This window comes from Callospermophilus lateralis, chromosome 5 (genome assembly GCF_048772815.1).
Source record: "Callospermophilus lateralis isolate mCalLat2 chromosome 5, mCalLat2.hap1, whole genome shotgun sequence".
In the NCBI taxonomy this organism is placed as follows: domain Eukaryota; kingdom Metazoa; phylum Chordata; class Mammalia; order Rodentia; family Sciuridae; genus Callospermophilus; species Callospermophilus lateralis.
The window spans coordinates 40396168-40528958 of NC_135309.1; the positions used below are offsets into that span (position 1 = coordinate 40396168).

The 132791-nt window shown below is 40.0% G+C and overlaps 1 protein-coding gene across 1 annotated transcript; it reads right to left on the reverse strand.

The window, feature by feature from the left end:
- Positions 1–2794: 2794 nt before the first annotated feature.
- On the reverse strand, positions 2795–59444 carry Rufy1 (RUN and FYVE domain containing 1). Its single transcript, XM_076856557.2, has 18 exons — positions 59150–59444; positions 45896–46069; positions 44387–44504; positions 39477–39578; positions 36997–37120; positions 31732–31793; positions 30562–30627; positions 27301–27370; positions 25076–25177; positions 23660–23776; positions 21344–21511; positions 15501–15598; positions 13136–13255; positions 12378–12507; positions 9854–9948; positions 6234–6282; positions 4390–4467; positions 2795–3401 (listed from the first exon to the last, which is right to left on the reverse strand). Exons 1-18 carry the CDS (start codon positions 59439–59441, stop codon positions 3258–3260), a joined length of 2109 nt encoding a protein of 702 aa, XP_076712672.1. The 5' UTR covers positions 59442–59444; the 3' UTR covers positions 2795–3257.
- Positions 59445–132791: the final 73347 nt, after the last annotated feature.

The following is a 132791-nucleotide window of genomic DNA, read 5'->3' on the forward strand; positions in this document are numbered from 1 at the left end:
CCCTTGTGATCTTGGTAAGTTAATCTACAATCAAGAACTTTGAGCCTTGAATTTCTTCTCTGGATCCTTTGGGTATGGTGCTCGGAATAAGAAACATCTTTATTGAGACACTTGGCCTGGCTAGAGCATGGTGGCAGATAGCCTGTAATCCCACCGATTTAGTTGAGGAGGATTACAAGTTTAGGCCAGTCTGGCCTAGGCATTGGGATTTTAAAAATGAGGTTAAGAACCATTATGGCTCTTTGAATCCTGTGCTTCATGAATCAGTCCCTCATCTGGAACCTTGCAATGACTACAGAATTTTTTTTTTTCCCTTCAGTATCGGGATTTGAACTGAATACTAGGCAATAGCTATATCATTCTAATATACCCCCAGCCTTAAGAATCTGCATTTTAAACCAGACATGAGTGTGTATCCCACCCCTGACCCCTGCCCCTGCCATGTCCTTCATCACCTGCATGTTTATACTTTAGAGGCACTACTTGGCTGGCCCTCTTGTTGGGATGAGTGGTGCCAAACCAGGGACTTAGCAGATTCCAGAGTTCAGATGTATATTTCAATTTTGACCACCGAGACAACTAAGTGTTTGTATCCTTTAGACCTGTGTCCATTGTCAAGGTTGGGTGAAATATCAAGACATGTTAGTGGGAATTTTCATGTGAAATTTTTTTATTGAACGTTCGGAACAGTGTTGAAGTAGCAAAGTATTACTTTCCTTCCTTTTCTGTGTGTGCAGATGAGACCTAATGCTCACAAGTGAAGTGACTTGCCTAAAGCTCCCTGAAAGTTCAATTTGGGTGCACTGAAAATAAAGGTACAGATAGATGGTACCAGAACAGTTTGGGAATGTAAACTTTTCCTGAAAGTTGGGCCCTGTGAGGGGTTAACAGGTGCTTTGTGTGTGTGTATGTATATGTATATATATATATATATATATATATATATATCCTATTGTGATGCCATGTGGTTCTATAATAGGGTTTGAAAACATACAGCTTGGGGTTGGGGTTGTAGCTCAGTGGTTGAGTACTTGCCTAGTACAGGTGAGTCACTGGGTTTACTCCTTGGCACCACATAAAAAATAAAGGTTAAATTCTTAAAAAATCTCCAAACTGTCTTCCAAAGTAGCTTCATATTTCCACAAACAATTAAAATGCCTTAAAAAAATAAAAGCCTACAGTGTGGAATAAATGTGGCTTTAATGTGGGGCAGATCTAGTTTTGAGGTCTTGCTATGCAGTTCTGGCTGTAGGGCCCTGGGTAAATCCTGGGGCCTAAACTTCTGACCCTCCCACATTTTTCCATCTGTAAGATAGATGTTGAAGGGAGCAATAAATGTGGAGTTTGGTTTGACAGTACTATAGAAGTGTCAGTCAGGACTGACACAGGCTGTAGGTGAACCTTCTGCAGGAAAAGCCCAAGGAAAGACAGCCAGTGTTGGGTTCTACTATGGCAGGGCTGGTACAGCTAATGTCAAGCTAAGGAACTATGGGAAGTGAAAGCATGGGGTTTTAGAAAAGAAGGGTGTCAAGTCTAGAAGGTTGGAAGCCTAAGACCTAGATTGGACTGACTTGTCTGATGTCTGGGCATTGCATTACCTCAGGTGGGGATCCAAAAACAGCACCTGCCCTAGCATTTTTTTGGGGTTGGGGGCAGGGGGGTTAGTGAGCCTGGAACCCAGCAGTTCTCTACCACTGAGCTACATTCCAGGTCTTTTTTTGGGGTAGTGGTGGTGGGGTACTGGGGATTAAACCTCAGGGGCATTCTACCACTGAGCTACATCCCCAGCCCTATTTTGTATTTGATTTAGAGATAGTGAGGCCTTAAGCAACTCAGTGAGACCCTAAGTGCTGAGGCTGGATTTGAACTTGTGATCCTCCTGCTTCAGCCTCCCAAACCATTGGGATTACAGGCATGTGCTACTGCATGCGGCCCCCAGTCCTTTGAAAATAAATGCCTCACCCTCAACTCCTGCCCAAGTCTTTTTGAGAAAGGGTTCCATTAACTTTCTAAAGCTGGCCTTGAATTTGCTGTCCTGCCAGTCGTTGGAGTTGCTGTATTATAGGAGTGGGCCACTAGGCACAGTGTACTCACTGCTTTTTTTGGGGTGTGTGTGGGGTACATTTTAGAGACAGGGTCTCACTGAGTTTTTGAGCCCCTTGCTTTTTTTTTTTTTGCTGAGGCTGGCTTTGAACTTGCGATCCTCCTGTGTTGGCCTCCTGAGCTGCTGGGATTACAGGTGTGTACCACCACGCCTGGCTTTTACACTGTTTATGAAATTAAAAACAATGTATGGCAGGTACTTTTTCCACAGGTTCTTCCATCTATCATTTATCCACTCCCATAAACAGATGGTCCTGATTTAAGATGGTTCAACTTGGGTCATTTTTCAACTTTCACTGGTGTTGAAGTAACCCAAAACTAGAGTTTTCTAATAAATCACATGCTTTATATAAAACAGGCTTTGTGTTAGATCTGAGTGCTCAACTGTAAGTGCATATTGCAGGCAGGCCTTGATGTTTCACAGGTTAGGTATAGTATTTTGACTTATCTGGATATAGCCCCATTGTAAATTAAGCAGCACCTCTATAAATAAATAAATGACTTGAGCTTTGATGACAAGCTTAAGGCCATAGCCCCAACTTGTGCAATGCCCACTCAAAAGCATCTTCACCTAAAACCTTGCTCTCTTGGCTATGGACCTCATGGCTCAGAACCCCAAGAGCAAGCTGGAGGGCAGGGTGCCCCAGGCTTTTGTGCAGTTGACACAAACTTGCTTTTTGAACACACCAGGGAAAAATAAATGACTTTATTGCATGGCCAACAAGAGGTATTCACAAGGGCATGGAAGAGCAAATCTCTAAAGCAAAGCACAAGGACAGATGCTTTGTGCTATAAAGCATTGCACAAATAAAGATTTTTGGGGAGGAGAAAAACTGATTGCATACTAGAGTACAACTGTTATAAAAAAGGATAAATTTGAGAAGTGAAAAATGACAGGGAAATCATGTTTATGGACCAAAGTCAGTGATGGAACAAAGCAGATGGAAGAGTTTCAGTCCAGCAGTTCATACTATGTGCTCACCTGCCACTTGGCATACTGTCTTCTGGAGCAACAGCCACCAAGTGGAGATCTCATTCTCTGATTCTCTTGGGAAACAAACTTCCCAAGACTCTCTTCTCTGGAGACCCAGAGTTTGGCACTGTACCTGAGGCTGCCCTCCACGCTGAGGCTCTTGAAGGTGGCTGGCCAGGTCTCAGGAGGCAGTGGATGAACAGCGCTGCAGCAGCAATGTGTGGCAGTTGTCGCACACTCGAACTGGCTTTGGGTAGGAGGGCAGGGCCAACTCATTGCTGGAGCAGTTGTTGCAGAATATGTGCCCACAGTTCCGGCAGTGGTGCTAGAGGACAGGAAAAAGGTAGTCACAGATTATCTAGGGAGATGTGATCTGCATACTCACCCTAATACATTGAGGTCTCTCCCCACAGTGACACTGTCTAGCAATCCCAGTGTTATGGAGATCCTGGTTCATTCTCTGATTGCTGCATTCCAGAGTGGTGACCCAGTGTTTTTAGCCAGCCTTCCTGGGGCGTGAGGGAGTCACTCTATAAAATTGTTGCCATGAACCTCTTAGGTGCTTGGGCTCCTTGAGTATGTGACAGACACCAGGTGGGCAGAGTGGGCATCCTCTGCTCCTCCTGGTTCTACAGACTTGTTAGGCTAGACCCAGACCTTGAACCAAACCACTCACCTGGAGCCAGTCAGGCCTGCACTGTAGACAGACATGATCAAAAAGGCAGCCTCAAGAGGGGTGTCTCCAGCTCTGAACCTACTGTCTGGCACTGGCAAGAACTCTGGCTTTTCCTTTCCCAAAGGATATTAATAGGAGCAGATGTGGACATGGAACCCAAAGGTGTGTGGACGGTGTTGGTAGTGGCAGTGGGACAGGACTTGCCCTTAAATTCCCAGTGTTGCTTTGTTTGCTTTTCCATACTCTCTTGTCTCCGCCCAATTGGTTTTGCTGAGGCTGCTCAAGTCTCCTTGTATCCTTGACCAAAGGAGGAGGGCCTAGGAGTCTTACTAGATCCTGGAGGTGGCTATGCAAACAGGCAGATTTACCTGGGGCAAGTGCCCTGACTGGGGCCCCAGTGAGTTTTTGGTGACTTCCCTTGGATTCTGTTTTTGCCCAAATTGGCCAGACTTTGGTCCTGTTGCACACAGAAAATTTGCAATGGTGTCATGAGAGCCAGGCTGGACAGCCAGTTGCATAGATACATGGTGGGGAGAATTACCCATTTGCAGACCAATGAGTGTGATCACATTCTAACACCCGGTTTGACAAGGAACTAGAGAAAGGGGAATCTTAGTGACAACTCACCCCTACATACCTTTCTCCGGGAAATGGAGAACTCTTTTTCACATTGCTTACAGTGTGTTGCTTCGTCATCTTTCAGCCAAGTATGACCCTGAGGAGAAAGAAAACCCTGGAATTCCATTTTATGTCTTGGCCTCTGATGGGAGAGAAATTACCTATGTTTGGCTGCATCTACTGTCCCTCCCTAATCACATCTCGTTTCCTTGTGAGGCATTGCTGCTTTCCTGCCAGATGTGGCCTCATACAAGCTGTAATGTAGGGAACTGCTATGACTGCAGTTGTCATTCATGTATTCCAGATGGTGCCTGCCCTCTCAGCCTTCTGGTCTGTCTCCCACTGGGCCTTAAAAGATTCTCTAGCATCCTGTTACTTTGAGCCTCTCCCTTGCCCTTTCAATAAATCCCTTTGGCTGACATCACCAGAGTCAGTTTCTGGTGCTTGCTTCTCTTAAGCCCTGTTTGAGACACTATCCAGAGTAACTACCTGAACTAACAGAAGGAAGAAGGTAATATCTGAGTGGGACCAGGACAACTGGTGACATGGGTCCCTGGGGAGATGTGCAGCATGTCCTCACGAATGCCCAACCCCCACCCTCAGCCCTGGGAAGCAGCTTAGCTCAGTTGTAGAGGAGGCATCTGGGGCTTTGAAAGATGAATTTTGGGGGACTTTCTCTGGGAAAATAGGACATGTCTTTTATTCAGCCTTAGGGACTGGGGTCAGAAATGATGTACTTTTCTGGCCCTTTAATATCTGTTGGACATAACAGCAGGTCCTTGGGGCTACTAAATGTGGGCCCAGGATGCATCTCACCTCAAAAGAGCTCTAAGTGGCTCCAGGGTCCTGTTGTATGATTATATCCTCCCTGTAAACAGTTAAGCTGTCACTGCTGTACACTTCTACATATGGTGGGGGATATAAAGGCAAGGCAGGTGTCTTACAGAAATTACAGCCAAGGAATTTTCAGTCTGTAAGGGAGGGTTGATTTTGTTTTGTTCCCTTGTGCTGGGGATGGAACTCAAGGCTTCATACATATTGAGTGTTGTACCACTAAGCCACATCCCCAGCCCTGGGGACAAAGTAAACTTACGTTACATAGAAGTTCATACTGCTGTTAGTTGCTGTGACAGTTTTTGCTTCTGACCTACTATTGTACATGAGAAGTTAGATACAGCAATGTTGAGAGTCTCTGTTCTGGACACACAAAGGATGACAGATGGAGGAGGACTGCTTTGGCACTGCTGCCAAAGCAGAATGGAGTCAGAAAAGCTCCTGCAAACAGGGGGGCTGCCCTGCTTTGAATAGCCTGTGTTGGAGGCCACGCTGCAGAGCTGCCTGCCCTGGGAGTGATGGCAAGCCTAGAAAGTTTGCCTCTGCTCCCATTCTCCACAGCTAGCACACACATGGATTCCCTGCTTGTTCCTGTTCTTAAGTGGTATGTTGCTCCCCAGAATTATCTAGAATCTTTCAGTTGTCCAGAAACATCTCAGGATTTGGTTTAAAGTTCCCGGAAGTGACATGGTGCTCTGTAGTGGGGCCTATATCATGATCTCTGGTTCTTAATCTGGGGGGAAAAAAATTCCAGCTTTCTTCCTTCTACATTTTCCTTCCTCTGGGGTACCTGTCATCTAGGCCTATTTTAAAGGTACAGCTGATGGCACAGGAACTGCAATCAGAAGATCTAGGTTCCAGCTCACACTTGTCCACTTGTCAGTCATTGCCAGTGTCAAGTGACATGAAACTCTTGTCTTCACCTCCACTGCCTCAACCACATTGTCATCCGATTGGGGAACACATAAATGCACATACTCATGGCAATGAGTAGTGATTCTTATGCTAATAACATTAATAATCTAATACCTTAAGTGCCTTATTTACTTCTTTTATGTCTTCCATCTTCAGCTTGGACCTGGAGGGCAAAAAAGAGATAATTTTGTAGCAATGAGAGGTTCTAGAATTTTAACAAAACTAACTGCAGTGACTGTGGGCTCTGTGAAAACACTAGGACTAAGAAGTGTCATCCCAGTCACCTCATCACACTGGCTTATGTGTAAATAAAATGAAACACTCTGAGGCTGAGCTTGGAATCAAATCTGGGCCAAGAACAGACTGTAGCCTGCAAGGATTTGAAAAGATTTTAAAGTGGTTCCAATCATTTAAAAATTGATAATGACCTCATAGAAGCCCAGGTTTCTGGCTTCTTTGGATCTGTGACGTGCTTGCAGTAGGGAAAGGCTTGGTCTCAATTCTTCCTGGCCAGTATTCCAAGAGGCAGGCTCAAAAGGATGGTCTTGTTTGTTTTGGAACTGAGGATTTAATTCAAGGGCACTTAACCATTGAGCTATACCTCTGGCCTCTTTTTTTTTTTTTTTTTAATTTGAGAGAGGAGGGCTGGGGAGATAGCTTGGTTGGTAGATTGCTCGTCTAACATTAACAAGGCCCTGGATTCAATCCCCAGCACCCCCCACCCCTGACACACACCAAAAAAAAAAAAAAAAAAAAAAAATTGAGACAGGGTCTCCAAGTTGTCCAGGCCAGCCTTGAACTTGCAGTCCTCCTACTTTGGCCTCCCAAGTTGCTGGAATTACAGGCTTGTAAATGACCACACCTGGCTGGTCATTTGTTCTGGCTTCATTCATTCTCCACTCTGTTGTTAGGAATAATTATTTAGTTGTTCACATAAGAGACAGGACTGAATATGGTCTAAATTGGCAGAACTAAATAAAATAAAATCAAACTATGCATTTGCAGTTTGGGGGAAGTCTGAGCCTTTCTTAAAAGCTGAGATCAATCTAAATTGACATTAGATTAGGGGCTGGGATGTGGCTCAAGCGGTAGCGCTCGCCTGGCATGCGTTCGGCCCAGGTTCGATCCTCAGCACCACATACAAAGATGTTGTCCGCTGAAAACTAAAAATAAACAAACATTATAATTCTCTCTTTCTCTCTCTCACTCTCAAAAAAAAAAAAAGATAAATTGACATTAGATTGACTGTCAAAATGGCAGGTCTCTGGGGAAACAGGCCAGATTGCTAAATGAGGGATTAGAAAATAGCATCAGGCATTCACTACTGATCCTGCAGACAGCTCCTTCCCTCCCCTATTCAGTTGCAGAAATAGGCCAGCACGCTGACAGGATCAGAGACCGAGACCGTCCAGATGGATAGGCTTTGGCAAATTAGGTCATGATGGCAGTCTGAACACACAAGAATTCTGGAAAACACAACTCAGGAAGCACCCAAATATCACCAAGATACAGGAACTTTCTTAGCTGGTAGTGGGGTCTGAGAACAGGTTTTTCCTCTTCTGGCACCTGGTACTGGCTTGCAGGAGGGAGAAAGGACAAGGGGAGACAGCATGAAAGCAACTCCTTAGATGGTCCTGTCTGGGTTGCACGTGCCTGACCTTGCAACAGCTACAGAACTCAGCTATGAGCAGCATGGTGACTGGGACATTTCCAAGATCAAAGGCCACTGACATTTTTGAGGTCTCCGGCTCATTAGAAGGGTAAATTCTAGCTGTGCCTTGAGTTTGTCCAGTGTGAGAGGACAGGTAGGAGGAAGCATGGTGCACGCTCCTGGCTGCAAACCCAAGTGGCCTGCTCTGGCCATCCCCAAGTTCCAAGTCTACTTCTGGTAAGTGTTCCTGAGGTGCCTGAAGAACTGGCCTGTGATTGGAAAACAGGGATAGACATTTAGCTCTGCCATTTCTCAAGGAGCTGCCCCCAGTGGGGCAGAGGCCAGAGCAAGATGATTACCCAGCCAGGTAAGAACACTGCAGGACAGTCAGCCCCAGAAGATGGCAGGGATGAGGGTGGGAGGGGGCTAAGCAGCAGCCCTAAGCTTGTCTAAGCCCTCACTCACAGTCGGTGGGTGAGGATGGAGAATAGGCAGCATCTTCATCTGCATGTAGGAATATACAGAATATGTTCCCACAAGACCTGTCTTTTATTTTTATTTTTTACTATACTGGTGAATAAAATCAAGGGCACTCTACTACTAAGTTACATTCCTGTCCTCTTGTATTTTTTAAATTTTGAGGTGAGGTCTTGCTAAGTTGTTGAAGCTGGCCTTGAACTTGTAATTCTGTTTCGGCCCCCTGAGCAGCTGGGAATACAAGTGTGTGCCACCATGCCTCTTATTTTTCTTAAAAAATGGAAGACCTTTGCTGGGCACATGCCTGTAATCCCAATGGCTTGGGAGGCTGAGATAGGAGGATTGCAAGTTCAAAGACAGCCTCAGCAATGGCGAGGCGCTAAGCAACTCAGTAAGACTCTTTGTCTCTAAATAAAATACAAAATAGGGCTGGGAATGTGGTTCAGTTGTTGAGTGCCCCTGAGTTCAATCCCTGGTACCAAAAAAAAAAAAAAATAAATAAATAAATAAAAAATAAAAAAGACCTTTGACCTTTCCATATTGAGAAGAAAAAAATTCCAAGTTTGTACACACCCACATGCAACATGAGTGTTTCTAGCTTATTCTAATTTTCATTCCCATCCATGGACCTGTGATGGCCACATAACACCTCAGCCCAAGCTATGTTGGTTACCAGACCCCTATCTCTATGGTCATGGCACTTATGTTAAGTGATAGTCCAAGACTTTGGAGAGCAGAAAGTAAACTCCTCAGGTCTCTGGTAGCTATGCAGAAAGAGGAACTTCCTCTGATAAGTGGTCCCACTGGGTACCATCTTGCCCCTGTGGGGGCCAGACACACCCGTGAGGTATATAATAGGATAGCAGAGGTAGGAGGTAGACTCCTGATTTTTTTTTTTTTTTTTAAGCCAGTTAGAGTTGGATTTCTATCACTTGCAACCAAGAAAGACTTAACCCATAAGAAGAAATAACTTATCTATCCACTCTTTGAAAATTGAATTATTGTAGAAATGGACAAGGTCTAAAATCTGCAGTGTGACCTATTTCTAGGGCCACGTGTGCAGAGCAATCTATCCAGACTGGGACACTGTGTAACCCTGTCAAGGCTACCAGGGTCTGTGCGCCATCAGAACCTGACAGAAAAGAGCCTCTGGTGGATTCAAGTGTCAACTCCCAGAAAAGGCAGGTGGGCAGGGCTGGCCAGTGTGCTGGCTGCATGGCAGTCTTTCTTAAACCACCCCTGTTCACTCTGGCCTGACTGTGAGTTGACCCAGCATCATCCTCAGGACCTAGATATTAAGTTTGTGAACATGAGTGTTCTGGTCAATAGAAAAGAATATTCACAATAAATTAATCAATATCTGATTAAAATCCCCATAGTTGATATCAGGGCTTAATCCCCTCTTAGAGGCCTGACTTCCTAGGAGGTCACCCTTGAAAGCAGGCAGGCCTCCTGAATAGCCCTGCCTCCTTCTAACAACAGGAAATAGGTTTGGGTGAGGTGGGCAGACTGGACTTGTGTGATACTTCTAATGGAGAGGCTACATTAGTAGACCCAGCCTCCAGCCCTGCACACCAGGGGAAGGTGGGGGAATCAGGATTCTTACTGGCTGAGGTGCAGTCCCATTTCCTGGAGGGCTTGTTCTTGCTCATCACAGACCTTCTGTAACTCTACCTTCTCCTCTTGGAGTTCTCGCAGCTCCTAAAATGGATAAGCCAGGTCTGATATAGAATCACATTGTCACTGCACACCACTTAAGATTTAGTAGCCAGATCAACAAGATCAGATTTTTTTTTTTTGGGTGCCTGGAGATTGTACCCAGGCTTTTGTGCTAAGTAAGTACTCCACCACTGAGCTACACCAACAGCCCTTTTCACTTTATTTTGAGACAGGGTCTTGCTGTTGCCCAAGCTGGCTTTGAACTTGTGATCCCAATGCTGCCTCAGCCTCTGCAGTAGCTGAAATTACAGATGTGTGCCACCACATGTGGCTATATCAGAAAATCTTGCAAGAGCAAAATGTGGTTTGTTGCATTATTGTCATTTAAGACATTAGTGGATTATTTTTCACCCACTTATTAAGAATGGGAAGCTGAAAAGTAAGTGCTATTGTAGGGGCTCTCAGCTGGGGACGGGGACATGGGACAGAGAATAACCACATTAAAAACAGTTATCCTTACAAGGCAAGTAAGGCTTTGCTTGGGCTTCTATTAAAGACAGATATTTTGGGCTGGAGATGTGGCTCATGTGGTAGCTCACTCGCCTGGAGTGCGTGCGGCCCGGGTTCGATCCTCAGCACCACATAGAGAGATGTAGTGTCTGCCGAAAACTAAAAAATAAACATTAAAAAAAAAAAAAAAATTCTCTCTCTCTCTCTCTTAAAAAAAAAAAAGACAGATATTTTTATTTGTTTATTTGGTGGTGCTGGGTATTGAACCCAGGGCCTTGTGCATGCGAGGCAAGCACTCTACCAACTGAGGTATATCCCCAGCCCAAGACAGATATTTTTAAAAGCAGCTATTTCAAAAAGTATATAGATGAGTCTTATACAAAACTATATGAAGGTGCTAGGTGCAGTGGTTATATATCTGTAATGCCAGCAGCTTGAGGCTGAGGTAGGAGAATACCAAGTTTGAGTCCACTTAAGACTATATGAAAAGCTGTGTGAGGGATGGAAGCTCAATGGGGGACACAGACTCTGATCTGGGACCAGCACACCTGGCAAGGCCAGAATGGAGACACAGGATTTTCGGGCTGATGGGAACAACAATGAGACTTAGACCAAGCAGTGAGCAGCTCCCCCAGACATGCTCCCCTGTACCTTGGGAACCTACAACTTATCAAGGACTCAAAGGCATCCTGAGGCTTATTGGTGATGTCAGACACATTATTTCTTTTGTTAGGGGACGGGTGGAGGAGGTATTTCAAATACAGACCAAAATATTTTGAGGAGGAATAGAGGAATATGTTCTGTGATGCAGCATAACTTTCTAAAGGTCCCCTCTTGTCCTCTACTTCCCCCCTCATCCCCTCTGAGTCCTGCGGAACCTTTCCCTTCAAGAGCAACTTAAAACACTTTCTAATGGCAACCAAGAGAACCTCTTGGCTATAACTGCATAGCAGTATCTACTACCTCATCAATGCAACAAAACCTAGGTCTGGAAGCTGTGTTGGTGACAACAGACCCTTGTGACCGGAAGGTATGGTGAAGGCAGTGCACTTTTTTGGCTCAATCCTGCTTGGGAACCTGTTGTATGACACCCCTCCGCCCCCCGTCAACAAGGGAAGACCTCTGCAAGTCACAGTACACCAGGCTGGAACTACTTTATCCAGAATGGTAGAAACTCCTGGGAAGTTGGCTGACTACATTAGGGAAAACATTTTCAGATCACCTCGTAGTTTCCTGAGAGGTGTCCAATTCTATAACCAGGCAGTGATGCCGTACTAGCACCCCCTCTTCTCTTGCTCACAGAAGCCTCAGGATCCAGGACATATCTTCAAACAAGTTGGGGCCTCCAGAGGACAGAGGTGATACCAGGGAAAATGTATGCCTCAGGTTTTCCCTAGGGCTTATTTTGGGCTCTGGTTCAGTCTGCTTCCTAGAGATGACCTGACTCTGGACAGAGTGGCTGGCCAACCTCTGGGGTCAAAGTACAGATGGGCATATGTTCAAAAATATTGAACTCTCCTACAATACTCTAGTTTTCTTTCCTACAAATCTGCCACTGGCTCTCCACCAGTAGATGGTGATTGTTCTCAAATGAAATGGACTGCTGGCCTGAAAGGTACCCTGCCAAGTCTCCTGGGCTGTCTTTGCTCAGTATTCAAGCCTCTGCTTGTCAGTTTTTCTCTTCCCAGATCCTCTGCCTCACTGTGAGGAAACCCTCCTGTTTTATTCTTTTCATAGCACTTAACATTCTCTGAGTTTATTTGGTTGGTGGCTTATTGACTTATGATTTGTCTGTACCTTTTCCTCAGATGCTTTACTGGGTTGGGAATAGCAACAAACCCTAGAACAGGGCCTGGCTCCCACACAAAGGGCACATGGAGGAGTAGGCAGGAGCATCTCTTTAGCAGAGGAGCATGGGGACTGCTGGATGCTCTTTTTCTCTCAAGGAAATTTCACCTTACCTTCTTTAATCCTTCTACTTGCTGTAGTTCTGTTCGGAGCAGAGAGGAGGTGTCTTTTTCATGCTGTAATTCTCGCTGAAGAGCTTGTCTTTGCTCTTTTTCTGATTTCAACTCTTTCTCTAGACTTGAACTGTTTTCCCAAAACAAAACCAGTTAGTCTCAATGGAGGTTTTTCATAGAAGATTCACAATTCACTCCACAGGGAAGGCAGAACCACCTGAATTTCCACAGGAGCATCTAAACCCTTCAACAAGGTAGTGAAGTCAGGTTTCCTTTTCCCTAAGGGTCACCTGCACTTCCATAAGGACTAGGAATGCTAGTATTCACACCACACGAGTGAATACTCTTCCTGAGATAGAGACCTGAGGATCAAGAAAATTCAGTATTTATTCTGCGTATGATAGCCTATAGACAGCCAAGAATATGGGAGGAAGGAAGCAGAAGAAGGTGATCAAGGTCAGAGATGACATTCCACTTAAATCCTGACTCTTCTCTCTCACCAGTTGAGTAGTCCTGGGTGGGGTCCCTGGAATCTGCTTCTAACATCGTTCGTCACATGGGGAAGAGCTATGTCTTTTCTCTTATTATTGTTTTTTCACTTAGCATATATGATCTCATCCTAATCCTACGTTTGCTGGGGTAAACTCTGGGGTAGAACACTATTTGTTCCCAATTCTTTCTGGAGATGAGAAAAAAGATTGGAAGCCACCTTCCCAGTCCTCCCCAGCATGCTTCTGCCTACCACAGCTCTTTCCTACCATTGCTCGTGAAGTTGTGAAAGCTGCAGCTGCAAGGCGCTGACCCTCCCGCCGAGCTCCTGCTGCAGCTTGTGGCTCCGCTCCTCTGCCCCCTGTCTTGCCCTTTCAGAATGCTGTAACCTAGAGGCAAGCACACGCATGGACTCCATCTTTGTAAGAAAAGGGTCATCTCAGTTTAAGGTACAGTTATCATTGGCTTGAATATTTCCTTTTTTTTTTTTTTTTTTTAAAATGAGTCAGTCTTGCTATGTTACCCAGGCTGGTACTGAACTCTTGGGTTAATGCAGTCCTTCTGCCTTCTGAATAGTTTTTGTTTTTTTTTTCTCTCTCTCTGTGCATGTTAGTGTTACAGGGAATTGAGTTCAGGGCTTCAAGTATGCCAGGCAAGTGCCTTATCACTAAGCTACACCCCCAGCCCAGTGAATTTTTTCTTTAAAACTAACTTACAGTCTAACTGACTTGTGTGTGTATATGTAGAGTCTTAGCACCTGTATAGCAAGACATAGATACTCCACAACCAAAACCAAGATACACAACAGTTATATTACTCCAAAACCCTAGTTTTGTCCCACTGTAATCATATCCTCTCCCCATCCCAAACTTGTGGCAACCACTCATCTGTTCTGGGACACTATGGCATTACCTTTTTGAGAATGATATAAATGGAATTATACTTTACCACAGTTTGTTTATCTACTTATCCAATGAAGGACACTGGGATTGGTTCTAGTTTTTGACAATTATGAATAGAGCTGCTGTAAATATTTGTGTAGTGGTTTTTGTATGGATATAAGTTTCATTTCTCTTTCGAATATGTCTAGGAGCACAATTGTTGGGTCATGTGATAAAGATATTCAGTTTTTTTTTGTGGGGGGTGGGTACTAGGGATTGAACTCAGGGGTACTCAACCACTGAGCCACATCCCCAGCCTTTTTTTTTGGTATTTTATTTAGAGACATGGTCTCACTGAGTTGCTTAGTGCCTCGCTCTTGGTGAGGCTGGCTTTGAACTTGAGATCCTCCTGCCTTAGCTTCCAGAGCCACTGGGATTACAGATGTTTAGTCTGTTTTCCAAAGTGGTTGTGCCACTTTGTGCTCCCATTAATTATGTATGAGAATTCCAACTGCTCTGTGTCCTCATTAGCACTTGGTACTGTCATTAAAAAAAAAAAAAAAAATTATCTGGGTATGGTACTACTTTCTTATAGTCCCAGGTACTCAGGAGGCTGAGGTGGGAGGATCACTTAAGGACATTCTGGACAACATAGTGAGACCTGGTTTCAAAAAAGAAAAAAACAAAACAACAACAACAAAAAACTAGCTGTTCTGATAGATATGTGGGATCTCATCATTTTACTGTTCATTTCTCTAATGGCTATTGATACTGAATGTCTTTTCATGTACTTATGTTCTGTTCGTATGTCCTCTGGTGAATATCTGTTTAAATGTATTGGACACAATACCTTTATTTTATTTATTTATTTTTATGTGGTGCTGAGAATCGAACCCAGGGCCTTGCATGTGCTAAGTGAACATTCCACTACTGAGCCACAACCCCAGCCCCACTTCTGCCCATTTTTAAATAAGATTGTTTGCTTGAGTTTTTAAGAGTTCTTTATAAATTCTGGATACAAGTTCTTTGTCATATGTGATCTGTAAATTTTCTTCAAATTTACATCTCACCTTTTTATTCTCCTATGTCTTTCACAGAATGAAAGTTTAAAATTTTGATAGTCTAATTTATCAAGTTTTTCTCCTATGAATTATGCTTTTATGCTATACCTGCAAAAAAGATCTCTTTACCTACTCTAACATTATGAAGATCTTTTATGTTTTATTCTAAAAGTTTTATAGTTTTTAGTTTTACACTGAAATTTATGATCCATTTTCAGTTAACTGTTATAGACACATGAGGTGTAGACTGAGGTTCCTTGCTTTGCATACGGGTATCCAATTGTTCCAATATCATTTACTGAAAAGACTCTCCCTTCTGTACTTGTACTCTCACCTTTGTAAAAACAAGTTAAGCATATTTGTGTGGGCTATTTTTGGAATTTACTGTGATCCATTGATGACTTGATATATAAATGTGAAATATCAAATATCAGCGAGAAGGCACTCATTATATGGTTCTAACCCCTGAGAGGACAGTTTGATTTCACAGTGACCAAAAGGCAGATTAACTGATTATGTGCTTAGGTCACACTGCTGCATCCAGTCTTCTTGTTGGGCAAGATTATGAGTCTGGAAAAGGGAAGTCACCTCAACTTATCTGTATTCCTAAGAGGGACTATGAGTAGGTCTCTAGGCCCCCAAAATGCCTAGCATGTTCTAGGGGTGGACTGTCTGCCAGGGGAAGTGATTACCTTTCTTCCATTTGTTTCATGCTAGACATAACTTGATTTGTTTTTCCTTCATAAGATGTGATGGCTTCATTCTTCTGCTGTAAACTGCTCTCTGCATTCTAAAAAAGCAAGGAAAAGGGTTCACATTGCTGCCCACCTTTCCCCCTATGTCTGTTCCACATTATAAATAAGGTCTAAATGTTAACCTTGCATGTTTTAACACTTTCAAGAATACTGCATTAATTGCTGCTCTTCCCTAGATCCTTGGAAGACATTAGCTCTGCTAACAGGAAGAAGAGCAAAGAGGGAGGTACTGGAATCTGCCCCTCCATAGCTAGAGCAGACTCAAGTGTTCCTGAGCTGTCCCCTGTGCCAGGAAAATCTGCCAATTCATCTGACACCTCCTCTCAGCTGTCTCAAGGGAGGCAATGATAGTCCCATTTCTCCCATTAAAAGAGGGATGCTTAGAAAGAGAAAGCCAGTAGCTCAAGGTTCTATAGAGGGCACGTGAGGAGTGAGGCTGGGTTTACTCCCACATCTGTATGACTTTCTCAGTTCAGGCTTTTAATCACAACACATTACAAGTAACCAGGATGGGGCACTCTTTTATGTTTACAAGTGGCACCTTGAAAATAAAAGGACACAGACAGGCTGAAGAGACATTAGTCCTAATAAATTCCTGAATAACATCCAGCCTATATTCTCTGACCACCTACTCAGAAGGCTGAGGCAGGAGAATCCCAAGTTTGAGGCCAGCCTCAGCAACTTAGCAAGACCCAGTCTCATATTAAAATTTAAAAGGGCTGGGGATGTGTAGCTCAGAGGCAGAATGCTCCAGGGTTCAATCCCCAATACTACAATAAAACAAAACAAAATTAAAATAAAATAAACACCATGTGGTATTTCTTTTTAAAAAATTTTTTATTAATTATTGATGGACCTTTATTTATTTATTTGTTTATATGTGGTGCTGAGAATTGAACTCAGTGCCTCATGCATGCTAGGCAAGTGCTCTACCACTGAGCCACAACCCCAGCCCATTAAGTGGTATTTCACTACACTGAAGACACATCATCATTTTTAAGTGCTGTGAAAAGAAAGAAAAAAACAAAAAAACAAACAAACTGAAACACGACATGCCATTGACTGTAAGAAGCATCTTGATTTCAGGGATATCAAAATGTGAAAAATGTGCCTCGTGGATGATGAAGTACTTCTGTCAAATATGAGAGGCACAGTTAATTTTATTTTAGTGTGTGTATGGTGCTGGGGATAGACCCCCAGGGCCTCTTAGATTTTAGGCAAGTGCTCTACCACTAAGCTCCTCTCCTAGCCCCCTAGAGTAGTTCTTGTGGCTAATTTCAAAGTTTAGTAAGTGTTTTTTAATGAAATAAAGACAAAACAAACGAGCATCATTTCAAAAGTTGAAAATGAGTTATAGTGCAAACCTACAAAATGAGAAAGCAGAATATGATGAAGGAGAGGGTGGTCTGTTTTTTCTCACAGCACGTTTTTTTTTTTTCCTTGGTACCAGGTGGTTGAACCCAGGGGCATTAAATCACTGAGCCATCTCCCCAGCCTGCTTTATATTTTATTTAGAGACAGGGTCTCACTATGTTGCTCAGAGCCTCACTAAGTTGATTGAACCCAATGCCTCACTCATGCTAGGCAAGTGCTCTACCACTGAGCCACAACCCCAGCCCACTATGTGGTATTTCACCACACTGAAGACACATCATCATTTTAAGTGCCGTGGGGAAAAAAAACAAAAAACAAAAAAACTGAAACATGTCATGCCACTGACTGTGAAAGGCATCTTGATTTCAGGGATGCCAAAATGTGAAAATGGCTGGCTTTGATCTCATAATCCGCCTGCCTCTGCCTCCTGAGCTGCTGGTTATTACAGGCTTGCGCCACCATGCCTGGCTCTCACAACAGACTGACATGAAATGTATGGGTATTCCCATACCAACAACCCATGCTGACAACAAATGATATCCTATAGTTCAATTCAATTCTGATACTAATTATGCAGAGTTAGTGCCCACAGGTGGAAAAGTCAGTCCCAAAAGACTGCCCGTACTTCCAACACTAGTGGGTCCCATTGCTGATATCCACATTTAATTCTATTGATACTGTTGATGAGTATGAGAAGGTGCTATGGGCACACAGACAAGCATGCAGGAGAATGCTGGGAGAAGACAGCAGAGATGGGGGTGATGCTTACCAAGAATGGAATGCCAGGGTTGCCAGGAACCAGCAAAAGCTAAGAAAGGGGAATGGGAAAGATGCTTCCTTACAGCTTCCAAAATACCAACTCAGCTGACACCCTGATCTTAGACCTCTAGTCTTCAGAATCCAGAAACAGGAAATTTCTCTTAAGCCATCAGTTTTTGGTTCTTTGTTATAATACCCCTGGCAAACTAACACAATCTACTATCAAAACATTCTGTAAAGCTATGGTTATTCAAACAATAACCATCAAACAGAATAGAAATGTCAGAGACAGCTGTGTGTGTAGTGAGTGGCCCATGCCAATAATCCCAGGGACTCAGGAGGTTAAGGCAAGAGGATCTCAAGTTCAAGGCCAGCCTCAGCAACTTACTGAGACCCTGTCTCAAAATAAAAAATACAAAAGTATTTGGGGATACAGCTCAGTGTAAACTGCCTCTGGGCTTAATCCCTAGTACTGAAGGGGGAAAAACTCTCCAAGAGGTATTTAATATTATCACGAGCCTCAAAATGAGGAATATGATGAATTCAACTGTGTACATTTGAAGCCTAAAGTGGAAAGGGTCTGAAGTGAAAATAACTGGATACAATTTTAAGAGGAACAGAGAGTAACTTGGATCACAGTGCTGCCATAATAAAAGTCTAACATATGTGCAGTGACTCAGCAGATGGGTTAGCGTTGCCAAAGCAGAAGCAACAAACCAGAAAGCTGGGGATCCTTGTTAGTTATGGCAAAGCAGTTAGTAAAACTATCACTCACCTAAACTTGGAAAACAGAGCATATGTCAACTCTGCTGGTGCTCCAGGAGAAGTGGCTGAGAAGAGCCAAAATGTTAATATGTGTTGGCTATCCTTGCTATCTGGGCAAGGTGCTGGGAATAGGGAAGAGCCCAAAGAGTTGAGGTTTGTAAAGAGAGATGCACAGGAATACAGAGTCCAAAGGTAAACCCTCACAGGGTTTGTAAAGCCAGCTCTTCTGGACCTTACAATATATGAGATAAGACTAAAAACTGAGTAATAAAGGCTCTATAAAACTTCTCACATGGAGCCAGGCACAGTGGCACATGCCTGTAATCCCAGCCACTTGGGAGACTGAGGCAGTAGGATCCCGAGTTCAAAGCTAACCTCAGCAAAAGCGAGGTGCTAAGCAACTCAGTGAGACCCTGTCTCTAAATAAAATATAAAATAAGGCTGGCGATGTGGCTCAGTGGTGGAGTGCCCCTGAGTTCAATCCCCAGTATCCACTTCCATCGACCCCCCAAAAAACTTCCCACACAGTACAGGGATACAGTTCAGTGGCAAATTACTTGCCTAGTGTGCATTAGGCCCTGGTTTTAATTCCCAGCACTAAAACAAATTTCTCAAGCAGCAAAAATCAGATCAAATTTTGTTTTCTCACACCTATAACTATTGTTTTGAATTATCTGCTATTAATAGGATGGAGAGAGAGACACACACACACAAAATAGACATTCATAGAGCAATGACATAGGTATGAGAACTGTATTCAATGAACTCTGCTCACAGACAGACCAGAAGTGATGAATGAGGCCACTGTACTGTCAAAGGAGCCATGAGTCTGGTCTGAAAATTTCTTGTGGCTGTTTGGTTCCTATTACAATTGCCATGCTGGCCAAGTGACACCAGCAAAAAGCTGGCCATCAAAACTGCTTTTTGTCTCTGGACATGTCTCTTGATTCCCCCTTGAATATTACTGAGGAAGATGGTGGACTTTAGCTAATATAGAAGCTCTTTCAGAAGGCAGTACCATAGAAGCAATAAGTGCTAAGAAACAGCCTACCATTAAGTGCCACAGCCTTTACAGTTCCTGCCCAGAGGGCATAAGCAACTACTTATGGGCCAGCAACTGCCTACCATGTTTCCCTTTTCCAAATGGGTGCTTCTGTTGGGTGCATCTTTGTACCATCCTGTACTAATATGATGGGCTATTGTGAGAAACAGCTGTCTTTCAGCTCCAGGGTACATGGGCTGTTGGAAAGTGCTAACCATTAGTCAGGGCCTACAGTTTTGGAGGAGGAACCAGATGGGACTTCAATAGCAGTTCCTGTAAAGATGGCTATCATACAGACAATTGTGTCTACCCACAAATATTCTCCCCTTTATCAGGCCTGTGGCCCAGGAAAGATGATTCTCTCAGAATGCCCTTGAAGCCAAGTGTGGCCTTCGTGACTAACTCTTTCCCATAGAACTCACTGGAAGTGATGTGTGCAACTTGTATCTCACTGCTAGACAGGAAATCCTTGGCCTTGGACTTTTGTTCTTCTCCATCCTTCTTATTACAGGAATGGTAACAACTAGAGTAGCCTGGAAAGCTTAAGGTGCATTAGCCTAGGCCCCTGAATGACTGTGGAGAGTATATATGCTAGTCTAAAATGGTCACATTGGAACTCTTCTGTCACATAAATACAAACTTCCATATTTATAAGCTATTCTATTTTAGATAGTGGTTTTCCCCTAACACACAACACTAACTAAATTTATGTTTCTCTATGGTCTCAAAACAGAAGAAAACATGAAAAAAATTAAAATAGATCATTTGTAAAAAGGGTAAAATTATTTTTCTCCTTTATTATTTCATCTTTTTTTTTTAATATTTATTTTTTAGTTTTCGGCGGACACAACATCTTTGTTTGTATGTGATGTTGAGGATCGAACCCGGGCCACACGCATGCCAGGCGAGCGCGCTACTGCTTGAGCCACATCCCCAGCCTATTTCATCTTACATAACAGTTTTTATTTATTTATTTATTTATTTATTTATTTATTTATTTATTTATTTATTTTTTTGTGGTGCTGGGGATTGAACCTAGGGCCTTGTGCATGAGAGGCAAGCACTCTACTAACTGAGCTATCCCCAGCCCTTAACAGTCCCCCCGACCCCCAAAGGCAGAAGAAATGTGTCTGCTCTCACATTATCTGTGACATAGACATTACTGGAAGTGAGGGTCAAACTATGTCCATGGAAAATGAAGTATGTCTATTTTGGCAATAAAATAGGAACCAGAACGTTTCAAAAAAAGTTTTAGGACACAGAATGGTACCCTTGTGGATGGCTTCTGGGAAAAACCTATATAATTTTTAGATGCTATTTTTCAAACTCTGATTGATTCTTTCTGGGATAGTTTCCTTTGATCACTCTGAAGTGACAAAAGAGAAGTAAGCAACTAGCTGTGTGACCCAGAGGCTCAGCAAGAATAAATTCATGGCAAAGTTTGGAGAAGATAATACTAAATGCTACCCTTAATTCCTTTCTCCATCTCTTAGTGCATACAATGAATCACTGAAATAGAAGTAAACAGCTAGGAGACACTGATAAAGTTTGGCTTGCATTAAAAAGATATCATGCTTTAGTTGTGCCAGCAGGGTTATGTGATTTAACCGCTTAGTTCTGCCCTGTCATTTCCATTCTCCTCATTTCACAAGGACTGCTGTCATACTCAAAAAAATAAATGTAGTAACACAAAAGGGCCAAGGACCAGGTCTTAAACATACTGGGCACTCACAGATATTTATATGCCCATTCAGCAGGAAGAATGATGTAAGACTGAAAGGGAGCACATGGAAAGCAGCAGGAAACCAGATTATGATATAGACCCAAAGCCAATTCCCACCTGAACTTTGTGAAACATCTGTAAGTTAATTGCTTTGACTTCTTCCAGCTGTTGGCGTAGGGCAACAAGTGTGTCCTGCTTCTCGTGGGTATCCTTTTCCAGTAGCTTCATGGCGATTTCCATTTCCATTTTCATTCCAATTTGTAACTCCAGCTCTTTTTCTAGTTCCTTTAAAGAATATTTACAAGAAAAATGCAATTAAAGTAGATAATAAAAATATATTTAACTGGGGTAGTATCTTGGGCAATGATTAAAAGACAAATTACAAATCAGAACAGGTTTGAGAAAAGTCTGTCTGGAGGTTAAGTTTCTCCCCTTTTTCTCATCATATAATTAAATTTGGCTTTACATTAAATCACTAGAAAGCTGACTTGGCAATAAGAGCCTACAGTTCTAGCAACCAAGTTCTCCAAACCCAGAGAATTAGAATCCATAATCTAAAATGTGTCTTGTGCTTGCATGCTAGAAGGGATCTGATGTTGCAATGTTACAATCTCTGGATTGATTTGCTATTTTATGGCAAAAAATATACAACCATTTTGAAAATTTCTTTCTTTCTTCTTCTTTTTTTTTTTTTTTTTTTTTTTTGGCTGGGGCTGGGATTGAACCTATTGCATGCTAACCATTTTGAAATGGTTCTTTTCACCCTGAATAACTTAGGCTACTTTGCCCCACATTCATTCAAGGAAGCAAATAAGTAAAGCTAGCTACAAATTGGGTTTAAAAAAACAACTGAAGTCCTAAAAAATAGAAAACGTAATTTTAAACTATTCCAATAAAGCTAAATGAGGAAGGAGGGAAAAACTGGGCTGATAGGGAATGTAGTGGCAAAAATCCCAGCAACTCTGGGAGGCTGAAGTAGGAGGATCTCAAGTTTCAGGCCAGCCCCTGCAACTTAGCAAGATTCTGTCTCCAAAAAAGAAAAGAGGTGGGGGGAGTCAGGAATGTAGATCATTGGTGAAGTGCTGCTGGGTTTGATTCCCAGTACCAAAAAGAAGAAGAAAAATGTGTTTAATAAAGAACTTGCGCCACTGACAGACAGATAAATGGAAATAATAGCCAAAGAGTGTGGAGAGCACAGACTGAGAATGGAAGTGCCGAGTCTGAGACTGGGGTTGCTTGATGCTTGGTGCCTGGTAAAGTTTCTGTGCAAAGGTGCAGGATGCCTACCTGTTGTGGTAATGCCCTCCATGAGGAAGCTCTGTGCTAGAGTTTTATTAGCATCAACCTTGATCTCAGGCACACAATTCCTGGAATAGAGGAACTTTCTTGCTAGACAACCACAATGTTTCACCAAGCTCCCCTGCTCCTGAATATACCCTCATAATAGTAACTTAAACAATGGACTTTCTTGAGAGCTACACAAAGCTGCATATTGCACATTGCAACTGTAGAATGTAACTGCGCAATAAGTTGCATAATGTTGCCAACTCTAACTTTCATGAATACAAAGAATAATGTTTGCATAGTCTTTATCTGATAATGAGACATATATAAATAAAGATTGCTGGTGTTAATTCTTTAGACCTGTTTCTCCATTAGAGAGCAGCGCTCCACATGACCCCAGCTGTTATCTTCAAAATCTGTCTGTGAGTCTTTATTTTTCTTATCCCCCTTTGCCCCTCACTAGAACCTGCCAGACTGGCTGCACTGGACATGGCATAAGAGAATGGTATTGTCAAAGAAATCGTGAGTCTAGTCTCATAGCAACCTCTAAAAAATGTTTATAAAATGGGAACAAAATATAAATGACAATGCAGAATTTCATTAGGATTTTTAAAAAAACTAACAGCTTCTTCTTTTTTTTTTTTTTTGTACCAGGGATAGAACTCAGGGACATCTGATCACTGAGCCACACCCCCAACCCTCAAACTAACAACTTCCTGTGAGTAGCATCAGGTTTTAGCACACACGTGAAAAGGGCTGGTTGTGTTGGTGCATGCCTGTAATTCCAGTGGCTCAGGAGGCTGAGGCAGGAGGATCACGAGCAAAAAGCTCGTGAAACCCTGTCTCTAAATAAAATACAAAATAGGGGTGGGGATGTGGCTCAGAGGTCAGGTGCCCTTGAGTTCAATCCTGGTACCCGCCCTGTCCAAAAAAAAAAAAAAAAGTGTGTAGACAGAAGGGTTGGAGTCATGGCTCAGCTTGCCTAGCATGTGTGAAGCATTGGGTTCGATTCTCAGCACCACATATAAATAAATAAAATGAAGGTATTGTGTCCATCTACAACTTAAAAAAAAAAAAAAAAAGAAATAGATTTAACTTGGAGAGCTACAGAGAAATTCTTCCTAAGGATGCCCAGTCTTGCATACTTACCAGTCGAACTTTCTTCTCCTCCTTTAGCTGCTTCCATACATCACTGTACATTTCATCCAGACCTTGCCGGGTCTGCTTGTAAGTCTCCAGCTCAACTTTGGTGTCCTGTTTTGTTATCTATAGCAATCAAGAACACCAAGATGAATGGTTTGCTTATGGAAAACAAAGTAGCTACAGAGTATTTAAACTTTGAAAATATGTAGGACAATTTCTGCTTTCTTAGCATGATAAAGGTGAAATCTATAACGGTATTAGAACTTGAAGATAAAGAATGAGAAGAAGCCAATAGATTTTTTTAAAAAGTTGGGCTCAAATAGCAAATTTATATTTAATTTTCTTTAAAACAGTACAAGAGACCCTAGCAGGAGAGGCTTTTATCCAATCTATCATTCAGTATTTATTGACCATTTTTTTTTTTTTTTTTTTTGCACTGGGTGGATTTAGTGGTGAATCTGATAGGGTTTCTACCCTTAAAATTGTCAGGTGAGACAGCTGCAAGCTGGCAATTTTACAAAATAATACGTGGATTCTATGATGGAGGATGTATAAAGAACTTTGGGAATACGGGAGAAGGGTAGAAGCCCATCTGTGAGTATCATGGATGGCATTACAGAAGCCTCAGCATATGAACGGAAGTTGAATAATGAACAGAAATCTTGGCATAAAGGCCCATAAGGCTAGGAAGTCCAAGTGGTCCATGGGGCCTGAGAGTGACATTGGCAGGGACAGAAACAGAAACAGGAGGTACTTTCTGACATCAAAGGCACATTCTGAGAACTGGATCATTATTAAACTATAGTCAAGTTGGGTGTGTGATGCACATCTGTAATCCTGGAGGCTTGGGAGGTTGAGACAGGAGAATTGCGAGTTCAAAGGCAGCCTCAGTAAAATCGAGGTGCTAAGCACTTCAGTAAGACCCTGTCTCTAAATAAAATCAAAATAGGGCTGGGGAAATGGCTCAGTGGTGGAGTGCCCCCGAGTTCAATTCCTGATATCAAAAACAAAAAACTATAGTCAGCTCTCATACCTGCAGTCTCTGCATCAGTAGATTCAACCAATCACAAATTGGAAATATTTGAAAAAAAAAATTATTCTGTATTAAATATGTACAGACTCTTATTCCTTGTCATTATTCCCTAAATTATACAGGATAAAAACTATTTACATAGCATTTATACTATATGAGGTATTATGAGTAATCTAGAGATTGAGTTATAGTATCTGGGAGAATGTACATAGGCTATATGCAAATACTACATTGTTTTATATAATGGAACTTGGATTTTGATATTCTAGGGAGATGATCCTAGAACCAATCTCCCACAAATACCAAGAAAAGACTATATGAGTTTGAGACTGACAATAGGTACATCTGAGTGAGTAACATGACACATAACTATAAGGTCAATTTCTTACCTCTACGCTCTTTTCACTTCTTTCACGAATTAATTCATTTTGTTCTCTTAATTGCTGCTGTTCTTCCTGAAGTGAACAAATCCGATCTGTTGCAGCTGACAGCTGATTAAGAGAGATTTTTACATTTTTTAACATCAAAGTTAATCTTACTGTTAAAATTAAAACATTTACTTGGCATCTTCACAATTAACAACTTATTTTCAGATGCCTTATACTGAATAGGGAATATATGGTTCAAAATCCCAAAGACACAAAAATGCATATAGTAAAACTCCCTCTCCCATCTAACTACCTGTGCCCTTAGTGATCTCAGCTCTCCTCAGATTTTCTCCCTTTGCAAAAATGGCAATATACTACTACTTCATGTGGGCAATGATTTATTGACCAAAAAAATCCGCAACAGCCTGAATTCTACTACTAGAGAAATGGTTACATAAATTATAGTGGAAGTAAGCCAGGTGCATTGACACACGCCTGTAATCCCAGTGACTCGGGAGGCAGAGGCAAGAGGATCGTGAGTTCAAAGCCATGCCCTAGAGAAATCCTTCCTTTCCTCGAATATGTTTAGGGAAAAGTTTAGGGAAAAGTATATAGAAGTTGGATGGATCTGCCTGAGGAAAGGATATTACAAGAAGTAAGGGAGATGATAAAATATAGCAGCTAGGTCCCTCCTTATTCTAGACTCAGAACACAGCTTGCAGAGAGATGGGGAGGCTGGAGGGGAGCAAGTAGCTTGATATCTGTCTCTGGTACCTGGCTCTGTCCTCAGCATCATTTCCCAGTGAAAGGACCTAGAGCCATTGAATGCCTCTCTTTCACTTTTGTCAAAAGCAGTAAAACTCCTCAGAATTACTTTCCATTCAGGCTTGGAAGCCAGTTGGGTTTCTAAGCCATTGCTGTGCCCAAGCAAGACACCTTAAGGTTTTAAAAGGGGTACTACTCTCAAAAGGGAAGAAGCAGATCAAGGTGGTAAGCTACTTTTCTCTACTCTCTGAACATACAGAGAGCATACCTTGAAGGAGGAATACTTTTCTCTAAAATCTTGTCTTATATCATTTGCTTTTAACAAAAACAACCCAGCTGTTCAGTTTTGATAGTGAAATCAGACCTTCAGTCAAAGCATGCTACCTAGTCTGAGAGAATATAAAGTGATCTGCTCATTCTAAAATCAATTCACATTCAAGTACTCCCCAACCCTCACAACTATTCTATCAGGCATAGTCATGATATTCAGTTGGCAATCTTTATGACAATACTGTAAAGTATGTATTATCACCCAACTTTAAGACAAAAGTGAGGCTCAAAGACCTACCAAGGTGACCGTGTCTTCCTATGCTAAGTTCAGTGAAGTTTCTCCCATGATGCCCCTACCAATGAACACTGTCTTTGAATTTCCTTCCTCTCTTATAAATCTGAGCTCTTCCTCTGAAAGCCTTCAGGACTGGCCCCTCAGGAGAAAGCAGTCAATTAAAGTGTGCCTTAAACCAGGGTCCTTGTTACAAAGGTGTGCTCACTGAGTCTCCTTTCACTGTCCCCTGTCTCCATGTCTTGGAGGTGTTTCTTTTCCATCTCAAAGTCCTCTTCCTTTCCAAGAGACTAGTGGGGAGGCCTGAGCAGCAGGGACCGCTACCTGTGGAAAGCCTCAGAAAGGCTGAGCAACCCCCCTCCTGCTAACAGGAGACAAGATGTGTCCACCAAAGAGCCTGCCGGGCAGCTGGCAGCAAGCTGTCTTCCTCGGCCTCAGCCCTCCTTCTTCCTGTCCTTTCATTCTCTCTTCCTATTGAGAAAGCAGAGAAAGACCATGCTGTGGGGAGACCGTTTCCATGCTCCTGAGAGGCCAAAACAGAAGGGGTGGGCTACGGTGCCTCTCATAATGGAGTTTGTGCCTTCTAGGGCAGCAGGGAGGCATATGACATCACAGGAAAGGTGGAAAAGAGGAAGAAACTGCACTTTGACAGGCAGAAGCTGGACTGTTGCAAAGTACTGTTACTTTGGGATGATAAAACCTAAGACACTAAGAACTGGCTCATGATCAGCTGAGGTGTCCCACTGGGAGTCCTGAATAGGGCAGAACACAGATATTCTCTTGTCCCATGTGCAGCTCAACCCAAGGTTAATAATCCCCCTTCCTAACAGTGAGAAACTCTGGTGAGATATACCAACAGTACCATTTTTCTTAATTTTGGGTCATTCTGTTTGTTCAAGGGTTTCAATAAGTTACAAACCTCTTCCTGAAGCTTTGCATTAGTCTTTTCCAAACCATCTATCTTGGTCTGAAGATCTCCAACTGTGCAGCTGTAGAAAAATAAAAATATTAGGTAAGTGTGAACTCTTTTTTCTTTAAAGTTTTTTTAAAGATGGACACAATATCTTTATTTATTTTATTTATTTATTTTTTATGTGGTGCTGAGGATCAAACCCAGTACCTCACAAGGGTGAGGCAAGTGCTCTATTGTTGAGCTATAACCCCAGCTCCTAAGTGTGAACTCTCTGTTTACCCAAATTGTAAATGATGAGAAGGGAAATTCTTAGATTTCCTGGATGAAATGAAAAAGCAAAAGGACTCTAACTCAGAGGAGATGAGAATAATAAAAATATTGTTTTTATTTAAAAAAATTAAAAATACTTTCTAATAAGTTTCACCCCTAAAATATATGATTTATTCCCTTTTTAGTTAGCTGAAAATATTTTTATTCCAATACAATAGATGATGGAACCAAAATGTGTCCGCATTCACATAGCTAAGGTAATAGTAACAAAGTATTGTACTTTGGTGCAGGAAGATCAAGTGATTTTTAAATTTTTTTTTTTTTTTTTTTTTTAATATTCTTTCCTACCCACCCTATTTTTTTGCAGTCCTGGGGATCAAACCCAGGGCTTTGCACATGCTAGGCAAGTGTTCTACTGTTGAGCCAAATCCCCACTCCCTTTCCCTTAAACCCCCATCCTGCTTCCCCCCCCCCCCCCCCAGTGCAGTACTGGTGGTTGAACCCAGGGCCTCTTACATGCCAGGCAAGTTCTCTACCACTGAGCTACATCTCCAGCCCTTATTTATTTATTTATTTTTGAGACAGGGTCTTCCTAAGTTGCCAGGAGGCTAGCCTCATAGTTATGATCTTCCTGCCTTGGCCTCCTGAGTAGCTGGGATAATAAACAGCTACCATTGTACCTGGCTACTTTCCCCCCTTTTTTTCTTGACCAGGGATTGAACCCAGGGCACTTTGGCACTAAGCTACATACCCAGCTGAGGGTCTTGCTCTGTTGCCAAGACTAGATTTGAATTTACAATCCTCCTATCTCAGCCTCCCAAGTTGCTGGGATTTTAGGAGTGTGCCACTGTACCTGGCACTTCCTCCATTTTTGAAATATTACATAGTATATGCTTTTATATTAAAAAAATATGTAAAAAGCTAATATAATGAGTCATCAAATAGAAAAGCAACGGACTTGATAAACAATAATGATAATCCCCACAATAAGAGCAGTAACTTATTTTTTGGACTATGTGCCAGGCTCTATCTGTTCTAATTACTTTATATGCATCAACTCAATGACACCTCTCCCCCACCAATTTGGTGAGGTAGATTCTACTGTTAGTCTAGTATACATGTAAATAAATTATAACTTTACATTAAAGAACTCACTGGAGTTCATATCCCCCCCCCCTTTTTTTTGGTACTGGGGATTAAACCCAGGGGTGCTTAACCACTAAGCTGCATCCCCAGCCATTTTTTGTATTTTTATTTAGATGGAGTCTCACTGAATTGCTTAGGGTCTTGTTAAGTTGCTGAGGCTGGCTTTGAACACGAAATTTTCCTGCCTCAGCCTCCCAAGCTGCTGGGATTATAGCCCAGCTTGTAATGTCCAGCTCTTCTTCCTTTTTTTTGGTACTGAGGATTGAACTCTAAGCTTAGGGCACATTAAGCACACCCTACCACTGAGCTACAACTCGAGCCCCTTTTTTTGTTTTTTAAATTTAACTTAATTCAGTTAATTTATTTTTAATTTTTTCTTCTTTTTCCAATTAATTAAAAAAAATTTTTTTTTTTAGTTACATATGGACACAATGCCTTTATTTTTATGTGGTGCAGAGGATCGAACCCAGTGCCTCATACATGCCAGGCAAGCGCTCTACCACTGAGTCACAACCCCAGCCCTCTAATTCTTTTAAAATTCATATATCTATGAAGAGCTGCAGACATCTGAACCCAGGGAATCTTGCTCAAGAGCCTGTAATTTAGAGCTGGGCATGGTGGCACACACCTGTAATTCTAGAGGCTCAGGAAAAGTCTTAAAAGAGTATTCAATTTCCAATTCTATACCAACTGTAACAGAAAATAGCAACAAAGAGAAAATACCATAAAAAGACATGTCCGTAAGAGAAAAAACCGAGATGAACAAAGCTGGTAAGCCAGTACCAAATATAAGCTTTGGGCAAATGACTAAGAAATTGTTCCCAGGCACAGAAGTAAGGCAAAATTTATTAATTCATTTTGTGAAACTGTATAACTATGAGGCCATGCCAGAGATAGAAAACTGAGGAACAATTAAGTCAGATTCCAGGTTAAAAGAACAGTAAAAGTATTACATGTGATACAGGAATGGTTCAGTATGACGATATCCAGTAATAAAATATATAACATTACAGATCAAGGGATATAAACCATGATTGCCTTAATGGATGCTAAAACGCATTTGATGAAATTCAACATAAAAACTCTCAAATTAGGAATCAACCAAGGATCTCTCTCAAAAACCAGCCAACAGTTAAGGGGTGCCTCCAGGCAGTGTTTCCTGAAGCACTTTTGGAGGAACGTGCCAACTTCTTTGTCTGTTCCATTGGTTTGGGGTCAGGGGGCCTGCCCCTGGGAAGTACTGTTAATATGCAATGTACTTTATAGAAGGGGGTTCAGAGAGAGAACAATATGTCTTCCGAAGACTTTAGGCCAAGCATCCCCTGACATTGAACCTCTCCCAATAATATATCTAAGACCTAGTATTTCTTGGAACACATCAGTAGCCTTTCAGCTAAAATTTTTTTAAAAATCAAGAAATTTTCTTGAGATTGTGATCACATTGATCTTGAAAGTCTAGCCCAGTGGTTTTCAACCTTCTTCTAGTCCAATACACTGGGGGTGGGGAATGGAGGAGGCTATGTGCTGATTCCCATGAGTAACAGGGCTTGCTATGGCAGGGCCTGCCAACCACATGGCTATAGGTAAACACTGGAAATTTAAGGTTTAATGTATTTACCTGTCCATACTGTATAACTGCACAAAACAAAGAACCAAATATTCCCCAAAAGCTGTTTATCAAGAAGAAATCCTTTTACTCTAGTCTGTACACATGAACACTTTATGAATGATTATAACCCCTTTTCATGGTTTGGGAAAAAAAAAATTAGCATAAACATGTAGAAACTCAAAAAGTCCCAAGAAACAGTGACAAGATACTGAATGCCACTGGAATAAAGGAGCGAGTCCTACCTCAGGTGCCGGTTAAGTTCTTCCACATAATTTTTTTGATCAAGGACATCGGTAATTCTTTCATGCCTTATAAAGAAAGCATACAAAGGGGAAAATAATTTATTGGTGGTTAATACTTTGTAATTGTCCTCCAACCTTCTGATCATCTTGTAGAAATGCAAATGCCTTTGCAAACCAACAGTCAGAGCTGAGTAATGTCTGCATGGCCCTTGACTAAATAGAGAGCAACACTAGCCAGGGACATAGCATCTGGGGCTTGGGGAACAAGTGCCCTTAGAGAAGGTACCCAGAAGATGTCCTCCCTCTTCTGCAGACTGGCCAGGTCTTTGGCAAAAAGGGCAGTAAAAATGGAGAAAATCCACAAGCATGCTCTGTTCTTCTGCAGAGCTTAATTCCTTAGTGAAAATGAAAACATATTATCTTTTATTAATGAAACTAAACAAAAACTAAAATCTAATTTTTTCTTGGTGGAACTGGGGATTAAACCCAGTAACAGTTTACTACGGAGTTGGACTCTCAGCCCTTCTTATTTTTTATTTATTTTATTTAAAAAAAATGTTTTAGTTGTACATGGACACAATACTTTTATTTATTTATTTTTATGTGGTGTTGGGGATCAAATTCAGTGCCTCACATGTGCTAGACGAGTGCTCTACTACTGAGTCACAACCCCAGCCTCTTATGTTTTTATTTTGAGACAGGGTCTTGCTAAGTTGTCGTCCCTGAACTGTGATTCTCCTGCCTCAGTCTCCTGAGTCACTGGGATTATAGGCATGTGCCACTGCAACGCGCCCCCCGCCCCCCACCCCGCACAAAACAAAACAAAACAAAAAAACCAATAACCAAAAACTCCCTAAAATCTCAAAGCAAAAACAAGAGTAGAGTTCTCTGGCTGGGCATGGTGGCACATGCCTGTAATCCAAGAGACTTGGGATGCTGAGACAAAATGATTTCTTGTTCAAGGCCAGTCTCAGCAACTTAGTGAGGCCCTAAGCAACTTAGCAAGACACTGTCTCAAAATAAAAAATAAAAAGGGCTGGGGATATTGCTCAGTGGTTAAGCACTCCTGTATTCAAACCCTGTACCAAAAGAAAACAAAAGAGTAGTATTCTACTACTGCCAAAATTTCATTAAAACTGTGAAGAAAATAGTATATTATGTAGTACTTACTCTTTGCCACCATCAAGATCCTGCACATCCTTAAGGTAGAGGGAAAAATCAATCACTCCAACCTGATTTAAATAAAATGCACAAGTTTAAATAAATGATAACATTTCTCATTTTCAATAAAGCCTTGTAATTCTTGGAATTCAGGATATTCAATTCCACCACAACTAGATATCTAAAGAATCACCTTATCTATCAAGATTAACAAAGTTCTGCCAGGCATAGTGGTGCATGCTTGTAATCCCAGCAGTCCGGGAGGCTCAGGCAGGAAGATCTTGAGTTCAAAGCCAGCTGCAGCAACTTATTGAGGCCCTAAGCAATTCAGTGAGACCCTGTTTCTTAATAAAATCTAAAAAAGGGCTGGGGATGTGGCTCAGTGGTTAAGCGTCCCAGTACCAAAAAAAGTTTAACAAAGTTCTTTGGGTATAAAGTAATTATAAAAGAGAAAGGGTATAAAGTAATTATAAAAGAGAAAGAGAATGCTATCTAGACAGAAGTAGATATTTTAACTGACACTTCTGAGTCCTTTTTTAAACATTTTCAGTTGTAGATGTACACAATACCTTTATTTTATTAATTTCTTTTTAAAAAATATTTATTTTTTAGTTTTAGGTGGATACAATATCTCTGTTCCATTTTTATGTGGTGTTAAAGATCGAACCCAGAGCCTCACACATGCCAGGAGAGTGCTCTACCACTTGAGCCACAACCCCAGCCCCTTAATAATTTACTTTATGTGGTGCAAAGTATTGAATCCAGAGCCTCACACTTGCTAGGCAAGTACTCTACCACTGAGCTACAACCCCAGCCTTTCTGAGTCCTTCTTTACCCAAATTTTGGTGAAATGATTTATCTAGTCTGTATTTCAGGGAAAATTCTCTGCCAGTGCTCGGAGCTAGAGAAGACTAAGACCCCTTAAACATCTAAACATTAAAGGCTTTTGATATTTCTGTTAAGAAATAAAGCACTTGTAAGTGAAGCCATTCCTATTTAAACTACAGGAAAATTAGGTACAACTGAAATCTCCACCTATGAGGAAACACTTAATTCAACCATGTTATACCATATTACAAAGCATCAGTGGATCAATGTATGATAATTTGGAAAAGTCCCAAGATATAATTTTAAGCCAAATAATAATATGAATATCATTAACCCCAGAATAGTAACCCCACTATATTAAAACCAAAGTTGTATGATGGATTTAAGACACAACTATACCTTTTCTACCTTCATCCCTTAAACCTACACGGCTTTAGTGCCAATCTTTTTTTTTTTGGTACTGGGGACTGAAACCAGGGGTACTTTACATACCCAGCCCTTTTAATATTTTATTTAGAGACAGGATCTTGTGAGCTGCTTAGTGCCTCAGCCTCCTGAGCTGCTGGGATTCTAAGTGTGAGCTATTGCACCCGGCTCTTATGCCCGTCTTGATAAAATGCAGTAGAAATGATGCTGTATGACTTCTTTAGCTCAGTTAAAATAGACAATACAGTTTCTATCTGTCTATTTCTCTTAGAATATATGCCACTGAAATTCTGAGCTTTCATGTAAAAAGTGAAAAGGCTCGATACCACCTGAAAAGACTACACACAGATAGCAATGCCTAAGAAGCCCTTGCTATTCCCTCCCCAGCTCTTTTCAGTTTGCTCAGTTAGAGGACAGACATGGCAGAGAGCAAGCCCCAGGTAATTCTGGCCCTAGCTACCATCTGACTGTACCACATGTGCTCTTGAACAAGAACCACCTACCTGACCCCATTCAACCCCTAACTATGAGAAATACAGTAACTGTGATAGTTTTCATGTCTTTGATTTCTTACACAATAACAGAACACTAGAAGATTTAATTTAAAACAAAACCTTTGGATACATAAATGAAGAGAAAAGGCTGTAAAAGATTTCTCCCCAAATCTTTACCACAACTTGTGGAGAAGAAAGGACTGAGAGGGAAGAGAAGGGGATTCAAACTTCACTTTTTACTCTATATTCTTATATACTGCCCAAGTTTTTTTCAGCAAGCATGGATTTCTTTTGTAATAAAAAATGAAATCATAAAAACATATATAAATCAGCTGGAAAATACAATGATAGAATGAGAAAGAACTAATTAATAGTGAAAATAGAAATTAATGGATTAGAAAACAAAGCCCTATTCTCAAAGTTCAATCTGTACCAAGTGTGATCAATATTTAATAAGTGCACAGTATTATAGATGAGGACAGTGAGATTTTAAAAAGCTGCAACAGAAAGTTGTCATACAACTCTAGTCTAAAAGATCTGAATGAGGGCTGGGGTTGTGGCTCAATGGTAGATTGCTCACCTAGCACTTGTGAGGCCCTGGGTTTGATCCTCAGAACCACATAAAAATAAATAAAATAAAGATATTGTGTCCATTTACAACTTAAAAAAAAAAAATCTGAATGACATGATTTCCAGCTGGGCACCTTTGTAGTCCAAGCAACCTAGGAGGCTAAGGTAGGAGGATTACAAGTTCCAGGCCATCCTGGGTAACATAACCACACAAACAATCAAAACACAAACACAAAAAGGGCTTAGACTGTAGCTAAGTGGTTCAATTCCCAGTACTACAAACAATAACAACAACAACAACAATGACAACTTTCTATATGGCAAACAGCTTTGAGAAACAAACAAAAAACCCCAATTAATTAAAAACAAAAAATTTCAAAAAAGGGTCAATGTCCTAACCCTATTAAAAAAGATATGAAACAACAAAAAATGGAAAACAGAAAATTGGGCAAAGGACACGAATAGGTAGTCATAACAGTTCAAATAAAACTTGATACTTCTTTCCTTCTTAAAAATACAGATTTGAGATGAGTTGTACTGTCTATCTGAAAAGGACTGAGAACATGTGCAGGGTTAGCAAGAGGAAGAGGGTTCCCTTACATAAGGCCAGAGGATAGGTCCTGGAGGTCAATTTTACAGTATGTGGAATATAGTAGATACTGTAACAAAACAACTCCAAAATTTATCCTAACTAAGTAAATGAACAAGAGTACAAAGAGATATTAGGACATTTATAATATTGTTGCTATAACATAGAAATAATCTAAATTAGTAAGATATTGGTGAAATTATGGTACGAATTATGATATGTTTAAAAAATGGAATACCATGCAACCACCTTAAAATGTTTTACATTTCTACTGTCATTGAGTGTAGTATGGAACGTATATTGTCAAATTAAAAAAACACCAAGTGGGCTGGGATTGTGGCTCAGTGAAAGAGCGCTTGCCTAGCATGGGCGGGACCTAGGTTCAATCCTCAGCACCACATAAAAAATAAAGACATTGTGTTGTGTCCATCTACACCTAAAAAATAAATATTTAAAAACAAACACAACAACAACAACAATAAAAAAACACCAAGTGCTGGGGTTGTGGCCTAGTGGTAGAGCACTTACAGAGCATGCATGAGGCACTGGGTTTAATCCCGGTGCTACATACAAATAAACAAAATAGGTGCTGGGGTTGTGGCTCAGTGGCAGAGTGCTTGCCTAGCATGTGTGAGGTACTGGGTTCAATCCCTGGCACTACATAAAAATAAAAAAGTAAAAAACAGGTATTGTGTCCATCTACAACTAAAAAAAAAAAATCAAAAAAAAAAAAAAAAAAAAAATCAAAAAACCACCAAAATGTTGTACCTAGGATATTTTATTAATGTATTCACTTTTATTCATGTACCAGATATGTACCTTGGAGTAATGACATTATGCGTGGTTTAGTTTCATTTTAAAAATACTTCTAGGGGTTGGGGTTATGGCTCAGAGGAAAGAGTGCTCGCCTCACATGCATGAGGCACTGGGTTTGATCCTTAGCACCTCATAAAAATAAAATAAAGGTATTGTGTCCACCTACAACTAAAAAATAAATGTTAAAAAAATACTTCTATTACTGAAAAAACTTCAACAGTAAAAACAATAAAAAGTATTTTTCAAAAAAAGGTATGTAGGGCTGGGGATATAGCTCAGTTGGTAAAGTGCGTGCCTCACATGCACAGGCCCAGGGTTCGATCCCCAGAACCAATAAGGAAAAAAAAAAAGTTGTGTGTATGGGCAGGGAGATATTATAAAAAAAATGTGAGGCCCTGAGTTTGATCCCCAGTACCATGCATACACTGACATCAACAAAAGTTGATATGGACATAGAGGGATTTGGGAAGCTTTAGTTTTTTTTCCCCGTGGTACTGGGGATTGAACCCAGGGGTACGTTATCACGATGCTATCTCTAGCCACCCTCTCCTTTTAAAATATCTTTATTTTGTTTCTTTATTTTTATGTGGTGCTAAGAATCGAACCCAGTGCCTCACATGTGCAAGGCAAGTGCTCTACCACTGAGCCACAACCCCAGTCCCCATCTCTAGCCCTTTTTGAATATTTTGTTTTAAGACAGGGTCTTACTAAGTTGCTAAAGATACTGCTAAATTGCTGAGGCTGATGGGAGAGGGGAGGAAGAATGAAGGGAAAAGGTAGGGAATCATGAACTAAAATAGATTTCCATGCACATAATGTTTGCTGGGATGAAGCCAACTACTATAAAGTAAAGTAACTATAAAGTTCTAAAAAAAACCCAAAAATCAGGAAAAAGAAAAAAAATTGCTGAGGCTGGCCTTGAACTTGTGATCTTCCTGCATAAGCCTCCCCAGCAGCTGAAAGTATAGGCACATATCACTCCATCTGGCTTATACTTTACTGCTTACTCTAATCTGTGTCCCATTTTATCAACCTGACTTCCCACCTGACTCTATTTTCCCATTTCTCATCCAACTTTCTGGAACTTTTGGACTAGTCTTCTCAATGTTTTTGCTATGTCTACTCTAGGCCACTTCTAACTCATGGCCTGAATGGCTACTAGATCAGTCTTTCTCAAATCCAGGCCTGGTCATTTTAGTACAGTGCTTAAAAACCTCCAGCAGCTTTCCTAGTTTTAAAGGGTAAGAACTAAACCCTTTAATGTGACACTAATGGTCTAATAACCTGCCAGTTTTCTAAAACCTTTACCTCACTGGGCAAACTCTATTCCGGTATGAAGAACATACTAGGCTTTCTGGTGTGTCTCTGTCCATCACCTTCTGTGAGTTGCTTTCCCCACTACTTTCCTCTCTGCCACAGCACAGCACTTTGTTCAGTTTTCCACCAAAAGACTTTTGACCTCTGTCCCGTTTTAGATTCAGTACATGTTTACAGATTCCATGTAAAATTCCAGGGCTAATTCATTCATCTAGAGCCAAAATCCCATTTTACCTGAGAATCCAAGTCTTCTCCTTTTAAGCAGATGTTGGCATCAAGAACATTGAGTCCCACCAGCAGTCCAACAATCACCATCCCTTCTTCTTCCATCATCAATGCCTCAGGTTCATAGAACTCACTAAAAGAGATTGACATGACAAAGGAGATGCTCAGAAATAACTTTTAGACTCCTTCACCACAACCTGCTCTGCTTTTTCAACTGTTAGCTGATAGGCTAGCTACTAACCTCATCCAGGAGCCAGTAGCTACATGGTGGCAAGTTCTTTTCATTTATTTCCACTATGTCAAGTACTACTATTCCTTCTGTGCTACTCTTTGGATATTAAGTATCTCCTAAAGATCTGTGTGATAAAGGATTGATGCTATTGGGAGGTGGTGGAACCTTTAAGAGGTAGGGCTGAATGAGAGATCTTTAGGTCATGACAGGTGTGCCCCAGAAGGGAATATTGGGATCTTGGTTTCTTCTCTCTTTTGTTTCCTGTCCAGGAGGTGAGTGGTTTTTATTTTGCAACATGCTCCTGTTGCCTTGCCAGAGACCCAAAGCAACACGGTCAACTGATTTTTTTTTAGAGTTGAAACCTCTAAAAAATTATAAACCAAAATTAACTTCTTCTAGGATGATTCTCTCAGGATTCCCCCCCCCCTTCTGACTGGGAATTGAACTCAGAAGTGCTTTACTACTAAACTACATCCTTAATCCTTTTTTAAAAAAAAATTATTTTTATTTTTTATTTGGAAGACAGGGTTTTGCTAAGTTGCTGAGGGTCTTGATAAAATGCTGAGACTGGGGCTGGGGTTGTGGCTCAGAGAGAGGCGCTCGCCTAGCATGTGTGAGGCCCTAGGTTTGATCCTCAGCACCATATAAAAATAAAATAAATATATTGTGTCCACTTATAACTAAAAAGTAAATATTAAAAAAAAAATGCTGAGACTGGCCCTGAACTTGTGATCCTCCTTCCTCAGGCTCATAAATTGCTGGGATTATAGGTGTGCCCCATTGTGCCCAATTTTAGGTATTTGGTATAGTGATGGAAAGCTGACTGATATATTCTCCATCCTTTCCTCTTTCTGTGGTTTAGGATGGGCTCTTCCCTCTTTCTGTTTAAGGCTAATTCCTCCATTCAGATCTTGAACCCCAGTCCTTCTCATTATCTCTTGAACACTGCGTTTCTGAGCATCACTCTGCCTCTCCTACTCTACATTAGTTCCCCATTTGCAATGATATGAACTACTTCTACATTTATGCTCTTGATAAAGAGGAAATAGGAATCCACAGCCTCCCCACATCCAAGAATAAAACCCTTTCCTCTTCCTGTGTCCCACCAAGCGATCTGTGCTGTAAAAACTTCCTTACCGCCTAGTCATCTTAGTCATTTACAGTGGGGCTCCACCCCCTTTGCTATTAATTCTTATCACTAATGATTTACTAGTTTATCAAATCCACTGGCACCCAGGCAATTCTGTGTGTGTGTGTGTGTGTGTGTGTGTGTGTACACATACATTTGTGCATTCAGAACTTAATGTCTTAAGAATTAGCATATTAGAACAAAATCTGTAGCTCAATTTACTCAGTATAATTATATTCAGAGTACAATGTATATGAAGTATTTGAAATAAGTATTTATTACATAAAAAGATGTTCAATAATAGGCTGTGACTTAAAAACACTGAAAATTTTGGGGTTTAGACCACACTGTAAAAAATATTTGTATCTCACTCCCTAAAAGAATTAACTCCAAAGTGATTCCTGAGTTGTAAATTCTTGTAGTCTAGAGAAAATTCCTTTTATAATGACTACTTAATTATACAGATACAAATATAAAAAATGAGCCAGTTATAAATTTCAGTGATAGGCAAATTAAGTTTTTACTAATATAAAATTTTATAAACTGGATATGGAATCCTGAACTAGGTAATATAGATGTGTTCTGTTACAAAAAGCAGGATTTTATACTTTTAAAATTGCCCACTGTGGGCTGGGGTTGTAGCTCAGTGTTAGAGTGCTTGCCGCGCATGTGTAAGGCACTGGGTTTGATCCTCAGCACCACATAAAAAATAAGTAAATAAAATAAAGATATTGTGTCTATCTACAACTAAAAAAAAAAAAAAAATTGCCCACTGTATCTAGTTTTAAACTCATTTCTTTCTTGTTATCATTCAATGTAATAAATACCATTTCATAGAAACTGGAATAGTTTTGTCAGTTATCAAATCTTAGATATTGGTACTTTTAAAGAATTATATTCCAAAATTTTTCAAAATGAAGTCATGTGAATATTCTCTCATAATGACTTTCAGATATCAGTGCTCAAAAGAGAAACATTGCTATTTTAAAACTATGCCACAGAATAAATATTTAAGATGATAATTTCAATAAAACATTATGTACTCATATTTTAACTCAAAATGACCTACAGAACTATGCTCTAATTATTTACAAAGCAAAAGATAAGCAAAGATAGATGATGAAATACCTTAAGAGATGTTTATTGTCTACAAGTACTTTCAGATAATCTGCCAGTTTCTTTTGCATGAGAGCAAGATAAAGCCAAGCTCTGCCTCTTCCCACAGCTGTCCTAGAATTCAAACAGAACCAAACTGTTGTGTCATAACCATAACAACATATAGAAAAAACCAAACCAAACCAAACCAAACCCCCCAAAACCAACCTTCAGTTAAGCCAGAGTGATATACATGATTGCGCTCTTGAATGCACAGAACAGTGTGAACAGGTGCTTTAGGGTGGAAGGAGGGATGTACATCATTTGGGCATGCAGAGAAAAAGGCCCACTGCATAATACCTTTGTGTATTATTTAAATTTTATACCACGGGCATGATATATTTCAATAAAAGGAAAATATCTTTTTATTTATTTATTTATTCATTTATTTTTTTTTTAAAGAAAGAGTGAGAGAGACGGAGAGAGAGGGAGAGAAAGAGAGAGAATTTTAATATTTAGTTTTTAGTTTTCGGCGGACACAACATCTTTGTTTGTATGTGGTGCTGAGGATCGAACCCGGGCGGCACGTATGCCAGGCAAGCGCGCTACCGCGTGAGCCACATCCCCAGCCCAAAGGAAAATATCTTAAAGCCAAAAAATACAATTTCTAGAATGAAACAAGATAAAATTTCATGGAGAGCCAGAAAACATTAGGTTAGATTTGTATAGGAAAAATTTTTTTCAAAAGACTGATCATCATGCATGTTAAAGTGCTGATGTCTCATAAGTTTTCTAAGGCATTGGCTAAAAGGGGCAATTTTGTTTTATTTTTAATTGTAGTTAAATACACGCAATATAAAATTTATCTTCTTAACCATTTTTATTTATTTTGCTTATTTTTTTGGCATTGGGGATTGTTTGTTTTTGTGTGGGGTGCTGGGGATTGAACCCAGGGATACTTTGTCACTGAGCTACATCCCCAGCTCTTATTTTTTATTTTGAGACAGGGTCTTGTTAAGTTGCTTACAGCCTCACTAAACTGTGTAAGCTGGCCTCTACCTTGGATCCTCCTGCCTCAGGCTCCTGAGTTGCTGAGATTACAGGGTGGCTGAACCCAATTTTAAACATATACTTTCAGTAGTATTAAGTAATTTACACGTTTCCCAGCTGGTCACGAACTGCACAAAGATGCAACTTGGAAAAGGCCTGCATTAAACATTAAAAGAAAAAAAGCCTTCCTATTGTAGATCTAAAACCACTTAAAGAAAAAAAGATTGTTTCTAAGCACAGCAACTGCATTTGTAACATCAAAGAAAGTAGTGAAGGTAATCAATAATCTGCATAAAAGGAAGGTCTTCGGGCCAAAGACCTTGATACAAAGGTCAAATGCAGTCTAGTTTCAGAAGCCAGGCTCAGAAAAGTTAATCTAATTTCATCAATAAAAAAGGCTTTGAGCCAGGCTTGGTGGCACATGTCTACAATCACAACTACTTGGAGGCTGAAGCGGAGGGATTATAAGTTTTGGCAAATTAGGGAGACCCTGTCTCAAAAAAAAAAAAAGTCAGTATTGTGGGCTGAGTAGTGTGTGCTACCAGGTCTGACTTCAGTGGTAGAACACTTGCCTCTCACGTGGCACTGGGTCGATTCTGAGCACCACATAAAAATAAATAAATAAAATAAAGGTATTGTGTCCATTTATAACTAATATATATAATTTTTTAAAACATTTTTTTAGTTGTAGATGGACACAATACCTTTATTTATTTGTGTTTATATTTTATGTGGTGCTGGGAATTGAAACCAGTGCTTCACAAATGCTAGGCAAGTGCTCTACCACTGAGCCACAACCCCAGCCCCCTACAACTAAAATATATTAAAAAAAATGGTCAGAATTGAACTGTACATACAGTTTTATAGTTTTTTTCATTTGATTTTTAATTTCTTTCCATATCAAATATTCATTCACATCTTTTTAATTAAATGACGTAAGAATTACATATATTTATACGGTACCTATATCAGCATTTTATGCATATGAAAATAAGTACACAAACTCTTACTGTCCTCCTTAAAAAAAAAAAAAAAAACTAACTAGCTGTTCTGCAACTTGCTTATTTCATTGACTATCTGTCATCTTGAAAATCTTCCCATATTAATACACAGATGATTTAACTCAATTTTCTATACCTTTAGTGTTTTATTATTATAGACTGCACCATTGTTTATTTAGCTTTTCTTTTTTTTTTTTTTGATACAGGGTATTGAACCCAGGGACACTCAACTACTGAGCTACATCCCCAGCACTTTTTTACATTTTATTTAAATACAGGTTCTTACTGAGTTGCTTAGGGCCTTGTTAATTTGCTGAGACTGGCTTTGAACTCTCAATCCTCCTCCTGCCTCAGCCTCTAGAACTGCTGAGATTATAGGCATTTGCCACTGTGCCCAGCTAGCTTTTTTTTTTTTTTTTAAAAAAAATAAGGTGGTTCTAATCTACTGTCAAATATAATTCTATATACTATATGCATCTCTCCCCCTTTCTCTCTCTCTCTCTTTTTTTTTTTTTTTCCTCTGTTGCTGAGATGGTCTGGCACTTCTTGGCTCAAGTTATCTTCCTGCCTCAGCCTCTCAGGTAGCGTGTGCCATTAGGTCTGACTCTGTGTCATTTTCACATTACTTTTCTGTAGGATAATATGCCTAGAAATGAAATTGCTGGGTCAATGGGAAGATGTATTTGTAATTCTGGTGTATAGTACCAAGCTATCCTCCACAAGAATGAGTGCAATATGATGTTATGTGAGGGTTGGGACAATCAAAAAAGTATAAAATCTATTTGGCTAATTATACACTAAAAGGACCTGAAAGGATACTGACCAAGACATTAATAGCATTTTTTGTTTTTTATTATCTTTGCTTTTGTTGTGTTGGGGATGGAACCCAGGGCCCTGTGCATTTAAACACCTGCTCTATCACTGAGCTGCACTCCCCAGTCCCAAAGTTTTTACCTAGCTAGTAGGAAGGTGGAAGTTTGAAATTTTAATTTTTTTTTTGCCTTGTTTTTATGTCTCAGTGAAAAATTAGCACTTAGGAAAAAAAGTTATTTTTAATTTTCATGAAAGAGAAAAGGCTTGTCTAGGTTTAAGTGCCAATATGAGCAAGTGGTTTTTATCATATATAGTTATGTTCAATAATTAAACCATGGTGAAAACAAATAAGAATTTTGGATATTAGGTCATGCTATAAAGAATAGTTTATGCCAGGTGTGGTGGTGCATGCCTGTACTCCCACCAGCTCGGGAGGCTGAGGCAGGAGGATAGTGAGTTCAAAGCCAGCCTCAGCAATTTAGCAAGATTCTAAGCAACTCAGTGACACCCTGTCTCTAAATAAAATACAAAAAAGGGCTGGGGATGTGGCTCATTGGTTAAGTGCCACCAGGTTTAATCTCTGGTACAAAAAAAAAAGGGGGGGGGATATTTTATGTCAATTAGATAGGGGTATTAAACTAGAGATTCCTCCTAGGATGCAAAACTCATCCTATAAGTTTCAAACTACCTTAAACAATCCTCCACATCCCTAAAAAACAACAACAACAAAAAAAAAAACATGAGCCATAATACTTTGTAAATACTGTAGTAATTTTAGAACTTTTGTTAATATTTAATAAAATAGTAAAAACATTGGAGCTCTTTATGAAATAAAACAGCCTTCAACACGGCTCCTCCTTCTAAAAGGTGGGGAACTGTTATATATCTTTTTTGGATATACATAAGCTTGTGGCTTGTTTAACAACCACAGAATTAACAAGGAAACAGATGTGGTAAATTTGGGTGAGAGTATGCTCTAAGTAAAATAAGACTTCAGAAATGCCTTAGGGTTGGGGGTGTGAGGCCCTGGATTCTATTTCCAACATATGATGGGAGAGTCATTAAACAAACACTTGAAAAGCAGGGTCTGCAAAAACTTTAAAACTTATGTGGTATAGGCCAGAAGGTTGAACTAGGGATAGGGACAGAAGGCTTAAGTCCAATCTTAAGAATCCAATCTTAAGAAGAATGCACAGGGCTCAGCAGCAATGAAGTTTAGTGGAATTTAAATGACTTTAGAATTCAACTGATCTTCCTGGCTGCATCACTCCCTTGCCAAGGAACAATGGACAAGTCACTTAAACACTCTAAGTCTCAGTTTCCACACTAGCATATGGGGATGTCAACAGCTATCCTAGAAGATGGGTATGCAGAATTATACAATGAAATGTCCTCAGTACAATGTAGCATGTAGCAGATCCTTAGGGTGGCAGCTGTTATTATTATCTGAAAATGACATAGGCTGGCTCCACAGAAGTGTCAAAAAAAAAAAAAAAAAAAAAAAAAGGCTTAAAAGTCAGGTTTTACATCAGTGTAAAGATCCCTAAGGTCCCTTCTAAATGCCAGATTCCATGATGATGCCTTGTGTGTGTTTTGCCTAGTTTTTGATCTTAAGCCTATGTATAGTAGTCCCAAGGGCATAGCTAGTCTTTACATAATAATCTGTTGGTCCCAGCCTGTTCACAAATGCCCCTTGCCTGGAATCTAAAATATGGCCTGAATTTTATTATTCAAACTGCTCAATTGTATTTAAAATAGATTCTAGGAGAGTAACAATTCCTTTTCCTCCTGTTCTTTGGTTGACAATATCTTCATAACCTATTTGACTTGCATGGCAAGTAGGAATCACTGTCCTCATGTTAAAGAAAAGGAAACTGAGTCTCAGAAAGGTGCAAATCTTGCTGAAGATCGTGTACATAATGAGCAGCAGAGCTTAAAAGTTTAAATTGAATGTGGTTAATGCTATAATTTGTTTCAAATTAGAAAAAGTTTCATTAGCAAGGAACTGAGAAATGGGTAAACAGAAGGAAGATTTTTTTTTTTTTAAATATCAAATTAGTAAAACTATTTCTCACTCACTTTAATTCTGGCAGATTTCTGACACTAGTAGCTATATCTGATGCTTCTGGACAAAGTTTCTCCACCAGCTCCAAAGGACCAAAGAAAGATTTATTTTGGCCAATAAAACTCTTCTTAACTAAAAGGGAAAACAAAAGCGTTATTCATAAGAACAGGTTGCAAAATTTCTTCTCCCAAAAGGTAACAGAAAGTTGCAGAGCTTCACTGCTTAATCCTTCTGATTCAATCTTTTTCTTCTTCTTCTTCTTCTTTTTTTTTTTCCTGATTCAATTTTGGGGACTGGGAAAGACCAAAGAACTAAGTAGCACTCTTTTCCCCTGGCAACTGAGTTTCTCTGACAAACCTATTCTGCTCTTTCTCCAAGTATTATTACTGCTTCTCAAATAAAAAAGCTGCTTTCTGTGCCCACCTGTGAAATCCTTCCCCCTTTACCTTCTTGATGTCAGTATCAATAATTTTTTTCAAATCATCATTGCTTTTTTTTTTTTTTAAACCCAAACTGCTGTAATAATTGTTGGTCTTCTTACACTTCATTTCATCACCTTCCCACTCTTCCAGTCTGTTTTGGATATACATAGCTAGAAGTTCTTTTAAAAATATAAGTTAGATCATGTTTCTTCCTTGTTTAAAATCCCCCAAATACACATAGAATTAAATCAAACTCCTTATCATGACCTCTAGAGGCATCCGTTATTCAACCCCTTCTCACTTCCATACGTTATTCAACCCCTTTTCACTTCCCTGACCTCATCTTGTTTCAGTTTCCCTCTCAGCATGCTTCAATTATCAGGAGTTTTCCTCAAACCAAGGTTGGTCACATTCAGGAGCTCTACATGTTGTTGGTGGTATGTATTGTTTTTTTCTCCTGTGGTAGGAATGGTCTTGCCTCAAATCTTTGTAGGAGTGTTTAACTTCTCCTCAGTAGCTAAAAGTTTCCTTCCTTGATTCTACTTTCTTGAATTTGTAGCATTCTGTAATTGTTTAAACATTTACTATCTTCTTATCCTCTAGAATTTTGCTGTCCAAAGTGCTCACTCTGTAGGTAGCCACATATGCTACCTACAGAGTGAGCACTTGCAGCATGGCTAAGTAAAATTGAGGAACTGAATTGAGATGTGCTATAAGTGTAATACACATGGACTTTAAAGCCTTAGGATAAAGAATGCAAAATATGACATTAATAAGGCTTCAAAATAATGATTATGTGTCAAAATGATAACACTGTGGATATTACAGGGTTCAACAAAATGCACTACTGATATTAGTTTTAGCTGTTTTTTTTTTACTTTTAAACATGCCTAGCATAAAATTTTAAAATGCCTATGTGGCTTACAGACCATTTCTTTTAGACAGCACTGATCTAGAAAGAATGCTGCTTCTCGAGGGCAGAAAGTTCTTCTGTATTCTGCTGTTATCCCTTCACTAAGAACAATGTTGGGCACTGGTGAAAAATGATGAGGAAACACCTAACCCATATTTCCACACTCCCGAACGCCCCCTCAGGCTCACCTTTCAGCCCATGTTTGAGGCAGTGTTCCATCACTACAAAAAATTGCTGCAAGGGGGCATGGTCCGCATCCAGGCTGCGACCCAGGCTCAGAGCAGACTGGAGCAAGACCTTGATACTGAGTTTCATCATGTGCATCAAGTTGGCACGCTCCTCCATCATCTGGCCCTTGGAAGCTGTGGGGCACAAGCAGGGAGAGCTTCGTTAGTGGACTGTGTGTGTTCCAGGAATGGGGGATTTGAGGCTGGATAATGGAGGGAAGTCAAACAAAGCAGGGAGTCAGACGGTATGCTCAGGTGCGAACGTGCCGAGTTGCAGGTAACTGGGGTTCGCAGTCATCGGGTCACTGATTTCTGGAGGCTAGAGTCCCACCTGCACCGCCAGGGCCTTAGGTCAGAAGAAATGTAGGGCTTCCTACTTCAGAAGCCTCTCCCAGGGGGCTCCGCGCGTTGCTAGGGCGACACTACCAAGACTCACGGCAATTGGTCTCTCCTTATTCCATTTCCAACCAATGAAAGGGTGCAAACTCCAGGAAGCCCTGCCCCAAGCTAGAGGGCTTGCTGGGAAAGCGACTGTCCTGTGAGTATTGCTATGGAAAAATTCAGCTCAAGGGGACTGGGCGACGCACGCGCGCCGTATGGCGGCTGGGACCGGCAGACTCCAAGCCACACAGGATGCTCCCGGGGTTCTTTTGTTCGGTGGTGTGGGCTGGGTCGCAGTAGAGAAGCATTCTTCCCCCCAGTTCCTGACTCAAATTCCTGTCAACGAACTTTCTTCCACAACTAGTGGGCAGCTCTCAGTTTTAAACACAATTTTTGTGGAGAGGGAGATAAAAAATGTCAGAATCAAGGCTGGGGCTGTAGCTCAGTGGTAGAGCGCTTGCCTAGCATGTGTGAGGCACTGGGTTCGATCCTCAGCACCACATTCATAACATACATAGTGTCAATCTACAGCTAAAAATATATATTTTTTAAATGTCAAAATCAAATCAGCTACATACCGACATCTATGACAAGCGCCTACCAAATGCTCTCGCAACCTAGAAAACTGCCATGCCAGAAATTAAAAATTTAGATCCGAAATTCAGAGCCCCATCAGGAAAACTAAACTCAGGTGAGAAGGGGGCTCTCCCTGGGGGCCGAAGTGCCCCTTTCACGGCACCTATGCCATCATTCAATGTTTTCACTTTCCCAGTTTGGCTGAGGCGCGCAGGGTGGTGGTGAGGAAGAGGATATGGTATTGTTTCAATTTGCAGCTGATTACTATTGAGGTTAAGCCCCTTTTCATAAGTTCATTGCCTTCTAGCATTTCTTTGTGAATTGCTTGTTCAATCTTCTAATTTTTGTACAGAATTGTTTGCCCTGTATATTCCAGATACTGCATTAATATGGATATATAGTTAAAAGAACATGTATACACATGTACACAAACTCTTTTGTATAGCTATAAGTAAAACTATTTAAATCTAAAAAAATGATGCTGTTATGACTGAACTTTAATGAAGGTCTTAAGAAAATAGGGTGATAATCTGGGACTCTATATCTGCAAAACCCAAGAAGATAGGGAGAGAGCTGCTGGGAAAGACAGTATAATCGTTTTATCTTGGTTGTGAAGAGGAAAACATAGGTTAAGTAAAGCATTTGGATATGGGTGGTATAATTATGTTTAAATTTTTAGAGAACCCTGTTCATTAAATTTATAAATTTAAAAAATTTTTAATGAAGTGATGATTAGAAATGGAAAAGGAAATAAAAATTGTAAAATCTCTTCAAGAGAAGGGAGAAACCATTAATTATCACAGAAACAGTTTGTAAAGATTTATCTTTTAAATTAAAGACACCAATCCCAGTTGTATAAGCTAGTGGTTTTCATATCAGATACATATAGGGTAAGTCTTGCCAAGGACTGGTCATGCCCCGATATTTTAAGGAACTCAATTTCCATATCCTCAGGTTTCACACGCAGTTTTTTCCCCCTCTCATTTTATAGAAAGGCAATTCATTTCCCATCCCATATCTTTCCTATATGCAGTGACCTAAGGTGCAGAATATCTCCCATACTAAAAGGAGGTGAAGCCTCCTTTGATGATTAATCAAGTCACCAAAAAAATGTGAAGAATTTCCAATCTCTTATTGCTTAATGTACTTCCCACAAATACAATGTCCCTCCTTATCTGTGAGACATATGATCCAAAATGTTCCAAGGATGTCTGAAACCTCAACAGTACCAAACCCTATATATGTTTTTTCTTATACATACATATGTTTTTCTTATACATACATACCTATGATAGTTTAATGTATAAAGTAGGCACAGTAAGAAATAGAATAATTATAACAATAAACTGTAATAAGTTATCTAGTTTTGTCCATTTAATATTTTCAGACCACAGTTGATTGCAGGTAACTGAAGTCACAAAGTGAAACTGTGCATAAGGGGAGACTATTATTTAAGTTTTAGTCGGTTCTATATGTATCTCTATGATGTGCCATTAACTTGATTGACATTTTCCATAAATTGAGCCAAAACTATAGCTTCAAGTTTTCGATGAAAATGGATTTAAGGTACAATAAGCTAAAAAACTGTTCATCAAAATATATTCCATTGGCAAAAGTGTAATGAAATAAGAAATATTTACATGTCCACAACTATTCAGAGTATTCTGGGTTAAACAGGGTGCCTAATTATCATTTGACAAGTCTTGGTAGAGCTTTTTTTTTGGTATATTGCTAGAAGTTGAATTTTTTTTTTTTTTTTTTTTTTTTTTTTTTGGTGGTGGTTCGGGGTTTTGAATCCAGCTCTACCACTGAACTATACCTCTTTTCATTTCTGAGACAGGGTCTTGCTAAATTATGCCAAGGTTGGTCTTGAACTTGTGATCCTCTGCTTCAACCTCCCAAGTCGCTGGGATTATGGGTGTGCACCCCTATGCCTGGTGCAATATTTCTTGAATATATCCAGATTGCATACTTTTGCAAGGCAGGTAATTTTCAATTATTTGCTTTCTTTATTGAAAGGAGCAAAAATAACTTTTGATATTAGAGCAATGCTATGCAGTATATAGCTTGGAAGGAGTTCAAAGATGAGCAATATTGTTATAACAAAACTCCATTTCTATTTCTTATTTATGTATAGCAGATATCTCAGTGATCACATCTATAAAAAACAAAACAAAAAAATAGGTCTAAATTTGATGGTGAATTCTATCCTATTTTAGCAGTAAGTCAATCATACATACTAAGGAAAAAATCAACACCATTCAACATCATTCAGCACTATTCAGCTTGTTAGGAGATGTAAAGACAAATTTATTCATGTTTAATAATAATTTAGAAAAATTACATTCCTTTTATCAATGAAACATCACTAATAGCTTTAATGGTAATTTATTCCAGGAGAAAAAAAATCTTTATATACTTAAGCTTTAGTTATGAGAAAAATATATAAAATTTTGACTTATTTACATATTTTTACCAAGATTTATGATAGGTTATCCAGCAATATTTGTAAAAAATAAAGATAAAATTCTATTGCAGCAGTAGTATGGAAATTCAAGTTCAAGGAATAAGTGGGAAAATGGATGATGGAGCCAGGCATGATGTTACAGGTCTGCAATCCCAGTGACTTGGGAGGCTGAGGCAGCAGGATGGCAAGTTCAAAGCCAGCTTTAGAAATTTAGCAAGGACTTAAGCAACTTAATGAGACCCAGTCTCAATAAATAAATAAATAAATAAATAAATAAATAAATAAATAAATAAATAAAGGGCTAGGGATGTGGCTCAGTGTATAGCACTCTTTGGTTGAATCCCCTACACCAAAAAAAAAAAAAAAAAGGACAACAGTGCTTATCAAATCATTAAGGTATTTATATACCAATTGATTCACTCAAGGAAACCTGTATCAGCTTTATTTTTAAAGGTCAATATTTACAATAAAGCAGAAAATGTTTTCTGAATAACTTCAAAATATGATGAATTTTATGTGTCAACTGTAAAAGCTGCAGTGTTCTCCCCCCGCTGCCTTGGTTCTAGGGATTAAACCCAGGGCTTTGTGCATGATAGGCAAGCACTTTACCACGGAACCATACCCCCAGCTCTCAAAGATGGAGTCTTTTAAGAAGTCACATGAACAAAAACATAAGACCAGTGTCCCAGGCAGTTGGAGCTGGGTGGCAGTAGCTTTTTTCACTGTTTCTGGGAGCACAGCAAGTATTTGCAATCACCTGACACATCCCTTGTTTTTTCAGTACCTATTTCCATTTGTATTCAGTATAGAGGATCATGGAAATTAAGAGCATAGGTATAATCCCAGCGATCCGAGTCACTGAGGCAGGACGACTGCAATTTTGAGGTCAGTCTCAGCAATTTAGTGAGACCCTTGGCGACTTAGCAAAACCCCGTCTCAAAATAGAAAATAAAAAGGGCTGGGAATGTAGTTCAGTGGTACAGTATCTCAGGTTCAATCTTCAGTGCCCCCCAAAAAGAAAAAAAAATATGAATTTGAATAATCTTTTGGCCATTCAATTTTTCCAGATTTGTGATCTTGGCCAAACTAAACTCCTTTAAAAACAGTTTAATGGTTAGGGCGAGATGGCACACGCCTGTAATCTCAGAAGCTAGGGAGACCAAGAAACGAGGATCAGGAGTTCAAAGCCAGCCTTAGCAAAAGCAAGACACTAAGCAACTCAGGGAGACCCTATCTTTAAATAAAATACAAAATAGGGATGGGGATGTGGCTCAGTGTTCAAGTGGGCCCCTGAGTTCAATCCCTGGTGCCCCCCCCCAAAAAGTAGTTTAATGGTGGGTGTGTAGTGGCTCACACCTGTAATCCCAGGGATTTGGGAGGCTGAGGCAGTAGGATTGAAAATTCAAGGTCAGCCTAGGCAATTTAGCAAGACCCTGTCTCAAAATTTAAATAAATAAATAGTGCTGGAGACCTACCATAGTGGTAGGGCACCCCTAGGTTCATGTCCCAGTTAAAACAAAACAAAACAAAAACAAACACACAAACACACACACAATGCAATTTACAGAACATCACAAAGCTCTACACTTTCTGAATTACCAAATAAATGATCTGATCAGGGATATCAATCTTGACTATTTTATAGGGTCCAGGCCTGTCATCTAAAGGAGTAAAGCTGAACAAAGACTGAATTAGAAAAAAACATGTCCAATCTCAAGGAATTTTAGGGATTCTTGTTGGTTTCTGAATTACAGAAAAGTGATGGAATTTCTTACAGTGGTCCATGTTATGCTTTGAATATACCTTGCTGCTCTGTCACTGCAATTTATTTTTAAAATGGACATGTTTCTTTCTCTCCCTCTTTCCCTGCTCCTCCCTAATCTCTCTGTCCCTAATCTCAGGGGAAACAGGATTACCTTTCTTCCCCATCCTAGGGAGATGTCCTTGAGCATACATCCACCATAGGAATGACTTTGGGGATGGTACCAGATCTCAGAAATGACTATCTCCTAAGTAAATTACAACTCCAATAGAGAACAGGTGGAATGTAGCCTTTGATTCACCTCTTAAAAGTCTCCTGCTCCTTGATGTGCAGAATCACAGCCTCTGGGACAGGGCTGTGCTTCTTCTTTGCTAGCAAAGCAATAAACCTTTTTCTTTTTTTCTCAAAATGATCTCCTTATTATTGGATTGGCATCAGAGACAAGGACTGAGCTTTTGGTAACAAATTCTTTATAAACTTTTTTGAGTTGTGAGTAACCCTTTGGTGTCTTGCATAATCTTTTAATACAGTGGTGTTATTGTGTAAGGAATTGATAATAAAACATTTCTGTACTTGCCTAGATTTCACTTATCTCTGTGGCTAACTTGAGGAAAGGGGAAAAGTGTGCTTCACTTTGAAAGGAGCTGCATCAATTATGCAGGGGCCTTTTGACGCATGGAAAATAAAATTTGTCATGGAAGGTAACAGAAAAAAGCATGATATGTACTACCAACCTAATGAGAAATATACAGCTAACTAATGTTATGTTTTGTTTTTAGTTTTTGTTTTGTTAATGACTTCTCACATGAGCACATTCATATGAGTATGTACACAAAACATTACTCATCCTTTAGGACGTCTCATCCTGTTTGTATGAAATTAGTGTGTTAGGAGAAGAAAGTACTCAGGCTATATGCAAAGACACTTGGAAAGATATAAGAGTGCTGAAGGCAGTTTTGGGGAAGGAATATAATATGCTGAATGTTCTTTTATGTGTTTGGATTTTTTTTTTTAAACTATGTGCATTTCTTTAACAACAACCCCCTCCGCCCCTGCCCACCCCCCACTCAAAATACAGAATAACTGTGGACAACACAATCCCTGTGGGGCCAGATCCCACATTGGATAACTTTAACTGTTATTTATTTATTTATTTATTTTTTGAACTGGGGATTTAACTCAAGGATGCTTTTTCATTGAGTTACACCTACAGCCCTTTTTATTTTTATTTTTTTAAAATTTTGAGACAGGGCCTCACTAAGTAGCTGAGGCTGGCTTCAAACTTGCAATCTTTCTGCCTCAACCTCCTGAGTCACTGGGATTACAGGCAAGCACCATACCCAGCCTTTTGGATAACATTTTAAAACAAGCATTCAAAGCATTATCCAAGAGTCCTTTAAAATTGTTTCTGAAAAAAATGTTATCTGGCAGGGGTGCTACTCACATTCAACCATCTCCACTTCTAAACTGCTCTCTGAAAACTCTTACTGTCTTATTACTTGGATTAGCCAGCTATGGCCCTGGTCCTGGATCAAGTGGGATACTCTTTCTTCCAATTTACTTCTCGGAGGCCTCTGCAGAATGTGTTTTGCAGGGCCCATTTCCTTCTTGTCCCACCTGATGGCTTCAGTTCCTGGTGACCTTTTGGGACCAGCCACACTGCTCATCCCTATAGTTATTTGAATTTCAGTCCTTTGGAAGTCATGTTCATAATTTTGGCCAGATTGAGCAGAGCAGTTCATTACTTATTTATTTTTTGTATTGGGGTTGAACTCAGCGATGCTTAACCACTAAGCCACATTTTGATTTCTTTTTATATTTTATTTTAAGATAGGACAGTTTTTTTTTTTTTTTTCGAGAGAGAGAGAGAGAATTTTTAATATTTATTTTTTTAGTTTTTGGCAGACACAACATCTTTGTTTGTATGTGGTGCTGAGGATCGAACCTGGTCCACACGTATGCCAGGCGAGTGCACTACCTCTTGAGCCACATCCCCAGCCCAAGATAGGACAGTTTTAACTACATGCATTTCTGTCTCTTGAGGAAACTGTCCTCTTGCTAAACTGCTTAGGGCCTTGTTAAATTGCTGTAGTTGGCTTGGAATTTGCAATCCTCTTGCCTCAGCCTCCTGAGTTGCTCAGATTACAGCTATGTGCTACCAAGCCTAGCACTTACTTCTTTCTTTAAATTGACTAATTAAAAAATAATCTACATAGTACCTATTATGACCTTTTATATATAAAGTTATTTAAAAAGAGAAGCTGAGAATAGGCTCAAAAGATACACTGTCCTGATTCAAGTTTCCTTCTTTGTAAAATGGAATAATGATGTTACCCACACAATTTGTCAAGATCAGTGCAAAATCTTGGACCAGGGCCTGGACCAAAGTACAGAAGTCAATCTCCTTTTCCCAATCCTAATGGATTGCAACTTTGCTGCAATGATGGTGTGGGTAGGAGGCCCCCCGCCTACATGCCTGCCTAATATGCTGCCTTGCCCTGAGATTCAGAGGGTTCTGACCTTAACCTCCCTGGCCACCTGTGGTTGCGTGGGGTTAAGGAGGGTAGAGAGAAACCCCAAGACTTCCAGAGTGAGCCATAGCACCAGGGAGGAAGTAGAAGGTGAGACCCCACTGGAGTCTGGCTCTAAGGCCCCTTCATGTGCTCCTTGGTCCCAACAGACTTCACTTATGAGACAAACTTAAAGAAAAAAAAATTAAGAATTTCAAGCATGGGGCAGTTTTGACTGGCTCTTTGAACCACACTGATTAGACTGAATTGATTGCACACCCATGAAGCCAGTCTTGCTACCTTCAAGGATCACTGTGAAGATTAAATAGATGGTCCATGTACAGATAGTACATGTACTAAATTGCTAAATTGCTTAGGGCCTCGCTAAATTGCTGAAGATGGCTTGGAATCTGCAATCCTCCTGCCTCAATACCAGAAAAAAAGATAGTACATGTAGAGTCTCACAAAGTTGCTTAGGACTTTGCTGAGGCTGATTTCAAACTTGAAATCTTCTTGCCTCAAACTTCCGAGTTGCTGGGGTTATATGACCAGCTATTGTTTTTTGTCAGTACTGGGGATCAAACCCAGGGCCTCATGCATGCTAGGCAAGTGCTCTATCAATGAGCTACAATGAGCTATCAGTGAGTCCTGGCCCTTTGTTTTGAGAGAGATTCTTGCTAAATTGCCTAGGCTGGCCTTGAACTGTGATCCTCCTAATCTAGCCTCCTGAGTCCCAGCTGCCTGGCAAATATTGGCTATTTTTATGACATTATCCTAAGTGGAAAACCAGAAATTTTTCAAATATGTATTTATTCATCAAATATTGATTACTTATTATTCTTGCTAGGCACTGGCTTATTTTATTTATCAATAAAACAGCTCATGTTTATTATAGTCAGGCATGGTGAAATGTTTCTTTTAGTCAATGACAGACCAATGCACACCTCATATTTGTGGTGATACTGGTATAAACAGACCTCCTGTGCTTCCAGTTATATAAAAGTACAGCACATACAGTTATGTACTATAACTGTAATACTATAATACTTGATACTGTAATACTATAATATTTGATAGTGGTAATAAATGACATTAATGGTTTATGTATTTATTATACTAGCTTTTTATTATTTTAGTGTTTAATCTGTTTAAAAAAGTTAACTGTAAAACCTCAGACAAGTCTTTTGGGGGTGTTCTAGAAGAAGGCATATTGCTATCATAGGAGATGACAGTTCCAAGTGTGTTCCTACCCCTGAAAAACGTGTTAGTGGGATAAGACTGGGAGGTGGAAGAAGTGGTATGATGAACTTGACCTTGCATAGGCCTAAGCTATATGTGTATTTTATTTTATGGTATTGCGAATTGAACTCAGGGGTGCTCTACTACTGAATTACACCCCCAGCCCTTTTTATTTTTATTTCTCAGTCTGGCTTCGAACTTGTGATCCCCCTGCCTCAGTCTCCCAAGTTGTTGGGATTACAGGCATATGCCACTGTACCCTATTGTATTTTATATCTTTTTTTTTTTTTTGGTACCGGAGACTGAACTCGGGGCACTTGATCACTGAGCCACATCCCCAGCCGTTTTTCGTATTTTATTTAGAGACAGGGTCTCACTGAGTTGCTTAGCGCCTTGCTTTTTGCTAAGGCTGGCTTTGAACTTGTGATCCTCCTGCCTCAGCTTCCCAAGCTGCTGGGATTACAGGCCACCGTGCACCCAGCATATCTTCATTCTTAATTGACATATAGTAATTATACATATTTATGGGGATATAGTGTGACTTTTCAATACATATATACAAAGTAATGACCAGTCCAAGGTAATTGGCATATCTAGCACCTCAGATAGTATTAGTTCCCTGTGCTGAGAAAATTCCAAATTTCTGTTAGCCATTATGGAACATTCAATCAATTGTTGCCAATTAGGCAGGGGATGTGGCTCAGGGGTAGAGTGTTTGCTTGACATGTGTAAGGCCCTGGGTTCAATCCTTAGCATCACCACCAAGAAAGAAAGAAAGACAGAAAGAAAGACAAAAAAGAAAGAAAGAAAGAAGTCAGTAATTACCAATCATAGTTATCCTAGTGTACTACAGAACATTAGTAGTTTTTCCTCCTATCAAAATGCACCCCATATCCTTTAACCATTCTCTTTCTATCACCCTCTCTCATCCCTGGCTCTGGTAATTACCACTCTATTTTCTATGAACCTTAGGTTTTAACAAAAAAGCTTAAAAAGTAAAAAAATAAATAAAAATAAAGATAGGGCTGGGGATGTAGCTTAGTGGTAGTGCACTTCCCTAGCATATACAAAGTACTGGATTTCATCACTAGCACAGCAAAATAAATCCATCAATACATATACCCAGCAAAAAAATCAATAAAAACAAAAATAGAGCTGGGGATGTAACTCAGTGGTAGAGCACTTGCCTAGCACATGCAAGGCCCTGGGGTTTGATCCCTAGCATTGCAAAATCAATCAATCAATCAATCAATCAATCAATATTAAAAATTTCAAAAACAGATAAAGGATATAAAGAAAATATTTCTGCACAGCTATGTAATGTGTTATTATGAGAATCACATAGTAAAAAAAAATTTAAAGTTTATTAAGCCAAAAAAGTTACAGTAAGCTAAGGTTCATTTATTACTGAGGAAAGACAAAAATTTTTGTAAACTTAGTGCAGTACAAGTATACAGTGTTTATAAAGTTTACAGGGACATATAGTAATGTCCTCGGTCTTCATCACTCATTACTCACGCCTAACTTAGAGCAATTTCCAAGCTTGTAAGCTCCATTCATAGTTAAGTGTCCTCTACAGGTATACAATTTTTACCTTTTATATTTTATTTTACAGTACTGTAGATGTGTTTAGATACACAAAAACCACTGTGTTACAGCTCCTACTGTATTCAGTAAAATATCATGCCATACAGGTTTGCAGCTTAGGAACAATTGGCTATACCATGTAGCCTAGGTGCATAGTATGCTAGACCACCCTGGTTTCTGTAAGTACACATTATGTTCACACAATGATGCAAGTGCCTAACAATGCATTTCTTAAAATGTACCCTCATTGTTAAGGGCTGCATGACTATATTTGCTTACTTTGTCATCTGAGCTAAGAGGTTACCAGGAGATCCTGTGTCTTGACTCTAAAGACTGTTGTACAATCAAACTTTCACTTACATGTGGAAAAGTCTCCAGAAAGGGGTCATCTTAGAGGGCAGTGGAGTCCTGGATTGAGCAGGCTCTTTCCTTACTTTGTAGTCCTACTTTGCACTGCCTGAATCTGATATCGACAGATGTACCAGTGGGTAGAAGGGAATCAAAAAACCTCAAAGGCACCTTACAGTATTTTTTTTTTCTTTTTTTGGTGCTGGGGATTGAACCTAGGACCTTGTGCATGCGAGACAAGCACTTTACCAACTGAGATATATCCATAACCCACATTATAGTATTTCTTAGAAAGCACTATAGTCTTTAGTCAGCTCTGTCCCATAGCCATTGTGGATGTTCTACACTGCACTATCCAATACACTATCCAATAGCCATATGCAAGTTACTAGGCACTTCAAAGTGTGGCTGCTGTGACTAAGAAACTCATTGTTAAATTCAATAAAATAGTGTCCTTCATTATCCACAAGGGGATTTGTTCCAGGATTCCTAAGATACCAAAATCCACAGATGTTCAAGTCCCTTCTCTAAAATTATACATACTTTAAATCATCTTTAGATTACTTATAACACCTAAAACAATGTAAATACTCTGTATATAGCTTCCATATCACAGTTTAGGAAATGACAAGAAAATCAGTACATGTTCAGCACAGACACAATTTTTTCCCCTGAATACCTCACTTTTCATCTGCAGTTGGTTGAATTCAGGGGAATTCAACCCATGTATAGAACTGCCAAATGTATTCAATTTCAATTTTTAAATTCAATTTAAAAAATCAGCCAGGCATGGTGGCATATGCTTGTTGTTCCTACTACTCAGGAAGCCGAGGAAGAAGGATGGTGAATTTCAGGCCAGCGTGTGTAACATATAGAAATGTGGAAATAAAATAACAAATGAAAACAAAACAACAACAACAAAAAAAAAAAAAAAAAAGAAGAAGAAGAAGAAGGAATTCAATATATATTCTTTTAACCCAGGGGTGCTGTAACACTGAGTTATATTCCAGTCCTTTATTTTTTGACACAGGGTCTCACTAAGTTTCTAAGGCTGGCCTGCGACTTGTGTCTTCCTGCCTCAGTCTCCCTAGTTGCTGGGATTATAGGCAAGCATCATCATGCCAAGCAAGAAATTCAATTTTAATAGAATCTTAATTAATTTTACATTTAAATATCACTCAGGTCTAATGATTACTGTATTGGATAGCACAGCTCTAAATATCTGGATTATAGGACTAGGTAAAATCTTAATATCATAATCATTTAATGTTTCCTTTCTTCTCATAGACATGCTGAAACATTAGATTACAAGGGTTTAAATAGATTTCTTTCTTTCTGTACTGGAGATTGAACCCAGGAGCGCTTTACCACTGAGCCACATCCCCAGTCCTTTTTATTTTGAGACAGGGTCTCCCTAAATTGCTGAGGTTGGTCTTGAACTTTGGATCCCTGCTGGGATTACAGGCATGCGCCACCATGCCCGGCTGTTTAAATGGATTTCAAGAGCTCATTGGGTGATTAAAAAAAAAAAAAAAAAAAAAAAATCCCCATTTTTACAGGCTGGAAACTGTAAGTGTGAGGGGTGATGGCTTCTCCCGTTAGTGGCAGTGCCTGAGGAGAACCAAAACCTACTGTCTCCCGACTTTATTGTTCTTACTCCACTGTGAGTCACAGATGCTCTTTCAACACCCGCGGGAGGAAGGTGGGAGACCCACTGGATTTTGAGTTTTAACAGCAAGAGAATGGTATTGTGTACGATTCTTGTTTTTATTTTTTTGTACTGGGGTTTGAACCCAGAGACGCTTTACCATTGAGCAACACTACCAACCCTTTTTTTTATTTTGAGACAGGGTCTCGCAAAATTGCTCAGAGCCTCCTTAAATTGCTGAGACCGCCCTCAAATTTGCGAACCTCCTGCCTCCGCCTCCCAAATCGCTGGGATCACACGCGTGGGCCACCGCGCCCTACGATACTTAAGTATTCAAAAGTTAATACGGATTACTTAAATCTAAATCCGTACCTTTTCTTATCTACAGTCAAATCCGTGAGAATAGTGCTGCTGTTCTGGGGCGTACAATTACTAATGCAAAAGGACGAATGGCCGTGGCCCAACTTCGGGCGGTCCAATCCCATGGCCGTATCCCGTTCCAGCAGTGCAGCGTAAGGACCGCCGGCGAGCAGCGAGGCGTGTAACAGGTTGTTTGTTTTGACAACTCGTCCGACCAGCTGAACTGGACGTACACCCTCGCCAGCCCGGACCCCACCGCGACCCGGAGCCTCAGGGACCAGCCACCCACGCGCAGCGCGGCAGCAGCACCACACGGGCGCCCCCGGGCAGAGCCTACCTGCGCGCACCGCGCCGTCCCCGCCGCCGTTCCCGCCGCTCAGCCCCGCAGCCGCACGCAGCGCGCTCCCGCAGCTCGCCGACAAGTTCCCGGTGGCCTTTCGCGCCAGGGTCAGGATGGGCACAGACCAGCCCTCGGCCGTCGCCCGGGACCTCGCGGCGCTCCGCAGCTCCCCCGGGCTTGGCAGCTGGCTCCGGTCCACTATCTCAAACTCCTCTCCCGGCTCCGACGCGGACCCTGGCCCTGGCTCCGGCTCCCGCTCCGCCGGGCAGCCGTCTTCCCCGTCGGCCATCTTGGCCGCGTCACGTGGCCGGCGGGCTGGCGGCGGCCGGCGTGTGGGCGCGGTGCGGGCGGGCGCTCCAGTTCCCTCCTAGCCCTTTTATTTCTGTTCCCCAGATTTATCTCACTTCTCACCGCCCGCCTTGCTTTTCTTTCGCATTCAAAAGTTCAGGAAAGTACAGATCACCATATAAGAAACCCCCATAATCCCACCAGCTGGGAAGACTTACTTGCACGGAAGTTGCTCTTGAACTGTCTGTCTTCCAGGACTCTGCACCCAGGCAGGAATGTAATGGGCTCCCTAGACCTTCTTTTTCTTAGTGACACGATTTCCTCTTTTTAATTTCATTTCCTGTCTAATATTTTCCACTGTATCATTTTTCTGCAACATTCTTAAGAATGAGCCCTAAACTGGGCGCGGTGGTGCAAGCCTGTAATCCCGGCAGATCGGGAGGCTGAGACCGGAGGATCGCGAGTTCAAAGCCAGCCGCAGCAATTTAGCGAGGCGCTTAAGCAACTCAGTGAGACCCTGTCTCTATTTAAAATACAAATGATAGGGTTGGAGACGTGGCTCAGTGGTCCAGTGCTCCTGAGCTCAATCCACGGTACCCGTCGCCACGCCCCTCCCCCTAAAAGAATAAGCCCCAAACTGGCGGCTAAGCAAACTTGGACAGATAAGTAAAAAAAATGATTTTTTTTTCTTTTTAAATCAAATGACTACATACGACAGCTTGGCAGGAAAGTGTTTAATACTGTGGTGGACTGGGAATTAGAAGATCTAGGTTTTGCTATTAATTAGTTAAGTAGGATAATAATAGGACTGGCCTCATTGCTAAATAAGATTTTGCAGTAAGGACTACATAGCAGATGTTAGACATTGTGAGAAACCACTGGCTCTAGTTACCAACCATACGGTTTGAGCAGTTCACCTAGAGTTATTCAGTCTGGATTTTTATCCGGAAAAGGAGGAAATTTGGCTAAATAGCAACTCAAATTTCACTAGCGTTTAACACTGTAAAGTGAGGCATGTGGGCTAGCAGAAGAGCCAGAACGGTGGCACACATCTCTAATCCCAACTACTAGAAATGCTGGGACAGAAAAATCACAAGTTCTAGCCAGATTGAGCAATTTAGTGAGATTCCCTCTCAATTTTTTAAAAGAGGGCTGTGAACCATGAAACAAACAAACAAGCTGAATATTTGACAAAAGATTTAAAAAGTTGTCAATGTTTAGAAATAAGATATTTCACCTAAAAGTCTGTATTTTAGCTTTCTCTTGAATCATTGTAAGATTTGAAAATTTGGTGTATATTCCCTGTTGATAATAAACTATTGGGGTGGGCGGTGGCAGCTGTCAAAAAGTATTCAATGACACTTGTAATGAAAAATAATAATCAGGTAAAGGGACCGTTGTAACCAGGTCTAGCATTGGGAGAGATTGGGCTCAACTCCCAGTATGGTAGGAGCCAGTGTGAATTTTATAGCCAAGGATAGAAAATTACCAAGCAGAAACATCATAAGAAAGATTTTGGCCTCATTAACCTAACAATTCTTGCTGAAGACAAGCCAGGGTGATCAGGATCACTGGGGGGATAGGAAAGGATGAAGATCCTGATCAGATATGGCGGATGGGGTTCTTGTTAAACTGACTTAAAACAAGGCCTCCTGGCTGAGGCAGGAAGATCACAAGTTCAAGGCTGGCCTCAGCAATTTAGTAAGGCCATAAGCAACTTAATGAGTCTCTGTTTCAAATAAAAATAGAAAGGGCTAGTGATGTAGTTTAGTGGTTAAGAACCCCTGGGTTTAATCCCTAATACCAAAATAAAACAAAAAACTGAGGTAAAGCAGTTAAAACTGGATTTTACAAGGTTGTACACAGAAGGACAAAGAGATTTAGATGCCTCATTGAAAGTCAGTGAAGAAAAATATTGTGTCATTTCCCCTTAAAAACCCCTGGCACACCAGGCATGGTGGCACATGCCTGTAATACCAGTGCCTTGGGTGGCTGAGGCAGGAGGATAGTGAGTTCAAAGCCAGCCTCAGCAACAGCGAGGTGCTAAGCAACTCAATGAGACCCTGTCTTTAAATAAAATACCAAACTAGCCCTGAGGTTGTGGCTCAGCAGTAAAGCACTCCCCTGGAACAGGCAAGGACCTGGGTTTGATTCTTAGCACCATATAAAAATAAATAAATTAATTAAAGATATTGTATCAATTACAACTAAAACATAAATATTAAAAAAAAAAAACAAAAACTAGAGCTGGGGATGTGTCTCAGTGTTCAAGTACCTCTGAATTCAATCCCTGTACCAAGAAAAAAAAGAAAAAGGAAAAAAAAAAAAAAAAATCCCAGGCACTCCCTGGGTTTCAGTGTTGGTCCAGCCCACTTCATCAATTTTGACAATCTGTCTGATCTCTGATCTTTGAAAGACATTTGTGGAGCCACTGCCCTCAGTGGGGTGGTCCTACTTCATAGGAATTTGTGGAGATGTTGTTTGGGTTGTTTCAATAATAGAGGGCATGCCACTACTTCTTTATTGGAGGTGGACAGAAATGAAGATTGCCTGGAATCACAAAAAATTGTCCAAACTCCTTTGTGACTTTCCAATGTTACTAGACATTATGTAGGTGAAACTGTTTTTGTATAAAGTTTTTTTTGGTGAACAGTTTTATTATTATATCAGGAAGTTATGCTTCAGTAACAAATAATTCCCAAATCTTAGTGACTTAACATAAAAGTAAGTTCCTCATCATTCTGCATGACCATGTGGATGGAAGGAGTACTTGCTCTAATGATCATAGGCTCTTGTGTTGGAATGTTGAGTTAATGTTAAATATGCCAAACTTTGCTTATGCACATTTCATTTGGAAAAGCAAGTCATGTGGCCATATCCAACTTGAAGAGAGTTGGGAAGTTCAGTCCTGCTGGTGTTTTGGATAAGGTACAATGACTACCGTAAGTGTACCCTGAATTGTTCCAGAATGCAGTTAAACTGGTTTGTCAGAATTTAAGCATTTCAGAAAATCATGTTGCTCTCAAAAGCACTGCTTTGGGAAGTTGAAACTTCAAAGCAATACCTGAAATCAACACTTGTGCTATTAACAGTAATGGCTATTTAACATAAAGGTACAAATGTCTGGCTACATTATTTCTTTTAGAGGTAATTGTGTCACATTTATGTATTGAAATATATATATTTGTTTCATATACATATGTTTTGTGGTAATGGTATTAGGTACTGGATAGACATGAGCAATGGGTCAAGGGTGTAAGAAAATACTTAGTATATCTGGGCACTGTGGTGCACACCTGTAAACCCAGCGACTCGGGAGGCTCACACAGGAGAATCGAAAGTTCAAGGCCAGCATCAGCAATTTAGTGAAGTCCTAGGTAACTTAATGAGAGCTTATTTCAAAATAAAAATAGAAAGGACTGGGGATTTAGCTCAGTAGTAAAGCATCTCTGGGACAAATTCCAGAACTCCCCCCACCCCACAACAAAAGAAAGAACTTAGTACAGAACAAATCAGTTAATCAACAGTCCTGCCTCATTGGTGCCACAAAGTCTGACAAGCTTAAGGACCTTTTCCTGATCTCAGCCCTATAAACTATTTCTTTTGCAACAAGAGGAAGACAAATTAAACTCAGAGTGAGAGCCAAAGGGCAAGAGTATTATTGCTCAAAAGGACCTAATTGCTAAAATATCTTCACCAAGTTCCTGCACAAACAACGCTGACCAGACTGTGGCCTAAGATAAACATGACACAACCATAAAGCTCACGATGGTCACAAGATGCTGAGTCCCTGGGAAAGCAGATAATTAAGACCAGAGCCTACTGATCATAAATTGTGTAAAACCAGTTCCAATTAAGACCTGTGAGCAGGGCCAGGATGACCAAGAGTCACCCTTAAGTTATTAGCATAGCCTTATAATATCATTGTAAATATAGCTTTTCTTCCTGCTCATGGGTTTCTCTTAGATATCTATGGGTATATAAACATCAGCAGAGGTTTAGTAATCTAATGTAGTCTGTCATCCAGAGCCAAGAGAGGATAGTTGAGTAGGACCTTCTAACAACTTCCCCTACTCCGAAAACACTGAACTCACCAGAAGTGAGTTGTGGGTCTCCTCTTTGAAATGATCCACCTTCTCCGTTAGGGATGCCTTCTTTCTTTCTTTCTTTCTTTTTTTAAAAAAATTTTTTTGTAGGTGTAGATGGACAGAATGCCTTTATTTTATTTGTTTATTTTATGTGGTGCTGAGAATTGAACCCAGTGCCTCACGCATGCTAGGCAAGTGCTCTGCCACTGAGCTACAGCCCCAGCCCTGCCTCCTTTCTTTATAAACTTTATTGTTCTTCTACTATACCTTGTGTCTTGCTGGAAATTCTCTTATGAGATCACAAGAACCAAGAAACACATTGTGACCCCTGGTAACATTAACATGATGCCAGATCCCTTCTAACACCAGGGATTGAATGAACCCAGGAGCTTTCTACCTCTGAATTACAACCCCAGAACTTTTTGTTTTGAGGCAGGTTCTCACTAGGTTGCCCCAGCTGGCCTCAAACTTTCCATCCTCCTTTCTTAATCTTCCAAATATCTGGGATTACAGGTGTGCCCTAGTGCATCCCAGGAGGCTTGACTTTCTTGGTTCTGTGTTCTATTCTCCAGACTCAGCTCAAGGTCTTTCTAAAACTCAGATTTGACCTCTTTACCTTCCTGCTTACAAATCTCCTGTGGCCTTCTCTGCTGCAGAAGGGTCTTGCCCAGGTGGTGCAGCTGCAGACTGCTCATTTTCTACTTGGTATATATGAAAAATAGTTATGTAGAACCACGGGTAGTTTGGGTGCCTTGCCTCAGCCCAAAGGAGCATCCAAAAAGATGGGTCCACATGGTTTTATTGATATTGTAAGTTGACCACATCTACTGAGAGAGGCTGGAGATTTACTAATTTTATTCCATGTGAAAATTTTTTTTTTTTAAGGTGGTAGTTATTGAACTCGTGGCCCTGCATCTGGTAGGAAAGGGCTCCAACACTTAGCTGTATCAGTGGCCCACATATGTAAAAGTTTTATACTTGGTTTGGTATTTTATAATGTAGGAGATTCTCACTGTATGGACATAATTGATATCAGGAACAGGCAATTAAAATAAATTACTGAGTGTGGTGGCACATATCTATAATTCCAATAACTTGAAAGTCTAAGGCAGGAGGATCACAAGTTCAAGACCAGCCTCAGCAACTTACGAGACACCATTTCAAAATAAAAATAAATAAATAAAAAGCATTGAGAATGCAGCTTAAGGGCAGAGCATCCCTGGGTTAAATCCCTAGTAACTACAATAAATAAATAAATAAATAAATAAATAAATAAATAGAATAAATTCAGTGTTCTAAGTACACATCATTAGTTATAGTTTCTTGCCACAAATGTTTGCCTAAAAACAAATCAAGCCTTTCAAGCAATGCTATTCAATAGAATCTTCTGAGCCAATGGAAATTTTCTACTTTTCCACTCACCAACATGATAGCCACTAACCGCAGGTGGTGACTGAGCCCTTGAAATGTGGTCCATGTGACTGAAGAACTGAATTTTTACTTCAAATAAATTAATTTGAATTTAGATGTGACTAGTGGCTAGTATATCAGCACAGCTTTAGATCTTTCCATTTGCAGAAAATACACAGAAAAGAAAAACAACGCTTGTAGCAGCAATAAGACATAGCCAGAGGAGGCAGCATGCTACAGGGCCTTGTGCGACAAACGACAAACCTGGTAGATAAGAACAGCCTGGGAAGAAAGGCTTTTTTTTTTTTTTTTTTAAATTTAGGAAATTTTAACACGGACTGGATATTAGATGAAATTATAGAATTATCGTTATTTGTATTAGATGTAATAATGGATTGAAATTAAGTCAGATAATATCCCCCCTCCCTTTTTGAGCTACATTAGAGTTGTGGCAAAATATCATGATATTTACAGAAAATAAAACAGAGTTGGAACTGGGGCTCAGTGGCACATCAGTTGCTTATCATATGTGAGGCTCTGGGTTTGATTTCTAGCACTGCCACCTGTCCTCCCCCAAGTAAAATGCAGTTATGGCAAAAGATTGAAGAATTTTATATCTAGGCTGGGGTTTGGCTCAGTGATAGAGTGCCTGCATGCAACCCCCAGCTCTTCACCGGGAAAAGAGTTTAAGAAAAGTACCTGTGTTTAGCGTATGCATTTCTCTACTTTTCTGAATGTGTGGATTTTCATACTGAAGAGTGAAATTATGTATACCAATGTGAATCTATATGAAAAAGGAACCAGGTTTTCATACATAGTGAAAAAAATTTTACAAAAGACTTGATTGATATTTTATTTTGAATTGTAAAGACAAAAATTGTGGAAATAAATGTATTTTCTCCTGTATTTAACAAAATGTAGAATGTATTTAAAAATGTGGAATCATCAAGTATTGATTTTTTGCATATTTTTTTCTGAAAAATTATATTATACCAAGGTACAGCATCATTCATTTCTTTGTAAATATTTTTTTAGCTGTAGATGGACACAGTATCTTTATTTTTACTTATTTATTTTTTTATGTGGTGCTGAGGATTGAACCCAGGACCTCAACGCGTGCGAGGCAAATGCTCTCTCTACCACTGAGCTACAACCCCAGCCCACAGCAGCATTCATTTTATAGAATGAATCCAGTGGAGTCAGGAAAAGGATCCAAAATATTTCTCTTCCCCCCTTTCTCTCTCTCTCTCTCTCTCTCTCTCTTTTGATGTGTCTACTACTTCATTTTATTTAGATGTCGCTAGTACTCAAGCTATTTGGCCCAAAGTGGTAATTATTCCATTCTTCTTGCTATTTATCATTCTGACTATTTTTGTGGGATCTCATACTATAAAATAAGCTATTTTATGATATTGTTACTCAATTCAGTATTTTGTGCTGAAAAGTATCCAAGCTCACTCTCTGCTTTACAAAGCTTGTTTTAAATTTTTAATTTTTTTCTAACTATTCTATTTAGAAGTGTTTATTGAGTTTCAACATCAATTTTCTTGTCTTCAATTGTTGACTGGTCCATAATTCTGCCAAACTCATATGCCATTGGCTGTGTGTGGGGAGATGAGTAGCTTTGTGTGAGCTTGATCATGACTTTTATTTGTAAAATCTTCCATTGTGTGCAATATTGATTCACAATTTCACTGTGAAATCCAGATGATTTGTACTGTAGGCATCTGGGACAATAGGGAATAGACAAGCTTGCCATTGGTATAGTACATTGGGAATGATGCTTTGTGGTTCAGTAGGGAGTGAACTTTGAGTAGGGAACTTTCTTTTTCTTTTTTTGACCCTCATATTGGGGATTGGATCCAAGGGCATTCTACCACTGAACTACATCCTCACCCCTCAGCTTTTTAAAATAGTTTTTGGTATTGAGACAGGGTCTTGCTAAGTTGCCCAGGCTGGCCTTGAACTTGTGATCTTCCTGCCTCAGACTCCCAAGTGGTTGAGATTATAGGGAGCACTATCTTGCCCAGGTAGTAGGGGCTTATTTTAAAAGTGATTTATTCCTGCCAGGCATGGTGGCACATGCCTGTGATCCCAGCGGCTCTGAAGGCTGAGATAGGAGGATTGCAAGTTCAAAACAAGCCACAGCAAAAAGCAAGGCACTAAGCAACTCAGTGAGACCCTGACTCTAAATAAAATACAAAACAGGGGTGGGAATGTGGCTCAGTGATTGAGTGCCCCTGAATTCAATCCCTGGTACCAAAAAAAAAAAAAAAAAGAAGTGATTTTTTTCCTTAGTAAATTTTTTAGTTGTTGATGTACTTTTATTTTTTATTTATTTATATGTGGTGATGAGGATCAAACCCAGTGCCTCACACATGCTAGGCAAGTGCTATTCCACTGAACCAGAACCCCGGCCCCATAAATATTTTAACATTATAAAAACTTTTGCTTCTCTTTGTGTGTGTGTGTGTGTGTGTGTGTGTGTGTGTGTTGGGGGGTTGGGTACTGGGGATTGAACTCAGGGGCACTTAGCCACTGAGCCACATCCCCATCCCTATTCTGTATTTTATTTAGAGACAGGGTCTCACTGAGTTGCTTAGTGCTTCATTTTTGCTGAGGCTGGCTTTGAACTTGTGATCCTCCTGTCTCAGCCTCCCAAGCCACTGGGATCATAGGTGTGCATCACCATACCCAGCAAACTTCTGCTTCTGTAAATGGCCTTGTAACTGCAGGGACTTGGGTAAAATATCCTCAGATAACATGAACCCTTTCTATTTTGAGTTCAGAAACTTTAGAGCTTAGTTGGATACAAGTAAACGGGATATAGGCACTGTTGCTGAGATGGCATCAAAATATAGCACTCAATTTATGAAAATAATCTTGTATTCATCCCCAAATAGATAGCTTAAAGCAAGAAAGTTAACCTGAGAATTTGCATAATGGATCCCCAATAGAGAGAGCTGTCATGTCAACTGAATGACTTGTGACATTTTCCTACTTGGCGTCTCACACTGGCCACAGAATACCAGAATTATTATTTATTTATTTATTTTTATTGTTGTGCTAGGGATCAAACCCAGGACCTTGTGCATGTTGGGTAAGTGCTCCACCACCAAGCTACATCCCCAACCTGGAAAGAATCTTTAAGTTCAGCCAGTCATGCTTTCAGATGAAATGCTAGGAGCCAACAGGACCACGAAGGTGGCCTTAAAGTCCCTGTTGGCAGCTTCTAAATGATGACCTTTCTGATTTGATAGCATTTCCCATGACAGGCCATATAAATTTACTTAGTTCTCCCTCTGCCCTATAACATTTTGAAGCAGAGCTGGGGATATAGCTCAGTTGTTAGGGTGTTTGCCTCGCATGTACAAGGCCCTGGGTTTAATCCCCAGCACCACCCACACAAAAAAATTCAAGCAAGGAGTATAACATTTTACCATCTCTATTCATTTATCATTTTAAAAATTCCTTCATTAATCCATTGCTTTTTGATGTATTTCAAAATAGGAATTCCAAATTCTAATACATAAAACAAACTTTTTATATAGAATTTATTTCAATCTGGGTTGGGGTTGTGGCTCAGTGGTAGAGCACTTGCCTGGTACATGTGAAGCACTGGGTTTGATCCTCAGTACCACATAAAAATAAATAAATAAAAACAAAGGTATTGTGTTCATTCACAACTAAAAAAATTTAAAAAATAAATTATTTCATTCTTACAGGAAAGTTACAAGAATAAAGATAGTACAAAGTACATCTGTTTACCCTTTACATTAGTTATCATTTCACTATAGTTAATATTTCACTATGCTAGTTTTATCATCTTTATGTGTATATGCTTTCTCTGTAACTATATTTATATATGTATATTTTTTTCTTGGACTTTATTTTTCTTTCACTGCTGGGCATGGAACCCAGGGCTTCATACGTGATAGGCAAATACTCCACTACTGAGCTGTACTCTCAGACCTCCTTGGACTTAGTTAGAGCAAATTATATAAATATGACCTCTTATCTTTTAATCCTTCAGGATACATTTGTTTAAAAAATCATATTCAGATTTTATTGTATTAAAACGATATATGAGGTTGTGGCTCAGCAGGAGAGCACTCACCTAGCAAGGCGCTGGGTTCAATCCTCAGCACCACATAAAAATAAATAAATAAAATGAAGGTATTGTGTTAAACTACAACTAAAAAAATAGAATATTTGGGACTGGGGTTGTGGCTCAGTGGTAGAGCGCTTGCCTAGCATGTGTGAGGCCCTGGGTTTTGATCCTCAGCACCACATATAAATAAATAAATAAAGTGAAAAATCCATTGGCAACTAAAAAATATTTAAAGAATATTAAACAACAACAACAAAAGATGTGTGAAATATATAACCCATCAATTAGGACTTGAAGAACTTTGATTTATAAAAATTATTCTCTTTTGCTGTTGATTATTTTTCAGCTTTATTAAGGGCTAATAGGCAAACAAAAATTATATTTATGGTATACAATATAATCTTTTGATGTATGTATACATTGCAAAATGATTAAATCAACCTACTTAACATATACATCATCTCACTTTTGTTTTTTTCCTGTAGTGAGAATGTTTACAATCCACTTAGCAACTTTTTTTTTTTTTTTTTTTTTAATATTGGGGATTGAACCTAGGGGCACCTAACTACTGAGCCACAGCTCCAGACCTTTTTAAAAATTTTTATTTTTTATTTTGAGACAGGGTTTTGATAAGTTGCTTAGGGCCTTGCTAAGTTGCTGAGCCTGGCTTTGAAGTTGCAATACTCTTGACTCAGCCTTTCCAGCTGCTGGGACTACAGGCGTGTGCCACCATGCCTGGCTCTCTTAGCAATTTTTAAGTGTACATTATTAACTATAGTTAATATAGTTATGATATTAGGTCTCCAGGGTTTATTTTTAACTGAAACTTTATACATTTTAACCAGCATTGCCTCATTTCTCACCCCACATCTTCAAATCCCCATTCTTAGTCCCTAGTAACCATCCTTTTCTCTGATTTTATGAATTTGACCTTTTTGCATCCTATATGTAAATGGGATCATGCAGTATTTGTCTTTCTGTGCTTGCCTTATTTACTTAGCAAAATGTCCTCCAATTTAATTAATGTTGAAAATGACAGGATTTCCTTTATTTTTAAAGGCTGAAGAGTTTCATTGTGTATGAATACCACATTTTTTTTGTCCATTTATCTATTGTGGGATAGATTGATTCTATATCTTGGCTTTTGTGAATGAAGTTATGAGGAATAGGAAAGTGGAAATATTTATTTGAGATTCTTATTTTAATTCTTTTGAATAAGTATGCAGAAGTGGGATTGGTGGGTCATACAATAGTTCTATTTTTAATTTTTTGGAGGAACTCATACTGTTTCCATAATGGCTATATGAATTCATTTTTCCACCAACTGGAATATTCTCTGTATAACCATGGTAAAATTCTGAACATCAGTAATTTAATACACTTTTTTTTTTTTTTTTTTTTTTGGTACTAGGGATTGAACTCAGGGGTACTTGCCTACTGAGCCACATCCCCAGCCCTATTTTGTATTTTATTTAGAGTGCCTGGCTTTGAACTCGTGATCCTCCTACCTCAGCCTCCCAAACAGCTGGGATTACAGGCGAGTGCCACCATGCCCAGATCATTTTGTACTCTTATTCTAATCTTGCATTTGTATCCAATTCCTAGTTCTAAAAATGACCATATTTCATTGCATTGTATGGAAGTATCTTCATGGATTTTTGCCAATTTCCTATCATAGGATATGTAGATAGTTTCCAAATTTTCTTTTTCTTTTGAGAAAGGTCTCACTCAGACTGAGTTTGCTCAAGCTGGTCTCAAACTCCTGCAATTGAGTGGTCTTCCCATCTCAGCTTCCTGAATGCTGGGCTTATAGGCATGTGCATCATGTTATGTTCTAATTTTTGTTGCAGAGTGATACAAAGTGGACATTATGTTTTGAAGGAATGAATAATGTAATTTAATTCAATATGCAAATTACTTTTCTGATAGAGAGTTCAGGATGAATATTTATTTTTCTAGAGTAAATAGCTCTCCCAGTCATTTCCTGAGCCAATGTCCTTAAACTTTTGATTTTTTTTTTTTTTTTTTGGTGAGTACTGGGGATTGAACACAGGGCCTCATGCATCTTAAGCAGGTGCTATACAGCTGAGTTAACTGAGTTACACCTCTGCCCAAACTATTTGAGCTTTTTTACTTTTTTTAGCAGGACCAAGGATTTTTATACTTGAAGACTGCATCTCATATTTTTCCTATCATGACCCTCCTAGGATGCAAAGATATTTTTGTACATTGTATATGGGTGGATGCTGCTTGCTGCAGAGGTAATACTCAGAATCTGGCTTCTCCAGACTTTTCTGGGGTTCCTTGGACCAAAGACATTAATACCTCTGTACAGCCAATTTTCCCAGTAGCCATACTAGTCAGGAAACTCTGCTTTGCTCTTCGGAGAGTGAGGTATTGTCTACTTCCTGGTGAAGAATATCCTGAATGCTTTTAAATTTGTGCTAATATACAAAAACAGCTATGTAGCAAATGTAAATATTTGCTGCCATCTTGTGTCCTAAAATGGATTTGAGTTTCTAACTATTCAAGATGTGATAGTTACCATCTCATGCACGCATACATCCATCCTTTGGTTCTCCCATGCATTTATGTTTATCCATCCTCCAATCCATCCATACTCATCCATCTGGCCATCCTGAATAACAAAGCTCTATGTGATCTGGCCCCTGCCAATCTTTCTGACCCCAGTTCATATCACAATGTAGTATGTGCATCTGCAGAGTCCCACATGACTTTTTTTCTGTTCTTTAAACACACCAAGCTTTTTCTTTGTATATACTTTTCCCTCTGCATGAAATAATTTTCTCCCAGTCTTTGCACATCTGGATTTTTATTATCATTTATATTCTAGTTCATGATTCATATTCTAGTTCAACTTAATTTTTCAAAAAGATTTTCTCCAAATCATTCTAAAATATGCACCCCTCCCAACCTCCAGTTCCTCTTGGTCACATTACTCAGCTTCACTTCATGCACAGTATGTATCCCTTCCTAATATCTTCCTGTTGAAGTCTTATTTGATCTTGTCTGCTTTCCCCCTACCAGAATGTAGCTCAGAGGGAAACTTATCTACCTTATTCACTGCTTAATCCTCTGTACTCAGAATAAACTACTCCAATATTAGTGACTTTAAACAGCAGCATTTATTTTGTGTTTACACTACACAGCCATGTTGGGTGAGCAGAGTAGTTCCTCTAACTTCCACCCTTTGGAACTTCCTTTCTCACCACTGAAGTGGAAAGGGTACAGAAGGACCTCCTGGAAGTGACTTACACCCTTCAGCTCACATTCAACCACTAGAGTGAACATACGCATTTACATAACTTAATTCTCAGGTACCCCCTTCTTCTCCTCTGGCTCAAAAGCCAAGGTGTATGTCTTCTGTTTCTTCTGTGCCTTTTCTGTGACCAGGTGTACCTTTGTGGTCAAGTGGTGGGAAAAAAAAAGAATAAAAAACAAAGAGTTGTAGCTTCAGAACTGTCTCGCCTTGGACCAGAACTTGAGAGGAAAATGAAAAACAGATAGGGAATATCCCTCATTCTCTCTGTCCTTCTGGGGTTCCCTTCTTGCTTTTTAGGCAAGAAAGGGAAGTCTTTTTATTTACTTATTTATTTTTAAAGCTCCATTTTAGTCAGTTTTGCATTACTGTGAAAAAATACTTAAGATAATCAATTTAGTAAGGGAAAAGGTTTATTTTAAATGCTTATTTATTTATTTATTTTGTTATTGGGGATTGAACTCAGGGGCACTTGAACACGGAGCCACATCCCCAGCTCTATTTTGTATTTTATTTAGAGGGTCTCATTGAATTGCTTAGTGCCTTGCAGTTGCTGAGGCTGACTTTGAACTTGTGATCCTCTTGCCTCAGTCTCCCAAGCCTCTGGGATTACAGGTGTGCACCACCATGCCTGGCTCATTTATCTTTAACATTTTTTTGTTTTGTTTTGTTTTCTGATAAATCTGTTTTCCATCCTTCCTTCCTTTTGGGTACTGGGGTTTGAACCCAGGGATGCTTTACCACTGACTTACTTCCCCAGTCATTTTTATTTTTTATTTTGAAACAGGGTATCACTAAGTTGCTTCAGGCTTCACTAAGTTGCCGAGGCTGGCCTCAAACTTGTGATCCTCCAGCTTTAGCCTTTCAATTGCAGGGATTGCAGGTGTGTGCCACTGCAGCCAGGTCATGTTTTTCTTGAAGTATTGTGCTAGTTGAGACCCACAAATTTTGACATTTATATGGTTCAGTTTTAAATATTTCATAATTTGCTTTTTACTATGAATTGTTTATAAATGCATTATTTCCTTTCTAATAATTCCTTTTTGTTTTTATCCCTTCCTTTTCTCTCTTCTTCCTTTTTCTGCTCTTTTCCCTTCCTTTCCTTTCCCCCTTCCTTCCTGCTATGGATGGATAACATAGTACAAGATTGACTTTTTGGAATTATTAAAACTTCCTTTAAGGTACAACACATGCCAGGCACGGTGGCACATGCTTGTAATCCTAGCGGCTCTGGAGGCTGAAGCAGGAGGATGGCAGGTTCAAAGCTAGCCTCAGTAACTTAGTGAGGCACTAAGCAACTCAATGAGACCCGTCTCTAAACAAAATATTAAAAAATGGCCGGAGAGGGCTGGGGATGTGGCTCAAGCGGTAGCGCGATCGCCTGGCATGCGTGTGGCCCAGGTTTGATCCTCAGTACCACTTACAAAGATGTTGTGTCCGCCGAAAACTAAAAACTAAATATTAAAAAAAAATTCTTTCTCAATTCTCTCCCTCTCTCTCTTTAAAAAAAAAAAAAAATGGCCGGGAATGTGGCTCAATGGTTAAGCACCCCTGGGTTCAAGCTCCTGTAGCCCTGCCCCCTGCCAAAAAAAAATTAAGATGCAACACATATGTTTGATTCTTGTATATGTTCAGAGTACTTAAAAATCATACAGTTCTTTATTGATAATGAAAATCTTCAGATCTCTGCTTTTTTTTTTTTTTTTTTTTAATCTGCTTGGTTTATTGGTTTCTAAGAAAGGTATGTTAAAACTGTTGATGGCATACCAACATTATTGACTTATTTCTCCAAGAAATTCTTTCCGCTGTGACTTTCCATAACTTGAGACTCTTTGTTTGGGCATATATGTCTATGTGGATATATATGTTTTTTCTATTAGGGTAAATGTATTTGTAATTTTGCTAGATATTGCCCATTTCTGCTCCACAGATTTTATCTCACTGCATTGCTGGTAGATATATGAGAGTGATGATTTCTCCATAACCTTACCAGTAAGGTGTATGGGAAGTTTGAGAAATTCTGTTACTATAATGCCTGAGAGAGTATATGTCAATGTAGTTTTAATGTGTATTCTTCTTTATTTGTGTTGCTACTTTACTTACTTTACTTGTTTTGCTATATAAAAAATGAGACTAGGTAATTTATAAAGAACAGAAATTTATTTCTCACAGTTCTGAAGACCGGGGAAATTGAAAATCAAGGAGCCAGCAAATTGGATTGTCTGATGCAGTTGTTCTCTGCTTCCAAGATGGTGTGTTATTGCTGAATTCTTCAGAAGGGAGGAACACTATGTCTGATACCAATAGATGGTCCTTTTCCTCAATCCCATCCAGTAATGAGGACAAGGATTTGAGAAAAAGAAATAAAGAAGTTTTTTTTTTTCTTTGTTAACAAAGGAGAAAGGAAATGGACTCATGTTACAGAGGCTTGGGAGGAGGAATGGAAGGCTTTAAAAAGGGACTACAAGAGCTGTTTTCCAGTTATTATCAGTAGATGCCAAGTGTTCAACTTTATGCTTAAGAGAGCTGCTTTCCCATTTCAAGGTTTGGAGTTTCTTTATTTAGGTGGGCAGTAAACAGGACAATAACTCCACCTAGGATAGGAAGAATGTTAATCTTGCCTCCCTCACCCTTGTCTGCTGCCCTGCAGTTGCGGGGTGAGAGGGAGAAGAAGAAGAAAAAAGCCAGTTTAAAATAAGCTTCCAACCGTTTATATGTTTAAGATAGCTCCAAGAGGAGGTAGATGTTGTAATCCACCAGCTTTGGGGATTAGAGGTTGCGATGGTGGACAAATGATGCTCTGTGGCTTTTGATGGCTGGATACCTCACTTCATCAACTTATTTTCCTTAAAGTACTTTTAATCTTGTGATAAAATATTCATAGCATAATATTTATCATTTTAGCCACTTGTAAGTGTAGAATTTGGTGGTAATAAATGCATTCATAATGATGTGTACTCACTACAACTATCTATAACTAGAACTTTTTCATCCTCCCAAACATAAACACCGATTTTCTACCACTGTGACAAATTCTGGAGAGAATCAACTTAAAAGGAAAAAAGGTTTATTTTGGCTCTTTGTTTCAAAGATTTCAGACCATGGTTGGTTAGCTCCGTTACCTTTGGACTTGTGGCAAATAAGCACATCATGGCAGGAGCATTTGATGTAGTAAGAGGTTTACTTTATGGTGGCCAGGAAGCAAAGGGAGAAGTAGGAAAAGGCTAGGGTATAAATACCCCTTCAAGAGCACATCTCCAATGATCTAACTTCTTTTCAATAGGCCCTACCTCTTAATAGCTCCACAGGCTGGGGAGGAGGGGACATTTTATGAAAATGCAGAAGTCATAAAATTAAAGAACAATATAAGTTCCAGAAAGTCAAATCAAAGAAAATCAAGCAGACTGGTGGCACATGGAGGTGGGACAGATTATCAAAGAACTACTTTGAGATCTGGAGTTGTGGCTCAGTGGTGGAGTGCTTGCTTCACCTGTGAGGCACTGGGTTCCATCCTCAGCATCACATAAAAATGAACAAATAAAGGTATTGGGTCCATCAATAACTTTTAAAATGTTAAGAAAGAAAAGAAAGAAAGATTTTGAAACCAATTCCATAAAATTAGGATCATGAGGTTCTAGATTGAAAGTGATCATCAAGTGCAAGGAAGGTCTTTCAAGTTATAATGCAAAATCTGGAGGCCACAATGACACTGCTTCCTGCCCAGTTGCCAAACCGGCAAGCACTGTAAATGGGTTCTGAGGAACAGAGAAGAGAAAATGGAATACATTTTTAAGTATAATGTGACGCAAGAATTTAACTGAATTTCTCCTCAAAATATTAGCCATTTATGAAAATACCACTTATTCAATAGTCCATCTTTTCTCCACTGACTTGAAATGTGAAGGATTGATTTTTGTTTCTGTCTACTTTATTGTTCTGTTGTTTCTATTCATTTATCAATTGATTCTTTTGAACTTTATATACAGACAATCACATCTTTTGCAAAATATTGTCAGGTTTTTTTTCTTATTTTATCAACATTTATATCTTTGCCTTTTTCTCATCTTTTTCCTGCTTAGAAACTTCAACTGTGGCACTTCTTTCTTTTTTAAATTTTTTTTTGTTCTTTTTAGTTATATATGACAATAGAATATATTTTAACATATTATGTATATGTGAAGTATAATTTCCCATTCTTTTGTATATGATTTGGAGTTTCACATCATATGCAATTTTAAATATTTTAAGTCAGTTGGAGGACAGGAGTAAATTCTAAGGCATATCCATTAAATATCTTTTTCTATGTTACCTTTATAATTTCAAAAATAGTTACACTGGTCCTGTGTGGTACTTGTTTCTTGCTATAGGTTTATAAGAAGATACTTTTTAATTTTATCAAGTTAAGCAAGTTTCCTTTTATTGTTCAACTTTAAAATAAATGTTATACAATGCCTTAAAAATATTTATCAAGGTATAAAGAAAAATTTTCTCACTGATTTATTAATGCAGTAAATTCCATTAAGAGACTTTCTAAACAAATAAAAAATAAAAAAGAGACTTTCTACTCTTGAGCCATCCTTTTACTCTAGAAATAAACTTGGTTATGATTATTATTTTTTAATAGGATGTTGGATTCTATTTACTAATATTTTATTTAAGTTTTTTCATTTGTGTTTGTAAGCACATTGTTATATCCCTCTTTTCCTACCCCTTCCCTTCCTTTGTTCTTTCTTCCTCCCTCTCTACCTCTCTTTCTTTCTTCCTTCTTTCCTTCATTCACCCTCCCATCTCTCTCTCTATTATTATCATTATTATCATTATTTTGGCAATGGGGATTGAACTAAAGGGTGTTTAACCCCTGAGCTACATCCCCAGCCATTTTTTCTTTTTTATTTGGGGACAGGGCCTTGTTAAGTTGCTGAGGTTGGCCTTGAACTTGTGATCCTCCTGACTCAGCCTCCTGAGTTGCTGGGATTACAGGCATGTGCCACCATGCTTGGCTCATTTTTCCCTTTTAAAAACTTGTTCTTGTTTGTCTAGTTTGATAGCAGGATTAGGATAGTCTCCAAGAGTATCATACTCAGGGAAGACAAATTCATATCCCAGCTATACATCTATCACTGTAAGAATAAATTCCTGCCCTCTCCATGATAGAATTGACTCAGTGTAATCAGTCTACCTTGAGTAGTCTGAGTGGTCTTTCCAGGAAGTGTTGTCATCATTGCATCTGTCTGGAAGACTGGGCACTCAACAGTGGCTGTATCCAGAGCAGGCTTGATGGAGAAAGGCTGTACAAGAGCCTCCATCCTTACTTCCATGGCCACTTTGAGCCTAGACCTAAGCAGCTGAAGAAGAGGCTTGGACAACAACAATGGGATAGTTCATTTGATACCCTGGTTGATGAGAGCTTTTTCTCTCTAGAGATGGAGGCCATCTGATGAGTATTCTGCTACTTTCCAAACTCTTGACCAACTGTTCCAATGGTAAACCACTGAACTACTGTAGATCTATATCACAGGGCATCTTTCTTTTCTTTTTAAAATTTATTTTCACTTCATTTGTTCTTTTTAGATATACATGACAGTAAAGTGTTTTTTTGTTTTTTTTTTTTTAGTTGTGGTGGACATAATAACTTTATTTTATTTTATTGTTTTCTTATGCGGTACTAAGAATCAAACCCAGTTCCTTACACATGCTAGGCACGTGCTCTACCACTCACGAGCAGTAGGTTTTGACATATTATGCATATGTGGAGTATCACTTATCCTAATTAGGATCCTGTTCTTGTGGTTGTGCATGATGTGGAGTTTTACTGTGGAGTTTCATGCCCGCCATCACCAGTATTTCTTTTTTTCTTTTTTTGGGAGAGTACCGGGGATTGAACTCAGGGGCGCCCAACCACTGAGTCATATACTCAGCCCTATTTTGTATTTTATTTAGAGACAGGGTTTCACTGAGTTGCTGTGTGCCTCACCAAATTGCTGAGGATGACTTTGAACTTGAGATCCTCCTGCTTCAGACTCTGGAACTACTAGGATTAAAGGTGTGCACCACTGCACCCGGCACCAGTATTTCTTGTATACTTTATCTTTTCCCATCTTGAGGTTATTCTGATTTAACTTTTTATGATAATTTCCTTAGAAAGTATACTTATGGTGGACTTCCTGAGAAATGTTGGAAATCTGCTTTTCTTGTGTTGGAAACTCATAAGATTTTTCCTTTGATCATGGTTGTTAAAATTAATTTTGTAAGATATGTCAACATTTATGACTTTGAAAACTAATTTTCTCTATTAGCTTGGTTTGGCATTTTCAGTCAGAAAATACAAATCTTTTTTCAAAAGCTAAAGGAAGTTTTCCTGTATTTCATCTTGTATTATTGCTTTCCCCTACCTATTCCTTTCTATCACTCTGGGGTTCCTATTATTCATCATCATTTCATTCATTTTCTTTTAATGAATTATCCTTTTGTGTGTATGTGTGTTTGGGGAGTTGCTTTATGTATTTTTTCAACAAACATTATCCAGCACCCATTTATGCTCAAATTTAGGTACTGAAGTTAGATTAGTAGAAGTACAAATAATACTGCCCTCATGGAAATTATTTGTTAGTGGAAAGAGATAATAAATATATTAGAAGGTGAAAACTATTACCGAAAAAAAAAAGCAGCAAGTAAAAACAGGGTAAGAGAATCAGGAGTGTCAGGCAGGGGATAATTTACAAATTTTAAATGGTATGTTCAAGTCTCATTGAGATGAGATTAGAGAAACACAGGTAGGGAGTGAACCATACAGAAAGTGGGGCTGGATATTCTAGAAAGCAGCTGGTGCAAAGACGCCAAGACGGGAGTGTGCCTGGAGTGTTGGATGATAAACAAGGAGGCTGATGTGATTAAAACAAGGGACTTTGAATGGGTATCAGGCCACAGGTCCTTTTTGGGCCTATGAACGTGTGTGTCCTTACCTTCCGAAATTTGTACATTGACCCCTAATCACCAAAGTGATGATGTTGGGATATGGGACCATTGGGCAGTGATCAGGTTAGAACGTTCATAAATAGGATTAGTGCCCTTATAAAAGAGATCCCAAGGAACTACTTTACCACTTCCACCATGTGAGGACACAGCTACAAGTTACCACGTATGAACCAGGAAGTAGAACCTCACCAGACACTGAATCTGCTGGTACCTTGATCTTGGACTTACCATGCACTGGATCTGGGAGAAATAAACATATGTTATCTATAAGCTACTGAGTTGATGGCATTTTGTTATAGAAGACTGAGTGGATTAAGACAGAAGCCATTGTAAGGTTTTTTTTTTTTTTTTTTCTTTTTTGGGTGGGAGTGGTACTGGGGATAGAACTCAGGGGCACTTGACCACCGAGCCACATCCCCAGCCCTATTTTGTATTTTATTTAGAGAGAGAGTCTCACTGAGTTGCTTAGTGCCTTGCTAAGTTGCTGAGGCTGGCTTTGAACTCACGATCCTCCTGCTTCAGCCTCCCAAGCCACTGGGATTACAGGCACATGCCACCACGCCTGGACATTGTAAGGTTTGAGACATAAGAATGACTTGATCTGACATAGATTACGAAAGGATCTCTTTGGCTGACCTATGGAGATTAGACTGCACTTGAGCAAAGATTGAAGCACAAGACCGGACAGGAGGCATTCTGGCAATGCAGGTAATAATTGATTGATTTGAAGCAGGGTGGGAGCATTCAGAAAAACTGAAATTGACCATTTGGAATTGGGGTTGCTGTCAGCTGAAATGGGAAGTGTGATGGAGGTAAAATAAAAAATTCAGTTTGGGACATGTTGATTTTGAGATGTCTGACATCCAAGTGGAGTGTCAAGTAGACAACTGGATAGCTGAGTCTAGAGACTGGGAGAATCTATAAATTTGGAAATTATTGGCATGTGTACAATATTTAAAACTGCAAGCCTGGACAAGATAACTATACTGGTCATGATAGACTTGGGCTTTGGCCTTGGTAACAAACAGCTTCCATTTTCCAGTGGCCAGATACAGGAGAAATTTTGTTTCTTGATCATATGAAGCCTGTTACAGGTCTGGGCTCCTTTCCAGGACATCTGTCTTTCATGGAGTGACTCAGCGATCCAACTGCTTTGGTTTTTTGATCTCACGTCTCAATGTGAGGACCTTTTCAAATAGCTGCAGCAGGAGAAAAGACAGCTGGAGAGTGGTGTGCCAGGCTGTGCTGGGAAATGACCTGATTCTTCTGCTTGCAAACCACCGTCTAGAATCAGTTGCATATGGTTGTCTACTTGCTGGAAAGAGATGGGAGGAGAGAAAGATGAATCAAGAGACCAAACAAGGGAGGGTAGACAGGAGCAAAGAAGGTCATAGAGAAGAGAAGGAGCGTGTAAAGGAGATAGAGAAGGAGTGTTGAGGGAGTGGGGAAGGAGAGCCAGGAGATGGTATAATGAATCCAAGGAGAGAGTGATCAAAATGAGATAGTAAGGTGAAGACTGAGGACTTGCTATTGGATCTAGCCAGGGGGCAGTGACCTGTGATCTTGAGAAGAACAATTTCTCAAAGCCACACATACATAAAAGGAAATTCTTATGTGGAGTAGGTTTAAGAGAGATGGTGGAGGATGAAGAGGAATTAGAGGGAATTAGAGACAAGTATTGCCAAGTAGCTGGCAGAGGAAGTAGGTTTAAGACAAGGGTGGTTTTGTTTGTTCTTTTCAGCTGGAAGAGGTAACAGCATCTTTCTATGCTGTTGAAGAAGGTGGTAGAGTTAAAACTGATGATGTTGGAGAGAGGGTGGAGCAGTGCCCTTGGATAGACAAGAGGGGTGGCCTGCAGAGGGCTGGGTGTAGACAGGATGCCCAACTATGGGTGGCAGGTGGAAGGTGGAGACAGTGATGCAGATTCTAGTGGAGGAGGGCTGGAGAAGGCAGAGTCCTGGGGGCTGGGAGGAGAGGGGAGAAAGTGTGAAATTGCCTTCCGTTGAGGGGGGTGAGGTGGGGTGGGGTGAATGTAGAAATATTGGGGAAGCACAGTGTGAGCAGGGCAGGAAGAAGAGGCTGTTGAAAGTCATGAGTTGAAGTGAGACCCAGGTTGATGTGGCTTGTAACTGTGAAAAACACGCTCACCTGCCCAAACCCAGAGAATGGGCTCAGAGACACAGGTAGATCCGGAGTGAGACTTTAATGCCAGTCTTGCAAAGTCAGGTATCTGGTGAACAGACACAACCAGAGCAGTTACAATCTGTATTTTGTCTCCTAATGTTCAAGTTTCCTCCCCTGGTTCCTCATTGGCTGAGTACTATGGGGTGGTGCACAATCTTGCCTGAAGGTCTCCTAGGTTTTACTGGGTTATTTAAAGAAATGCACCTTTGTCTGACTCCACTCCCTTTGTGCTCTTGTGGTGGGAAAGCCTTCCTGGGGTGAATGCATTTTGGCATTGTTCCAGGAAAGCAGGGCGCTGAAACTCCAGACCTTGGTTCTAAATCTTGGTTCTTTTGTTCCAAAGAAAATTTAAAGTCAGACACCAAAAGCTATGCGAGAGAACTTGATTATAAGTGAAAGTAAAGAGAAAGTGAGGTAAAAGTAAAGTAAGAGCAAAGAGAGGCTTAAGCAGAGAATACTCTCAGAGAGATAGTGGGACATCTCCAAGCCGAGAAGGACAAAGGAGACAGTGCTGTCTCCAGGTTTGTTACTGTTTGATGTTTACCAGGAGATCTGGGGGACCATCTTCTGTACTCTGTGCCAATCAGGTGTCCAACTCCTCCTTCACTTCCCGTGGTGCAGTTTTTGATCTTACTTGTTCCTTTCCAGAACTGTCAGGGTGGCCATCCTGTTTAGGGTGGTGGTGGGGGGGCTATATCTACAAATCAATCCTATGCTAATGTGGGTGGGTGCTGGAGTCAAGAGCTGGTCAGAAGTTACCTTCGTGCACTAAGGAATCTAAAGGAATCTTACTAAAGGAATCTTGCTTCCCAGACAAATGGAGTCACTTACAGCTACAATTCCTAACTTCACATAACCTCAGTGAACTCTGTCTAGAGTTAGCCCCATTAATCCTTTTTTTTTCATGTATTTTCCCGTTAGCTCCTTTGCTTCTGTTTATTTTCTACAAATTAACTACCACCCTTTGCTTTCTTATCTACTTTGAAAGTAGTTTAAAGAAGGCTCTAAAGTAATTTAAAGAACACTTGTGACCTTGTCATGGATTTCTGTGCTCATTGCGAGTTACTACTTAACAGTGCATATGCAGTTCTCACTTCTTCATTTAAAATTATGATTTCTTAACAGAGATATTTCTATTTCTGTTGGTCAGACTGACCCCTCCCCCCACCTCCTGGTTGAGAAGGGACTGTTTAGGTGCAGGAACTTTGAATCTACCACATCCACAGGCTATGGGGCTATTGTGTGAGTTAACTGGTCATTTTCCACTCCACTCTATTTCCTCTCTGGTTGTTTGTCTTATATCCCCAGTAATTTTACATTTAAGGTTAAATACTGTATTCTGAAAATGGGCCTCTGGACTATTTATAGCATGACTTACCGAGTCTCATTCCGCTAGAGAGTTGGATTTAACCAAGCTGAGAGGTCAAGGAAGTGAGAGGGCAGGGAGTTGGGGGGGGGGCGGGGGGTGAGAAGCTGATGGTAATTATGATCATATTAGTTCTTTTTTAAAATATTATTTTTGGTTGTAGATGAACACAATACCTTTATTTTATTTGTTTATTTTTATCTGGTGCCAGGGATCGAACCCAGTGCCTCACGCATGTTAGGCAAGCGCTCTATCACTGAGCCACAACCTTGGCCCCTCATGTTAGTTCTTCTATTCAATATTTTGGATCATAAATTATGTGGCGAGCAGCATCCATTTTATTTTTCACTTCCTAAATAAATATATATAATTACTTATTTACTTATTTTTGGTACCCAGGATTGAACTCAGGGGTGCTTAACCATTGAGCCACATCCCCATTCCTTTTTTTTTGTATTTTTATTTTGAGACAAGGTTTCTAAATTGCTTAGGGCCTCACTAAGTTGATGAGCTTGGCTTTGAATCTGTGATCCTCCGGCCTTAGCCTTACCTGCTGGGATTATAAGCCTGTGCCACATAACTAGTGAGAAACTAGGGAGAGTTTCTCCTGGAATGTACCCCCCCACCCCCACCACAGTCTTTGACAGGATAGTTCAACTTAAAATTTTTTGACTTTACCATGGTGCAAAAGAATACCCACACAACCATTCAGATTTTCATTTTTAGTACAGTATTCAATAAATTCCATCAGATATTCAACACTTATTATGAAATAAGCTTTGTATTAGATGATTTTGGTCTAACTGTAGGCTAATATAAATGTTCTGAGCTTGCTTAAGGTAGGCTACGCGAAACTATGATATTTAATAAGAGGTGTATTAGATACATCTTGGCTTGTGATATTTTCAACTTAAAATGAGTTTTTTTGAAATGTAAACCTCATCATAATTTGGGGAGATCTGTCTATCTATCTATCTATGCTCACAAACACAGACACATACACACACCACACACACATAGAGATTTGGAATACACACACATTTTTTTTAAAAAAAAATATATTCCAAATATCTATCTCCTTAAGGGTTCTAGTTATAGTTATTTTTTTTAATGCTATCTCTTATTTCCAACTCTGAAGCCTCCCTCTCTGGGCTACCTGCTCTGGTTGACCTTGGCCCCCCTTCCTTGAGCCACTGGATTTTCCATCCTGCTGCTCACTGTGATTCTGACAATGATTAGTGTTAGCATCACCTGGGAGGCTTTTGCAAATGCAGATCCTCAGGCTGCATCCCAACCACCCCAAACACACCTCTGGTGTGGGGCCCAGGAACGTGCATATTCACTAACTCCCCAGGGGATTCTGTCGAGAAGCACTGTTTTATTTCCTGTAGCCTCACCTTTTCTGTCTTTGTCAGGAGCATGGACACCTGCAGATCTGTGGTGATTGGGATCTGGGGCTCTCAGAGACTATACTGGGAAGTAGAGAAGCAAGTCCCTCTCTAGAGGAAGGTGGAAGGCAGTGGTGGGTGAACGGGCAAAGGAGCCATCTGAGGGGTGTCCCCTACTTCACAGGATTCTTCATGGGCACATTTTGTTGAACTGAGCACCCACCAACTCTACGAGTGTTAGTTACCCTTCCTTCCTAGTTTCATGGTGGTCCCTGTGGCTTTTTCAATGTTCTTCCCTGGCCCAGCAAAAGGAAGACAATGACTCTTAGCCCAGAGGAAACAGAAGTATTTCTAAATGAATTTGCAGAAATCATGGCAGAAGACATGCAAGTTTGAAAATCAACACATGTCTGATTTGCTTTGGCTGTCAAGACACAAATACTGAAAGACTGACTAAGCATTTTTCTGAGGCTGGGGTTGTGGCTCAGCGGTAGAGCGCTCACCTCACATGTATGAGGCTCTGGGTTTGATCCTCAGCACCACATAAAAATAAATAAATAAAATAAAGGTGTTGTGTCCAACTACAACTAAAAAATAAATATTAAAAAAAAAACTGACTGGGGAGGGGATGGAGGTAGGAGCTAGGAGGTCAGTCCCATGGACTGGAGGGGACCCTCCTAGGCTAGATTGAGTGTGGGAACACCAATTTCAGAAGGAAAGTCTGCTGGCTGCAGTGTCCCAGCACCCAGGAACCAGTGAGGGGGACAGGGAGAGCAGCTGTATGTCTCTGGGTCTCTTGATCAAAGACTGGTGCATTTTAGGGACACTGCTGTCACAAATGTATTAGAGTGATTCCCTGTCAGCCAGTGGCTGTGGCTAGGGTTGGGGCTTCAGTGGACTCCAGCCCATCATATGCTGACTGGGCAGATACTGGGGAACCAGGGACCAGGCATTGTTCTCCCCGATGTCAGGGCACCACACTGTGGAATGGAAGAGAACAGGGTGAGGATGAATCCATCTGAGGTGTCAGTGACCATAAACTGGTCTTAGATTTCCTGGGAGAGTATGTTTTACCTTTTAAGAAACCGGGAACAAATTAAAATTATGAAAATTAGAGTTACATTTTGTTTATATGACTTTTGAGGCTGAAAATTTGTATTTGTTATGTTTATATGTGAACATGAAAGTATCTTGCACAACGGCTGGCTTATCATCCAGTGCCCAGTAATTGCTAGCTAATGCTTTTCCAATATTATACATGGCCTAATGATGTGCACACACACCAGTGGAAAGGGTGATTGAAAAGAGAGGATGCTCCTGGTGATGTTGTTGTTTTATTTTCATTTAGAAATTTGTTTGTTTTTTACACATTACTATTTTGCTGGGAATTGAACCTAGGCCCTCAGGCATGCTAGGCAAGCACTCTACCACTGAGCTACACCTCCAACCCTACACATATTTGATTGTAGCGTATAAGTGATTTTCTTGAATTTTTATAACTTGGAGGATTTTTACAAAAACATTTTCATGTTTATGATAAACATTGGTGTTATAATGTGACGTTTCTATTTTATGTCACAGTTAGTGTTAATGTTAGAACTGACATTAATATGTTGGTACAAGATTATTAAATTCTTTGCAGATCAGAAGACTTAAATTAGAATCCTAGATCCACAATTATTCATTGGAGGAAGACACTTCATCTCCAAGAGTCCTCATTGTAAAATGCATGCAATGTCTAAGTCACGAAGCTGGTAGAGTAAAGCTGCTGGAGAGGAAAGAACATCTTTTGAGGACTTGTGCCTCTCTGGTACTCTCTGAGCAGTTTAATGTACGCTTTCTGAATACTAAAGAACTGAGCACAGAGCAGGCACATGTGCAGAAGGTGGTGAAAAATTAATTCCATTCTTCTATGTGCAAGTTCAAAACATGTACCACACCCCCCTTATACAGACATATGACACATGCAATACACACCATACATAATGTACACATAATACATGTACATATACATACATGCACTGCAGCAATACATTGTAGGCACACACATGCACCATACAGAACATTACACAATGCAACATATCTAGGTGCATGAACACATACCACATAAACACACGATCCAGGTAAACATACATATGTTCTACATACTGCATGCATGTACATATACACCACACACACAACACACAAACATAACCATAGGCACAAGCTACATGTGCACATATTTATACCACACCACTTGTGCACACACATGTTCACGTCCCCACATACTTGTATACACACAACCTATACACAAATATCATGTACATTTGTACACACTCCATATGCGCACACACAACACAGTTATGAACACATATCATATACTACATGCACATATGCAAGTTTGTTGATCAGGAATGGCAATAATTAGACATACCGCTAGGTGGCATTATGGTATTTGTTCAGAAATTTTTATTTGCCTATTTTTATATAGTTATGATCCTACTGCACATCAGTCGTTTCCAAAGTGTAGTCTAAACTATTTTCATAATAATACTAAGATGTCATTTGCCTTTTTTTACTCTCATTCTCCTCAGTATACAGTGGAATTTTTCCAGAGATTGCAAGATGTGTGACATTGCAATAGACAGAAGGCTGAAGCAGATGTGAGAATCCAGCTGTCTTCTATTAAACCAGACATTTTAAAAAAGAGATTTTCAAATGTAAAAATGTTATTCTTTGCTCTAATTTTTAGAGTATGTAGTTATTTTTTCATAAAATAGTATTTATGTAATATGAAAGATGTTTACTATTTTATTTAAAATATTTTTTTAAAATTTAAGTATTTTGAGCAACTTGAATTCTCAAAATTACATACATCTGTGGCATATAACATGTTGTTTTGAATTATAAGTACATTTTCACAGACATGTGGAATGTTTAGGGACATGTGGAATGGCTCATTAACATATATAATTACCTCACATTTATTTTTTGTGTGATAAGCACACTTAAAATCCCTCTCAGCATTTTGCAAGTATAAATTGTTAGTTTCTTTTAAATAAAGAAATATTTCAAAATCTAATTTTCTACATCTACCACAGTAAAATATTTTTGGAAAGGAGGTTACTAGGAATTGAATCCAGGGTGTTTTACCACGGAGCTACATCCCCAACACTTTTTTAAAATCTTGAGATAGATTCTAAGTTGTTGAGAGCCTAAGATGCTGAGGTTGACCTCGAACTTGTAATGCTCCTGCCTCAGCCTCTCTAGTCATTGAGATTATAGGCATATCCCACTGTGCTTGACTCTGCTACAATAAAATTGATAGCTATAACACTCAGAAGCAAAATAAGTTTTTAAGCATATTAAGCTATCCTGAGGGGCTGGGGTCATGGCTCAGTGGTAGAGTACTTACCTCACAGTGTGGGTCACTGGGTTCAGTTCTCAGCACCACAGAGAAATAAATGAATAAAACAAAGGTCCATCAGCAACTAAATTTTTTTTTTTAAAAAAAAGCTATCCTGAGGCGAAAATGTTTGACAAGTACTATTCTCTATGTAATCACACGTTCATATCGTACACTTTAAGGTTTTTCTTGTATTATAAATTTATAAAGAACAGATGAAAACAATGAAGTGGGGAAACTGCTTGCAATTTTGTTGCCCAGGGACAAGAGACAATCACCGTGGAGCTTTTTGTTATTTTTCTTTGGTTAGTGTGTTCTTTCTGTAAGCTCCATGTTCTAGGTTGTGCCAGCCTATGAGTCCAAATGCCATCTTATTGAATTGACACAGAAACCTCACAGCTGGAAGACTTGGAAACTTCACCTGCTCTCACTTGTAGCTCAGGAAGCATCTCTGTTTCCTTCAGTATTTTTAGGGCCTTCTAGGGGTCTTACTGGAGTAACCCCACTAGCTTTTAGAGTGTCATCTGTCAGGGTTTGGCTAATGTGTCACAAGTGCCTTTTCCTGCCATGTGGTGCCCCTTGGTTGGCTCTTTTGCCTTGATCTTTTCTGGCCTCCTTGGGATCTGGAGAGGCCTCATGTTCCTGGCAAAGCTGCCTCTGGCCTGCATTGCCCTGCTTAGGTGGCTGTTTTTGCTGTTCCAACTCTCCTGATCTCTGCTTGCTCTGCCTTCTTGGGTCAGGGTCCCTGCCCTGCCTTGCCACTATTTTCAGGCTCCGTCTGGGCCACTATCTGCTGCTCCCATAGTGTCCACTTCCTTAGCACCAGTGGCCAGGTGAGCTCTCTGACCAAGGATCTCCCCATGCATTTCTCTTCTATAAGAGAGCCAAGAAATATCTGCTTTGTCCATATTCAACTCTCTTGGAGGAAATAGATTGTGGAAATGCAATTACATGAAACCCTTGGGGGAGTTGTGTTAGTTTCTTTTCTGTTACCATAATGAAATACCTGAGGCTTAGCACTTTATAAAGAAAAGAGGTTCCCTAATTCTTAGTCATAGAGTTCTAAGAGCCTAGCACAGGTATCAGCTTGGCTGTGGTGAGAACCTTGTGGCAATTGACATCAGTTTGTTTATTCATTTACTTTGATGGCAATTTGAGTTGTTTTCACTTTTTTTCTATTACAAATACAATTGCAGTCAATTGTGCTAATTCTGTACAATTATGTATGGACATGTTTTCATTTCTTTTGGGTCAGTATCTAAGAGATAGAATTTCTGAGTCACAAGGTTAAAGTATACTTAATATTATAGGAAACTGCTAAAAAAATACCACAAAGCTTGTATTGATTTATATACTCCCACCTATAATGTATGAGATTTTGGTTTCCCATCCTAACAAACTCTGGGTAATGTACTGTCAGTCTTTTTAATGTGAGCATTTTTATGGGTGGGTAGTGTAGCTCATCCTTTTAATTTGCATTTGTATTTGATTTTATGAGTATTTACTTTTGTTTATTAACATTTATACTGTCTTATTCTAGGAATAATTTTAGAGAGCTAATTTTGTATTTTTCTTTTTTCCTATGTAGTCTTATAATCTATTTTTGAAGAATTTAAAAGACATTGCTGTACTTTCTTTTAAGTGACTTCCTTACCATTCCAGAATCTGAGTGAATCGTGCAGCTTTTTGTTGGCTATTTTAGGCCAGATAGCATGGAGTTTAGGCTGTGGACTCTGAAACCAGAGGTCTTGGTTTGAAGCCCACTGCCAGTCATCGTCTGACTTTTGGAAAGTGACCCATTCTCTGGATCCCTGTAAAACCTCAGAGTTGTGAGCATTGAATGAGAAAGTGCAGGTTAAAATCTTAGAGGATAAGTGTTCAGTAAATGCTCCTGTCTATTATAAGCCACATTACCACTGTGCATAAAGTCTTATACTCTATTTAGGGTTACTCCTTTAGGATCAATATCCAGAAGTGAAATGACTGGGCCAGTGGGTGCCAGCCTTTTTAAGAATCTTGATAGCTATCCCCATTGCTTTCTAAAAGGTTCCCCCCTTAATCCTCCTGCCAGCAGCATATCAGAGTGCCCACGTCACTCTGCCATTCCTGGAAGGCAGCGGCTTTTTACCTGCATGGAAAGTTCTATCTATAGTGGGAGCAGTCATTTTAATATAAAAGCTCAGAAATTACTCTTCGTATTTGCTGCAGTGTTATCTGCCACCTGCTTCCCAAGTATCAGCTAGCTATTGTGCCATAGTTATGCTGCATAACAAACCATCCCCAAATCTCAATGGCATCCAGTAATAAACATTCTGTTTTACTCATGAGTTTACATATTTCTCATATTCCTTCTAGCGGAGGCATGCTCATCTGTGGATGATAGCAGGGGACAGAGAGAGGGCATATCCAATCATGTAAATACACTAGGTTTCTGCTTGTGTCACATCTGTAACACCCCCTTGGCCAAATCCAAAATCAAGGGGTGGTAAAGTTCATCTTGCTATGGCAAGAGTGGGTGCAGGTGAAGAACTGGAGCCAAGGACTCAATCTACCACATCCTATTTCCTCTTGCTCTAAGTTAAAAGAAAGTTCTTTATTGGACTTGAAAGGATGAAAGAGAGATTCGTTCAACTTAATATGTGGATACATATTGACTGACTTACAATGACTTGACTTAACACATTTCAACTTATGATGGTGTGAAGTATGTATTCACTAAAAATCATACTTTGAATTTTGAATTTTTATTTTTTCTTGGGCTAGCAATATACAGTATGTTATTCTCTTGTGATGCTGGGCAAGGCATTGATTCCCAACTCCCAGTCAGACATATAATCTCAAGGAGAAAACCATGACTCTGGTATACCATGTTGCTAAGCTATGATGTTCAGTAGATTAGGTGTAGTTGATGTATCTTAGACTTAAAATATTTTAAATTTATGGTGGGTTTACCCAGGACTTAGCTTTCATTGTAAATCTAAGAGCAAATGTATTAGGAACTCATGGTTTTTATATTTTAGCAACTGAGTACTCTCTTTAAGAGAACTGTGGTAGAGTGTGTATCTGGCATTTGCAGGGCCCTGGGTTCAATCCCAAGCATGGAGAAAAAAATAAAAATAAAAATAAAAAAAGAACCTGTTTGGATTTAGCTTTTTCTGTACTGTTCCTGATCATATCTGATCTATTTTGCACCCAGGAATCTCTCTAGGCAGCACAGCTGATGGATGTAGTTTATTTACTTATTTATTTATGCTCTGTAATTTTTATTGGTGTGTTATAGTTGTATACAACAGTAGGACTTTTTATATTCATACAAGTACACAATAATATAATTTGGCCAATATCATTTGATCTAATATAGTTTAAGGGGAACTGAAAAGGATATATGATAATTTAATGTTTGATGTTTCCCTCTCTTATTCCTGCCTTTGAGTGAATTTGAAGACACAAAATTTACAAACACTTTTATTACTTAAAACAACAAACTGGTTTGCTAGTCCAATTATTTAGTAATCACTGCAGCTTATTAAAAATCCCAAATTACAAACCTGGTGTGGTGGTGCACATCTCTAATCCCAGCAGCTCGAGAGGCTGAGGCAGGAGGATCATGAGTTCAAAGCCAGCTTCATTAACTCTAAGGCACTAAGCAACTCAGTGAGACCCTGTCTCTAAATAAAATACAAAATAGGGCTGGAGATGTGGCTCAGTGGTTAAGTGCCCCCGGGTTCAAACCCCAGTAATCCTCCCCCCTGCAAATCCCCAATTACAATATTTTCAAAAGTGTGGTAGTTCCAACTGGATAATTTGCAAAAAAGCCTCTTCTTTCATTTGAATAGTAAGGCTTGCACTTAGAGTGTAATTTTACTTCAATTTCTCCCTCCTTGCAACCAATTCCCTTCCAGGTTGAGCTCATTTGAGATTTTATTTTCAGATTGATATTTAAAACTTTTTAGACCAGCTTAATGCATATCCAGCATAAGTTTTTAGGTTATTTCTCTCTTCATTATTATATTTTGGTTCTGGGGATTGAGCCCAGGGACTCACATATGCTAAGGATGTGCTCAACTGCTTGAGCTAAGCTCCCAGCCCCTCTCCCTCTGATGTTGGATGTATTATAAAATTTTTATTTTCTTAGATTCTTTCTGGGGGGCAATTTAGAGATGGTAAGAACCTTTACATGCTTGAAAATGTTTTTACCTTGCATCCCAACTTTAATGCTAGTTTGGCTGGGTATTAGATTCTAGATTAAAAAGTTTTTCCTTCAGAATATTAGAGAAATTGCTCCACTACTTTCTAGCATATGGAATTGAAGATACATTTGATATCAAGTTGATTTTAATTCTATTATTACAACCTATTTTTTTCTCCTCTGGAAGCTATAAGGATTTTCCTTGGTATTCTAACATTTTACAGCGTTGCACCTAGATTTTGAAAATTCTTTTTTTTTTTTTTCTTTTTGTGGTGCTGGGGATTGAACACAGGGTCTTGTGCATGTGAGGCAAGCACTGTATCAACTGAGCTATATCCCCAGCCCTTGAAAATTCTTTTTCATGTTTCATTCCATCTGCTTGATATGGACCCTGTCAATCTGAAGACTAAAGGCTTTCTTCAGTTCTGGAATTCCCCTCATTGCACTCCATTATTTCTTTATTTCTTCACTTCAATTTTAACTGCTCTTTCCCTTTGGAATTTCTCATATACTGATATTAGGATTTCTAGGTCTGTTCTCCACGTCTGGTGACATTTGACCCATATTGATTCTTCCTTTCTTTTTTCTTCTCCTCTCCTCTCTCCTTCCTCTCCTTCCCCCTCCCTCCCTCCCTTCCTTCCTTCCTTCCTTCCTTCCTCTCTTTCTCTAACAGAGTCTTGCTAAGTTGTCCAGGCTGGCCTTCAACTTGCAGTTCTCTTGCCTCAGTTTCCCAAGTACCCGGGATTACAGGTGTGCAACAACACGTTCAGTTCATATAGTTGATTTCTTTGTCTTTGAAGGTTAAGCACATTAAGCTTTGGGAGAATTCCTTGTTTTGATCTTCTATGTCACTAATTCCCCTTAACTTTATTTATTTCAGTATCTATCTCATCTATTGAGTTATTTGTTTGTTTGTTTATTTTGGCATTAGGGATTGAACCCAGGGGCGTTTAACCACTGAGCCACATCCCCAGTTGTTTCTTTCTTTCTATCTATCTATCTATCTATTTATTGTTTTGAGACAGGGTCTTGCTAAATTGCTTAGGGCCTCACTAAGTTGCTAAGCCTGGCTTTGAACTTGTGATCCTCCTGCTTTAGCCTTCCAAGCTGCTGGGATTACAGGTGTGCAGTACTGTGCCCAACCCATCTATTGAATTTTGAAGTTATCTTCAATTTCTATTGTTTATAATTAATATTTTTATGGATGAAATATCCTCTACTATCTCTTGGAATATAGAAATCGTATTTATTGGTCTGAGACTCTAGCTCCGCAGTAGAACACTTGCCTAGGGTTTAATCTCCAGCACTGAAAAGAAATATAATTATATATAATTATATCTAAATTATATCTATTATAATGTTCTCTTCATTTTATCTATTAATTTCCTTTGGTTATAATTCTTCATTGTTATGTATATTATCTTTTTTTTTTTTAAATCATGGTGTTGGTTTTTCTAAAATATTTGGAGACTCTTGGCCCATCTCTAAATGTAAGAATGCCTATTAACCTTATTCTATTTATCATATCTACCTCTGATGATTTTGGGTTGGGGAAGGCTCTATTCCTCAGAGTGGTATAGGAGTTTCTTCTCCTTCCTGGGGATGGGGAGTTGGCAATCACTGGGGATACTCTTCTTGCTTCACTGGAGTAAGTATTCATACTTGAAGATTCAGATTGGGACAAAGGCTGTGGTTCAATGATGGTGGCCTTTCTTATTTCCCTATAACATTACAGATTTGCTTTCCTTTCCTCTTCTTTCCCTTTTATGCTTCTTCTACTTAGAGAAGACTTTTGAGCCATTTGTGGGACTTTGGTTGGGAGGAAGGTCAGATGGGGGTGCTAGGTCCTCCATCTGGCTCTAATCTGCATTTTTAGCAAAACAACTAAGTTTGGAAGTTTGAAAGTAACGACATTAGGGCTGAGAGATTTCTTAATGTAAATATATTTCAGCAGAGTTAATGAAAACTTGGAGTGCTTACAAAGTTGGATATATTACATGTGTGACAAATTATATATAAACCAGATTTCATTTCCTGTTTTTTTCTCTTTTTTTTCTTTTAATCAGCAAAGGAAAAAAAGAATGGCAAGAAAACCAAGTCTCCTATATTATAGCTACACATTTTAAGAGATAATGCATATTTAAACATTTTCAACATGTGCTGTTAAAATGAAAACTTTACCAAAAAAAAAAAAAAAAATCCCCCTAAAGCATAAAGTTCCAGACAGAATGGGCCCTTCATTTAGATGTGGTACTGGCTTTGCCTCCGGGGACCCATCAGCCCCAGGTTGCTGCTGTTAGCAACCGCAGTACCATTTCTCTCACTTGTCTCTTATCACTATGGTGATTCTTGTTAAATAAAGTGAACATTCCTGACCATGTGTCCTAGTACCTTATTTGGCATTTTTATCTGTGGCTGTCAGTTTCCACAAAACAACAGCCATCTATTCAATAAATATTTGCTGAATATCTACTACATGCTCAGTGTTAACAACACATGGACGAACAGGACAAGAGGCTGATTCCCAGGAAGCTTTCTACAGGAAAGAAGAGGCAAAATTTGCAGATTCAATGGATCATCCAGCAAGTAGAGCCCAACTTTACATGTCTGTGTGAAGTTACTGACTTAACAATTGTTTCGTGTTTGTATAAGTAGAATTATTTTTAAAGATTATGTTTAACTTTTCAATGGGATTGTAAACCCAGCTATTTGGGAGGCTGAGGCAGGGGGATCACAAATTTATAGCCACCCTGGGCAACTTAGGGAGACCCTGTCTCAAAATAAAAGGGATGTGGATATAGCTCAGTGGTAGAGCATCCCTGGGTTCAATTCCTAGGACCAGAAAGCAAAAACAAAAACAAAAACAAAACAACTTTCTAGTGGGAGATATATTACATGGTTCAACAATCAAAATGATATGAAACGATATCCCCATTTGCTCGTTCCCTTTTTTCCCACCTCCCCTCTAGCTAATCATTTTATTAGATTCTTGTTTATACTTCTTGTGTTTCCTTATGCAATTATATATAAACCTGTGTTTTAATTTTCCTTTCCTAAAACGGGTGGTGTGCTATATACTTACTGTGTATCCTAAGTTCATATTGGTCCATAGAGACCTTCCTCATTGTCTTTGATAGCACTAAGTATTCCACTATGTGGATGAATCATAGAACATTAACCAGTTCCTATTGATAGCCACTTGGGATATTTCCAATCTTTTGCTATTACAATGAGTGTCCCAGTGAATAATCTTGTACGTGTGCCATTTGTATGCATGCAGGGGTATTTGTAGAATTGATTTACAGAAGTGGGATTGCTGAATCAAAGGGCACTTGCAATTATAATTTTGGCAGATTTTGCCAGCTGTCCCTAGGCAGGGTTTGTACCATCTTGCCTTCTCCCAGCAGTATCTGAGAAAGTCTCTTTCTCCTGAGTAAAAATATTTCTAATCCTTCCTTGTCTTTTAGTACCAATAATATGTATGCATCTTTTCCTTATAGTACTGTATTTGTTTTGGGGTATTATCAAAGTTTATATGAGCACAAGTAAAGCCATCCTAAGTAGATAATGCTTTGTGGTGTTTCAGATGAGAAATTCTTGAAGGGAACTCAAAATGTTTAAGGAATGATGTAGAGGGCAAGCTAGGGTGGGGGGTGCAATTCAAGCCATTGGGTAGTGGGAGGGAGGATCAGGGCTAGACTGTGGAGAGGACTTGGGCTGTCAGGTACTTAGAGCTTTGGATTTTTCTTGCGGGCTATATGCAGCCAGTGAAGGTTTCACTGAGGAGAAAGGGGTTGGTTAAAACTCAGTCAAGGCAGATTTTAATTCTAGTAGCCTGTGCAGGATGTGACGGAAAAGACAAGAGACTGTGACTTTTAATTCTTAAACTTCCCTGTTGTGGCTTGTTACAGAAGTAAACGTGGAAGATTTCTATTTAGGAGTTTTCTGTTGCATTACACGGAGGCGGAGGCTGGGGAAGAAATCCTTAGCCAGGAGGGATAATTTCACTATTATGCTTTCTAGCTGGAAGGCTTGAGGGGCCCACTTGGTTCCTCAAGAGCTGTCCTTGTCATTGTCATTCAAATGCACACTAATCAAGACGTTGTGTGAGCCACTTCCAGCCCACAGAGCCGCCGGGTGCCTCAGAACCTCCCATCTTGGAGATATCATTTCCCACTTTCAACGCAGAAGCACTTATTAGTGGGACAATACCTCGTCCAAGACACTGCGAAGAGAGGGTGTCAGACCTGAAAAAAGAAGGCCAGCTTCCCGAAGTTTTGCTCAGTTGTTTTTTTTTTTTTAACCAGTGAGTGGCCTCGCCAAACGAGGTCGTCTGGCTCCTCGCGGGTGCGAGGAGCAGGCGATGCTGTGTGCGGTTTCCATGGCAGTGGCCAAGGAGCCCGCGGGGACGCGCAGCCAGGTGGCTCGCGCTGGCTCACCTGCTTGCTGTTGGCAGCCTCCGTAACGAGGAGGCAGGAGGCCCCCTTCTGCCTCTCGGTTCCTGGAGCTTTTAGATTGTCTTTGGTTACTCCCTTTATGAGTATGATCCCTGTGTGAGAGAACTTTAAAGTTCTGATCTCATAAAAAGTGCGACTTTATCTCGGAGAGGATTGAATGGCAGCCATTCAAAAGGCGAGGGTGGAAAAGTACCAGGAGCATGCGCGCCTCTGGGAAGAGCGGCTAGAACTGAGAGGGGAGGCTGGTGCCAAAGACTGAGCTTCCTGCAAAAAGGAGGTTTTCGCTCCACCCTCGAAAGGGCCACAGGAATCCTTTTCTCAGTGTCCTTGACCTCAGCCATCGGAATCCAGAACTGGTCATCTTCGCTTGATCTGGTCTCTTCATTTAAGGAGCTCACCATGGCGTGTTGGTTACTTGCTGCAGCCCAGAAATGTCTGTTTAATCACTGTCCCGTAATTTCCCAGTGAGGACATTAGGAATTCAGAGTCATGGGAGCGGGGGCGGGACCTAGGAACTCAGCGCAGGACGTCAAAGTCAGGTCCAAGTTCAAAGTGTGCTTTTTCAGCAGGTGCTTTCTGTTTCCAGGTCAGCAGGCGCAGCTGCTGTTTGCAGCCCAGTGGTGTTGGAGACATCAGGCTTGGGGCTTGGCCCTAAGGGCGGGTGCTAGCAGATCACAGGTTTTTATCTAAGGAGCAAACCTTGGAAGAATTCCATGGCAGGGAGAAAGGAGAGGCTTGGGGTCAGGGGCTTGGTCTCTGGCTTAGGAAATAAAGATGTTCTAAGTGAATTCCACCCAATATAGTTATGAAGGCAGGAATGATAGGGATCGCTGGAGCAGAGGGGCAGAACAAGACTCCCCCAACTGCTTAAGACCCTGAAGAAGTGACCCTAAGGCCACATGTTCTTCTTGGACATATTGAAGAATCAACAAACAGAATGGAACATATTTTAGTGTCAAGCTCTGCCGGGAAACAGCAATAACAATCAAACTCAATTTAACACTACCTGTGAGTCAAAAGCGGATTTTTTTTTTTTAAGGGCAAAATTGCCCTACTATTTGCCATTAAATCATAAACCAAGACAATGAAACTCCCATTGGCAAGACCCCCAAACTAACTAAATACCTTTCTTTGATTCTTTATTATGACCAGTTAAAGGAAAAGGAGAGAGAAGTAGAGGTAAATCAGATCATGCAATCACTCCTCTGGTGAATATTTTTAAAAGTACTTATTCTGTTTTGGGCTTCAAAGCAGGAACTAAGTGATTTAGCCTTTATTCCCAGAGGCTGTTTGCTGGAGACTCAGGGAGGCAAGCAACAGACAGGTGATAGATGGAGGCCTGGTGTCTTGGGCTTGGGGCCAATGGCTGGACTAAGAGGGCTCATTAGCTTGGAGGCATGGACTCCATGCTGCAGGATAGGCCTTTAAACAGGAGGGATCAGTTTCTCTAAGCCCATTCTAGTTGGTGGATGGAAGAGGGTAGAAAAGGAATCCAGTGAAATGGCAGCAGTAGAAAGCCAGAGAGAGAACAAGTGGAGGCATGAGCAGGGGCAGAGTCATAAGACTCTGGACCAGGCCCAGTGGTTGGGGATAAGAGGAGTGAAAGGAGGTGGGTCAAACTGCTGGGCTTCTGCTTGGGCAATGGTAAGGCAAATCACATCGATCCCTGGGACGGGGCCGTGGAAGGGCACCTGGATGGGCATTGTGGTTAGTGGGGGGCAGAGACAGGGAGAGTGATGAATTTGAATACTTAATTTTATCAGGTAGTGTATTAGTTGGGGTTCTACCAGAGAAACAGAACAAGTACACATAAGGAATTGGTTTACATGATTGTGAGTGGCTGGGCAAGTCTAAAAAGCCCTGGGGCAGGCTGTCTAGAAGGACAGCTGGAACTCTCAGGCAGAAGTCAACACTGAAGGTGGAATTTCTTCTTCCTTTGGGAAATTTGCTCTTAAGGTTTTTCATCCCATTAGATGAGGACACCTCAGATCATTGAGAATAATCTCTTCTACTTAAAGTCAATTGATTGTAGATGAGAATTAGATCAATGAAACACTGACACAGAGACACCTAAGTTTGTGTTACATTGGGCAAGTAGGTGAAAATGGAGACCAGGCTTGAAGAAATCCTGTGTAAAGCCAGTCAGACCCCATAAGTGACTTTAACCTTGCTTGATTTGCAAACACTAGTGAAACTTAACTTGAGCTATTTCTTATAAATACCTATATGAAAGAAAAGCAGAACTTAAGTTCAACCAATCAAAGGCATGCAATGAACATACAACTAGGGACTTTTCAGCAGTGGACCAACTAAGGCAACTTTATAACGGTAACGAAATATTTTCATTGCATTACTTTGGCATTTACTCTATAAAAGCCTGTTTTTATATTTCTTCAAACTTCTTGTAGTTTGGAGCTTCCTATACATGAATTGATATTTGTGCAAATAAGCTCTTTAAATTTGTGCCTCGGTTTACTTTTTTAATAGGTTGAAAAACTGGATACTGTAATTCAGTCAAGTTGACATAAGACTAATCATCTGCTATAGTTTGGATTTGGAATGTCTCCCAAAGACCTAGGTTATTAAAGTTTGGTCCCCAGTGTGGTACAATATATTGGGAAGTGATGGAATAGGGTGAGGCTTCGGTGGGAGATCTTAAGGTTATAGAGGATGTGCCCTTGAAAGGGACAGTGGGACTCCAGACCCTTCTCTTTCTCTCTCTTTTGCTTCCTGGTCACAAGAAAAGCTACTAGGCCTTCCTTCATCATGTACCATGATGCATTGCCTCACTACAGGCCCCAAAGCAATGGGACCAGTGGATTTTGGACTGAAGGTTCCAAAACTGTGAGCCCAAACAACCTTTTTCTCTTTATAAGATGATTGTCTCAGATGTTTATTACAGTGTCAGAAAGCTGACTAACACACCATATCTGGGTAAACCATGCATAAACGGAAATATTAGAGGGTGATGAAAAAAAATGTTTTAATTTTGTCTCAAACTCCTAGTACTTCCCCCTGGGAGAAATACAGTAAAATTTCAGTGGCTCAATCATGGATGAGAGAGGGATTTGGATAGGAAATAGGGTCTGGAGGTCTTTAGAATTTGGGTAAGATGCAAGGCCTTGGGACTGAGTGAAACTACCCAAGGAGAGAATGACAATTATGAGAGAGAGGGGAGAGAAGGGCCGAACTCTGGGGACATCATGAAGAGAACAGGAACCAGGAGACAGGGCACCATGGAAGCTTCAGTTCATAGTTTCCAATGAGCTAATGCAGAGTGAGTCCAGAGCAAGTACCTAAGAGGCCAGGCTGGATGTGCAGCAGAGGGAGAGAGACAGTCCAGATGCCAGGAGGATGGTATTCTTCACACTTTTTTGTGGCAGGAAGAAACACCTGTCTACCAACAGAAACACAGAAAGGTCAAAATCAAAGTAAAGTCAGTTTTTATTTGAGAATAGAATTGCAACAAGAATGGCAAAGCACTGCAATGGGAATACATATGCCATAGTAAACTGTGGGTGTATTCAAAGAGGCTGAAGCAAAGGGAAGCTTTTAAAGGCAAAAAGAAAATAATCTTTGATCACAGTGATTAATTATAAGGGTGATGTCAATCTGAGGTTGTGTGGACAGATGCTGGGCAGATGTCCTTGCTGAAGTACATTTTGCATAAGGTTGTTGTGGTCTCTCTGTAGGTTATGACCTAGGCAGAGTCTTTTGTGATAGTTATATCAGGCAATTACATGTTCAGAAGCCTTTCTAACTCCTTTAGTTATTTTTTTCTTTCTGGAGTTGATATAAGCAACTCCATTTTTATTTTGGCAAATTTCACACACCTCATACCACTCCATACGTGAGGTTAAAGAAAGTAAAATAGGCCCAGGGTTTGCTTAAAATAGGCCCAGGGTTTGTTGAAGAAGAAGTAGTCAAAGCATCTACATTGTATTGCCAAGAACAGAGGAACTGTGGTGGTGGGAACTGTGCTTAGAGTTCACCATAGTAAATCTCTGGTCAAGCAAAGTTTGACCTGGAGCTTCATTGGGGATTGTGTACAAGATTTGAGTATGAATAGCTAGCACTGTGGGAAAAGAGAGGACATACAACCTGTAGCAAGAGAAGGCCTGAAGAGAAAGGATGGTTAGAGATCTCTGAGGGGCCTCCTGTCTAGGGACTTTGACAGACATTCCTTATTATTCAAATTTATACCGTAGCTTATTGTGTACAATGGTGGATCCAACCCAACTGCTATGGTTTGAATACAGATTTATCCTCTCTGAACTCATGTTGGGGTTTAATTACCATTGTGAGATATTAAGAGAGTATAAACAATCTGACTATGGTGTTTAGAGGTGATGCTTTTGGTAGGTGATTAGAGTTAGATTAAGCAATCAGGGCAGAGCCCCCATGGCTGAATCCTGGTGATATTATTATTATTATTATTATTATTATTATTATTTTGGTTCTGGGGATTGAGCCTATGTTCACTTTACCATTGAGCTACATCCCCAGCTCTTTTTATTTTTTGCTTTGGGACAGGGTCTCAGTAAGTTGTGTAGGGCCTCACTAAGTTGCTGAGGCTGGCCTTAAAATTTGTGATCCCCCTGCCTCAGCCTCTTTAGTGGCTGGGATTATAGGCTTGTGTCACTGTGCCTGGATCCTGGTGGATTTTTTGGGAGAGGAAGGGAGGGAGGGGGAAATAGAGATAAAGATAGAGATAGATAGAGAGATATCAGAAGACATACATGAGTGCTCCATGTCTCTTGCCACGTGATGCCCTACACCAACTCAGGACTCTTTCAGTAAGAAGGCCATCACCAGATGTGGCCATTTGACTTTGGACCAGAACTGTGAATCAAAATAAACCTATTTATAAGTTACCCACTCTATGGTATTGTGTCAGGTTTAGCAAAACATAGACTAAGACTCCCACCCTCTCCATTACTCCAAAACCTGGAGGAACAGTCAACAAAACATGACAAAAAATATTTGCTGGAGGCAATTATGTTGAGGTCTGTGCACTGTGTTGGTCTCAGGAACTGTGATCAGTGACATAATAGTATAACTTCAGATTCATACAGAATATTCTAAGAAAAATCCTGAGGGAGAGAAACAGAATTTCTCTACAGATGAAGAAAATACATCAGGAAAATGTTTCTCAAAGTGGAGGATATTTGTATTCCAACCTTCCAACACATGTTAAGAGTGGTGGGAAAACCTCAACAAGTAGTTGTAACTATAAAGACTACAAAGCAGAAATTCAGGAACTCAGAATGAAAATAGCCAGATAAAAGGAGGGGATAACCAGATAGCAGGTGGACATCATGGACTAGGAAAGTTAGAAAAGAAATATAAGAAAGACAAATGCATTTCAGAGATGAACACTAAATTAAAAGGACTTCAAGGGAGACTAGGTGGAGCTGAAAGAACAGTAAAGCATCTAAAGCTTAGAAATGAGCAAAGAATGTGGCATAAACTAAGGGAAGAAACCCAGTATTATGGTTTTGATGTAAAGGGTTTCTTGGAAAAGCTCATGTGTTGGAAACATAATATGCAGCAATGTTCAGCAATGAAATGATTAGATTTTGAGAGCTGTAACCTCATCAATGGATCAATATGTTTGATACATTAGTAATTTGAATGGATTACTGGTCGCAACTGTAGGCAGGTGGGGTATAGCTGGAGGAAGGAGGTCACTGGGAGCATGTTCTTGAAGATTATATTTTGTCCCTGGTTTCCTCTTTCTCTTTCTCTCCTGCTTCTGGATGCCATGAGATGAGCAGTCTTCCTATGCCACACTTTTCCACCATGATGTTATGTCTCATTTGGTCCCAGAGTGATGGAATTGGCTGACCATGGACTGAAACTCTGAAACCATGAGCCTAAACCAAACTTTTCCTACTCTAAGTTGTTCTGGTCAGGTATTTTGGTCACAGTGACATAAAACTAACACAAACAGGTTAGAGAAATTAGGAAAAATTGTGAAAGGCTTGGATTGAGGGATTATTGTGTGTCTTCAATGGAAAACTGTACTTTGGAGTTCAATGGGAAACCAAGCATTCTTTTTTGGATTGCCCGCTCTGTGTTTGTGCCTTACAGTGTCTCTATGCTATTTTATAACTTTGCAAACTGTAGATAAGAATAGCAGTGCAAATGATTTTTTTTCTGGAAATGTGAGGATAAATTTTTAAAATTAATTCCCTATTGTGATAGGCAGAATAATGACCCCCCCCTCCAAGAGATGTCCTAAGAAGTCTAATCCCTGTAACCTTCAAACATGTTACTTTACATAGTAAGATATTTGTGATGTGATGAAATTAAAAATCTTGAGAAGGGATGTAGGGCATGATGTGGTATGTGGGGCATGTTGCGTCAGAAAGAAGGAAACCTAGCTTGTTGACTTGCTGCCCACTTCCCGGTCTTGGTGCCGCACATGTGGCTGGGATGGCGCCTGGTGATCAGCCAGGAGGTGGTGCTGTGGGTGGTGACGGAAAAAACAGACCACCTCCAGGAGAGGTCCAGGACTCTTCCGCCCTCGTGGACAGTTCGTGCCTTCCTTTATAGACCATGGGATGGGTGTACACTTGAACTCGCTCTACCCCTCTGACCTTTATCCTGATTGGCTCCTGTGCATTATATTAGCTGTGTGCACTTCCTCAATGAATGAGATCCTGCTTTGACTGGTCTCCCTGGCACTGTCTGATTGTCCTCCAGCGAGGGAGGGCTGGGTGCAGGCGGCCAGTCGACCTTTGCCTTTCTTGGCTCATCCTGGTCGGGGCATGCTTTCCCCATCTCTCCTGCAGGTCAGGAGGAAATGGGGAGCTCACACGGATTAACCTAGGAGGGCCCAGTGTAATCACAAAGATCCTCATAGGAGGAAAGTACAAGGTTAATGTTAGAGGAGGGGAGTATTGGAGAAGATATATAAATGGAAGCAGAGGTTGGTGTGATGCATGGTCATGAGCTAGGGGGTAAAGACAGCCTCTAGAAATTGGAAAAGACAAGAAAACAGATTCTTCCCTGGAGCCTCCAGAAGGAATGCAGTACTGCCAACTCATTTTAGACATCTGACCTCCAGAATGGCAAGATAATAAATTTGCTGTTTTAAGTCACTAAATTGGTAATAGTATTTCACAGCAGCAATAGGAAACTATGAGCCAATTATATGTTTGTGAATTCATTTCATGGTATGTATATGTCTCTGTTCTTTGAATTTAAACTGTTGTAGTTGTAATATGATATTGATTTTAAAGTTTATTGATGAGTGAAATATAATAGTTTAAATGTGTTTATCTTTTTATGAAGTCATGATTTTATTCTTTTAAAGAGTAATTATTTTCAACAAGGAAGCTAAGACCATTCAATGGGGGAGAAGATAGTCTTTTCAACAAACTGGGAGAAAACTGGATATCTATATGAATGTAAAAAAATGAAGTTGGACTTAATATCATATGCAAAATTAAGGCAAAATAGATAAAAACCCCAAATGTAAGAGCTTAAATGATAAAAATATAGGGGAAAACTTGATGATATTGAATTTGGCAATATTTCTTGAAATATGACAACAAAGTCAAAGACATCAAAAGAAAAACAATGGGTAAGTTAGATTTCACCAAAATTAAAAGCTTTTGTACATCAAAGGAGACTATATCACCTCAAAAAGCAAAAACACAACATAGAGAATGGGAGAAAATACTTTATAATCACATATCTGATGAGGAATTAATATCTGGTATAGATACAAAACTTCTAAAACTCAATAACACTCATACACACACACACACACACACACACACACACACACACACACACACACGAGATCACATTTCTCCAAAGAGGATTTATAAATGCCAAGAAACACACAAAAAGATGTTTAAAGTCACAAATAACTAGGGAAGCGCTAATCAGAACCACAGCAAGGCCCCATTTAACACCCGTTAGGATGGTTATTGCCAAAAACATCAGGAAACAAAAGTAGCATGGATGCAGAGAAATCGCAACCCTTGTGAATTTTTGTTGGGAATGTAAAATGGTGCAGCCACTGTGGAAAATAGTATGGAGGTTTCTCAAAAAATTAAGCATTTGATCCAGCAATTCTGCTTCTGGATATACACTTGAAAAAAATTGAAATCAGGTATTTAAACACCAATGTTCATAGTTGTATTATTCACTGTATTCAAAAAGTAGAAGCAATCCAAGTGTCCATCAATGAATGAATAAATGAATAAACAAAATGTAGTATATTCAGATAACAGCCTTAAAAAAGAAGGGAATGCAGATATATGGTACAACATGAACAAACCTTGAATATATTTTGTTAGGTGAAATAAGCCAGTCATAAAAGACAAATATTATATGAGGTACCTAAAGTTGTCAAATTTATAGAGATAGAAAGTAAATGGTGCTTATGGGCTGGGGATGTGGCTCAAGCGGTAGTGTGCTCACCTGCTATGCGCGGGGCTCTGGGTTCGATCCTCAGCATCACATAAAAGTAAAATAAACATGTTGTGTCCACCAAAAAACTAAAAAATAAATATAAAGTTAAAAAAAGAAAGTAAATAGTGCTTAGAAGAGGCAGGAAAGTGGGAAGTTTTTGTTTAATGGGTGCAAAATTTCACCAAAAGTTTGGGATGGTGGAAAAATTCTGGAGATGCTTAGTGATGATGGTTGCATAACACTGTAAATGTACTTAATACCACTGGATTGCACATTTAAAATGATTAAAAATGGTAAATATTATGTGCATTCTACTACAATAAGACGCTAAAATTAAAAAGCAATTATCCTTTTAGAGAGAAAGTGATAGGTGCAGAAAACAGGTAAGGGAGACCCAATATATGCATAATTGGAATCTACAAAGAAAACTGAAAGAGCAAATAAGAATAACTACATAAGAACATGCTTTAAGAAAGCTTTCCTGAAGCAAAGATTTTAATCTACATATGGGAGAGCACACAGTATTCCAGATAAAATTGCCATAGAATGTCAACACTGATGTATATCCTAGAAGATGATTGGACTTGCAATATAAAGGAAGAATCTTTTACTCAGTCAGGCAAAAATATTCCTTGAGGGAAATAAAATCAGGTTGGCATCACACTTCTTCACATTAACATTCAAAGTCAGAAGACAGTGGAATAACATCCACAAGAAATTCAATAAAAGAAAATGTGAGCCAAGGTTTATCCAGCTAAGCTGTGCTGCAAGTAGGAAGGCTGCAGACAAGTTTTAAATATTCAAGAACATCAACAACACTGTTCCCATGAGCACTTGCTGAGGAATCTTCTAGGGGATGAGACTCAACTAAAAAAGCAATAGTCAGGAAACTTCAGGGGAAGACGATGGTGAGCATTAAAAATAAGTAATTGTAGACCTGAAACTGTCAGGTAGACACAAGGGACCACAGAGTAGAATGTAAACATTGTATGTCCTGACAATGTAGATCTAATCAACTTACAAAACAAAGGGAGGAAAAGAAGAAAGCAAAGCAAGTTTGTTGATTGCCTCATCTGCAATAGAGTGAAAGGATAATTGTTTTCAGCTTCTTCAGTTGTTAATTTATTTTTTTTCTTAATCGATTTTGTTTTTTAAATACATGACAGTGAATGCATTACGATTCTTATTACACATATACAGCACAAATTTTCATACCTTTGTATATAAAGTATGTTCACACCGATTCATGTCTTCAAACATGTACTTTGGATAATGATGTCCATCCCATTCCACCATCCTTGCTAACCCCCTGCCCCCTCCCTTCCCCTCCCACCCCTCTGCACTATCTAGAGTTCATCTATTCCTCCCATGCTCCCCCTCCCTACCCCACTATCAACAAAACAAGCAACAGAATTTTGAGCATGTTCAAGATGACAAAGATAAATGAAGCTAAGAAATAAAGGTAAGCATAGGTAAGAAAAGACAACATTAATGTTTAAAATTGGATATAGGGGAGAAGGAGGAGAATGGGAAAGAAGAGACTAGACTTTAAGCATTTTTAAATTTTGCTATTCATAGTAGGGAAATAATACATACTATTTTTAAAGAAGAAAGAGCAAGAGTTGTCACATAAGATTTAACATGTAATCTAACATGTCATTTTGGTAATGAATTAAGTAAAAATATAAACCATTCTGAATTCAGCACAATAATAAAATAAGAAGCAATATAAGTGCATGAATGAAGAAATGCATATATATATACAATGGAGCATTATTAGCCATGATGAAGAGTGAAATTCTGTCATTATGTTAAGTGAAATATATCAGACACAGAAAGACAAGTACCACATGTTCTCTTTCATATGTGCAATATAAAAAAAAAAGTCAATCTGAAGGTAGAATGGAAGTTATTAGAGGTTGAGAAGAGAGAGATAAAGGGACGCTGTACTTGATCAGTACATGCTAGATGCATGTGTGGAAATATTACACTGAACCCAATCAATGTGTTTTCAAAATTTGCAATAATTTATATATACAAATTTTGAAACAATTTATATATGCAAGGAATATATAAATTGGCCTATAGGGTTTTTGTTGTTTGTTGTTCATTGTCTTGTTTGGCTATCAGTGTAATATTGACTTCATTAAATGAGTTGTGAAGTGTTCCTCTCCTATTTTCTGGTAGTAACTTTGGAAAAGTGTTGTTAATTCTTCATATTTGGTGAAATCAGGATCTGTTATATATAAATTTGTTTCAAAATCAAAATTGAAATAAAATAATTTTTAAAAATAAGCAAAGAGAACAATACCATATGTTATTATCTGATAAGTATTTTAAGGCCACTATCACAAAAATGCTGCAATGTGCAAATTATGAATGTGCTTTAAAAAAATGGAAAAAAGTAGAAAGTTTCAGCAAAGAAAAAAAAAAGATATAGAGAAGAACTAAAAGGGATTTTAGGGTAAAATATACAGTAACAAATAAAATAAACTGATTGTATGGACCTAAAATAAGAATGGAGAGGATAGAAGAATCAGTAAAGTTAAAAAAAATGATATATACCACACAATCTAAACAACAGAAAGAAAATAGATAAAAAAGAAGGAACAACAGAGCTTTGGGGATATGTAGGAAAGTATCAAAAGATCTAACATTTATATTAGAAGATTTCTAGAGGAAGAGGACAATTGGCAAGGCTGACAAAGTAAATATTCAAATTAACATTACGCATAAAATGGGACATCAGTACAGACCCCAAAGATATCAAAAGAATAAGAAAGAAACACTATGATAAATTCTACATGTGTGCATTTGGTAATTTAGTTGAAATGGGTCAATTCATAAAATCACAAATACTACAATTCACAAATATAAATAATTTAAGTAGCCATATCATTATTATTATTTTTTTTAGAGAGAGAGAATTTTAATATTTATTTTTTTAGTTTTTGGCAGACACCACATCTTTTTTTTTTGTATGTGGTGCTGAGGATCGAACCCGGGCTGCACGCATGTCAGGGGAGTGTGCTACAGCTTGAGCCACATTCCCAGCCCCACCATATCATTATTAAGATAATTGAATTCATAACTTAAAAAATCCCCCCAAATGGAATCTCTAGATCTTGATGATTTCACCAAATATGAACAATTAATAATACTTTTCCAAAGTTACTACCAGAAAATAGGAGAGTAACACTTCACAACTCGTTTAATGAAGTCAATATTACACTGATAGCCAAACAAGACAATGAACAACAAACAACAAAAACCCTAAAGGCCAATTTATATATTCCTTGTTTATATAAATATAAATATATATATATATATATATATATATATATATATATATATATATATTCCTTATGTATACAGATGTGAGATGTAGAAATTCTTAACAAAATATTAGCCAGTAGAATTCAGCAATATGTAAAAACAATTGTATGTTATAACCATATGGGTTTTTTTCCCAGGGATGTGGGGATGTTTCCACATTCAAAAATCAATCAGTATTAACAATGAAAAGAAGAAAAATCACATGATCACATCATGTAATGTAGAAAAAACATTTGAGAGTTTAATGTCTATTTATGATAAAAACTCCAATAACTAGCAATAGAGGGGGACTTCTTTAACTTGATAAAGAACATCTACAGAAAACATTTGTAACTGACTTTATACTTAGAGGTGAAAGATTGGATGCTTTCCCTCTAAGATCAGGAACAGGAGGGAGATGTTCATTTTTACCACTGCTATTCCACGTAGTACTGGAAGTTCTAGCCAGTGAGATAAATCAAGAAAAGGGAAAGAAAGGCATACTACTGGAAAAGAAGAAATAAAAATGGTTCCTATTTTCAAATAACATGCAGGGTTTACATAGAAAATCTCAAATACTCTACAAAAACATGTTATAATAAGTGAGTTCAATGAAGTTGCAAGATACAAACTCAATTGTAGTTCTATATACTAGCAATGAACACATGGACTAAAATTATATAATTACAGTTATTTTAAAAAAGAAATGTTTAGATGTAAACATAACATGCTATGTAAACATAGCATCCTGAAAAGTAAAAAATGCTGATGAAAGACATCAAGGAGGATTTAAATCGATGGAGAGATATACCATATTCATTGATTAGAAGACTCAACATTATAATAAAGATGTCAAATTGATATGTAAGTTTAATACATTGGTAGAAAAAACTCAGGAAGACTTTTTTTTGTAGATATAGACAAGATCATTCTTAGATTTAAATGGAAAGAGAAAGAATAGCCAAGACAATTTTGGACAAAATGAAGTAGGAGAAATCCTTCTACCTCCATGATTTACTGTATAGTTGCAATAATCAAAGAGTATGGTATTGGTGGGATCAATAGAACAGAATAGCCTGAAATAGGTATGACCAACTGATTTTGACAAAGGTGCAAAAGCAATTTGACAGAGGAAGAATGAATAATCTTTAAATTTTTTTTTTTAGTTGTCGATGGACCTTTATTTTATTTATTTATACATGGTCCTGAGAATCAAATCTAGTGCTTCACACATGATAGGCAAGCACTCTACCACTGAGCTACAACCCAGCCCAGGTAGGATAATCTTAAAAAAAAAAAAATGGTACTGGAATATTTGGATAGTCACGTACTAAGTTTGACTTAAACTTTGTACCTTATGCAAAAAATCAACTGAAAGTAGATTATAAATTTAAACATTGTTACAGTTTGTATATGACATGTTCCCCAAACCTCCTGTATGAATGCAGGAATGTTCTGAGGTGAAATGATCGGATTACGAGAGCTGTAATCTAATTGGTCCATCCAAGCTTGAATGGACTAATGGGGTGGTAATTATGGGCAGGTGGGGCATGGTTGGAGGAGGCGCCTCACTGAGGGTGTGCTCTGGATGGGTTCATCTTCCCTGTGGCACTTACCCTTTCTCTGCTTCCTGGCTGCCAGGAATAGAGCAATTTTCATCTACTGCTGCCTTTCTTCCATGATGTTCTGCCTCACCTTTGGCCCAGAGCCATGGACTTGGCTGACCATGGACTAAACCTCTCAGACCATGAGCCAAATAAACTTTCCCTCCTCTAAGCTGTTCTTGTCAGGTATTTTGGTCATGGTGACACAAAGCTGACTAACACTAGTGTAAAATATAAAACTATAACTGGTAGGAGATGACATGAGAAACTCCGAAGGACCTAGTACTTTGTGAAGCATTCTTAGATATAACACTGAAAGCATAATCCATAAAAACAATTGACAATTGATAATTGATAAATGTGACTTTTCTCTGTGAAAGACCTTGTTAAGAAGATGAAAGGACAGCTGCAGGTTGGGAGAACATATTTGTAAACCATGTACTTGACAAGGTGTTTATATCTAGAATACATAAATTATTGTTAAAACTCAGCAGTAAAAAATTCAACAAATAAAATGGGCAAAAGACAGAGACATTTTACCAAAGAAGAGATGGTGGCAAGTAAATACATGAAAATATGATTAGCATCACTTTAGTTTGGATATGCAATATTCCCTAAAGGCCCATGGGTTGAAGACTTGGTGCTCAGCCCCTAGGTATTATTGGAAAGTGGTAGGATCTCTAAGAGGTGGGGCCTAGTGGAAGAAAGCTCAGTGTGAGGTGTGTCTTTGGAGGGGATGTTAGGATCTCAGCCCCTTCCTCTCTCTGTTTGCTTGAGGTAAAAAGGCCTTTTTTACTACCTCATGCTCCCACTGTGATGTGCTGTGCTGCTACAGGTTCAAAGCAACAGGGCCAATCAACCTTGGACTGAAACCTCTGAAACCATGGGTCAAAATAAAACTTCTTTTCATTTGAGTTGATTATCTCAGGTATTTTGTCACAGAAACAGAAAACTGACTAACTAGACAATTGGGAAATGCCACTGAAGATATCACCACACACCTATTAGAACAGCTAAAATAAAAAAAAAAATAATTGCAGTATCAAATGTTAGTGAGGATGCAGAGAAAGTTGACCACTTACATTTTGTTGGTGGGAAGGTGAAATGGGATAGCTATTATGGAAAATAGTTGGTCAATTTATTTTATTTTTAATATGTACGTATGTGAATATAACAGAGTGAATTCCACCTATATGTATATCTATAAAGCACCAATTAAAAACAACAAATAAATGGAAGGAAGATCAGTAGAATAAGGAAGGGAAATGGGGAGGGAGAAGGAAAGATGAAGTACTGGGGACTGAAATGGAGCAAATGTTTTCCATGCATGTATGATCATGCCGAAATGAACCCCAGTGTTATGTACAACTATAGTGCTCTAATAAAAAAATTAAAAAAAACTAAACATATGCTTACGGTGACCTAACAAGTACATTCTTAGGCATCTATCCTAGAGAGATAAAGACTTATGTCCTCCCAAAAACCTCTACATCATTGTTCTTATCAGCTTTATTTGTAATAGTCAAATTTTGGAAACAACTGAAAGTTCTTCAGTAGCTGAATGGTTAGGTAAACTGCAGTATTCTAGAGTGATATGGACTATTTTATACATAACAACTTGGATGGATCAACAGGGGATTATGCCAAGTAAAAAAAGCCTATCTCAAAAGGTCATGTGCGGAATGATTCCAATTATATAACATTCTCAAAATGTCAAAATTATAGAGATTGTATTAGTTTCCTAGGGCTGCCATAATAAATTATCACAAACTTGATGGCTTAAAACAACAGAAATTATTCTCCCACAGTTCTGGAGGCCAGAGTCTGAAATCAAGGTGTCATCAGGGTTGGCTCCTTCCGAAGGCTCTGAGACAGTTATCTGTTCCACGCTTCTCTCCAAGGTTCTGGGGGCTGCCATCAGTTCTTTGCATCTGGCTTCTAGATGTGTCATTCCAGTCTCACAGCCTCCATCTTTATATTTATTCTTTCTGTGTCTTTAAGTCTTAAATGTTTCTCTGCCTTTCTCTTATAAGTATACCAGTCATTGGATTCAGGGCTTATCTTAATAAGCCCAGGTTGGTTTCATCTCAAGATCCTTATCTTAGAGTTGCAAAGACTTTTTTCCAAATGCTATGGCTCAAATACAGTTTGTCCCCTCCAAAACTCACGTTGAAATTGGATTGCCATTCTGGTGGTGTTGAGGGGTGGGACCTGTAACAAGTCATTAGGTCTTGAGGGGGATTGATGCCTTTCTTGTGGGAGCAACTTCTTGCTCTCAAGGGACTGGATCAGTTACTGTGAGAACAGTTTGTTATAAAATGAGACAACCCATTTGTTTGGTCTCCACTGCACACAGTCACTTACCTTTCTGCTTTCCAGTATGAGTTGAAGTAACACAAGGCCCTCGACAGATGGTATGGAATAGAATCCAGGCCCAATCTTGGACTTAGTCTCCAGAACCATGAGTCAACATAAACTTCTGTTCTTTAAAAGTTGCCTAGTCTCTCTTTCTCTCTCTCTCTCTCTGTCTTTGTCTCTGTCTCAATAGCCGTAGAAAAACTACTAAGGCGATAAATAAGATCATATTTGCAGATTCTGGAGGTTAGACATTTGACATGTCTTCTTGGAAGCCACTATTCAACCCTCTAAAGAGATGGAAAACAGATTTGTGGTTTCCAGGGATTTGGAGTGGTAGGAGGGTGTGACTATAATGGGATAGTTCCAGAGGGAGATCTCCATACTGATGGAGCAGTTCTAAATTGTGATCATCGTGGTGGTTGCGTGGATCACATATGTGACGAAAGGATACACATTGTTCCAATGTTGATTTTGCAGGTTTAGATAGTGTATGGTAGTTATATAAGATGCTATCATTGGGAAAAACTGAAGGGCACATGGAAACTTTTCTATAATATCCTTGAAACCTCTGTGAGTCTATATCTGCTTCAAATTAAATTGTTTTAAAAATCCTACATGATAAGCATATGCATGCACTAGACACACAGAGCCAGAAACATAGGCAGAGTCAAAATGCAAATGACAAATTGGCAAGAAATATTTCTGACTAGTTACATAGAGGAATAATATACCTAAAAATGTAGATGAGGTGGTAGATGGTTTTGAAGATGCCTGCCACCAATTCTTTCCTTCCCTGTCACATACCACTTCTCCCATCCAGGTGGAGTCTATTTCCTATTCCTTGAATTTAGCCCGCCTTGTGACTTACTGTGACCAAGAGAATGCAGAAGTGATATTCTGTGACTTCATAATCCACGCAGTAAGAGAACTGGCAGCTTCTTTTTCCTCCTTCTTCGAAGTCAGCTACCAGGTAAGAAGTCCATCTTCCCTGAGACCACAATGCTATGAAGAAGCCCAACTTTGCCACGTTAAGAGGTCCCACTGAGAAGCATTAAGGTATTGGCGTGTGAACAAAGTCTTCTTGGATTGTCCAGCTCTGCCCAGCTGCCAAATGAATGTCGCCAAGAGGGTAACCCCAGCTGGGGGCAAGTGGAATGAAAGAAGCTTCTTGATGAGCCCATTCAACCCACAGAATCCTAAGGAATTATGCATTATTGATGCTTTAAGCCACTAAGTTTTGAAGTAGCTTGTCATAAAGCAATAAGTAATTAAACCCACACGTTTGCATTTATAAGTATTATTATTGGGATCCTAAATAACCCCCAAATCCCATGGGTTGAAGCCTTAATCTGTAGATAATGGAGTGTTGAGAGCCACAGCTGAAGGGGCCCCAGCAAACTTTCAGACTGCCAGCTGATGATTGGCTCACAACGGCCCCAGCAACATCTAGCTGATTGGCTCCTCTGTGGTGATGCTCATTGGAGATGCTCATTGAGCTGTTTCCCCGCCCTTTCAGACTGCCAGCTGATGATTGGCTCACAGCTGCCCCAGCAACATCTAGCTGATTGGCTCCTCTGCGGTGATGCTCATTGGGCTGTTTCCCTGCCCTTTCAGACCACGGAGCTGCTCATTGGGGGACTTTTTTGGCTCCGCCCATGCGACCCAGCCAATCAGCCTCAAGAGCAGGAGGATTGTGGGAGGAAGAGGCTGGTGGGTGTGGGAGAGGCTTGTGGGAAGCTGGTGGTGGCAGTTGGGCTCTGAGGGTTTTTTCCTGAGGAGCTGTTTTGTTTGGCGTGTGTGGTTCTAAAAATAAAGTTCGTTTCTTTTGACAAGTGGCTCCTGAATTGTGCCCAGCCAGACTGCGGCAATGGAGTTAATGTGAAGTAGTAGAAACTTCAGGATGAAGCCTAGTTAGAAGAACTAAGTCACAGGGGACATGCCCTTGAGGGCATATTGGTATTCCAACCCCGTTCCCTTTTTTTTTTTTTTGCTTTCTGGCAGCAATGAGGCAAGCAGTTTTCCTTTTCTATGTGCTCCTGCCATGATGCACTGCCTCACCACAGGCTCAAAAGCAAATGAGGCTCAGTGATCACGGACTGAAGCTTCTGAAATTGTGAGCTGAAATAAACATTTCCTCCTTTTAAGTTGTTTACCTCAGGATATTTTGTCACAGTGAGAAAGAGTGCTAGAACAACTCAATAGGAAAACAGGCCAAGAAAAGAAATAGATAGGTCACAGAGAAAGAAAGGCAAATGGTTCTTAAACGTCAAGAAATACTCAACATCAGTCTTAATAAAAGTAATTCAAATGAAACTGCCCTTAGACACCATTTATAATAAATTGGATTGGCAAAAATCCAAAGTTTGAAAATGAATAGTGGGTGGGGAGGTGAAAAAATAGATTTGGTTGTAGAGAATACAAGATTGTACAGTTCTGAGAGAGAGCAGTTGGAGATACACACACACACACATACACTAACACACATTTGGGATATATATATATATATATATACACACACACACACACACATACATACACACACATGTGTATATGTACTATGTATACATACATGTATATATAAAGCCCAAATGTATTTATCCTTTGACTCAGCAATCCTACCTCTGGGAACCTATTCAATGGCTAGATCTTCACAAGTATTAAATGACCTGTGAATGAGGTTACACACTAGAGCATTGTTTGTAATGGCACAATCTTGGAAACAAGCCAAGGGTCTGTCAATAGGGAGCTGATTAAATAAACATGAACCACAACTGTAAGAAAGAATGAGGATGCTCTGCAGGATCTATTAAGTCAAAAAGGAAGGTGTAGAATACTGTATATATTATGTTATCTTTCTGTAAGGAAGGAAAATAGAAATAAGTGTACTTGCATTCCCTAGTATTTGCATAAGGAAATTCAGAAAAACAGAAAACTAATAAAAATGGTCACCTATGGTGGCAGCAGAAGTAAAGATGGGGAGAAGGTGAAAGTTAGAATTCTCTGGGTATATTTTTATACCTATTTTATACCTCTGAATGTCATTTGACCTTTGAACCATGTAACCATACAAATATTAAAAACCAGTTTCAGATGATAAGGCGGGAGTGGAAGTGGGGAATGCCAGTTAATGTTAAGAATGCGGGGGCTGGGGCTGCAGCACAGCAGTAGAGCGCTTGCCTGGCATGTGTGAGGCTCTGGGTTTGGTCCTCAGCACCACATGTAAATAATAAATAAAATAAAAGTCCATTGGCAACTCAAAGAAAGAAAAAGAATACCAAAAATGTTCTAAAATTAGATGGTGGTGATGGATGAAAACTCTGAATATACTGGAAACCTCTGAACTGTATACTTCAAATGGGTGTATTTTATGATATGTGAAATCTATCTCAATAAAGCTACTATAAAGAAGATGTAGAGCGAAAGTGTCCCAAAACTTTTAGGAATGATAAAAGGAGATATACTTCCTAGGCAATAGACTAAAATGATAGTAAAATAAAAAACAAGAATGACTTGCTGCCCATAAATTAAACACATTTTAAAAACATCTAGAAAACTCAATCCAAAGAAATTGGCTCAAGGAGAAATAGAAAACCTGAATGAATGGTCTAGATATTAAAGGAATTAAATCAGGAGTTAAAAAAAAAAAACCTTTCACAAAGAAAACAATAGACTGAGGTAAATTTAAGAAAACTTTAGGGCTGGAGATATAGCTCAGTACTACCACTAAACACGTGCTTGGCATGCCCTAGGCCCTAGCTTCCATCCCCAATACCACAAGAAAACAAAAATAAAACAAAAAAGAAACATCTTGAAAATTGTTTCAGTCTTATATAAAAATTCTTCTGGAGAAAAAGAAAAAAACCTTTTCCACTCATTTTATAATACCAAAACAACCTAGACCCTAAAACTAGACAAGAAAATCAGGAAAAAATAAATGACAAGTCAATCTAGTCATGAACATGGCGGCAAACATCACCAAAGTAAAACATCGACAAACCAAATCCAGGCAATACATGTAAATACGGTTCATGTCAAGGTTGTTAAATACCAGAAACTCAAGGTAGATTTAACATTAGAAAAGTCTACTAGTGAATTCAGTGCATGCTGTGGTTTTAATATGGTTTGTTTTCACCAAAACCCCTGTTGAACTTTGATTCCCAATGGAACATTATTTAGAAGTGGTGGATCCTTTCAAAGGGCTTAGGTCATAGAGCAGAGCTCCAACTCATGAATACAGTGATGCCATCTTCCAGGGAGTGAATGAGTTTTCACTTTCATGGGCCTGGATTAATTATCATGAGAATGGGTTTTGAAAGTGATTTCTGCTCTTGACTTTCTCTTGCTTCTCTCTCACCATTTGGCCTCTTCCTCAAATGATTGCTTGTCCTTCTGATTTTCTGCCATGAGGCCCTCACCAGAAGCAGAGCTGAAGCTGGAGCTGTGTCCTTGGATTTATAGAACTGTGAGCCAACTCTTTTTCTTTATAAATAACCCAGTCTCAAAGTATTCTATCATAGTAAGAGAAAATGGACTAAGGCACTACATTAACAGGCAGAAAGAGAAAATGGCAGTTGATATTCTCACAAGATGCAGAAAAATAATTTGATAAAATTCAAAAGAATCTCATGATTAAAAAAAGCAACCAAACCTCTAGCAAATGAAGACAAAAAGAAGATGTATACTAATGATCTATTGAAGATATTATACTTGACAGTTAGATGCTAGATGTCGTCCTTAGCCAATTAGTAATAAAATCAGATGCTCAGTATGATTTTTCCATCCAATATTTTCCTGGCGGTTCCAGACAGTGCTGGCAAAGGAGGAAAAGAAATTCAGTGTACAAAGGTTAGAAAAAAAGGACACCCAACTGTAATTGTTGCTTAATGATGTGATTGTATAAATAGAGCATCCCCCCAAATTTATAGAGATAACTAGAATTAATAAGGAGGCTCAGAAAGTTGCTTGATATATGATCAATAAACAAAAACCAGTTGTTTCTTTGCTCTAAAAAAACAATGAAAAAAAATCAATTCACCAAAACAAAAAAATGTGGGGTGCCTAACAAGCTAGAAGATATTTTGCAACAGACTTCTAAAGGTCATAGTTTCAACGACCTTGGATCCAACTCAAACATGGTAATGGGAAGAGAGAAAAGTCAGAACCTGACGTGGGCATCTCAGACCTACCTCATGGTTTCTATCATGTTCCCCTCTATCAGCCTCCAGGATGGTCAGAATGTTTCAAGCTAAATAGTCGCCTTTTATCTGAGGGATATGTTCCAAGACTCTCCGGGGATGCCTGAAGTCATGAATAATTCTTGTTTTTGCCTACACATGCAGACCTATGCTAAGTATAATTTATAAATTAGGCACAGTAAAAGACCAACAAGAACAGTAATAAAATAGAACAATTATAACAACATTCTGTAATAAAAGTTATATGAATGTGGTCTCCATTGAAAGAGTCAAGACAAATATCAATATTTTCCGACCTTAGCTGACTATAGATAAATGCAACTGCAGAAAGCAAAACCAAGGATAAAGGGGTAGCTACAGTAGACGATGCTGTAGGAGTCTCCACAGCAGTGACCTAACAGCCTACCTTTCACTTTTTCTGAGGAGCAGCTGGCAGAACTGCCCCAGCCCAGGGCATGTGCAGTGTCACCGACCACACCTGGTTCCGCTCACCCAAAAGGCGAGAACATCAGCTGTACCTGCTGGGCGGGAGAGTGACAATGGGCATTAGCAGCTGGCTTGAGATGCTCCCACCTCACACTCTGCACACTTTTACAACAAATTTCCTTTTGTGAATCTGTAATACTATGGTCTGAATGTTGTGATCCTCCAAATTCACATGTTGAACCTTAATCACAATATGACCAGTGATAAGAAGTGGGAGCCTTTTGGGAGGTGACTAGAGGATGAGGGCAGAGCCCCATTGGTGAGTCTGCCCTTACTCTGCTCTTCACCCTCTGACCCTTTCTCCTGAAATTCTCTGTTCTCTGGTGATCTTCCTGGAGGAAGAAAAGAACAAAGACAGCATTTCCTTGGATAGCCTCTCTACCCTGAGAAGACCATCTCACTCCTGTGTTCCCATTCTCTAGCCCACCCTTTTCTCTGGGCCTGTGTGTGGTGGATCTTTTTAACCACCAGTTCTCTTCTTATGTTCCTGTCCCTGCTCTATGAGTCCCTGCTCTACAGGCAGTGGCAATTCATGGCAGCACAGTGTGGTCTGGCAGGGCTGTGTGCATCAGGGGCATAAGTGGGGGAGGCCCCAGAGAGGATGTGGTTGATTTTACTTAGCTGATGAGATGTGGGTAGCAGGAGACACACCATAAGTTTGGTCTTGCACCAAGGGCAGAGGATGGGTATCTTAGTCCATTTTTTTCTGTTGCTGTAACAAAATAGCCAAGCAGGGTAATTTATACAGAAAAAATGTTTAATTTAGGTCATGGTTCTGGAGACTGGGAAGACGCCAGCATTTGTTTGGCTTCTGGGCAAATGAGTATATGTGGAAGAGAGAGAAGAGGGTCAAACTCCTGTAGTACCTAGCTCATTTCTGGGAGAAAGGTGTTGTTCCACTTCCATGACCCAAACGGTTCCCATGAGGACTGCCTCCCAGCCCTACCATGTTGAAGAATTAAGCCCCAATGTGAGTTTTGTTGGGGACAAACCATATTTAAACAGTAGCAGTTGGGAAGTGGCAATCTGGCATAATAGCTCTGCTCTTGCAAAGCCATGGAGTGGGAGAAAGTTTGGGGCCCATACTTTAGACACTTTTCAAAGCCACGCTGGTCAGAAATGCATGGTTTTGTTCTCTACAAACTGAAGAGTGCTTACAGAACATTCCTATTCTTCCACGGATGGTCTTTTGGGAACCTGGCAGGGAATGGGGAGTCTTGAAAACTTCCTTCTGTGTGCGTAACTTGAAGGCCAAGATCCTGCAATGGGGAGGCCTGTAGACAGGGGTCCAGCAATAAGCCAGGAGTTTTCTTATTTTCACTAAGCCCTCAGATCCTATTTGGGGACCTTGGACCCCTGGGCGGAGGTGGTGCCTAAATGCCACTGTAGGCTTGGAGCTGAGCTGGAACAGGGATGGAGGCTGTGCTCACCCACATCCTGACCCACTGTGACTCAGTGCATTCCTGAACTATGTGCTGTGTAGATGCTAACTAGTCATCAACAGCGTTCCACATGGTCCAGAGCAAAAATGTGGTCTGTTTGTTATTGCAGCCTTAAATTTTAGGAGTGGGCGGTGGCCTTGAGTGGATGGTCGTGACATTCCAAGGGTAGAGAGAGGGATCATCCATCCCTCTGAGGGTTGGTGGATTAATGACAAACCTTAGGAATTTGAGTGTCCTTGCCCTTCAAATCAAGCCCCAAACATAGAATTTAGCATTTTCATTCTGATTGGAATTTGTGGCTTATTACTGCTACTGGTACCATCCCAGCGAGCGTGGCTTAAATGTCAAGATATATTTTTCAGGTGCATAAGACACCAAAGATCACAGCTGTCTAGAAGAGTGAATTTTAATTAGCAAAGGGATCCCATAAAAACCTCCTTGGTTCTGATGGAACAGCCCTGACATGCTTTGTTCGGCCTTGGGTGTTTGTTACACGATTTAGATGGCTGGCGATAGCGTCCCAAGGGCCTTGGGGACTGCATGAGTGGGAACTGGTTTTAACTTTCAAACCTTATCTGTTAAGTCACTCATGCCAAGTATCTCTGGGGAGAGAAAGAGGGCTACATAAAACGCTCTCTGAGTAGCTAATTGTGCAGTGTTTCTCCCGCAGCCTTTCATGTACCTTACCTCCTTTGTAGTTAATTTATAAGATCTAGGAAGAATTTTTTTTTTTTTGCCCCATAGAAAGAATAGGTGGGCTACTTGCATTTGGAAAGGTGCTCTCCTACCGGTTTTTCTGAGCTGAGTGGTGAGCCTTTGACAAGCTTAGTACATCCCAATGTGAAAGCGAACAGCCTGTGGCTCAGAGTGTACAGCATGACCCTCTGGTGCAGCATGACGAGGTAGGCAGTGGGTGCAGAGCCCAGCAGGAAGGTGTGTGGGAAGGCAGTGAATTGGGTATTAGCTGGATTGTAGAAGATGAGTAAGTATTTTCTAGGCAAAAGAGGGGACATTACTATTGACCCTACAGAAATAATAATAAAAAAAAAAAGATTATGAAGGAATACTTTGGGCAACTCTATGCCCCACAAATTAGATAACTTAGATTAAATGCACAAATTCCTAGAAGGAGACAAACTATTAAAACTGACTGAAGAAGAAATAGAAAAATCTGGATAGATGCACAGAATGTAAACACCAAAAGCATAGCAATCTACTTCCAAAAATCTAGGGAAAAAATCCCATTCTGTGCACATGAGCCTGTAAGTGCATGCATACATACATACAGCACTAAAGATGACAGAAAAAAAACAGGTAATTAGTACTTTTGTAAAAATAAAAAAGCTTCTGTTTTGCAAAGAACACTCTCAAAAAATAAAAAATATTTTAATGTCTGATAAGATGCTTATATCTAGAATATATAAACAACCCTCACAACTCAATGAGAAAAGATATAACCCAGTTAAAAAATGGGCAAACAATCAGAATAGAATTTTCTTCAAAGATCTGTAAGTGACCCAAGAAGCACATAAAAAGATGCTCGACCTCATTAGTCGCCATGAAAATAGAAATCAAAACCACAATGAGAAACTACTTCATGCCTAGTAGCATGGCTAAAATCAGAAAGTTGGATAGAAGTATTGGCAAGACTGGAGAAATTGAAACCCTCATACACTGCTGCTGGAAATGTAAAATGGTACAGGCATTTGGAAAGCAGTCTAGGAGTTCCTCAAAGTTAAAACGTGGACAAGAAACAACAAGTGCTGACAAAGCTTTAGAGAAAGGAGAACTCTGAAACACTGTTGTTGGGAAGGTAGGTTAGTATAAATATTATGGAAAACAGTATAGAAGTTACTCAGAAAGCTAAAATTAGAATTACTGCAGACCCAGCAGTATGTCCACATGAGTTTATTATTATTTATTATAGCCTATTATCCAAAGGAAATGAAATCAGCATATCAAAGAGATATCTATATGTCCATGTTTATCGGCTCATTATTCCCTATAACCATGATTTGGAGTCAATCTAAATATATATAGCAATTGATAAGTGCATAAAGAAAATGTGGGGAAAAAAGAAAATGTGGGGGAAAAAAAAAAGAAAATGTAGTATGTATTCACACTGGAATACTATTCAGCCATGAAAAAGAATGAAATCTTGTCATTTATAACAACATGGATAGACCTGGAGGACATTATGTGAAGTAAAATAAGCCAGACATAGAAAGACAATAACCATATATGTAGAATCTAAAAATGTTGACCACAGAGAAGTAGAGGATAGAAAAGTGGTTACCAGAGACTGGGAAGGGGAAGCGACAAGAGAGAATGACAAGAGGTTGGTCTATGGGTACAAAGTCGAAAATTGATGGGGAGAATAAGTTGCATCATTCTATTATATGGTAGGGTGACTAGTTAATAAAATATTCCAAAAATAGCTAAAGAGGGTTTTTTTTTGAAAAACTATATTTATTTTATATAATTTTTTAACAGTTATTCTGATTTTATTCCTAATAGGAGAGGTTTTTTTTTAATGTTCTCTCTATAAAGACATTATAAAGATTTGCCAGGTATGATGGCACACACCTGCAGTTCTACCTACTCAGGAGGTTGAAGCAGGAGGATTGCTTGAGCCCAGGGTTTCATGGCCAGTCTGGGCAACATAGTGAGACCCTATTTCAAAAAAGAAAAAGAAGTATTAAGTGATTTGTTCATTACAGAGTGTATATATATATGTGTGTCACATTATCATATTGTACTCCATAAATAAGTGGGCATCAAGACAAAATAATAAATAAACAGGGAGTCACTAGGCGGTGTAGGAGGGCATGCAGGGCAGGGGAACAGTGTGGTCAGGGGTGTGAAGAAGTGCAGTGTGTTTGGGAACCTGGAACTCTTGGTGTGACAAGTGCCAGCATGGAGGGGCGGAAGTGGCAAAGGATGGCAGCAGTGGGCTTGGATAGGGTCACAGGAGCTGAGGTGCCTGGGTTTTCTTTGAAGGCTACAGTGAGCTAGCGAAAGACCTGAACAGTGGCTGGCAAAGATCTGCCGGTCAGAAAGACCACTCGGGAACAAGAGCCTGAGGCTGAAGCCAGGGCTGGACTCAAGGCTTGCTGTGTTTGGATGTTGAGCATCCCACAAAGGTCCCTATGTACAGACCTGGCCCTCAGGGTGAAGGTGCTGGGAGGTGCTGTGCACTTTTAGGAGGTATGGGCTAGTGGGAGGTCCTTAGGTCAACGGGTCTTGCCCTCAAGGGGAATTGTGGGACACCAGCCCCTGGTCCCCCTCTGCCCCTTGCCTTATGATGTAACAATTGGCTTCAATACACACTCCTTGCCCTTGCTATCCAGTGCCCCCACCAAAGACTCAAAGCAATGGGACTACTTGGTCTTGGACTAGAATCTCTAGAACCATAGGCTGAACCACCCTTTTCTCTCTATAAATTAATTATTTTAGATATTTTTCGTTGTAGTAACATAAAGCTGACTAATATAAGGCTAAAATGGGAACAATGGGTGACAGGCTTGGGGAAAGAGGAGGTGGATTGGAGAGTGACCTAGAAGGCCTAATCAGTGAAGGTGGGATGCGGGGGGCAAGGCTGGTCCTCTGGAGGATCCTTAGGAATGAGGGAGGTCCTAAAATGAGAACTGCCTCTGTGCAGCTATTACTGCTGATTACCTATTAACGAATCCAACCAATACGGCCTGAGAGTCTGCTGTGGTCCAGCCCTGTGCCAGGTACCAGAGATGCAGACCCAGAGATGGACCCCATCACTGCCATTGGCAAGGCCTTGTGGCAGACTCCATCCTGAGCAGATGAAGAATGGGGTGGTGAGCTCTTGGGTGGCAGGAGGGATTGAGACAGGTTTCCTAGAGAGGAGGTTGAGCTGGTCCTTTTGCAGATTTCTTATTATTTTATTTGGAAAAATGATGGAAAAATTCAGAAGGAAATTTGGAAACAAGAGCTTTCAAACAGTCCTTACCACCTTTCCACGACTGATTTTCCTTTTCCTATTGCCTTTGAGAGCTCTCATTGGGGGTCTGGGCCCTGCTGCTGTGACTGTGGTCAAGCTATTTAACTTTTTGATGCTTCAGGACCCTCATATGCAAAATGGGCCTGCCTCAGGGTTAGAGTGAATACTAAATGAGATGACATTTAGCAATTGGCCTGGTGTAGAGTAGGGTCCGATAAACACCAGTTAGAGATCTCATTCTTGCCCATGCATACCGCTACTTTTTATATAGTGAGCTAGCGAAAAACCTTAAGTTCTTTTCTTTTTATATAGTGGGCCCTCCAAACCTGTAAGTTCTGCATCACAGGTTCAAGCAATCCCAGATCAAAAATATTCAGAAAAATATTATGTCTGTACTGAACATGCATAGACTTTCTTCCTTGACATTTCCTAAACAATATAACAACTATTTACATAGGACTTACATTATATTATGTATTATCAGGAATTCATAAGTCTGTAAGTAAAAGGGAGAATATGCATAAGTTCTATGCAAACATAACACCATTTTATATAAGGGATTTGAGCATCTGTGGGTTTTGGTACCCATGGATGGGGTCCTGCAGCCACTGAGGGATGACTATAGCTGAGAGGACGATGTAGGCCTCATTGTAAGGTTCCCCCCATCCCTTAATTGGATATTATTTGTGGCCTTTCCCCCATATTGCTACTTAGTTTTTACATCATTTTAAGGCTACATCTTGTTCTATTGTGCTAATGTTTCTATCTTTCATTTTTAAGGAAATCTTGTGTGGTGATCTGCCGTTTTCTCTAATTTTGCAAAGTTGCTGTAAACAAACATACAGTACAATCCTTATTTTAGTCAGGACTCTTTGGTGGCAAGTGATGGAGAGGACTTGAGGTAGCCGAGGGAATTTGGGGATTCATGGGTTCTTACACCTCCTGGGGAAAGGGCTGTGCTCAGTAGCCCTGTGTATATATTCGCGCCACTTTCATTGTACCCTTGCTAGAACTTGGTTAATTTCATGAATGTAAATGAGACCTCAAAATTGATTTAATTTTAATAGCAAAGGGTGAAAATGTCCATGGATTTGTTTAGTACTGGTTATTTCCTCCTATGGCAATCAACTGGGTTTACTCTTTAGCCACTGCCCCGAGGGGATGCTCCCAGACTGCTGGGGAATGAGACAGAGGCTCTGGCCTCCACATAGTTTTCCCATTTCTCAAGAATATCCAGAGCGCGTTTCCCACTGTGCAGCAAAGGCCAGAGTGTTCCGCTCTGCGCTATGAGGCAGACTGTGTTTCTGCAGGCTGCCTGAGAGGGGCTGAGAAAGTGATAAGTGAAAATCCATCACAACTTCTGGAACCAACTCAAAGGACACACTCTGAGGCTGGAGCACCAGCAGGACTAGGCAGAACTCAGCGAAGTCATCAAGAGAATAATTACATTTCAGTAAATGTAGTCTTTGCTGGGAAAGGTCTTTGGAGGAGAGCTTACAAAAACCTAAGAACTGTTTGAAAGGTATTTGTGCAGGGGGAGGAGAAGGAGGTAATTTGAGTTTTGCCTGAAACCAGTATCCTTCCTGACTTTCTGTGGTGGGGTGTCTGTGCAGTGGCAAACTCCCAATTGTTTATTTCCCTCATTGGGACACAGTCATGAGCAAAACATGGCAAGCACAAGTCAGTGTGTTGTGCCTTGGTTTGTGTATCATCTTATACATTAGTGTGTGTGTGTGTGTGTGTGTGTGTGTGTGTGTGTGTGTGTTAGACATAGGTTTGCTCTAATAAAGTTTTAGAATTTCAGAAATTTCTGAGTTTGCGTCTGAGTAGGGCCCAATAAACACCAGTTAGAGGTCTCATTCTTGCCCATGCAAATATTTTTAGATGTAGATGGACACAATGCCTTTATTTTATTTTGTTTATTTAATTTTTATGTAGTGCTGAGGATCGAACCCAATGCCTCACACGTGTGAGGCAGGCACTCTACCACTGAGTCACAACCTCAGCCCCTATTTGCTTCTATTTTTAAAAATCTTTGCACATAGAGGATGATTTATAAGATGAATAGAAAATTTCATCTGGTTAGTTACTGTTTTCCTCATTAAAATGTTGGAAGGATTTTTGTAAGGGTAACCTCATTTGGGTGATGGAACCCCTTTGCAAGAGGCATCAAGAGAGTGTGGTGGTAAAACCGAATTCTCTAACATGAAACTTCAGCTCTGGTCCTAGGTTATATGGTTTTTGCTTTTTTTCTAGAAATTTCTTAAATTATTTGATCCACCATTTGCATTATTCTGGTATCCCCTTGTTGTTGGGAGGGAGCTTATTCATTTGAAAGTAAGGCTTAGTTCTTCTCTTTTTTTCTTTCTCTCTCTTTTTTTTTTTTGTGGGAAGGGATCAGTGATTGAACCCAGTGCTGCTTAACAACTGAGCCACTGAATCACATTCCCAGCCCCCACCCACTTTTAAAAATTTATCTTGTAGTTGTAGATAAACAGCATGCTTTATTTTATTTTATTTTATTTTTTTTATGTGGTACTGAGGATCGAACCAAGTGCCTCACACATGCTAGGCAAGTGTTCTACTACTGAGTTACAGCCCCAGCCCCACATCCCTAGCCCTTTTTATTTTTTATTTTGAGACAGGCTCTCACTAAGTTGCTTAGGGCCTTGCTAGGTTGTTGAGGCTGGCTTTGAACTTGTGATTCTCTTGCCTCGGCCTCCTGAGCTGCTGGGATTGCAGGTGTATACTACCACACCTGGCCTTCTCTGCTATTTCTTATTGGTAGAATAGAATGTGATATAAATATGGTTCATCATTTAGAATTGAACATCTCTGTTTAAATCATTTAAGTTTAATAATTCGATCCATTGGGATTTTATTTGAGTGAAAGCAGTACAGCTGTGGTCTGGAATTAATTTTTTAACAGATCAACTTTCTAGTTGTCTCAATGCCTTTTATGGAATGATGCACATTTGCCTGCATTCAATGATCCTCCTCTGTCATGTCATGGCACCATAAAGGTTAATCATGGTTAATTGGGAGGAAGTGTTAGTCCAGCATTGTCATTTTTCCTTTTCAGAAATTTCCTGGATTTAACTTTATTTTCATTCTAATAGGTTTCTTTCTTTCTTTCTTTCTTTTTTTTTTCCTAGTTTGGGGATGGAAACCAGAGCCTCGTGCATGCTAGGCTGGTGCTCTATCACCGAGTTACCTTCCCATCTCTAGCTTGACTTTTAAATTTCTTTCTCTCAAAAAATGAGCAGAAACAAGATTGAACAAAATACTATCCATTCTTCCAAACACACATATGCACCAAAAACCAAAATCTCAAATTCAATCAAATTCTTTTAGGATTTTGGTCAGGATTGAATTAAGCTTGTAGTTAATATGGGCATGTGTGTGGCATTGATATCTGTATTAGTTTGTTAGGGCTGTTGTAACAAGTGCCCATAAACTGCACAATTTAAAACAATAGATATGTATTCTTCGACAGTTCTAGAGGCTAGCAGTCCAAAATCAAGGTGTTGACAGGCCATGTTTTTTTTTTTTTTTTTTTCCTCTGAAGGCACTAGGGAAGAATCTGTTTTTTGCCTTTCTCTTAACTTTGTTTTCCTGGCAATCACTGGGGATTTTTGACCTGTAGACACATCACTCCAACTTGTGCTTTTGTCAACAGATGGTGTTCTCCCTGTGTGTGTCTTTCTGTGTTTCTTTTCCTCTTCTGAGGAGGGCACCAGTCCTATTAGATTTAGAAACCACTCCAAACTAAGATGACATCATCTTAACTAATCACATCTGCAATGACCCTACTTCCAAATAAGGTCACAATGTAAACTTCAAGGAAGGACATGAATTTGATGGTGGTGGTGGGGACACTATCCAGCCAATTACTGCATCTTTAATGTTTATTTCAACGTTGTATATTTATCATATTACCTACTCCGTAGGTACCCAAATCCACACATGCTCAAGGTTCTTATATAAAATAGTATACTATTTGCATATAGCCTAAGCTTGTCTTTCGGGGCTGCTGTATCTTAAACCATCTCCAGATTCTTTATGATACTTAATACCATGTAAATGCTGTGTAAATAGTTGCTGTACTATATTGCTTAGTAGTAATGATAAGGAAAAAGACTGTACATGTCCAATACAAATGCAATTTTTTTTCAAATATTTTCTATTTGTAGTTGGTTGATCCAAGGATGCAGAATCTGTAGAACCTGCAGATAGGGAGGGCTGACTGTATTCAAGAACAAGGAATATCTATTTATTCAATTTTTTTCCTGTCATTTGGTAGAATTTCATACATTTTTTCCTTATAGCTCCCAGTTTATTTCTAGTTTTTTCTTTAAGAGTTTATTATTTTAATTTTTGTGTGTGTTGCTGATCATTGATCCAAGGGCCTCTCAAATACTAGGCAAATACTCTGCCACTGAGCTATACCCCCAACCTTATTTATATAGTTTTTAGATAGTTTGAGGTTCATAATAGTTCCTAGTTTCAAAATTTTGTTTTGTTTTGTTTTGTGAATGATATTTTTTTTGTGTGTCACACAATCCAGCTTGTTATTTCTATACCCTGTAACAAATTATAGGAAATCAATTTTACAATTCACTGAATTACTCTAACATTTTAATATCTTTTCAGTTAGTTCTCTCAAGTTTTTCAGGTTTATAATTAAACCATTAATTCTTTAATATTTAAACTTCTTTTTTTCTTCTCATGCCTAGGTGCATAGTCCTATCGTATTAGAACAATGCGGCATGATGGTCATGATGATGGCCATCCACCTTTGTCCTGACTTAATGGCTTTTGGTTTGGGGCTGCTGGAGCATGGGGTCAGGAATTCTGTAACTACCTGCCACATGTTAAGCTACCTGCATTGCAATTCAGGCCAGACTCTGGATAAAGTTGACCTTTTGATATCTTGAGCTTTTTGTATTATTTCTTATCTGAATGGAAACTGAGGTAGGGACAGGATAGTTTAGGTTTTCTGGGTTTCATGGGCTACTGTTAAGTTGAGATCTACTAGGTCCCTTGGAGTTATCCACATTCCCTTGGCAGTTATTCCATCCTGTACCTGTGGCTCTGATTTTGATATCAGACTTCACTTCTTCCCCACCGGAGTCCATGTGGTTCAGACTGACTCCAGTTACTTCACCAACTCCAAATTCTCCACATCTGGTGGGTCACTGTATTCCATTTCCTGGGAATGACAATTGGGTCAGGGGGCTACACGTTTCAAGTGGGGTTCAGGCAACCTAATGTTAAGACTCTTCTTAGGAGAAATTCTGCCTCATGGATTGGAGACAGGGAGGGAGTTGACCTGAAAACTGCTGAACAACCAATCATGTGGAGAACAATCAACCACAGGCTCAAGGCAGCCATAATGAGGCCAAGTTGTGACAGAAGCATATGTCCCTCTGGAGCCGGCCATGCCTACAACTAACTGCTTGAAATTTTCAGTTATCTGAGTCAATAAAAACCTTCTTCTTTTTGACAAGTCATTTCCAGTGAGATTTACCATTTTCAATTAGAGGATACTTGAGAAACATTCTCCCTATTACTCTCCCTCTTAAGTCAAACTCTGGAAGTGAGTTAGACCAGAGCTGCTGTGTTCACTTATATCTATAAACAGGGTGGTCACGGAGCATTTCATGTTTATTCATCCTGTGTTGAGCCCCTGCTATGAACTTGTGCTATGCAAAGCACTTGGGACACAGTGGGGTCAAAACAGGCAATGATCCCTACCCTCATAGAGCTCACATTTTAGTGGAAGAAGACAGGAAAGAAACCATAAACATGATTAATCAACAAGTTACCTAATGTGGTACAATATGATCAGTGCTAAGGAAGGAAGAGAAGAACAAAGTTAGGGGGCTGAGGAGGTAGGTTTTGGTATTAAAAAAGGGCCTCATTTTGTGGAATGTGATGGACATCATTATCCAAAGTACAGGTATGAAGACATGAATTGGTGTCAATATACTTTATATACAAACAGAGATATGAACAATTGTGTTGTATATGTGAAATAAGAATCGTGATGCATTCCACACAATTCATGTCTTTAAAAAATAAAAGCAATTAAAAAAAGGGGGAGCATCATTATGGAGGTAAGTTTTGGGCAAGTCCTTGAGGTGAGTGAGGGATTTGGTCAAGGAGAGTGCCCAGGAAAAGCTCCAGGCAGAGGGAAGAACTACAGCTCAGTCCCTGTTCTTGGAGAACTTGAGAATCATTGAAGTTGCCGATGTGGTTTAAATGAAGAGAGCCAGGGGGAGTGGGCAGGGGAGATGCCAGAGAGATGGAGGGGCAGGTCCTGAGGGCCCCCTGTGCTGCTGGAAGCACTTCAGCTTTTGTCAGGAGAGAAAGGGGGAGCCGTGACAGAACTGTTAAAAGTGGAGGGACATGATCTGACTTAGAGTGGAAGCAAGGGCAGAAGCAGTTGAAGGCGATTGTAGAAGTGATGGTTGGCGGGAAGACGTCAGAACGTGAATGCATTTTGAAAGTAGAGCCCTGAAAATTTGCTGATGGGTTGGATGGGGGTGGGTGGAGAAGAGGAGGAGTTGAGGCCCCTGGAAGGACGATATGGCCGTCCACTGAGAGGCAGAACTAGACGAGAGGAGCAGGTCTGGAGGAGGCAGAGCAGAAACTCCATTTTGGTCCTACTTCGTTTGAGCTGATGACAAGGCATTCAGGGTGAGGTGTCATAAGGCAGCTGGATTTATGATCTGGGTTGAAGGGTGAATTTGAAAAGTAGAGTTCTTTTGATGGCATTTAAATCCGTTGGGCAAGAGATCACCAAGGAAGTGAGTGTGGTTAGGGATAAGAGGAGGGCCAAGTGCTGAGCACTGGGCCTTCTGACAGGAGGAGTTGGGGGACAGGGGGAGGGTGTGGTCAAGACTGAGGGGGAGTGACCAAGAGGAAGGAGGCATCAATCAGGCCCCTGTTCCAGGTACCTTCCCTTCCCTTCTCTTCCAGCTTGAATTCTACAATTACTCCATACAGTCATATTTTTTACATGCACCCCCCCCCCTCTCATTTTGTTGTCCCCGCTAGTTAATAGTAGCCTCAGACTCCCTGGCACCCCAGCTAAAATAAAATTCAGGACCAAGTCACCTGGTCTCAAACTTGTGTCCGATATCTTTAAGTGGGCCCACGGAGCACCCAGCAATCGCCCGCCCTGCCCTGGTCCTCTCAGGCCTCTGCTCTCCCACATGCCATTGCAGCATCCCCTGCCCTTCTCAGGCCCTGGGGTCTTCCAGCTCCCTATCTAATCTGACCTCAGACCTTGCATTCTAGGTCTTTGAGAAAATCAGAAGGGACTCCATGGCTTCCACCCAGTAAGTCCCCTTCCTCAGATCTCCACCCACACCGTGAAAAGATGGGAGATGCAGGAGGGTGATGCCTGCAGATATCAGTGATGACGGGGCTGGGAGATCTAGGGAGCAGGTGAGAATGCAGGCCAGGAGCAGGAAGGAGCTCCATGGGACCTTGGGATATAAGAATCAGACAGTAGTAAGGTTGGGAGGACCAGGGGAGCCAGGAGCCAAAAGCCTTGCCAAGGGAACGGGGAGATGCCGATGAGGGGAGTGTGACAGCACTGATGAGTCAAAATGTCAAGCTCAAGGGTTTTCAGAGAGGTGGGAGGGAGGGCTGAAGCCAGCAATGACAGAGGAGGGTTTGGGTGGTCGGCCGGAGGGGAGCACATGGAGGAGGTCCTCGGATAGATGAGCTCCAAAGTGGATAGGGGGCAGGAGGTCCATCCCCTGAGATAAGGAGGAGGCGGTGGAGATGGAGTAGTAGGTGAGTTACTGACGATATTCAGGAACTGGAACTAGTAGGACTGAGTGATGGGCATGAAATCTGAGAGGAGGCTCAGGTAGGGTCCAGGACCACCCTAGGCCGGCGCTATGTCAGAGTCATTGGAAGATTAGGGATGGAGCAGGGAACAACCTTTTCTGGGGCCAGGCTTGAGTATGGCAGGTTGTGTGTGGCGTTGTGGTGACTTGGAGATGTCCCAGAAATGGCGGTCCCTTGAGTTAGGCCGTGGTTGGTCCTTTCTTTGGCTCTTTGGCTGCTGGCTTGGTTTGGTCAGCACCTACTTCTCTGCTGGGGCTGGGCAGGCAATGGTGGCCCCTCGCCTATCCCAGCTCCCAGTGCCTTCCTTTCTTCCCTGTCTACTTCCCCCCTGTGGTTCCTAAAAGACCTCTAGGGGCTCCCTCTGCTCCCTTTCCCGTCAGCAGGTACCCAGTGAAGTTTGTGCTCCACTGCATGTTTGTGTTCTCATTTCTCCCAAGGATTTATTTGCCCTCATTTGCATAAGAAATACCATGCTCCCCATGCTAATGAGCAGGTCCATCTGGCAGGTGCAGGCCTCCTCTCCTGGGCTCTGCTTAGTTGAGAGTGGTGCAGACCAGCAGCCGGTATAATCAGGCTGTTCCTTTCCAGGATTGAAGAGGGAATGTCCCAAGCAGGCTCTTGACACACTCGTTGGACCAGGGATCTCTTCAGCAGGCCAGAGCTGGCTCCCTGAGCTGCAGGCCGTCGTGTCTGCTTGCCCATCTGTGTAGGCCGTCTGGGCCAGCTCTGCTTCTCCAAGAGTGTCCTTGGCTGGGCCAGGGCTGGGCCACCACCAAGAAGGCATTTCTTAGGAACATTGTGAAGTTAAACAGGGGCGGACCGCATGGCCACCGAGTTGACATTGTCCCAGGCTAGAAAGGCTTGAATCCTGTAATGTGGTGACACGGAAGTTGTGCTCTGGAGAATCAGCTCAGAGCAGGGCTTGGCTGGGCTGTTAGAGGTAACACCTCAGAAAATGTACCTTAAGGCCTCATGGTCACTTGGATGACCCTTGTATTAACCTCTTGGGAACCAATTGCTGTAAGCCTCTGCTCCTCTGGGACAAGCAGGCCTGTGCTGGCCTTGGAAGACAGAAGTGAGGGGCTCTAGCCATAGGACCCCAGGCGCCACAGCATGGTGAGGTGATTGCCAGAAGAGAGCCTGGTCAGAAAACCCAACTGCATCTGACTTGAGCGGGACGTGCTCATTTGAGCCTTGGGCCCGCGATCTCCAGGTCTTCCGCTCTCTATGTGGAGAACCAAGTCTGTCCTCTGCCCCAGGCTGCCTTCAGGCTCGGCTCAGTTGCCTTCCATCTTAGCGTCACTCCTCCCTACCACGACTAGCCCAAAGTTCCTGGGTGTTAGATGAACACTCCTAACCTCAGTTAGCCTCATTTCTAGTAATGGGATAAACATCCAGGATGATCGATGAGTAGTGCTGTGGTTGAAATATAGTCTGTCCCCAAGGGTTCATGTGTTGAAAGCTTGGTCTTCAGTGTGGCTGTGTTAAGGGGTGGTGGGACCTTGAAGGTGGGAGGTGTTTGAGGAAGGTGATTAGACCATTGAAGGAGCGGGTCTGGGAAGGGATCAGTATTTTTCTCATGGGACCCCACTTAGTTCCTGTGTGAGAAGATGGTTATAAAAGACCAAGACTAGCTCCTCCCTGCTCTCTGCCTTGCTGCCTTGCCATTCAAACTCTCCCTCATAAACGCACTACCACCATGATGCTGTCACCATGATGGAACACAAGAAAGGGGGTTCACCGGAGCCGGTGCCTTGCTATTTGTACTTTCTGTCTCCAAAACTGTGTACTAAATAAGACTCTTTTCCTTATACATTATCCAGCTACAGGTATTTTGTTATAGCAATGG

What these genes read in the sequence shown, in the direction of transcription:
- Rufy1 (XM_076856557.2), bottom strand. Translation starts at nt 59,441, where the DNA reads ATGGCCGACGGGGAAGACGGCTGCCCGGCGGAGCGGGAGCCGGAGCCA. An exon ending in GGACGGCGCGGTGCGCGCAG is followed by an intron (nt 46,070 to 59,149) that starts GTAGGCTCTGCC and finishes TGTGCCCCACAG; the next exon opens with CTTCCAAGGGCCAGATGATG. An exon ending in ATGAAACAAATGGAAGAAAG is followed by an intron (nt 13,256 to 15,500) that starts GTAATCACTTCC and finishes GCTTGCCTCTAG; the next exon opens with GTTACAGCATTCTGAAAGGG.